Source organism: Hippichthys cyanospilos, chromosome 7 (genome assembly GCF_059441005.1).
Source record: "Hippichthys cyanospilos isolate Australia breed blue-spotted pipefish chromosome 7, RoL_Hcya_1.0, whole genome shotgun sequence".
In the NCBI taxonomy this organism is placed as follows: domain Eukaryota; kingdom Metazoa; phylum Chordata; class Actinopteri; order Syngnathiformes; family Syngnathidae; genus Hippichthys; species Hippichthys cyanospilos.
In genome coordinates, this window is record NC_142375.1 from 20,748,936 (window position 1) to 20,893,114 (window position 144,179).

General features: G+C 40.3%; 7 protein-coding genes across 12 annotated transcripts; 2 read left to right on the forward strand and 5 right to left on the reverse strand.

Annotated features, from left to right (window-relative positions):
• Positions 1-3,817: 3,817 nt before the first annotated feature.
• Positions 3,818-15,720, forward strand: LOC148421561 (calcium uniporter regulatory subunit MCUb, mitochondrial-like). Its single transcript, XM_088419147.1, has 8 exons — positions 3,818-4,149; positions 12,102-12,159; positions 13,012-13,179; positions 13,796-13,903; positions 14,361-14,521; positions 14,876-15,079; positions 15,152-15,268; positions 15,477-15,720. The coding sequence occupies exons 1-8, from the start codon at positions 4,048-4,050 to the stop codon at positions 15,552-15,554; spliced, it is 996 nt and encodes a 331-aa protein (XP_088275273.1). The 5' UTR covers positions 3,818-4,047; the 3' UTR covers positions 15,555-15,720.
• On the reverse strand, positions 15,598-21,209 carry LOC148421562 (caspase-6-like). Of its 2 annotated transcripts, none has more exons than XM_088419149.1 (8): positions 21,051-21,209; positions 20,214-20,258; positions 18,905-18,947; positions 18,681-18,830; positions 18,543-18,619; positions 17,782-17,957; positions 17,559-17,709; positions 15,598-17,202 (listed from the first exon to the last, which is right to left on the reverse strand). In XM_088419149.1, the coding sequence occupies exons 1-8, from the start codon at positions 21,067-21,069 to the stop codon at positions 16,967-16,969; spliced, it is 897 nt and encodes a 298-aa protein (XP_088275275.1). In that variant the 5' UTR covers positions 21,070-21,209; the 3' UTR covers positions 15,598-16,966. The 2 variants fall into 2 exon arrangements, with proteins under 2 accessions (XP_088275275.1, XP_088275274.1); XM_088419148.1 differs by lacking the exon at positions 21,051-21,209 and adding an exon at positions 20,511-20,960.
• Positions 21,210-21,467: 258 nt separating this feature from the next.
• Positions 21,468-23,987, reverse strand: pla2g12a (phospholipase A2, group XIIA). The gene is made up of 4 exons (XM_088419150.1): positions 23,665-23,987; positions 23,390-23,466; positions 22,679-22,844; positions 21,468-21,846 (listed from the first exon to the last, which is right to left on the reverse strand). Exons 1-4 carry the CDS (start codon positions 23,867-23,869, stop codon positions 21,728-21,730), a joined length of 567 nt encoding a protein of 188 aa, XP_088275276.1. The 5' UTR covers positions 23,870-23,987; the 3' UTR covers positions 21,468-21,727.
• A 784-nt stretch (positions 23,988-24,771) lies between these two features.
• dnajb14 (DnaJ heat shock protein family (Hsp40) member B14) lies at positions 24,772-29,901 on the reverse strand. The gene is made up of 8 exons (XM_088419146.1): positions 29,734-29,901; positions 28,656-28,827; positions 27,447-27,592; positions 27,180-27,374; positions 26,918-27,003; positions 26,724-26,833; positions 26,458-26,633; positions 24,772-25,387 (listed from the first exon to the last, which is right to left on the reverse strand). Exons 1-8 carry the CDS (start codon positions 29,864-29,866, stop codon positions 25,263-25,265), a joined length of 1,143 nt encoding a protein of 380 aa, XP_088275272.1. The 5' UTR covers positions 29,867-29,901; the 3' UTR covers positions 24,772-25,262.
• A 349-nt stretch (positions 29,902-30,250) lies between these two features.
• Positions 30,251-41,717, reverse strand: LOC148421565 (tetratricopeptide repeat protein 39B-like). Its single transcript, XM_088419305.1, has 18 exons — positions 39,935-41,717; positions 39,755-39,783; positions 38,133-38,237; positions 37,928-38,059; positions 37,127-37,203; positions 36,827-36,956; positions 36,650-36,752; positions 36,516-36,581; positions 35,292-35,400; positions 35,145-35,212; positions 34,501-34,560; positions 34,267-34,428; positions 33,354-33,445; positions 32,773-32,893; positions 32,589-32,700; positions 32,395-32,512; positions 31,362-31,478; positions 30,251-31,289 (listed from the first exon to the last, which is right to left on the reverse strand). Exons 1-18 carry the CDS (start codon positions 39,962-39,964, stop codon positions 31,193-31,195), a joined length of 1,728 nt encoding a protein of 575 aa, XP_088275431.1. The 5' UTR covers positions 39,965-41,717; the 3' UTR covers positions 30,251-31,192.
• Positions 41,006-47,970, forward strand: snapc3 (small nuclear RNA activating complex, polypeptide 3). The gene is made up of 9 exons (XM_088419313.1): positions 41,006-41,270; positions 41,395-41,478; positions 41,556-41,634; positions 41,725-41,829; positions 42,430-42,579; positions 42,660-42,742; positions 44,483-44,641; positions 46,771-46,878; positions 47,707-47,970. The coding sequence occupies exons 1-9, from the start codon at positions 41,038-41,040 to the stop codon at positions 47,852-47,854; spliced, it is 1,149 nt and encodes a 382-aa protein (XP_088275439.1). The 5' UTR covers positions 41,006-41,037; the 3' UTR covers positions 47,855-47,970.
• A 153-nt stretch (positions 47,971-48,123) lies between these two features.
• On the reverse strand, positions 48,124-58,249 carry psip1a (PC4 and SFRS1 interacting protein 1a). 5 transcript variants are annotated; one of them, XM_088419309.1, is made up of 17 exons: positions 58,197-58,249; positions 56,781-56,854; positions 56,430-56,506; positions 56,073-56,211; positions 55,894-55,986; positions 54,971-55,060; positions 53,621-53,671; positions 53,462-53,525; positions 53,289-53,379; positions 53,036-53,219; positions 52,517-52,584; positions 52,214-52,269; positions 51,516-51,586; positions 51,153-51,254; positions 50,878-51,085; positions 49,201-49,282; positions 48,124-48,482 (listed from the first exon to the last, which is right to left on the reverse strand). In XM_088419309.1, exons 2-17 carry the CDS (start codon positions 56,850-56,852, stop codon positions 48,452-48,454), a joined length of 1,479 nt encoding a protein of 492 aa, XP_088275435.1. In that variant the 5' UTR covers positions 56,853-56,854; positions 58,197-58,249; the 3' UTR covers positions 48,124-48,451. The 5 variants fall into 5 exon arrangements, with proteins under 5 accessions (XP_088275435.1, XP_088275434.1, XP_088275437.1 ...); XM_088419308.1 differs by lacking the exon at positions 58,197-58,249 and adding an exon at positions 57,225-57,334; XM_088419311.1 differs by lacking the exons at positions 54,971-55,060; positions 58,197-58,249 and adding an exon at positions 57,225-57,334.
• Between the last annotated feature and the right edge of the window lie 85,930 nt (positions 58,250-144,179).

Consider the following 144,179-nt stretch of genomic DNA (forward strand, 5'->3'; position numbering starts at 1 on the left):
ATACCTTCGCCAACGGATGACACAATCCTGGGAGTGTGATAACTAAGTGGTCGTGACATTTTGAACTTTGACATGTTGTCACCAATGGGTGAAATTTCAGCCCCCTGGTGCCTTCTTTCAATGCTTTCTCTCTTATGCGAAAAGTCCTTGATGGTTTTAAAATACCGCACAAGGTTAAATAAAACCAAAAATGTTGTTTTTTTCATTTTGGAAAACAATCATTCAACTTTTGTTTATGATTCCAGAAGTTAAGAACAGAATCAGTGCATTTTCCGCAATATCAATTTAAAAACGTCTAGTTTTTGAATAAAGGGATCGAAATGATTATTGATTAATTGGCAAACTAATCAACAGATTAACCGATCATTTAAAAAAAAAAACGTTTGTTCGCCAACACAAAGGAACGCATGACATATATTACTTTTAAATCCATGGATCTACAAATAAAGGCCCATCTCCAACATTGTGCTTTTCCAGGAACCACAATTCAAACAGAGGCTCAATTAACACCGCCTAAGGGTGTGAATTATATATGGATGAATTATTAATAAATAATAACAAAGAAGCTCATGGGAGACGCGGCCCGGTCAATTAGGGGAGAAATGAAGGCGAGCGGCTCAGCGGCTGATCACATACGCGCCTCATCATTATCAGCGTCCTGTCAGGCACCATTAGCTCAACTCCGCCCCCATCAGCCACTTCAAACAGAAGATGGTCGCTCCCGCATACTTGCACACTTTTTATTACCTCTGCTCCATTAACGCGCACAAACACGTCCTCAACTACAGCATACAATGCCATTAGACACATGGCGTTTTTACTTTGATAGTAAAGTTTGATCTTTACATCAAAGGCATTTGGCAACAAAGGGAAAGCATTGAAAGAAGACATTAGGGAGCTGAAATTTTACCCAGATGGTAGGTCTGCACAATGAATCGAAATTTAATGGCGATATTGGCTGCCACGGTTAAGCCGATACTTGGCGATATTCACGTTTAAAAAGACGGCTAGAGTATGTCAAATCAAGCACTTTGTCATCCAACCACTAGGCGGCATTGTTTCCCACATGTTTGCATGACAAAAGCCTATGCTTTTCTCACCCTGATATATTTTTACCAGTGTGAAATGGTATTCAATATATATATATATATATATATATATATATATATATATATATATATATATATATATATATATATATATATATATATATATATAGCGCAAACTGTCAATTGAGACACATTTTGAAAAATTCATTTGGAAAAAAATTGGAATAAATTCGGTGTAAAATGACTGAAAATGACATTTTGACTGGTAATTGATTAAAATTTGCTTAAAAGTAAATAATGTGCTTGGTTCTAGGTAGACTTATTTTTTTCATTGGTTAGCGCTCAGCAAGTTAGCTGTGCCACGTTTTTGACATGTCTTGGGGGTGAATTTGTTTTAATTATTTACTTGATTTATTTTAGTTCATTATTATCATTTGTAAGTATTACGACTTGAAGCCTTGTTCATGTACGGTTGTTAAAAGGTCAAAAAAAAAAAGACATATTTGACCAAACAAGATGAATAATTCTGATTAAAATTCCTGATTTCAATTTTGACAAAAATAATTGCGATTTTTATTTTGGCCATAATCGTGCAGCCCTAACAAATGGTGACGTTAACGTTTGAAATGGCACCACCACTTTTTTATATTTACAATCATTGAGAGGCACCGCTTTAATACTGGTTCGTGGGCACAAGGTGGCAGCATAAGCACAGATTTCTTTTGACGAGGCTGTACTGTTAAAATGTACGTTCTTTCAAGATGCCAAGGCCAAATAAACGGCAATAACCTAGCAGCATAAAAGAACAATGCTACTGCATCAATCTCTTGCTGTAATGAACTGATCTGCAAGCAACGCTTGCCGTAAATAAGCGCACTGAGCGATATTAGCGCCATGAGTGGCGGCAGCCTTCTCTAAACAGCTCCTGGCTAAAGTGGGGAATAAATCTGACATCCTCCCTGAAATTCAATAAAGAGTCAACCTCTGTGACGCTCGTGCAGTTTTAGCTGACTTTGGTTATGCAATAGTTTGTCTGTGAATGAAGGAATGGATAAATGATGTGAGCGCCCCAAAAAATGAGGGAAAAGGTAACTTGCTTGCATATCGATCGCATCCAGTCTTTCCCAGACTTCTCTGTGGGAGTATTGATGACTCGGCAGTCTGGCTGGCTGCACTTCTTCACTCTGTATGGGAACAGGCATATGCAGTGAGACAAGTGTTCACAGTCCATCAGAGCCAAACAGTGATGCAAATGCAGATAGATTAGTTTAGTGTGACAGTTTTTTTTCCCCCTCTATTTGTTGGAATTGCTGATGGCGGCGTCTGCTAGCTGGTGACAGGGCACTCTGGGGCGTGTGACATTAGTAAATTACTGGGCCTCCGCCAACTGCACGGCGAAAGGTTATTGATTAAAGTAGAGGCGAAAAAGTCTTGGAAGGTTTGTGAGGGCAGGGTAAGAAAGAAAGAAAAAAAAAACTGGTCATCAATCCGCCTGATTAAAAGTAATGACGCAGAGGCTAGTGCACTTCTTTGCACCCTCGTTAATCTACACTGAGTGGCCAAAAAAAACATGGAAACGAAATTCGAAATGTTACATAAAACTCTTATGAGGCGGGAATTCTTGTGTCGCTGCATAATCGTGTGGCAGTTAAGTCACGCAGTTGTTTGAAAATAGTTTTGGATCTTCACCCGGCCTAGATGTTCACTAAAAATTAGTGCGACGTTACAAAACAGCTTGTGCAGGAATTGGCAGATAACAAAACACTTACTCGGTTGCTTAATTTCACATGAGATTTTAAGTGCAGGCTAGCCAGAAAAGCATCGATTTGCATACGAGCAAATAAAATGTAAAAGTCTGTAGCAAAGGGAGGTGGGAAGGAGGGAAGACAGAATACAATTTGTTGTGAGGATGGAAGGAACAAACGAACGAAAGGAGGGAATAAAATAAGGAAAGATTAAACGTCTGTAGCAAATGAAGGAAGGAAGGAAGGCTGAAATAAAACTAGATAAAAAACTGTAGCGAGGAAGGAAGAAAGGAAGGAAAGCTGAAAAAAACAAGATAACTAATGAAGAAGGAAAAAAAGGTAGGAAGGAGGGCTGAATAAAAAACAGGTAAAAATGAAAGTGAGGAAGGAAGGAAGGAAGGAAGGAAGGAAGGAAGGAAGGAAGGAAGGAAGGAAGGAAGGAAGGAAGGAAGGAAGGAAGGAAGGAAGGAAGGAAAGAAGGAAGGAAGGAAGGAAGGAAGGTTAAATGTTTTTGGTAAAGGAAGGAAGGAAAAAAAATCGATAAAAATTGTAGTGAGGAAGGAAGGAAAAGGAGAGATGAAATGAAGGCCAGTAAAGTAATATTAAAGTGAGGATGGAAATTCAGCTCTGTCAAAAGAAAGGAGAAAAGAAGACAGAAAAGCAAGTTCACGCGAGGGAAGGTTAGATTTAAGTGTGCATGAATAAAAATAGTGAGGAAGGAACGAAGGACGGTGTGCTTTTATGCGTAGGAACGATTTAATGATGCACGAATAAACACTGAAGGGAATCAAAACCAATCAGGAAAAAGAAAGGAAGACAGAAAATGAGAAATGTTTTGAGTCAAAATGTCCTCTTGTTTTATTTTACAATGTAATCTTTATTCGTATTAATCATCATTTCCAATTTAATCTCGATGTTTAAACATCATTTTTTTACGTGGAGCCTAAAAGTGAAGCTTCGTGGCTCATTTCTTCCCCCTGCCGGTCGTTCTGCGCAATAACACGCAGCCAAAGGGGAGCCAAAAGAGGGAGGGGGATCTCGCCAAAGAGGAAATGCGGTTCAACTGGGCTGTGCCTTCTTCAAACTATCCCGGCTGCTGCTAACACGCCATACCTCGATTTGGGGAAACGACAAAAATCTTTTGTTTTTTCGTGCGTGAGTAAGTCTACTCACTTTTGTTGGCTGTGGACGAGGTGCTGCGGTTTCCAAGCGGAATGCCCCGGCGAGGTTGCTGATCACTAAGACGCCCGATCATGGCTTCGATAGTGTGCAAAGTTGCTGGGAGACTTTTGGGAAGTGCTGGTGTTTGTCGCCCCGCTTTTCGAGCGCCTCGCCCGGTGTCTTTTCGTCACAAGGTAAAAATGTCCATCGCTTGGCATTGATTGTCACGCCGCTCGAATGAAACAAAGATGCGTTTCTTCTTCTTTTTTTTGCTGCTTAAAAATCATACTTATAAAACAAACAAACAAACAAACAAACAAACAATCGAATGTGTCGAAAGTGCGAGTTGGTCAAAACAGATGTTAACGAGTTGAAGCTGGGTGGTACTTTTTTTTTTTTAACTCTTCCTTTTACTGATAGGGCGAAATAACTTCAGTTTGACATGTGGGAGGGACCGTCTAGAAAGTCCAGCACAGAATTAAAAAAAAAAAAAAAAATCCTTATACTGTTTCGTAATTTACACTGGGAGTCCAAATGCATATTTTCGTAATTATTACTTTCTTGTAGAGTAATAGTAAAAAATTGTAGTAAAAAATACACATATGTGTCTGTTGTATTTTATATTTCGTGTACAAGATTAAGTAATTGATTTAGTGTCTGTATTCATGCTTTACTGTAGCTTTTATAATTGCCTATTTTTTTTAATTATGTAAAAAAAAAAAGAAAAAAGCAAAAGTCTTCCTCCAGTTTCAAAACCTTATTTTTTACACATGAGATTATTTGTAATCTATTTTTGTGTGACTTCCCCCCGTTGCACTTTGTTGACAGTCCCAGCATCTTCTCGCACCTTTTTAAGTTGCTTCTTACAAATTCACCTAGTTGCATTTGTTCCTTGTGGAGCAAATTCTCAGCTATTTGCTGGCATTTTTTTTTTTAGTCGATATATGTTAGCAAAGTATCATGAAATGTCATGTACTGTAATTAAATCATTAACTGCTAGCCCAGTAAAAATGCAACATTGACGTCTATAGCCGTCAATGGCAGCGAGTGAGTTAAATAATCCGAGGTGATTATTTTAAGAGTGTAGTTGTTGATAATGAATATAGGCAACATTTGGGGTACAGTCCCTCAATGTGGGGGTGAACTCTCATCATATTTGTCATTTTCTTATAATTTACTTAAGCACAATATTACAAAGTGCATCCACATTTCTGCCTTGCCCCTGAAGCATTATTATATTAGCAGTTTTTTTTCTTCTTCTCTTCACGGGTAGCAAACAGAACCCAATGAATTATTCAGGTCCATTACTCCAATCTGCAGCGGTTTACGCGGTGTACACACGTCCAGCTGACTGATCATCGCGACGTACGCCAGCTCAGCACGGCGGCGGTCATTCAATTACTTTTCAGTTCGTGCCCTGGTCTCGGAAGACAAACCGCAATTAGTGTGCTTTTAGACCGTAATGAACGCTCCGCCCCAGCCGATATTTCCTTGGACGACACTGCATTGCTACAGAAGCGGCGTACACCTCCAAGTGAAGGTGAAAAAGGGGGCGGGGCTAACTGTACACACGAAGTGAGTCGGACATTCTGTCGGTTTCTGATTTATCGATCGGCGGTTAAAGTGCCATCTTTTTACTATCGGTTTGATCATCCGTGACCATCAGCGCCGAGAAGGACGGATGCATAATAGCTATGGTCGGTAATGGAGTGCGTATTCTCTCAAGGTCCACTCTCGCCTTTCAGATTGATGAAAGTGAGCCGGCGTGTTCGTTCCGGGAGAGTGCCAGCGACCTCTGGTTCACTCATAAATGAGGGCGATTTTTTTTTCACGTGGAAATAATGGAAAATCTACCTTGGTGGGTCACACTTAGATCATTGTAAAATCTTTACAAACCGTGCAGGCGGTTTGTTGTAATGCCAAATTATGGCCCCGGGGGCCATTTGCGGCCGCCGTCGATTTTTCAGTGGCCACAACGTGCAAAAATGAAATAATATTTGATACAGCCAGCAAAGCTACTTAAATGTGTGTATGGCTGGACTTTACTGATTTTTTTAAGAGTTGCTTAACTACATTAACTTATAAAAAGTCCACACACCCCTGTTTAAATGTCAGATTTTTTTTTTACCTAGTTTAGTATTGTTAATCAATAAACATTATTCAACAATATAATCGTTAAGTGGGGAAAAATCGTTTTCTAATACACTTTAATGATTTTTTAAAAATCAGATTACCGTATTTTCCGCACTGTAAGGCGCACCGGATTATAAGGCGCACCCTCAATTAATGACATATTTAAAAACTTTTTCCATATATATATATATAAGATGCATCGGATTATAAGGCGCACCCTCAATTTATGACATATTTCAAAACTTGTTCAATCACAATACAGTAATACTCAAAGTGATAACAATAACTGAAATAATAACTCTAAACTCTCAATAGCACTCAATGTCAATATGAGCAAACTTGTTCAACTGTAAACACAAAAAAAAACAGGTAAATCCTACTTTATCAGGTCATTCCCCATCTACAGATCCCATCTCAATATTGATCCATATATAAGGCGCACCTGATTATAAGGCGCACCATTAGCTTTTGAAAAAAATTAAGGCTTTTAGGTGCGCCTTATAGTGCGGAAAATACGGTATTTGATTAACTCTTTCAGTGCCAAGTGTTATTGGAAAAGGAAACCTCGAGCGGGCCAGTATATTTAGCATTTTCACTCACCTTTCAAGGCCAACAAAATATTGTGTGCTATGTCTACATAAATATAAATATATAAGATTGATTTACATTATTCAGAATATATATATATATATATATATATATATATATATATATATATATATATATATATATATAATTTTTTTTATTTTTTTTTTGCTTTGCTAGGTGGCATTCTTGGTAAAAAGTCAATTTAATTTAATAAGTTTCCCTTGCGTTTTATATTTAAACCATCACAAGTGCTTCATGAAGCTTCATTTTGCCATCCCCGCAAATAACTCACCGTGTCTTTCGTTCCCACGACGACTAGGCTTTGTGGCGTTTAAAAAAATGAGCTAAAATGTATTTTGATAGAGCTGTTAATCTACCGTGTGCTGCATCATACAGTTTCCGCATGGCATTTCGGCTCATTGAACGTTAGCGTCACAACCTCGGTTTATTTGCCTTTATGTAGCTTCAAGACCCGTTTCTCGTTTATTGGCCAAATGGTGATAAATTCCGCAAGCGGGAGCAACTTGTGGAAGGAGCTCCACGCTCCATTAAGAGGCTACAGCAGGAGTCATCTTTTGCCATAAAACAACACAATGCGCTTATGATAATAAAATTGTTACTGTTATCGTTATTGGGAATAAACGTGATGTGGATGGAATACTTTGAAAATCATGTCAAAATTTAGAGGAAAGATTGTGATTGTATTTTTTTTTTTATACTGATTTGTTTTGGGTTTTTATTTTTACTTTCTGCTCCCTGATGGACAATTGTTTTTCTCAATTTGAAGATGAGTGAAAATTAAAAGTCTGTAATTCCACATGTAAAGCTTTTCATTTTTATATTTGTAGTTGCTGCTTTATGTGCCTTAACCCAGGAACAAAGCTTTATTTATTTATTGAAAATACGGTACTGCTCTTTGTACTTTTACTCATTCAATGCCAGGGACGTAGTTTTACGTTTCCTAAAAGTCCAGACATTCAATCTCAGATACTTAAGTATCATATTAATATATAAGTATCTGGAAATTAATGTCCTTAATGACCTTAAGCATCTATTTAATACTTAAATATCCGGGATTGAATGTCTTGACTCTTACAAAAACGTGAAAATACGTCCCGGGCATTGAATGGGTTAAAAAAATTGTTTTGATTGCCTTTAATTGCCCCCAGGGACAAATACATGCTTTTTTTTTTAATTGAATGTGAAGCTAAGGGGTCAAAAGTATGTAGTTTTGCAGGTAAACATTTATTTTATATATTTTTTGCCTTCTGCTCTGCGTGGACATTTTTTTTTGTCTTTAATTGTCCTTCAGGGATGAATAGTTTTTAGATAAAATGTCAGCTCCTTGTTGTGTTATTTCTTTTTTCTTACATTTCCTGCAATTTCCCAAAGTGCACATGCTGTTCCATGCTAGTGGTCTTAAAAAACGTTGTTCTTTTGGGGGCATGAAATTGTGACACGTCGGTCTTTTGAGAAGATGCTGGATATTGAAGCAGCATCAGCGTTTGGCTTGAGGTTTGCTTCCTGTTGATAATTTAAGAGACATGGGCGGATGTTAGTCTCACATTGGTTGTGGTGCGTTTTCCGTTTTCAAAGCGTGTTTCTCCTCCGACGCTTCGCTGCCTGCACTTCATCACAATGACAGCGACGAATAATTGAATTTTCTGCCATAGTGGCCGTCTTTTGTTTTTTGTTTTTTTTTCCTGCCTTCCAGCTAGGTACACCAGCCGTTTTAATGAATGGTCACCAACTGTATCCATAGACCGAGTAGCGTAGCTTAACACTTTTAATACGTTGGCACAACCGTGACAGCATTTATCAAGAGGAGAAACGCTACACTTGCTGATCTCTCGGGCAGCAAGCGGACTATTCGTTTCTTTTGCGAAGCAGAAGGCATTTTCTCACTTTTGGGCCTTGACTACATCCCGTAAATAGAAAAACGCATTGCTGTTGAGTCCCGAGGGATGCCAGCTGAAGGTTTAATGTGATCATGCGGAGCAGGAGTGCAGTTTTAAAGGGGAAATTAAAAAAAGTCGTTCGTATCTTTAATCTCGGCCAGTGGTGTCCAAACTGTGAGTCATTTACAGCCTGCTATCCAGATTTTTGCTGCCCACGGCGTATATCACAACATTTTCTAATAAGTACCTTACTAAAAAGTGCATGTGACTATAAGGCGCAATTTCAATGAATGGCCTAACTTAAAATGGTTTCCACATATAGGGCACACTGCATTATAAGGCACCAAGAATAGAAGCTACAATAGTGGCTGAGATTGCGTTATGTATCCACAAGATGGACCTGCGCTAAAGGGAAAGCCAACAAAACAATTAGATCATTTCTGATTGAAGACTAAATGAACTCTTTCAGTGCCAAGCGTTCTCAGAAAAGGAAACCTCTAGAACGCTAGTATATTTAGCATTTTCACTTATCTTTCAAGGCCTGTAAAAATGAGTGGTCTCATATGAAAGAATGACTTCCATTCCTTACTTTGAATTGCATGGAGGTAATAGCTATGTCGTATGTTTGGAAAAATAACTATTCAACGGTCACAGTTATCAATTCAGTGCTCAATTGGCTTATATTAGGTAAGCATTAGTCAGGGGTGTCAGCTACCCTCCATCTAAAAAACGTCTTTAACGAGAATTTTATGAAATAATAGAATTGATTAAACTCAGCAAACAAGTGTATGTTACATTTCCTTCAATATTTTTGCAAATGGTTGGTTAAAGGAGGGTATAAAAATGACTTACTAAATTAAGTACTAAAGTACGTAATTGCTTTAGGTAATTAGGTTAAGTAATTGATGGCTTTAGTTAATTGAGTATTCAGGTAGTCTAGTGGATAAGTTCAAAGTATCAATTGAGTAATAAAGTAAACCATTACTTTCAGTAATTATGTACCAAAGTAATCATTACTTTAGATACTAAAGTACTAAGGTAATTGATAAGTATTTTAGTACTTAACAAGTAATCTACAACTTGCGATTCTAAGGTAATCGATTGGGTATTTAAGCACCATAGTAATTGACTTTTAGGTACTTAACACCGTTATTTAATGTAATTAAGTACTGTAACCAATGAATCAATTACTGTAACTACTGAATTAATTACTTTAGTACTTGTGGTACCTAAGTAATCAATGATTTTAGGTTTCTTACTTACGGGCATAATTCATTTCATACGATACACAAGTTCCACACGTTAAGTTTTGTCATGATTTGACATTTTTCTCCAGACTCGGTAAATAATGAAAAATGACATAGCATTTTTTTTGTTGTTTTTAACTGTTCAGGCATTAACAATTTCAGTGTAAATTTAACTGAAGGAATGACTAAGTTAAAATACTAGAATATTTATAACTGTAAGAAGTCCTTTTTCTGAGCCCGCAGCAAGCCGCAAAAGAAAAATCCATCATTCCTCACACTAAGTCAATACGTACTGAGCCATTGCTGCCCCTGAATAATAAAGTCGCTATTACACATAATTAAAATTCAGGCAGAGTAATATTTTATTTTTTGTTCATCTCAACAACGTCAGTATGCTCTCTGGCAGTTTTTTCACCGTTGGCTGTCTATGCCCCAACCTTTTAATTCGATATTGATCGAACAGAATACTTGCTGGAGGACAAATGGCAACGGGAAAACGAAGAGGCTTGGGGGTACTGTCACGTCCCCGAGACGTCACTCAAACGGAAAGGTGTATTCAATCGGGACTCCAAGATTAATGAGAAAGTCCTTGATTTAAAAAAAAAAATAGCTTGAGGGTCGAAAGTGAAATAACACATGGCCGCAGTAAACAAGAAAGGTGCATTCAGCTTTGGATGTGTTTCTTGTGATTGTTTACCTTTTTTTTTTTTACCGCATTTACAAACCCTGAGAGGTAATCGAAACACTTAAAAAAAAAAAAACAATATTTGCTTACTCTATCTGCCAAATAGCGTCTTATTGTGAAGTAAATTGATATGCCAAATTTGCACTAATAAGTCAAAGCAAGAAAACGAAATAGTTTATCTTAAGGCACAGGTGTCAAACTCAAGGCCCGGGGGCCGGATCCGGCCCGCCACATCAATTTATGTGGCCCGCGAGATCCTGATCAAACCAAGTTTCTGGTTAAAATACTAAATTTGCAAGTTGTCCTCAACATTTAAAAATTTGGAGGTAAAAATAACAAGCACTTTGTGTTCCCAATATCTCTTTTGAACAGTTTTTACCGGGCTCTTATTTCAAAACTAGTTAGAAGTATGACAAACACACCTAAAATTGATTTGATTTCACAATCATACCGGCCCTCTGACAAAAAATATAACTACAATGCGGCCCCCGATAAATATGAGTTAGACACCCCTGTCTTAAGGCAAGGGGGTCAAACTGATTTTTATCGTGGACCACATTGTACTTAAGGTGTCTATTAGAGGGCCGGAATAAATCTAAAAATAGTCTAAAAAAGCTTCAATTTCAACCTACCCCTTTAATTTCTCTAAAATTCCTGAAAATTTAGGACTTAAAAATAGAAAAACATGTGTCTAATAAACGCCGTATTTGCTGGTTTACATCTTTACCTAGTTTTGAAAACAAAGGCCAATAAAAACTTTTCAAAAGATAGATTGGGAACAGAAAATGGTTATTTTTGAAGACAATCTGCAAGTTTAGCTAGAAACTTGAAATCAAATCAGCATTTGGCGGGCCACATAAAATGTTGTGGCGATCCGGTTCTGGCCCCCGGGCCTTGAGTTTGACACCGTGTCTTAAGGCAACACTGCATTTGGATATTTCTTTCACATAAACAGATCCTTCACCACAAGGACAGTCATAAATCAAAAAAGCCAAGAAATGGCGTGCCAATAATGACCAGAAAAATAGCTTACAATATTTTACTCCACTCATAAAAACAACCTGACAGCAAAATCTTTTCAAGCGAAGGAACTGGAGCCAGCAGTTGCCAATTAAGCCATCTAACTTCCTCAAGACTGTGCATATGATAATGTTTTTCTTGGCGATATGATTATTCCTACTTCTACCTGAATTATTACAGTAATCTGGTTAAAATGCAGCCTAGGTCCAAATGGCTGGCCGCACGCACTGAATCTTAACTACGGCTCTGCTGACTGCCGAAAGAACGAGCCGTTCCCTCGCGGATGTGCGAATGCGCCGTTTATTGCGATACAAATATTAGGAAATGTGAGGCGAAATCATGAGTTGGCAAAAAGTTCCACTTTGGATCAGCACAACCTGCACTCAAGGCAGGTGAGATTCTCTTCATTAAGCAGGGGGATGAAATGCAGTGTGTACATTTTTTTTATGAAGTGGAAAGAAAAAAAATGTCTGTGTCATCATTTCTTTCGGGTTTTGTTTGTAGTTGGATCACTGCCAGTTTAAAAATTTTACAAGAGAGTTTTTGGTCATTATAGATTATCTTGTCGTTTCCAGGTGCCTTTGCTTGGTGCTTGTCAGACTGTGTTCTGCAGTACACGCCCGCCCCCTACAGGTAATTTTGGTTACTACATGCCCAGCCACTAATACGTACTACTCATGATTATGATGCAAGAATAATGGTAATATTAATAATAAACTAGATATTATATATAATAATAATAAACTTGTTATTATTTAAGAGTTCCACAAGTTGTAGATTAATATCTAAGTCATCAAAAATACTATGTAGTAAGCAATAATGGAATTGTTTCGTAAGCAGAAAAAAAAAAAACACATTTTAGAAATTATAGATATTTTTAAAAGTATGCCGCTTTTGCAAACAGCGTTTGCACATTTTTCAAGTTTGTCTTGTGCAAGATGACACAAATTGGGAATTTTTTTGTGCAAAATAACCTGGAAAGTTGGGTCATCTTTTTTTTTTTTTTAAACTGCAATAGTTTACTAGGTTATCTGTATAGCTCTCAAAAATCATTTCTTAAAAAGTAACCATAATATGGGTAAAAAAATGAAATTAAAAAAAAATGAACCAACCCAACTCAATTTGACCCAACTTTTTGAATTGTTTCCTAAAAATCGACCCACATATTGAGTAGGTCCTTCTATGACTCGAAATTGGGTTAGTTAGCTGTGGTTAAAAACCTACATCTCAATTTGGGTTAAAAGTAACTCAATTATGGGTCAAAAAAATAAATAAACGGAGGACTGACCCAATATTTGGGTCGATTTCCATGAAGCAACCAAAAGAGTTGGGTCAAATTGAGATTATATATATATATATATATATATATATATATATATGAAATAATCTTTGACATACAGCCGGCCTCTCTGTTTGCTTTGATAATCAACTGTGTCACCAGAGCACAAATGTTTGCCCAGACTGCGCCTCTTTTTCCTTTGGCAGAAGTGTCGCTCAAGTACAAACATGGCCGCCTGGCTCTGGAGGTGCCGCTGACGTGCAGGAGCGAGACCTGCCTGTTCTTTCTGCAGCCCATGCTAATGACGGTGGGCAACCTGATCGGCGAGCTGCAAAGGGAAGACCCCGGCGCCACCGCCACGGTGCTCTCCAAAGGTAGCGACTCCAACCCGAGCCCCGCCCCTCGAGAGATGCCGATTGGCGGCATGTCGTCAGACGAGTTCTGCGGAAGTGTGCCGGGGAACGTGGGAGGCGTACGGCCTCCAAAGCCAAGCCGCAAACAGTTCCCGCATGCATTTTTGATCATGCTTTATTTAAGCTGACTTTTTCTCGCTAGCCAATCGCAGGGCACATGTAGACAAAGAAACGATTTTTTTAAATCTGAGGAACGTAGCGTACGGGTGGGCAAAATTTGTGATTATGAAACAAACAGTTGGGACAAGTCATATTGTTGTTAAACTGTGTATATTATAATTGAATTCCACAATGCGTATATTGTACCAATATAATGGATTTTTGAACGAAACTATAACATTTCCCAAATAGAATGCTTTTGCAATTGGAATGCTATACAGGGATGTTGCCGTAGCAACCGCTCTGCTAAGGAATGAAACTCGCATCACCAGAAGATAATAAACACATTTAACAAGCCAGTAGCACAGAAATTGTATTATCAAGCCTTAAAAATGTATTTCCCAGTGGGGATTTTTTTTCTTGCCTAGCATTTTTATTGCGTTTTAAAGGCTAATTGTGATTTTGTTTTTACGGGCAGATGGTGAACGTGTGGCCTACAACACGCTGATAGAAGCCCTGCTGATAGACAAGCACTTCAAGCTGGTCATCAACAACACCGTCTACAATGTCCACGCGCCCGAGAAAGGTAACAAATCTCCATTTTTGATTTCTTTGGTTGGTCACATGATACACCTTTAGTTGTAACAGGCATTAACACGTCGAACAATTTCTTCCGTGACTAAACGTTTACTTGAATTCACGTCGCTCGAGATTCCTATTTGACGGTCGGCGACAAGTCTGAGCATGTTTAAGAATGCAGCAGTCACAGAAGTGTAAAACCTGTTATATACTACTGAACGCAACTGCATGTACTATAATTGGACATAAAAAGTAGCCGATGATTGGTTAATTAGGAAAAAATGACATTAACGACTTCTTTTGAAAAAAGAAGTCTCGACATGATCTCTTTTCACTTGTGAAGACCTTTGAGACTTCTGTGATTCCAGGCTATACAAATAATATACAATAATATATTTACAATAATAAAATTTGATCAATTGACACCAAAAATGAAAATGATTCTTATCTGCTGTTATTGTCAGTTTGCAAGTCCAGCGAGCACGCCCTCCAATTGGACGACATGAAGCACGTAGTGCACCTGTTGCACACGGCACTTCATCTGCCCGAACACCAACTGATTCAAGAGCGCCACCTACTGGAAAGATTGGACAGCCTCAAACAGGAATTGTCCCCACTTGAAAAGGTGCGGCCAAAACGTAACAAAAAGTGAAGCAGCATGTGGCTCTCATCCATTGGATGTTTCACTAAATAGGAAGTCATTTGTGTCCACTGTAGTGGACATTTGTTTTTGATCTGTATCTTTTGACTCATGCTAGCAATTCTGCTAGCATAGTAGAGTAGCGGGCATCCTGGTCTTACCAATGACGTCTCATGTGTTTGGATGGGATGCAATTCACTTTGCTGTCCAACTGAGACAAAATGGACACAACAGTGGACACAAATTAATAGATACAACAACTGTTGATGACGCTGTTTACTTTGTGATATCCAGGTTGTCCTAATGACCGTAAACATTTTTTTTTTCCTACGTGGCCAGATGAAAGCGCAACTGTCTCAAACGGCCGAGTTCCAAACGTCCAGGGCAGTTTGGACGGGTTTGGCACTTTTGTCCGTGCAGGGCGGCGCCCTGGCCTGGCTCACATGGTGGGTGTACTCGTGGGACGTGATGGAGCCCGTCACCTACTTTGTCACCTATGCCACCAGCATGGGGGCCTTCGCCTACTACGTCCTCACAAAGGAGGCAAGCAAGCCAAATTCTTCCTTAATTGTTTCATCCATTTTCCTTCATGTCCGTTATCGTTTCTTTTTCCAGGATTATGTCTATCCAGAGGCTAAAGACAGACAGTTTCTGCATTACTTCTACAAGGGTGCTAGTAAGAAGAAGTTCAATGTGGAAAAGTACAACGAACTCAAGGATGAGTTGGCTCAGGTGTGTCGCCGTTGCTAAGAGGCGCAGACGCCGTGCTATGTTTTGCATGCTAAATGCTAACATATTCTTAAAAGCCATATTTTTAAAAGCCATATTCTGAAAAAAAAAATACAAATACAAATACAAATATATATATATATATATATATATATATATATATATATATATATATATATATATATATATATATAAAACATTGTTGTTCCAGGTGGAGGATGACCTGAAACGCCTGCGCAATCCAACACAGCTTCAACTCCCCATCGAACAGATCCAACCCAAGCCATGATGTCACACAGCAGGAAAAAAAACAAAACAAAAACAAAACACGGTTTATTTTCGTAATGCTGCATTTTTAATCGGAAATATTGATGACGGTTGCATTTCGAAAGGGGAGGAGTGGGGACGGAACAAAAACAAAAACTGGAAAATTGAAATAAAAGTCATTTGCTGAATCGTCTGTTTGTCACAGAAAACTGCACTAAGATGAGTAAGACGGGATCGGAATTTGCAAGTTCTGTTTCTCTGAGTCATACAGTACAAAATGTGACTTTACAAAAGTAGCAAAAGGTTGTTTTTTCTTTTTATAAAATTCACACACACACCCATACTCCCTGAGGTACAGTCATCACTCCCCCACGTTTGCATACAAGTTCCACTGACTACTTGAAAGACGAATATAAACATGTAAAGATTTGAATTCCCTTTTTTGACAGCTTATTGAAGAAAAGTCACTTAAAAGTTAACCTGCAGTTTTGTCAAACTTCGCTCATAAAATGTAAAATAACCTAACAAGATCAGGAGTGTCCAAACTTTTTTTTCCCACACATTGACCTAATGATGGAAAAATAAACTTGATATTTTTTACTCCTCTAGATGGCGCCCTTTATTTATAGATAAATCTAATGTGGTGGCAGTGAATTGAATTTCCACTTCGTTTTTAAACAGAAGGCGCCAACTAGAGGATCAGAAAGGTATAAAATGCAGTTCATGTGGCTTCATTTTCCCATCACTACTTATAGCTGTCTAGCATCAAACCTTTATTATCATTATTTTTTATTTATATAGTATTGCAAGCCATGTCAAAATGTGTTTTTTATGACGTGCGCCTGCCGCAAAAAATGTGGATTGCGGGTTGCATATGGCCCCCGGGCCTTATGTTGGACACCCCTGCTTTAGATTTAAAAAAAAAAAAAAAACAAAGAAAAGAAATCAGTGTGTAGTTCAAGGTTCTTCTTTCAATTAGGATCTTAAATCTAATGTACTATGCTATTAAAAAAAAAGGTCTAAATTTGTTTGCATGTGTACAGAAGATGGTACCTTTTCTGGTTTGTATCAACTTGGTTTGGTAGTACATTTTTGTACATAAACTGTTAATTATCCGTATCGATTACCAGGAGCAGTGAATCGGAACAGAAAACCTATTTTGATGTAAAAAGCACCCATCCCAAGTGACAAAAACCTGGGAAGGGATCCATGTAGTGTATGGAGAAGCCCTAAACTGGATCCCCCTCAAAGCTCAAAAAGACTCAATACCGTCTGAGCAATAAGCAAAATTTCTGGCAAATTTGTTGCTTTGCTGTTGTATTTACAGCTATGGAATGAAAACCAGAATGTAAAAATTAAATTGATAAGGAATGTCAGCAAAAAATTGGAATCCTTCATGTTTTTTTTTTTTTTATGCTCACATGAAGTGAACGTTTACTTTTTGGGACGAAAGTAGAGCTTCTTGGTGAGCATAGAGGCAAAGCACGGCACCTGCTTTTTGCCGATGGAGTCCCTGTCCTTGCTGGCCAAAACGCTTCTCGCCGCCACCGTGCGGTTGACCAGCGTCAGCAGTTCGGTGAATTCCAGAGTTTCGCCGTACTTCCTGAGCAGCTCGCACAGGTCCTGGATGTACCAGGAACCGTTCACGGTGTCCCGGTGCGAGTAATAACCTTGGGAGCGGAACGGCGTGGATATTATAACGCTGTACAAAGACTTATTAAAACATAACGCTTTTGGATGTGGACTGGCTATTTTAGCTTTTTGGAAGGATGGACTTCTTGGTATCTTCTGTCCTTCAACAAAAACTTCTCACTTCAGGGGCTATCATCCTCAAAGGTTGCATTTGAGGAAACTTTTGAAGACAGATAACACTCGCCATTAAATTCCATTCTTTGCTTTGTTTTCTTTTTTATGTGTGCTCTACACTACAACTATTCTTTCCCCATCCCGTCATAAAAACATCATCGAAAGCTGCATTAAAGTGACCAATAGCTGCAGCATATACTCTAAACAACGATGCGCTCACCTTCCGCTACCGAGTAGCACATGATGAAATCGGCTCCGGCCGGGAGAGTGTGAACAGCGCTGGCGTCGACGACCACCTTGCTGGTCTTTATCTCGCTGTCCACAGCATCACAGGGCACCACGGGATCATCGTGTTTGTCCCCGCGACACGCCTGGCGAAGAGCAAACATTTTAATTTTCATCCATCCGAGGGACGCCGCGCCCATGACCGGTCGAGTGCGTACCTGCCACACAAAGATCTTGGGCTTCCCGACCAGGCTTTGGCACTTGTCTCCTTTGAAGAGCGCCGTAATGTCCTGGATGCTGATCTTGCCGTCGTACGTGTACACGTGCTCGTCCTCGCCATGGCTCAGGAAAATGAGCAGGAAGCAATCGGCGTCCGAGTGGTTATCCTCGGCGGCTGGTCGGAGAGCGGGTGTTTAGTTGAGCGTCACAAAACAAACAGCTGAGCATTGACTGCTGATAAGGAGTTGCACGTGCAATTTTGTCACCGGCCGTCCTGTGTGGAGTTTGCATGTTATCCCTGTGCCTGCACGGGCGTTCTTCGGGTACGCCCGTTTCCTCCCACATTCCCCAAAACATGCATGGTAGATATCTTGGACATTCCAAATTGCCCATAGGTGTGTTTGTGACTAAATAGTCGTTTGTCTGTGTGTGCACTTAACTAAAGTAATCAATTATTTGACCACTTAATTACCTAAAGTAATTGAGTGCTTGAGTACTCATTTATTACCAGCCATTTTTAGAGCCTCCTTTAGCCAAACATTTGAACTAAAGTGAAATACATGGATTTACTCGAAATTGAATGTCTGGTTTCTTTAAAAAACTAAAATATGTCTTTGAGATTGAGTAAATTGTTTATGAAATATTGTATATTCGGTGCATCATTTTTTCGATGTTACACATATATTGTAATGTAACTGTTCTAAATAGCAGATAAATAACTAGCTGAGATTTAGAAAGAAACTTAGTTGCAGGCAATCACCTTTATGGATTATCTCCAGGACTTCCTCGTTTTTGTAACTGTCGTAAACTTTGACGTCAAAGTTGAGCGCCTTTAGTCTGAAATAAACAAAAAAGGCATTACAAAAAAACATTTGTCGGAAATGGAGATTTACTCCACCTGAGCTCCAGGTTGTAGCTGTCAGTATTGGTGCCGTGTCGGTCGTTCATGCCAAGGCGCCAGAAGAAGCGCTCCTGGTTAAAAATGAGCGCCTGGCCTCGTCTTTTGTAGTCCATTTTGTACTCCTCGTCAGGGTCCAAAAGATTTTCGCTGTGTGATCGTGGAATACTGAATATTAAAGGCGGGAACCACCGGGATATTTGCTTGGGAATGTACGTGCGTACCTTCTGAAAGCATCCGTCTCCGTTAGGTTCTGGGTGCGCGGAGCTGAAATGACACATGATGAAAAAAAACATCTGCATTAAGGCTTTATTTGACTTGGAATTAAACAACTGCAGAAGTGAGTTTTTCTTTGTTAGCATCAACTACAGGTGCATCGGCGCGGCTAGCACGGGGGTCAATCTGCCATTGTTGGGCCAGCTTAGAGCGTTAGCGGACTTTCAATAGCACGCTGACAGATGGAGAAAGACGACACCCCAGTTTGGTTATTCTGTGAGTACTTTTTCAATTAAAACAAAAACATGGAAGTTCGGATTTTGTTTGTTTTTGGAGCATCATTTTGAAAAAGTCAGGGCAATTTTGTTCTTTGATTCATGAAAAAAAATGTTTTAAATGATGATGATGATGTTCTTGTTGATAAAAACATGCACTTGCTTCATTGAAATTTACAAATTCAAGAATCAAATCTTTTGTTGTGGATGCTTACAAAAATGAATGCTGTTTTTTTTTTTTATTTCAAGTGAAATGTCTTCAATAAAAGCATATAGGTTCCTCAAAATGTAATACTACTTGGCTATTAACCGCCAACTGCTGTCCAAACAATTAATTCTAATTATAATATCAGTTTTAAGACTATTATTTGGGTACAGGCCAATATGAGGAGATTACTTGGTTAAAAAAAAAAATTACAGGGGAGCAAGAAAAGTCTGCAAACCCAGCAGCGATGTTGAAAACTGTGACCCGCCGTGATTCATTTTTCACGCCAATTTAACTGAAAGGTAATGTTTTGAAGAGCGAAACGCAGAATAAAACGGAATATCTGCTGCAAAAGTGCGTTTTATATTGTTTTTCTCTAAATGGGGGTTCCCGTGGTATGAAGTTCAAAAATTTGTAGGAAAGAAGACAAGATTTGAACCTTGTGTTTGCAGCACATTGCTTCTCTTTGTACAAAATAAAAAAGTGACCTGTATGCTATGATGAAATGCCATGCATGGATATCTCTACAATTTAGCTGACAAAAGACTGAATTTTAGCTTCCTTTACCTAACTACTTCTATCGTGGCTTATAACAACATTTTATTAGTGTCCATTGATTAATAACATTAGACAATAAGGTGAAAAGGCGAATAAGGAAAAAAAAAAAACGTAACCGCACCTAGGCTATAAACAGTCATAGGGCTCTTTGGATTAATAATTAACCCTTACGTTAGTTTCATTTTCAAACATTTCCCATTGCAGTATTTTTTCCACTTTACCAAATAATACTTTGTGACTTTTTTTCTCCCCTAAATAACAGTTTTGAAAATGACTTACACGTGCTGTCTGTGACGGTCGTGTTGGCCATGGCACCACTCGCTCCTTGAGGAAAGAGAAGTGAAGAGATTAAAAAAAATAAACATTTAATTACACAAAGACGACTGAGTCCTCGTTACACTTAAACAGGAAAATGGCGTGACAGCTACCACCGAATTGAATGGCAACTATCGCGAAGGTAACCGGAGACAACAATTAAAACTTTTACTATGTAACATTCTCGTCCTTTCCCCTTCACGTATATTACTATAATTTGATATTTAATTTATGTAAATAAGCTCGTAAATGTTGTTTTACCTGTATGGCGTTGTTCTCCGATGCGGGACATGTTTTCCTGCTCTACTCCACTTTTCGCCCTGACAACTCAGGAGCTCCTCGTAGATACTTAAATTTTCACCGCCCCCTCTACGCTTATTGGTCAAGAGATGGGAGGCGATTGGCCGACGTGAACTGCCAATCAAATAAGGCACTTCCGTATTTCGCCCTAATTCAAAATTCCAATCTGGAAACTGAATGTAGTTAACTCATGGAATTGTATTGCTCTAATTTATTTATTCCTTCTCAGCTATTTCTTTTCTTGTGTCATCTATAAAAGTGTCTCATTTGTTAAAATGTATTCCCTTATCCATATTGTCCTGTTTTTTTATTTTTCGTTTCTGTCCATGCCCCGCCCTTTTCCAGGGGCGTGCATAGGAGGGGCTGCGGTATCCAACGGACCCCCCCCCCCCCCATCCTAAGTGAAATTGAAAGCAAAGTCAATGATATCAAAATGTTCCCATAGATCCTGTAAAGCGGAAAGCACATATCACGACCCTTGAACTTTCTTCTACTACTTACTGCGTTTCCTTCTTTGCATCTTGGCTTGTCTCTTTGGCGTCCTTCCTCTGTGTCTTTAGCTCTGGAGTCCGCTCTCATGAATTCCTTCGTGTTTTTTTTTTGTTTGTTTTTTTTTTGCGTAACACATTTACCGTGTGTCCTTGAATGGGAAGGTGTTGAAATTGTAACTCCTTGCCTATCTTGTTTGACAGGTTCTGCCGCCGATGCCTGTAGGGCTTGGAAAACCATAAAGCACCTGATCATAATTTAATTGTTTTCATAACTGTAGCCACACTGTGTGTAATCATTGACTATAGAGTGTAGCGTGTGCAACATTTCACTTTCTCCTGGCGAAGGAAAAGAAACACTCAATCTCTAAACAAAACAAAAACATGCCAAAAAAAACAAACAAATAAAAGACACTCAACGCGGAGATAATTAATAATAAATTATTTTCATTTTAATTTAGGCACCCCACTTTTCCCCTCAAACCCACCAGTGAACCAATCCATCGAAAAACATACACAAAAACCATAAATAATTGAAAGCATTTCAAATTATTTACAGGGTATCAGTCATAAGTGAGTACTTATCGAGTCCGACGTCTGAAAAGCAGCGGCAGCTCATTCCCTGAGAAAAGATCTAGTTTGTGGAGCGTCACTTGTCATCAAATCAAAAGTCCATTTGGAAACTTTTGGTCAGAGCTCCTTTTTCACCTCGTACTGACAAATGCACGAGTCTCGCTGGCTGTCCAAGTACGGCTTGCATCCCAAGTGCATCACGGCGTCAAACAGCAACTTCACTGCAGACTCGCATGCTGACCAAAATTAAAAACAAAAACACACACACGTGGAGTAATTGAGTGTACAGAAATGCATAAAATAAGTACAATTCAACACCCAGACTAATGTTTTTGGGTCAGTATTGTATTTTACTGCACAAAAAAGTCATTAAACAGCACAGTCAAGTTAAAAAAAAAGAAGAAAAAGCACAATGGCACCCTCTGCTGGACATTTTAGCGAACACAAAAAGTCTAAATCTCAATCACAATATTCGTCAGAGTAATAAATGACGAATTAATATCGTCACAGAAATGGTTATGAAAAACAAACTCCTAATAGTAGTCAGCTGCTATTTTTTATATTATTAAAAATAATAATAAAATGGTCAAATTGTCAATAAAAACGAATTGAAGAAAACGTGCCTTAATTTTAATGATGTCAACTCCAAATGTTTCTATAGAATAATTCTTCGTTGCAGCATCACAAGTCTAAACAGTCTAATCTGATTATCGTCATGTTTGTGAAATATGAAATACGCGCCAGAATCCACGAGCACAGCCATTTTGCCACTTGTCAACTGAAAATGACATCAAAGTTGCTGAAGGCTCGGGTAATGACCAATCATGGCTCAGCTTGCTCACATCACAAAACCAAACTCACAAAACAGATGAGTTGTGATTGGTCAGCAACCCTCCAAAATGTCCACCTCCTGATATGGGTAAAAGCAGTTGGGTTTTGGTGCTATTTCTCCTTGTGAGAAAAACACTAGTTGTCTTCCTTCCTGTTTGTTATCATCTAAGTTGTTATGACATTATGGAATGTGCAAAAATACCATTTAAAATTATTTTTATCTATTTTTCCACTTACCTTGAACACTATGGGCCAATCCCAGGGTCCGTTGCACGTTCCTGCAGATGGTCTCTAGACAGTCCTGGAACTGCTCGTCGCAGTCGTGCTTTTCACGGCCGCACGTGTCGTAGCAGCGGTCGTGCTGGTTGCAGCATTTGGTCATGGATGGAATGCCAACGTCAAACTGGGAACAGGAGATATTTTCAAACTGCAGGCATTTCATCAGGCCACGCGGCAATAATAATAAAACCACAAATAAAACCAGATCTTTTTTCACCTATTTGCAATCAGCTGAAAATGATGTGATTGCAGACGATACTAGTTATCAGTTGCTACCTTGAAGCAGTTTTACAAACACAAACTGGAGCAGGGGTTTTCAATCCTAATCCTCAAAAGATGCTGTCCTTGATGTTTTATCTGTCTCACTGCTGTAAAACTCCTGACTCAAATGATCAGGACGGATGTTATCCATCTTCTCCAGACGTTTCTGATTGTTGTTTGGTCAATTCACTCAGATGAGAGTCAGCAGTGAGACATATAAAACATCCCGGCCACATATCCCCAAGGACTGGGATAATAGACACCTAAACAAGACTTTACAAATGAGAAAACTAAAAAACAGACAATTATCATTAGGTTTTATATAGATTTTATAGTGATTTATGTGTGTGGGGGTATATCGGTATACCGGTACACGGAATAAGTATCGGGTGCTTTTAGATGCCTTACCTGAAATCCAAAGAGCGGTGTCCCACATCCGTTGGGCGGCGGCGGTTTGTATCCAGGACGAGGCATCGGCTTGTAACCTGAGAGGGAGCAAAGGTGAACCGGCTACTCCGTTATCTACATGAGTCTCTCTTGAGTAAAACACGTCGACATTGTGGCTGTCCAATAAAGAAACAGGGCACGGAGATAACAAACAGTTGGTTGGCAAGAAATGGAATGCGGCCAATCCAACTACAGTAATGCAATGCCAAACGTACGAAAAGTGAAAATTCGATTACCGTCGCTACACTTGTAACGACACAAGCCGTCGTCGCCGCCGAACAAATCCAGAGCGGCATTGAGATACGTGTCGATCTTGTGGATGCCATTGCGGATCGTTTTCAGAGTCAGTCGCCAGTCGGGGGTCTCCGCGTTCTGTCCACAGCAAGATACGAACGCAACGCATACGAGCAGGACGAAATGAACATGGCGTAACGTTAGCATGGCCTGCTGGATTAAAAAAAAAAGATGCGATTGGGGATAGAGGGTTTAACACAACATGCGTCGTCTTGACGGCATTTTCAACTGTGTTTTCATCCACTTTCAGAGGCGTTCATTTCCGGGTGTGAGACAGTCACGTGATGCGTGTTGCATTCAATTACATTTAGATTCTTACAAATCGATAATTTTGAATGTGTTCACTCGTGTCATTGTTGTTGTTGTTGTTGTTGTTGTTTACTTTATTTTACCAAGAATATAAGAGAACATTGTTGGAATTATGACGAATCTTAAGCAACCTTCTGGTGCATTTTCTCGGTAAACTTTTGGAAATTTGAATTTCAGAGTGGCTTTGATAGCACCCGTCAGACTAAGCCAATCAGCATGTGCGGAAGCTATTACGTTTACTTTTATGACGCAATTTAGCGTGGCGCCATGGAGTGCAGCGTTTCCCAAGACATATTTTTACATGAGAACTTGAAGCACAACAATGAAACCAAACGCAAAAAAAATAATGCTGTACTTAGCAAACAAATTATTAATAACAATAAAACGAACAGTATCGTAAATGAATGTCAATCTAGTGAAATAATGCTACAAAGGTCAAAGTTTTCACCATTTGAATTGAAGGTGTGCACGAATGGCTTAAATTGTTTTGAATAAAATACTTTTTATACATTTATTCGTGCATATTCTTGCTTTCAGTAAAAAGTAATTTGCGTTGTCTTCTGGCCACTGGAGGGCAGTAATAAAATTGAAGCGCCTTTCCCGAAAGTTTCATCTAAATATCTGAACTTGTTAATGTACCAATGCTTTTGATGTAAATCCGTGTTAGAAAGCAAACTGAGATTGCCCAAATATGGCCATCAAAAATACAGTCCAAACAGAATGACCAGTTAAAAAAAAAAAACAGTTATTAATATTACTTTATTTTATTGACAAGCGAGCATGGAAGAAAATCACTTTCTTCTATATGACTTAAATAACTGCATAAAGGTCCATCATTCTCCAAAATGAACATCTTGACTCGTATGAATCCGTATCCCAAAGCGACTTTCGTTTTCGTCCTTCGGGCGGTGCCATTTCCTTCCTTTTCCCACACGGATACTGGTTTCATGCTGGAAGCTGCTTGGTGGCGTGAGCAACAAAGAAGTGGATGTGCGCACTACTTGTTTTTTTTTTTGAACCGCTCTTGATCCAAACAGCAGAAGAACGCTTCTCCGGAATGTCGAAAGTTTGTTGAGGATGGAACAGTAAGGTGAACATGAAGTACTAGTCTCTCCTGTGGAGATTTTTTTTTTTGTGTCGCTCCTAGTGTAAATAATCCTCTTGAAAAAAACAAAACAAAACTGAGCACACCTATTTGCATCAATATAACATCTAACAGTGTCTAAGCAAGTCATCCCCCTCGGAAGAGGTTATTTAGTCTGTCCAATTCTTTGCAGTTTTCCATGGTCATAAGCTCCGCCTTCTGGCGCATGCGTGTGTCCCGGTACACCTTGGCGGCGTACAGCAGGTCTGTTTCTGGCACGGGAAAAGAGATTATTAGTGTTTATAACTGAATTCAGTGTATTTGATTTCATTTAGTTATGTTATAGTTACGAGATGCTAATTTATTGACGTTTTATATTCAAGTTTTCTTTTCAACAATGTTATATGTGGCGCCGCTTGTATGATGATGTTTGTGGGGTATGAAATAAGCGGCAAAATCCACCACTTTTGATCCATTTCCTGCATTTTGTTTTCTTTTAGCAATTGGCAGAGAAATCGTTTGGGAAAAAAACAAAACAAAACAAAAACTATGGTCTTAAGGGGTGAGGTCATTTCATTGATTAAATGACAGTTTTTTTCTAAATGGAATTTATATTTTAGCACATTTTAATGTATTTGTGGAGTGGAATTTGAATTTAAACAATAGGAGGGTACTTATTGAATAAAATTTAATACAATGTTTATTTATATTTTAATTTTTCAGTAATGTCTCATTCTCTGTTGAATTATATATATATTTTTTATTATATATTTCAGCTCACTTTGTTGATTGGTATTTTTGATTAATTTATTTCCTAGAGTTTGACTTCAAGTTACTCTATTTGATTTAATTTTATTCTATTATAAGCATTACTATTAAATTTTTCAAAAAATTATTTAAAGACATCTTTTTTTCAGTTACAATTGTACTGAGTATTTGTATTTGACTAAATGCTATCGCATCTATTGGCAGTGACTGAGTCAATTATTCTACCCGTCACTGTAAATGGCTGGCTTACACCCAAAAATAATAATACATGAATTGCAGTAATTTGCTATTTTATGGGAAACACATTTAGCTCATTCACTGCCATTGACGGCTATAGACGTCAAATATTCAGTTTTATCGAGCTGGCGGTAACTGAGTCAATTTTTCTACCTGTCACTGTAAATCGCTGGCATATATCCCAAAATAAAAATGCAATACTTGCAGTAATCTGCTACTTTGCGGAAAAACATTGAACTCATTCACTGCCATTGATGGATAAATTGACATTTTTTGGGGGCTGGCAAAAAATGAGTTAAGAACACTATGTCAAGGTGTGAAATGTTAATTATCTTACTAGTCTGTCTCTCCTTCCAACAGTTATTTCTAACATTGGCCACATAGTCTTCTTCCACATTTTTCTCGATCTGCTGCAGCGCCGACGCCGATTTATACTCCGACTTGAAGTCTCTGGTCACGTAGTAATCCACGCGCAGGTTTTCCGTCTGCCGCTTCACCATGTGACCCGTGGACCTGGAGAGAATCCGTCGTTACTTTCGCACATCCCCGCGAGAAAAACGGCCTTTAATGTGCTTTATACACCAGTAGGGATGTGGCGCTTACGGTCGAGAGTAGAGGCTGTAAGGAGGCGGAGAAACCATCACCTGGCTCAGTATTGACACCAAGATCAGGACCACGATGGGCATCAGCTGAATAAACATGGAGAAGCCACCCTGCAGAGAGAAACGTGGCTTCAACTATGCGCACAAGGATGACGCAGCAACAGGAATGCGGCGTCACAACTCGGCATCGCCTACGTCTCCTCTTTCGTCCGTCCTTTCTTGCCGGTAATCGGCGTGATGGCTGTAGCTCGTCCGGCCGTTGTTGAACGACTGAGTGCTTGCTGAAAGATGGAGAAAAACAAAAATTGCTCACACTCAAAACTATTCACGATTGCGGGGAAGAAAAAAAAAAGCTTGAAATGAAAAGACGTTTAGGAGCACAAGTCACGGATTAGTCAACAAAACATCAGACGTTGAATATCAAATTGCTAGTTAGAGCCCGAATTGCGTCACTCACATGAGGGGAATCCTCCTCCGAAGAACATGTTGAAGAGATCTTCAGGCGTGATGTCCGCCTCGAAGCCTCTGTGGAAGTCGAAGCCGTTTCCGTCGCCGTGTCCGTGACCCGCTCCGCTCGTCTCTTCGCTTCCCGTGAGGTCATACTGCCGCCGTTTGGACGGATTGCTCAGCACGGCGTACGCATTGCCGATCTCTGACGGGGGGGTAGGGAGCTCCTATTAGTTCTCCAGATTATTTGGACACAACGCGACTGAAGGGGACATACTTTTAAAGGCGTCCGTCGCTCCGGGAGCGTGGTTCTTGTCCGGATGGAACTTGAGGGCCAGTTTCCTGTACGCCTTCTTCAGCTCATCTTCGCTGGCTTCTTTGGTGATGCCGAGCACTTCGTAGTAGTCTTTACAGCGTTTTATTCTGACAGGGAAAAATACAAGGCCAAGTGTTAAAAGATAAGATCGTAGGGCTGAACAAATCAAATTCAACGCGGTGTGATAGACTACAGTTTCGCAAACGCTGGAATTAGAAATTAGAAATGAAAAATACAACAACAAAAAAAGTTCATTTCAGTCACTTGAAAAGCTCAATTTTAGAAAAATTAACAAGCCCAGCGTTTCCTCTAGGATTTTATTTTTCAGCAGTGGGAGCAGTAGTTTCAGTAAACATGACATTCTTGATTGGGGGGGGGGGGGGGGGGGGTCATATTGCGCAAGCAAGTTTTATGTAGTTAATTTAAAACAAAAAAAGATTAGAAAAAGAAAAAACAGGGCTCTTTACTAACTTTGGAGCAAAACTCCCACACGGGATTTGGTCACACGCGTACTCGAGGAGGTGAAATATGACCATATTTACTGATAATTTACATACCATAATTTTATATGACGTAAAAATTGACAATAATGGGAGCACACTGAAAGATATATGTACAAACTCATTGAATCGCATTAAATCTCGGATGACTGATTGAAATAAAACAAACCTGCATACCATGGCTCTAAATATTATTGTTCGGTATTTTAAATCCATTTAAAGGGGATGATTTAAAAGCGCTCTAGTTTTTTGATTCATTGACATATCAATCACTACATCGGAAAACGGAAACCTAGGTAAGAAGAGGTTTATGTTCTACCATATGCTATTCCATTATTCAAGATAAAAGACGGTGAGAATGAAAAGGAAGATTCAGCGAGATGCCGCACGGCCAGGGATGAAAAATGCCTTCTGGTAATTGTGTAAAATTACGACATACGTTGCTTCCCTTGGTTCTACCTGGCTGAAAATAATAAACGTCGCTTTTCCCTCGTGGCGCCAGCACCAAGCTCAGGTGGTTACCAAGCAACAGAGAGGACAATTCTTCAGACAAACAGGTCAAATGGAAGGTCATACAGTGAGGACAAGGACAAACCTCCATCCTTCTTGAGACCGATTCAAGGTGAAAATTAACAAGTGGCGCTGTCACACTTTAATCCAGCACTCTCACCTTTGAACGCCTTGCACCTGCTCTTGCGTGAACACCTTGGAGGATTCGGCTCCCGTGGACTCGGCGCGATCCCCCGCCGCCTGAGCGCTACCGCCTTCCGCATTGGCTGGCCGCCTCCGATGCGCGCCGTTAGCTGCAGAACTCCCATTCCTGGTTAATGCTTCTAACAAGGCTGAGATTTAAAAATACATACAAAAATAAAGACAATGTCAATATGATGTATACCTTTGGTGACATTTTTGTTTGGCGGTTAAAATGGGTGACTTATAAAGGTCGGCATTTTGCATGTTCATTTTCTTTTGTTTTTGGTGTCTTTTATTTCATTCTAATTACCATTTACAGTATGTTTCATGTTATGTTGAGCGGGGGAAAAAACGGGTTTTTAATAGATCGATGGTAACGAAACTGAGACAAATTCTGAAACGCCACATTCACTGGAACTTGATCAGCTGCATGTAGTCACAGAAGACAATATCAAAAGTATGATTTATAACGTGCCAATTAACAACAAAAGTAGCCTCAGAGCATTTAAAATTAGGTGTCTTTTTTCAATTATTTACTTTAAGTTAATACAATTATTTTTTCTTGTAATATGACATTCACAAATAAGAGCTTATACTTTATAGTCCACCATGCTGACGCCTTATGATGACGTCACGCCGGTGACTAGTGACGCTTCGTAGGACTTCAAATTAGCAAAAATGGTGCGCACGCTCACAACCACGTCAAATTATCACAATTTGGATTTAACCGTGATGTAAAATGTGAAAATAAACACGATAGTTGTTAGCGACGCTTTATTTGGCAAACGACACGAAGAGCTCCTAAAGAGCTTAGCTTAGTTCCGAGCGTACGGACTCACACAATATATGCATTCGCTTCTTAATGACATTATTTGAAAATCCAAAGAGTGACTTTAAAACGATGTGTTACTGTCAGAAAATATATGTTACGAATAAAATAATCATATAAATGTGTTTATACAGTCAGTCCATCTGTTTGTCGCTCCGGCCGGGCTGGATTGGAGTCCCCGGTGGACCTCCACAACCTATCGGCGAGCCAAAAACAACGCTTTTACCTTTGGCTCGCCCTGACGGGTAGAGCCTCTCTGCTTTGTGGAGAAACTTGAGCGCCTTCTCCTTATCCCCGACCTCGATTGCTTTCGACGCGATGTTGATACATTTCTCAGCCTCGTCTCGGTTTCCTTCCATCTTCTTTCCTCCGCCTCCTCCCTCCTCCTTTTCCTGGTCGGGTGACGTGATACACCATGTGACACCACTCTTTCGAGTGATACGTTTGTGAGCAACGTTTTTTTTTTCTTCTCAAAACTGTAAATTAATTACCTCAGATGAATAAATAAATAAATTTAGTTCATTCGCGGTGCCAAGTGAACTGGGAGAAAATTGAGATGACTCGATTATCTTGTGAATGATTATTTTGTATAATCTATCTAATTATTAGTATGTACAATCTATCCATACGTCGTTTAGTAACAAACAGAATAGTTTAAACATAACACAAAAATATTTTAGAAGCCTAACCTGACAAAAAACGAATTTAAAAACACGCACATAATCACAATTAATTTACTTTGCCCACGTTTATTCAGCATGTCTGATACATTCATACTCAAGAAAAAATAAACAGCTATTTACAAACACATCACTTCCACAAGGATTTAAATATGAGTGACTCCGAGTGATTTTCCTTAAATAGTGGCCCTAATTTTTTGATAGACACCTTTCCCCAAATAGATGCCTCAATTTTCCAATCAGGAAAATAAAAAGAATGATTGATGAGCGAATGATTAAAAATAACACACCCCTCCCCCACCATCACACAAAGTATAAATAGTACAGTAGTTACCTGCTGAGCAAAAGCTTGTTTTTAACCAAAACAGCAGCACCAACTGAAGAATGTAAACAGCATCTCCTAGCTCACGTACCAACCACATAGATTAAGAAAATTAAACGTTGTTTCCTCAAATAGTGCTACCAAATCTCCAAAGAGGCTTCTACTTGGAAAAAAAATGCCTTAACACCAAATAAAGGCCTCAGAGATGTTTTAGATTTCCCCTACATCGATTTAAGTTAACTAATGTACAGCTGTTTTCTTCTCACAAGGGACGCAGGCTTGATGGTGCCTATCCCAGCTGAGTTGGGGCCAAATGACCAAAATAGATGCTGCGCCTTTCTCATCAGAGGAGAAAACATGTGGAAAATCTAATTTTACAGTTGACATTGTAATTGAACGACTGAGCTTGTTTTGAAATAGGATGCGAACTAAAACAGCAGCACCTAAGATGAAAGTAAATACTCAATGAGGAAATGCAGCATTTCAACACAATTCATGACCGCGAAAGATAAAAAGGAGAGAAAAAAAATACATATATGATGCTCTATGTTGATGTATGCTTACATAAATATAAGAAGCCATAGTTTGGCGAATTTACAGTACAAAGCTGCATAATAAGATGTCCCGGAGCGCTAGCTGGAACCATGAAGAAGTCCGAAGAAGTGCCGGTGTCATGGAAGCGTTCACGCCGGCGTACGCGAAGAGGCGCCCATGCTGTTGAGCACAGCGTGTATACGGAAGTGAAGGCGCGACTCCATGCTGTAGTCTTTGTAGTCCATCCTGTAAATGGCAAGAACCCGTTGGCTTGGGGGAAAAATAAAAGGCGACCTTGCATCTTTCGCAGACACTTACTTGGCGCTTTCGATCACTAAAATGGCCTTTTCGAAATCACCCCTCTGCTTGTGCAGCAGGCCCATCTCGTACATGGTGAAAGGCACCAGGTAGTTGTTGTGCTTCAGGTCACTTTCACTGCGAAAAAAAAAAAGAAATTCAACACTGAAAAGAGTACTACATGTATGGGCCTAGATGGGCATTTTTTTTCTTTTTTTTTTAAACAGAGAATATTAATCTAAGAACACAAACAATCTATAGTGGCTCGGTTATAAGTATTCAAATTTTAACCGTTAGGGTGTAGTCGAGCATGAAATGTGCCCTGTCTGCTCATTGAAAAGAAAATAGAGAAGAAAAACAGGAAGTTGTTGACCTCAATGTAGCAGGCAGCAGCAATCTCATATACTCATGGAATATTGTTGAAGCATCGTCCATAAGTGACTTAGAAAACTATTAAATGTATCATGCACGATTCAAATATGTATGTGTGAACTAAATTGTGTTTCGTGTTTGTTGACCTTAAATGGTAATCACTAGCGTGCTAATGATAATTGCAATTGTTTACCATCAGCATTTGAAAAGGTTGTTGGCGTCACAAATGTATGCGTATCGACGCTAATAAATTGCCCCTTAACCTTCAGGGATTATTTTTTAAAAATCTAATCAAGATTAAGCTTAGTAGATCACAAAATAAATGAATAAATTAAAAAAGAAATCGGCGGGGGCAGTCACTCAAATATTAAACGGAATAATTGATAGGGTTAATGAGTTAAAAGGATTTGATAATTCAGGCCTATTTACCCCTTGTGACGTATTTTGTTCAATCTTCTGATCTTTACATCAAAACCAATCAAACATTGAAATAAGACACCAGGGAGCTGAAATTTCACCCAGATGGTGACAACATGGCACGACCACTTAGTTATAGCACTACTAGGAGCATGCCATTCTTTGACCTGAATACTGCGAGAACGATGTCGAAGAAAATGACCCGAAAATGGTCAAAATACTGCAGAAGCGTTAAGTATGTTGGTGAACTGAATGTGAATCTCACCTGGATAAGACGCGGTTGAAACAAACCTCCGCCTGCTCTAGCTGCCCCAAATGTCTCAGGCACAAGCCCTTGAGCAGCTGAACCACACACTGGTCATCCAGGTGATAATCTGACGGATCTGTAGCATCATGAAACAAAAGTGTTACGGCGGAGGAAAGGCGCTCTTCGTTCTCTTCTGCTGACTTTCTCCTTACTTGAATTATACTTGAGCTCCTCCTCTGCTTCCTCCAACGTAGCCAGGATGTTTTCCGTCAAGTCGGCTCTCTTGCCGACAATGGTGAAGCCGTTCCACACGTACATCATTTCCTGCGGGTTGTCAAACGGATGACATTTGTTGAAGGATTATCTGGTTGGTGAAAATCAAGGAAATGTCCTCACCAGAGCCGGGACGACCAGTTTGACGGGCTTGGAGGAGCTGTAGCGTTGAGCCTTCTTGGCCGCGAATTTCTCAGTGGGGATGGACTTTCCGGCCATCCTCAACCTCAGGCCGTCCACCTGCCTGAAAAGCACACCAGCATCATTCATTATAATCACGGTAGCGCATTTTCCGCTCTATAAGGCGCACCGGATTATAAGGCGCACCCTCAACTAATGACACATTTCAAAACTGTTTCCATATATAAGGCGCACCGGATTATAAGGCGCACCCTCAATTAATGACATATTTTAAAACTTTTTCAATCAAAGTAATAATCAAAGTAATAACAATAACTCTAATAACGAAATGTCAATATGAGCAACCTTGTTCAACTGTAAACACACAAAACAAACAGGTAAAGCTTACTTTATTCCCCATCTACGAATCCCAATCTCAATATTGATCCATATATAAGGCGCGCCTGATTATAAGGCGCACCATCAGCTTTTTGAAAAAATTAAGGCTTTTAGGTGAGCCTAATAGTGCGGAAAATACAGTACATCATTCCGTTACCCCTTCTTCTTCTTTTTTTTTTTCAAACCTGAATAAGTCCACCACATTTTCGCCCAGTTTCTTGACTTCCTCTTCCGGGAGCATGCTCAGTATGGACGCCTTCTGGAACACGTAGATGGCCTACAAGCAAGATGTGATTTAATCAAAAACAAAATAAGTAACAGGCTTCAGCAACCCCATTCATCTACATTTACGTTCATTTACGTCAAATCATTTTAAATGAACCTAGTATGTACATTTTTTGTAAATATCAAAGACAATTCAGTGCGTAATTACCATATTAATTATTTGTTACTTTGAATTTGTTCAATTTTTAACAAGGCAAACATTTTTAAAATATCAAAACAAATTCAATCTTCAAAAAACACATATTCAAAACAAAGATGGCACCGTAGTTTCTTGAAGATTAACGGAAAAGTCAACCCAAAAAATATTTGTTTGAATAAAGTGTTATAAGCGGTCTTACTAGTCTAAACACTGCATCTTGATTATTTATTAGTTATTATTATTGATTATTTTTGTTAGTGAAATAATAAATTAAGCCGCAAAATACATGTCTTTGTCAATCTCAGGCGGAAATTTTGCCACTTGCAGGCGCTTGAAAATGACATCACAGTTCTGAGCCCTGAACAACTGTGATGGCATTTTTTAACATGACGTACATGTTTTTGAAACAATCAGCGTCATAAGCAAACCTAATTTAGCATTTTAATGAATATCAACGACTCTACAGTTGACTTTGAACTATATAACTGTATACATCATCCTTTGACGCCTTCTTGCTTCCAGCATAGTGCATTAACAGCAAGATACCACAAGATGGCACCAAAGCAAACATTTTATTGGTTATTCTAAGCAACAAAAGCAGAAAAAAATATAAACAAGTGAATCTACAATTCACAATACCGTTGAGGGAATAAAACTATTTTTTCACTCTTCACCTGTGACCATTTGCTCTCCTTGCACAGCAAATCGGCATAATGGTACGCTTCCCGCCAATTTTGTTCAAAGGAATAAGCCCACATGAGCTCCCAGTAGCACAAGTGGTGAATCTGGCGCCACTCCTGCTGAGCGGCAATGCACGCGTGGAACTTTTCCTGAGCCTAGGAAGAGAAACGCATTTATCAGCAAACAAGCGGAAACAGAAAGAAGCGAATTTCGTAAGAAATCCTCACAAATGTGATGTTTCCTTTGAGCAAGGCAATTCTTGCAACGTAGAAAAGCATGAGGGCTCCCTGGGAATAAATACATAAATGTGTTAAAAAAAAAGACTTTTTGTTGTTAAAAAAAAATCAAAGGAAATTAGAATCTTCAAAAAATCTAATTCGTCTGTTTTTTAGGAATATGTGAGTCTTGCATCTATTCGCATTTTTTTTGAAAGCGGAAAATGTTAAAAAAAAAAATCTAATTTTTAAAGAATGCTCCTATCATTAGCATTTTTTTTGAATGGGGAAAATGTAAAAAAAAAATTATCTTAAACTAAAAAAAACGAATTAAAAAAAAATGTCGTTATCAGAGACCCTAATGTACATGTACACGTCAAAAACCAATGCGTCTTTAATGCAATTTCCAAATCTCAAAAATACAGTTTGAGCTTTAGAGTGATTTGAATGAAAACAAGCAAGCTAGCATGTTTTCATTCAAATTAAGGTAATTCAAATATTTTTACAATCATCAAAGCATGATAAATTAGACTTGAGTTGATCGAGCAGTCAATTGGGTAAACATTTGGCACTAGAAGAAGTTTCTACAAATTTGTCATTTTTGAGACATGTGTGTTATGAGGTTATAAAACAGATTACACTGTATTTACACTTACATTTGGGAACCTTTTAGCATAAGGCTCCAGCAGAGCCTCTGCCTCACTTAAGTCCACGTCACCGGAACCTTAAGAAAAAAGAGACAATCCTCAAAACAAAAATAATATTGCACTGGAATTCAACGTTAAATAAGATGTGCTCTTTACCGAGAATGACTGAGATGTAAAGGTGAAACATGAGCAGAGTCAAGGTGCTGAGAATCGATCGCAGACTGTCGCTGGAGGCGCCTGCTCGCAACTCAGACAAACCTAATTCCTTTAAGACAAGAGAATGCAAACAATACAGCTAGCTAGCTAGCTAGCTAGCTAGATAGATAGATAGATAGATAGATAGATAGATAGATAGATAGATAGATAGATAGATAGATAGATAGATAGATAGATAGATAATGTATTTTCTGCACTATATGGCGCACCTTATAGTTAGCTCGCTAGCTCGCTAGCTCGCTAGATAGATAGATAGATAGATAGATAGATAGATAGATAGATAGATAGATAGATAGATGGATAGATAGATAGATAGATAGATAGATAGATAGATAGATAGATAGATAGATAGATAGATAGATAGATAGATAGATAGATAGATAGATAGATAGATAGATAGGTAGATAATGTATTTTCTGCACTATATGGCGCACCTTAAAGTTTTCGGTACACCTTATACAGCGTATAAATCTCAAGTTTTCATGTTTGGGGAACGAAAAAAATAGAATAATTTAAGTACCATGTAAATGATTTGAGATGTGCCCCTGTATTTCAGTGAGGAATGTATTTTGTACAATACATTTTTTTATAGCACATTGTTTGAAATTTTGGTATGCTACGTATGCTCCAATTTTGAAGCAATTTATTGAGGGACAAGGCGCAAAAAACTCAAGTTTTCGTAAAAGCAGCGCCATTTTATTAAATTAATCCAAAAACTGTTTTTAAACCAACAAAACACCATATTTGAAGGTTTTTAGTTGCGATTAAAAAAGTTTTAAGTTTAATATTTAATTGAATCATAATCATATTCTTTTAAACCGTTGGTTCATCTCTAACAGTTTTTTAATGTAATCAAGAGGTATTTTTTCCCATTCTTCAGATAGTACTTTCCACAACTCATTTTCATTCCTAATTTCTGATTGTCTTAATCCTAATGTCTTTGACTGATTTATTTGAATGTTTTGTTGACATTCCCTTAAACGGAGCTCCATCTAGTGGACGGAGCCACTACTGTAGCTTTTATTCTGTGTGCCTTATAATGCTGTGTGCCTTATTTATGAAAACATTTTAAAATAGGCCATTCATTGAAGGTGCACTTAATCCGGCGCGCCTTTACAGTGCGAAAAATACGGTAGATAGATAGATGAGGTTGAGTGGATCTACCCTGTCCCCTGAGAAACCCAAGAACTCCATCAGTTTGAGGATTCGAGCTGGTAGTAAAGATAGCATCTGAAAAAGGAAAACAACTCGTTTTAGGTTTTATTTGGTTAGCTTTTTTTTTTTTTGATTTACTGTACCAGATTAAAAGATCCAATGCCCATGCTGACGCCGCCCTTAAAGTGAATATATGTGCTCTTCTTCTCCATTTCTATATTGGCATGTGCCATGGCCTGACATTCCCTGCACAAAGGATGACAACATACTTTGTTTTTAACGTATCCATCCAAAAGTGCCGACATCGGCGACTCACTGACTTGAAAATCTGATAGCTGTTTCGGATCCTCATGCCTCCCTTGATGAAACCGATGATGCTCTCGTCGAGGAACGTGAGCGCCGCCTTCTGCAGCAGCACTTCGGCGTAGCAGAGCTCTGCGTGCAGCTCCTCTGTGTTAAACATGAACGCACGCTTATTTTCCATTAATAATTTGCATTTCTTTCAATGAAAAATGAAATTTAGTCTTTAATGAATCTAATATTTGTATTTTTAAAAGAACATCCATGTACAATTGTTTCTCTGTTGAACAAATTAACTTTTGCAGGGTGTAATGTCTCACCTTCTGTCAGGGTTTCAGGTGACTGTCGGTACCAGAGATTGCTGAGTGTCACCATGATTCCAGTTTTCTTTCTGAACCTAATGTGGATGAAGACAAAAACATTTCTCAATCTGTTTATTTTAAGCAGCCACGAGTAGCCGCAACTCGAATTTGTCCAGTAAAGACTCCAAAACTTGACTCTTTCAGGACTCATGAACGTTAAGACTCTATACGGTGTGCAACTTTTTACTGAAATAAATGTAATATTTTACTATCTGACTTAATTTGACAAAAAAGTATAATCCAAGTATTAATAAATAATAGTAATAAGTCATGAAAAAAAACACTGGGACAAGTATTTATCTACTTGAGTTGCAGTCTGATTTATATTTCAGTTGTGACATGGGAAACCAAACAATAAAATACTGTAAAAATCAGTTCCGTAAATTCCATAAAATGTGAAAAAATAACTCATTCTAGGTATTTTTAGTGGACTCGTGATCAGGGACTTCAGAATTGACTTTAGATATTTATATCCATCTCTGATATCCTTCTGTGACCCAGCATACTCATTTGTGTCCAAAATCGTGTCCACTGTTGTGTCCATTTTGTATTAGCAAGACAGAAAGGTCAACTGCACCCCATCCACACATGAGACATCATTGGAAAAGCATGGATGTCCTCTACTGAGCACACTAGGACTTAGTAGCGTAGCTCAAAAAGGTCGGAAGATTTTGACTAAAAAAAATGTCCACCGCTGTATAGTGGACGCAAATAAATAGCGTGGGTCTGTGACGGTTCCCACATATCGTCGGGTCGTACCTCTGGCATGTCAGCAGGGCGTCGCTCAGTGACTCCATAGCAGCATTCATGTCCTTCGGGTCAAAGGTCATGCCCGCCTGCATCACGAGCATGCTGCTGTAGCCCATGGCGTGATACATGCTCTGGCTCTTCCTGTTGTCAACACAAATAAGATCTTGTCATATCTTGTGATACGTGTCTTTTAAAAGTATGAAGCGGGACTTACCAGGGTTCTAAATGAGCCAAGGCATCTGCAAACCTGTTGTTCAGAAAGAGGTGGAGGGCGTCGGAGCATTCTTTTAATGCAGCCTCTAAATCGATCGGTGGTTCCCTGGAGGGAGCAAAATAAACTTAGAAAAAGTACAGAAGATATTTATAAAGTTTTCACCCATTTGCCAAAAGTACAGAGAGCAGCCAGTCAATTCTGGATCAATGACACCAAACCGTTGCAGAAGAAATTTTGAAAGCTTGGAGAGAAGAAAAAAAAATCTGCTCGTGATCTCAAACACACAAGCCGGTCATGGCTCGGATTGGTACGGATTCTTCTTAGTGCTCTGGGCTACGTCGTCATCATTGACAATGTTGTCAATGGCAAATGAGAGGGGGAAAAAAAGGGTGAAATTAAAAGATTGATGTGACCAATCAGATCTGGAGATTCTTCACTAAAGTAAAACCAAAACAAAAAAGATTTTAAAATAGCCATCACCAGACATAAACCCTATGGAGTATGCATTTTTATTTGATATAGTTAACAAGAAGAATGTATCACATCCATCCTTCATCCATTCATTATCCGTAGCCCCTTATCCAATGTTGGGTTGCTGGCATGCTGGTGCCTATCCCATTCAAACGCCCAATCACATCTAAGGACAGTTCAAAGTGTCCAATACACCTGCCATGCTGGTTTTTGGAGTATGGGAGGAAGCCGGAGAGCTCAGGGAGAACTCTGAACCAGAGATACCACGTCAACCGCAGAAAAATAAAACTAAAGCTAAAGAGTGGAAAGAAGGGAGGAATGCACCCCCCCATAAAAAAAATAATCCATATCCAAACTTAAACCCTATAAATGCATTTATAGTGATATCAGTGTATGGCAGTGTGATATCCTATATAACGATACCATACTCCCCATGAGTATAAATTTAAGAAAAAATATTCAAAGTTGGTCACATTTTTAGTATTTGAATTAGAGATGTCAGTCAATTAAAAAAAAATCCATGATAAATCGCAATTAATCACGTATCCCAACAACTATTTTCTATGAAAATTGTAATATATTCACTGGAGTAAAATCTTGAAATTAACGAACGTAAAAATATTTCATTTTGACTTGTTTTAATAGCGTTCGCTAATCTTGAATAACATTCTTGTCCTGTCAAACCCAATTGTTGAACAGTACGACCAAATATGACTCAATGGAACTTTTTTTTTTCTTTTTTTTTTATGTGAAACATTTTTGCGCACTACACTCCAGCAGCGTTCTGGGATGGTAGCCAAAGATGTACGACTAAATGGTGTTTGAACTTGGATTTGTAATGTGCTTATTTTTTTTTTATTTTTTCACACTGAAGAGACTTAAATGAGTTAAAAATATTTTTAACGCTTCATACAATTCTGGAGGCGCCAGAAGTAATTCCAAAATTAACGCGTTAACTTTAAAAATCCCTTATTTTTATAACGCACATTAAGGACTTGATTCATAATGCACTTAGCGCCCTCTAGCGTGTGACTAGCATATTGCAAATGGAAGCGACACATTCCGTCTTGAACATGTTACGTCACTGTCTATAGAGCGGTGATCAATGTGGAAGCGAAAACAATGACATTAGAATAATTAAAATAACTTACAGTAAATTTCCAGAGCAGGTTTTATCGACCTAGAAACAAACAAAATGGAAAAGTTTAACTTTTTGACACAATATTACACCATAATATTCATTTTTATGTCCATTTCGAAATGAGCTATTTTTTCGATGAAAATGCAAATATAAAATCTTTATTAAAAGGGAATTAGTAGCAAACACTAACCTGCTGCTGCGAGTAGCCTTCGATCTCCATTTGCAAGAATAAAACCGTTTGTTCCCCTCCTCTCGAGATGAATTGAATGAAGCTTCACCTTCACTTCAAAAACAAATGTTAATCAATGGGACCTTCCTTGATATTTATACTTTACTAAGGTTACTAGGACCAGCCCACTCTTGTATCGCCTGATATTACACATACACATAGCATCACTGTGAGTAAAGGAGGCACACAATCCGCTGCTTGTTTCACCATCTAAAACGCAACCTATCCACACAGGGCTGCGGTGTGAAATTGCAATTACCATTTGGCATTGTGCTCTCGGGATATTTAAAAGGGCAACCAAATCGCGTAAAAAGGAAACTTATGTTTCTGGAACATATTTGTTCTACACAAAAACTCCACACTGTGTGACATTACAATGCTTTGAAGCTTATCTCCAAACAGTAAATTTAGGGCCGTTTTAAAAGTACAGTAAAACCGACAAAACAGAAATAGATTTTGTGCCTTTGACTTGCAAGACGCATTTTAGAAATTAACACTCCTATCGTATACGAGCAGAGTTTATTCCATTTTTACGATATTAGAAATTGTGCGAAAATACACCTCGTTTTGTAATGTATGGAAGCATGCTTTATTGTATTTCATTTCCCTAACATAAAAGCAGATGTCGTTTTGCACAAAATGAACACAAAACTGCACGAAATTCATTAATTAAAAGAAAAGATTAGAAGGAAATCGAAAAGGTAACTTGACCTTCCTCTGATATGACTAAAAATCTACGCCATCGCGTATTAACAGCCAGGCTAAGCGATGTGCCTACATGGCGGCCATGTTGGTGGGGGCAACGTTGGCCTGTGTATACAAGTACCATTAAATTATATAACTTACTCATTCACAAACTATTTGCACGAGGTTGAATTCATTTTAAGCACACTATATCGACTTTAAAACGTGTTCACGGAATGGTAACGTTATTAAATAACTACCGAAAATCATCTGGTAACGTCATTAAATAACTACCAAAAATCATGTTGCCTTTGCAGTACATGTACTACATTACCCACAACCCCAAGCGAGCGGCACTCTCTTCCTCCTTTCCAGTAAACATGGCGGCTTCAGCACCAACGTTGGATCCTGATCCAAACATCCCAGAATACGAATATCACAAAGCGAATACCAAAAAGTTTCACATAGACTCGTTCAGAAAAAAATGGCTGAGTAGTCTGAATCCATCCGACTACTCCTACTGGGTCGAAGACGAAGACACATTTGACGCCAATTTTGCTCAGGAGATGGGAGTCAGCGTGGACATGATGCGTGAGCTCAAAGAAGTCTGCAGGTACCTCTTATCAGAGCATCCTATGCATCAAGAATTGCAACATTAGAACTGTCTCGCCAGATTATGATATGGTATTAAATAAATCCAGGAATTATACATTTATCTCGGTTGTTTTCCCCCATAGCCCTGCATCACTCCGTTGCCATCCAGAGGACGAGGAGCCTGACCCAAAAGTGGTACCAGAAGACTCCACATTAAAAACTCTTGTGTACGAATATTATTCACCTTGAAATCATGAATTCAATCAAAAGTACATTGATGACCTCTTGATTTTGATCTTGACAGCGAAAGGAAGAAGAAGCAAGATTACAAATCCTCACTAAAAATCAGCAAGAACAGACACGACCTCTACGCAGATGAGCAGGTGAGCTGACAATGAGGGCAATCCACATGAGCATGGTTCAGCTTTTGTGGGGACGCAACCTTTACAGAATTCAGTTTCTGCGTCCCTCAGGACAGACAGATCATCATGATGAAACCAGAGACTGTGGAAAATATGGTCACTGAAGGAGAAGTCATTCTAACCATCAATGTCTACTTCCCCGCCACTTTCGAAAAGGTGAGCCGTGACCTTGTTGTGAAACTTTCTAAGATCACTGGACTCAATATCTTAATATGTCATTTACAATGTTTAAAATGATTATATATACTGCATACCTCTAATTTGACTTTGTTGTGAACCTTTCTAAGCTCCCTGGACTCAATATCTTAATATGCCATTTACAAGGCTTAAAATGATTATATATTGCATACCTCTAATTTGATAAAGTATGTATCCGTTTTAGCGTATTTGCACTTACAAATGCACTTTAGTCAAGCTCCGCCTTATTGCCTCTTTGTTGTGAACAATGAGGCTGCCTGGATAATTTGAATGACGGACTTTGACCCATTATGAAAAGGAAAAGACAGCTTGACTTCGTCCGTTCGGCACCAAACTGTGTTATACGCACGTTTTTGTAAAACTCACCAAAGTTGAAAAAAAAAGGGGTCGACGTATGCACAAATTTGACCTGTACACGGAGAAATATGGTACATATTATATAACCAGTAACCCACAAAAGCCAAGAAAATTCCCAGTTCTCATCAGACCCAATGCACTTTCAGCATTTGTTTGCCAAAGGTTTTTACCTGATCCCCACCCGTCTTCTTCCCCTGGCAGTTTTGTTACGTCCGACCCCACATGACACTGCTGCTGCTGGGCTCCCAAAAACTGACGGAGCTGCGGGATGCCATTTGCTGCGCCAGCGACCTACAGATGTGCGGCGAGTTCAGCAACGCGCCGGACACGGCGCCGGACTACATCAGCAAAGTGAGCAGAATTCATCCTTGCTCTCCCCGGCCCCCCGCACCGTCACACGTTTCTAACCTGGACGTTTTGTTGTGTTCCAGGACCACTACAAGTCTGGGTTTTTTTTCTTTGAAGGGGTCTTCTATAATGACATGCGCTACCCGGAATGCCGCGATATCAGCCAGTGAGTTTGAATACGTGTCTTTGTCGTGCGCGATCATCCCTATTCTTACTTGGGGGGCCCCCTGAAACAAACGCAGCTTCTCATGAGTTAAAAGCCCTTGAATAATTATTCGGGCAGGTTTCTAAGTTATCGAAATACTCTAAACGGAAGTGGAATTGAGTTGCGGGAGGAATTCTCGGTGAAAGGCTCGTTTGTGGTCAAATCAGCCCATTACATAAAGCCGATGTGAGGGCGCGCCAGCTGGAGTCGCGCAAAACCCTAAATCAAGGTTTAGCTTGTCTTTTATTAACGTTGAGGAAACCTTTACTGAAATAATTACCAGTAAGTAGAGCAGGCCCATAGGGCTGGACGTTATACTTTTATGGCTACACTATAAATATGCCTACTCCTATGATGGAAGTTATGCAAGACTATACAGTGGATGGAATAATTACAGTTTTTTCCGCACTATAAGGCACACCTAAAAGCTTTAATATTTTTAAAAAGATGATGGTGCGCCTTATAATCAGGTGCGCCTTATATATGGATCAATATTGAGATTGGGATTGGTAGATGGGGAACAAAGTGATAAAGGAAGTTTTACCTGTTTCTTTTGTGTGTTTACAGTTGAACAAGGTTGTCATATTGACATTAGGTTATTATGCTATTGACAGTTTATTATTTGAGTTATTATTATTAGTTTGAGTATTACTATATTGTGATTGAAAAAGTTTTCAAATACGTCATTAACTGAGGGTGTGCCTTATAATCCGGTGCGCCTTATATATGGAAAAAGTTTTAAAATATGTCATTAATTGAGGGTGCGCCTTATAATCCGGTGCGCCTTATAGTGCGGAAAATACGGTAGTCTGTATACTGCTGAATTTGCTTGCTCATTTACAAAGGACACTGTCAAGGAAGCGACAACAACATCAACGGCTTGCCGCATAAGCCAACTTTAAAATAAACATTTTATTGCCATAATGTCACGGTATCAACCAACGTCAACACACCGCCATTAAAACCATAATCAATCGCTGATTAAGGAAGCTAAGAAATCACTTTTTTCGTCGTAATTGTACAGTATGGTACAAGTCTCCAGCGTTAGCTCTAGCCTTGTTTAGGTGGTGCATTCAAATGTAGTCGGACATTACAAACTCAGACAGAAAAATGGCAATTTTTATTACCATCTTGGTTGCCACCAACATCAACAAACCACCATTAAAAAATGTTGTCAATCGCTAATTAATGACGCTAAGAAATCGCGAGTCAATTGTGGTATGTTAATTAATCAAAATTAAGAAAGAGTAGCAGCTGTTATCCATATGTTGTTTTCGTGTAAAAAGACCCTTCCCTTACAATTCAAAACATCGCCATTAAAATCATATTCAATCGCTGATTAAGGAAGCTAAGAAACCGCTGGTTAATTTGTCATTCAGTACAAGACTCCAAGCGTAGGCGGTGCATTCAAATGTAGTCAAATATTACAAACTCAGACGGAAGTTTAATGCCATCGCATCGGCAAAGCCATTCAGAAATCCTATTCAGTCGCTGATTAAGAACTGGGAGAGAATAAATCAGAATTAAGAAGAGAGCAGTAGTTGTTTTTGTGGACACTTCCCTTACAAGTCAAAATTTTAAATTATAAAATTGTCAATCAAATCATTTTGAATCAAAAATCCATCTAATTGTCGACTTAAAAATTTGAATGAAATCAAATGGTGAGCGAATGATGTTAATGTATTGTAATCGTCTTTGCAGGACCACGATCGCATGGGCCAAGGCAAACAACTTTCCCGAGTATACTCAAGCCAAGATGGAGGACACCAAGCTGGTGGATCTTGAGGTGAAAGTGGGCTTCCCGTATCTCTACTGTCACCAGGGCGACTGCGAGCATCTGGTCATCATTACGGACGTCAGGTAAAACAAAAGCGAGCCCAGAGGACATCTTACAGATCTTTTCGTCCTTTCCTAGTCACAATATTGCAACGAGGAAGTCAATCGACAGACTTTTTCTTTTTCCGCCCGAGGGTGACTGACATTGATTGACATATTTGCCTATTTGGCATTTTTAAACCTTGCGTACACACTTTGCAAACTATACACGTTGCATTTTTGGGGGGGGGTCATATAATCATCGTTCTTGTATGGTTATAAAATCCAAAAAGTTGACATTTTATGATAGGTCCCTGTAAAGCTTTCATATCAAGATACCCAAGTTCAAACGTAACATCAGTGCATTCCTGAGATGCCATTTGCGGTTTCCTGACTCCCGCCGCATCGCTCCCGGTTAGGAACACATTCAAGAGATCTTCAGTTGGATGAAGCCTATAGATTAGGAAGGCTTCCTAACATAAGGATGGCTGTTCAATGAGGTACTTTAGGTTTGAGGGGTTCACATTTCTGACCCTACTTTCAAAAATTATTCATGTATTCTGTGATAATCACCTCCATGTTATAATTATTTGCAAAAGTTCATTAAATTGGCCTGAGGCGTTCAAAATCCACATTCATTCCCAATTTCAATTTCAAAATATGTTCCTATCGGAAATTTTAAATCATCATTGCCACAATTTCTACATAGCAAAAATTCCAGTTTACGACAACTGTTTGTCACCCGAAAAGCAAAATTTAAAATGTATTTTTTTATATATTTTTTTTTACATTTCAAGTTTTCCCCTAACTTTGACATAATTTTCAACCCATTACAACTTTAAACTGTTCCTCTAAACTACCGTATTTTCCGCACTATAAGGCGCACCAGATTATAAGGCGTACCCTCAATTCATGACATATCTTACTTTTTCCATATATAAGGCGCACCAGATTATAAGGCGCACCCTCAATTAATGACATATTTTTCAACTTTTTCTATATATAAGGCGCACCCGATTATAAGGCACACTCTCCATTCATGACATATTTGAAAACTTTTTCAATTATTATAGTAATAATCAAAGTAATAACAATAACTAATAACAAAATGTCAATATGAGCAACCTTGTTCAACTGTAAACACACAAAACAAACAGGTAAAGCTTACTTTATTCCCCATCTATGAATCTCAGGCTCAATATTGATCCATATATAAGGCGCACCTGATTATAAGGCGCACCATCAGCTTTTTAAAAAAATTCAGGCTTTTAGGTGCGCTTTATAGTGCGGAAAATACGGTAGTTATTTTTTCAAGATTTCTAAATGAACCCAAAAGGATTTTTTTTCTCTCCCAAGTCCTAGTTTTAAACAATTCCCCCCATTTCAGATTTCAAATTTGATCTGTTCAGCTCACCCCTACCAAACATTCTAACATGAAATTGTGACTACTGTAAAACTCTCACGAAATTACCAAATGACACAACAAATCACAATTCATCATGAATCTCAATTGTTCGATATCTTTGCCCAAGATTCCGCATTGTTCAATATCGCTCAATAAGCCATATTCCATATACTTCCATAATTTTTCATTCATATATCTTTCTTCACAATTTCTACGTAAATCGCTTAATCAAGAAATCACCTCCCAATTAACTTAATTTCACAAAAATCTCTCATCCCAGTACCACAAATCTTGAATGATCTTACCAAGAGACGAAAATAGATATATAAAAGTAACCCCCCCCGATGGAAGTAATAAAAATAAGATGTATGGTCCTTAAATTATTCAAGAGCAAGCTTTCAGTATTCAGCAGCCCGCCGACCGTGACCGAGTGGAAAGCTTGCGCTCAGAGGCGGAAATAAACGGAGTCACACACCCTCGGATGAATGAACCCCGGCGTTGTGCCTCGGCGAAGCAAATCATCCTGCGGCCGCCACGCCGCCGAGGATGTGACGCGCTCGGGAACCTCTGTAGTACGGGCCCATCTGAATAGCGGTTTCTTTGTTCGTCAGTTACCAAACGCCTCAAATGAACGGATCTTTGATGCGTAAGCAGGGGGGGGGGGGGGGGGTCAACCACATGTGAAGGAAGCACCTCCAAGAGACAAATCTGCTGACGCTTGCAAGCCAATGCTTTTATTTATTTTATTTATTTATTTGTCTGGTTGTAGGCTGATGCACAAGGACGACTGTCTGGACCGGAAGTACTACCCTTTGCTAACTCACAAACATCGATTTAGCACGCAGAAGTGCGCCGTTTGCCACACTTTCATCGCCAGGTACGGTGTTAAAAAATATTTACGCCAATGGTGGGGAAAAGTATGGCATCAAGAAGCCTTCTTTGTTCTTTTTGCAGGCCCACAGAATTTAATAAGAGGCTTTCATTTTCTTTGCGATAATTTAGTGATTTTTTTTCCCCCCAAAGACTGGGTAAAAAAAATCAAATTCACTGGATTAATTCGTGTTTAAAAATCGACAAGCTGAATTATGAAGCCGAGGTTTTGTCTAATATTTGACAATAATTATTAACTATTTAATTGTGGCATTGAATCAAGTCGTGCACAAATTAAGGATAAGTTTGTTAAATCTGATTTTAAATCAGAATATATTGAATGTTTTGCACATGATTTAGAAACTTTTTTTTCAAATAAACTTTCCTGAGATAAACGCTTGTTGGGTTTACTACTCGGATTAAAATCAAAATCATCCTGACTGACTGAAAAAATTTGAAATATGCTTTTCGGACTGTGTTGTTATGTGTTTTGACAAAACCGGGCTTATGGCACGGTGATTAGCTTTGGTTAACTGACAAAAACACAACATTTCATTCTGAGATTTCGACAAAAACCCTTTTAGGTCTTGACTTTAATTCCCTGGCTGCCAAAAGGTTAAAATTTTAATCCAAGTGTGTAAAAATAATTATAGTTCATGATACGCAACAGTGAAAAATGAATGTGCAAAAACGGGGCTATATATACACACACACACACATATATATATATATATATATATATATATATATATATATATATATATATATATATTACATAAATGAACTAATAATACAAAATTCAGTTTTGCCATCCCACCTGCTGTTTTTCCCTCAGGTGGTGCACCACTAGCGACCAGTTTGCCCCGAGTCACCCGTGTCTATTTTGCGACAAGTGCTTCCGCATGCTGCACTACGACGCAGATGGCAACAAATTGGGAGAGTTCCTGGCCTACCCCTACATGGACCGAGGCGCTTTCATTTGATGCCGCTTTTCTTCAATTGTCTTGTTTATATGTTTATAGTTGTTGCTTCAGGTTGACTTCTTGTTTTGTACAGTTTGTTTATATTTCCAGGTGATGCGGAATAAAGTTAAGACGATAAAATATTCTTGTTTTGGGTTTTTTTCTGACAAAGGTTCTCTATGGTGTTGCAAACCTAGCATAGCGCAGTTCTTTCTTCTTTTTTGTCTATATATAAATGTAAGAGACATTGACCTTATTTTTATACAGTAAAAGAAATTTGGTGAGATCAATCACAGCTCACTGGATAATACAGTGCACTACTTTATTATTTGACGCTGAAACGTATCAAACCAAAAGGCACAAAAATAACTCTTATTTACACACCTTTAAAAGGAAGAAACACCTTTAAAAAAGACACTTGAACAATGTTTGGAATGAAGCATTTTCTCCTCAACTACGGTAAAAGCTGACAACCGACGTTGTCTTCTACTACTACGTCAACCGAGGGAACTTGAAGCAGCGATTTTGACTATAACGCTCGTCAAACGTGGAAACTGGTTAAGAATATCAGCCACGAGCAACTGGACGAAGCATCCCAGTGTGAAGACTTTCAGGTAGTCAGGCGGATGCCTCCGGAACAACAGGAGCGCTGCGGAAGAACCAATCAGCCGAGTTAGACCAGTTGCCGAACATTACGTAGTGAGAAATATCTGCTGAGTATGTAAATTTTAATAAAAAAAAAAAAAAATTCGGGAATGCAGGATTACAGATAGATACCAGTAACAATAGAAAGCGCCAATACTAAGACATGGATACCACCAAGCTTTACTTTTGTATCCAAATACCGTACTTCTCTATATCATCCCTATTTGAGACTGGGGCACCACGTAAACATAAATAAATAATGCTGTTACAACAGACAAAGAATGTGTGACAAATGCAAGAAATTTGCGAATGTCAGTGTCAGAGGCGGCCATTTTGCTATTTGCTGGCGACTGAAAATGTCATAGGTGCTCAGGTAATGACCAATCAAAAATCACATGCCCAATCTCCGAAAAGAAGTGAGCCGTGATTGGTCGTTACCTGCGCAACTGATATCATAGACCGTTGACAGCTAATCCAAAATGGCCGCCACCTTATACGGATTCTAAAAAGGAGCATTCTGCTGTTTGATTCATATTCCAGGAATGAAATCAGAATGCTTTGTTTAACTAGTCTCACATATTTTGTAACTATTTCCCTCTCTAATGGCTTCTCAATTCATTCTTTTTATTACGTAATTAAAACCAGCATTTATTTCCTTTTGCGTGGGCTCAAATCACTCTTTACCTCATTGTACAAGATGTACCGAAAAAAAAAAAGGCTACCTGAGGTTCTCCCCCGTCGAGGCATCCTCACGAGGCTCCTGCTTGTTCTCCTCAGTGCTCTGATCTCCTTCGCCCGCATTATCTACACGGTCGAAGCACAGACAAGCTCAGACGTCCAAAAACCGCAGGAAAAACGAGCACACGGGAGCATGTGATGACACATGTCTTAGCCCCAGTACTTGAGGAGATCATTCCAATTTTCCGGCCATTGGCCGCGCCCTCGCCTGAGAAAGGAATCTTTTCACGGCGGAAAAGGATAAATCCGATGGTACGAGGCGCTCAAGCTCAGGATGTGGTGTGTCCTCCCACCCCGCCACTACCCTCTTCTCAGGAAATCCTGTGACCTAATGAAAGGGGGATGTAGGATGCAGATCTAAAACGCGGTTCTCAGGATGCTTTGACTCGTCGGGTCTGAATGACTACCGATGTTACGCACGACCTCGATTAACTCGGCCTGGATCTTTTTGACGTGATGCCGTTCTGTGTATTCACATTAAGTACCGGGGGGGGGGGGGGGGGGGGTGCTCACTCACACGCAATCATAAAATTACGCAAAAGGTGAACATTAAGACCCTTGTATGGATTCTTTCCGATTTTGTCACATTCATAGCTAAGCATATGAATCAATTCTAACGTTAAGTCTTGTGTTTTATTTCAAGACGGATGTATGATGGTGCCATTATTTTTAACGAGCAGGCTGGAGGCTGAGTGAACGCAACCCTTTGACGTACATAAAATGTGTGTGGTACAGTGGAAACCGCCACACTTCACAAGTGCTTCTTCTTTGGCTTTCTTACATTACTGACTTTCTTTTGTGACGCTAACAGGAAGGTACCAGTGAGGATGAAAAGCAAGCGATCCATGGACGAGAATTCTCGTCTTTTAGAATAGTAATAAGGGTAATATATTTCTCATCAAACACCTTTTTTTATGAAGAGTGGCTGACACCCTTGACTAATGTTTTCCTAATATAAGCCAATTGAGTACTGTAGTGCTAACTGTTACCATTTGATGGCAGTGTTTCCACATTTACAACACAGCTACTGCATTACCTACCGCAATTCTAACTGAAGAATGGAAGTCAATCTTTCATATAGCAGCACACTTATTTACATATAAATAACACACAATTCTTTTGGCCTTGAAAGTTGAGTGAAAATGCGAAATTTACCGGCCCTCTAGAGTTCTCTTTTTCCAATATCGCTTGGCACTGAAAGAGTTAGAGAGGTCCCATTTGTGTCAGTCATTTGGAATTGGGTCAGGTTGCAATGCTAGGACAATAGAACAAAAAAAAAACGGTGCAAACACGTTTAATTGAAAGGCTGCTGAGACGAGGCGAAAATTGCTTCTTTAGTGTTTGAAAGCGTGAAAACAGAAAATAGTTTTCGATCAATCACTTTTTTGTCCAAGTAATTAGAAGTAGTTTATTGATTCTTTCAATGTGAAATAGTGTATTTGGATTTCACTTTGTGTGGGGGTGGTCTGGAATGTAACAGGTTTAATTGACTTATGGCCTATTCATTTGTGTCCACTGTTGTGCCTATTTTGTTTCAGCAAGACAGCAAAATGAATGGCATGCTACCAAAACACGAGACCTCACCAAAACGACCAGGATATACTCTACTGAGCACAAGTCAAAAGAAATGGAAGACCAATGTCTAAAATAGTGCCACCTACCCGCGCCCGTGTTGTTTTCTTGCACTTGCTCGGCTTTCCTCAGCGTGCCTTTCTTGGCTTCTTCGTGCTGCCGCTGCTCGGCTAAGGACCTGTTGAGCACCTTGCTGAGCATGCACTCGCCCTCGCCCACCAGGAACATGCTCTTGAACTTGTTGTACAACATGGTGGCTTTGTCCATCACGTCCTGGCTGGCTTTGAACCTGCGGATCTGGAATACGGCAAACGTGACGCGGGAAGTTGGGAAACTTGGGATTTTTGAGGGGAAGGCGACTTGCCTTCTTCAGTGTGGCGATGAGCTCGCTTTGCTTCTGCAGGTGCTGAGTTGTCACCTGAAGGGTGCTGATCTCATCCAGAGCGTCCAGGCACTTTTTCACATCCTACGCAAATACGCACAGTTACCATTCATCAAAGCCAATATGAGGGGAGAATCTCCGGTACGTTCAGGTGTCATCTTCTCACGAAGTTTTGTCTCTGTTTTTGTTTCTGTCTATTCATCCAGCACATTGTGAAACATTAACACAAACAGTGGTTCTGTTTATGGAACGATGAAAAATGAAGACCTCAAAATAATATCAAAAACTGGCCCGTGTGACACCTCTTGATTGAAATACTTGGAAAAATAGGCAAGAAGAACTCACGGGGTTGTCTATCTTCAATGATATCTTGATTTCACTGTGCAGACGGTGGAGCTTCACATCTGTGGAGATTTCTGCGAAGGAAGATGAACCCGCTTCAATGGTGGCGTTCATGGATTTCCAAAAAGAACAAAAATGCGTTTCATGGAAAAGGATGTTTAGGGGTTCCATCACTATTGTCTCATTGTGCCACTTGGTCATGTTTGAAGTTTTGCGGGATTAGCGTGGTCTATTATTCCATCTCCTGATTTTGCTGATTAAGGAAACATCTAATCATTCATCCATTTTCTGTAGCTGCTTATCCTCATTAGGGTCACAGACCTGCTGGTGCCAATCCCAGCTGTTTGCAGGTAATAAGTAGGGGACGCCCTGAACTGGTTGCCAGCCAATGGCAGGGCACACCAAGACGAACAACCATTAACGCATCCAATCACAACTAAGGACAATTTTGAGTGTCCAATACACCTGCCATGCCTGTTTTTGTAATGCTGGAGAACGCCAGAGCCCGGAGAGAACCCACAGAGGCTCGGGGAGAACATGCAAACACCACGCAGGAAGGCTGGAGTGGGAAGGATTTGGACTCGGGTCTCCTGACTGTGTGACGGACATTCTAACCACTCTTTCACCGAGCCACCCCGATTAAGTAAACACTTCGAAGGAAAAACACGGTCGTGAGAAGTTCGCTCTGTTGATGACCTCACCCTTTTTCTTCGGCCCGGAGCGTTCTTCAGTTTTCTTCGGGTCATCTTTGCTTGATCTGTTTGGAGGTTGGAACGAGAACGACAAAAATTAAAAATCATGCCTTAACCCTAGGAAGGAGCCAAATACACTAAAATGTCACAGCAACTAAAAATGTGATGGAAATATTCATGTTAAATATCGATTGCTCAAAGGGTTATCACACTTCACGTTGATGCTAACTTTGGACAGGAAAGCCATGAGACTTATGTGATGTTCATGTGCACAAATGCATGCATGGTCTCTACTTTTGTGTAAGCACTTACTCATCTTTACGCCGGCGTCCATCCTTGTCCATATCTGCATTTTGATGTTTTTTCTTGCCTTTGTTTTTCTGAGTTAAAAAAACCAAAACAAAACTCTTGTTAGCATGTCTCCGGAAACATTTCACACTCTCATTTGTTCACAGAATTGAGTGTGAGGGTAAATGGTTGTTTATCTATAGCGGATATAAAAGGTCTACACACCCTCCAAAATTGACATGACCTGTAAATTCTACGATGCATTTGAGGCTTTCATTGAATCCTTTCAAGAGGGGCGATAAGTGTTACTCAAATGTGGTTGCACAAGTGTGTGTCCTTTTTTGTATCTGGAAATTTGGCTATGTTCAGAACCTAAAGAAAGTTCATGTTGTTGGAGGCTTTTTCTGATATCCTTTGTGCTCTGTCAAGGCTATTATCGTTCATTTTAATTCTGGAAAAATATTTATCTCATTTGTTTGAGGTACAAAAACGTAGCACATACTTCAAGATCATCTGTACAAGTTGGTTGGTGACCACACTCACCTCATCGTCATCCGAGGCACCTGAGGAGTTGCCGTCTTTGGACTGCTTTTTCTTCTTGGCCTCTTTCTCTTTCCCTTCGCCATCCTTGTCCTTGATGTCCTCCTTTCTTCGTTTGTCCTCCTCGTTGCTCTTGGACTTGTCTTCTGCTGCCCTCTTCCTCTTTTTATCAGACTCAGCGGTGTCTCTGAGGGGCAAGGAAGCTTATTTTTTTCTATTTTTTGGGACATGTCTACGTATATTTGTGTGGCTTTACATTTCACATCCTGAACCTGACCGGTCCTGATGCTGCAACAAAAAGGTTTCATTTTTGGGCTTCCTGCCTCGTCGTTTGATGCCCTCCCCGCCTGAAAAAAAAACCAGACGTGAATAGTTACTGTTACATCATATGGAAAATTATGGGATGGGCATGGACAATTCCAAGCTTACCTGCAGGAATACCTGGACTGTTGGAACGAGCTTCCGTTGACTCAGCCTCCTGATCATCCTCATTCTGAGTCAAAACCACAATATTACATTTCAGTCTCTTTCAAATATGATATCATGTGTTCCTGAAACTCCTAGAGAGCTCATTAAATCAAAATCGACCTTTCGTTTTCGCCCTCTTTTAGGTTTAGGTGCTTCTGCCCGGACTGGGTCCTGTGAAGTGACAGTTGTAGTCAGTCCTTAAGTTGAATTCAAATTTGAAATGCATTTAAGCTGTAGTGAATTTTAGCAAAACACATTGCAGTATGAAATCTTGAAACCAACTTGCCTCATTTCTTTTGCTCTTGCACTACAGCAACATCTTGTGGTAAAATTAGGACCTGCATGCTTTTCAAGCTTGACCTGGCAGATCGGATTGCGTGTGTTTGTGTGTGTTCCTGTACCGTTGTACTCGTCAGAACCGGTTAGAGATTTCAGCCGAAATATTGAGGACATTTTAGAGACGTGAGGACATTTGGCCCGGTCCTCGCTTGTTCAGACCTCTTTTTGAAGGTCAAGACTTGCTTTTAGAATAGCGGTTTGAATTGGGTTAGGGTAAGGTTTAGGCAATCATTTCTGATGGTTAAGGTTAGGGGCTAGGAGATGCATTACTCTACGTCAATTTATTAGTATAGCCGTACAAACATGTGTTGTGTGTGTAATTTTTTTTGGACGAGTCGGTTTTCCTCTGAGGGTACAATTTTGTTATTAAAAAAAAAGGTATATCGAACTGTTCAATGCGCTGAAGAATTCTAAACAGTAACACAGAATTAAGATTCAAGTATAACTGTATATCTAAAAACTATATAATTTCAATGGGTTCAAGGTTTATAAGGAACAAGACAAATTCAATTCCTATCCAACATAATTATTCCAAAAACTATTATTACTGTAGAGTATTCCCATTTTTGAGTGTTTATGACTGTTACTGAAGGTAAAATAAATATCAAAGATATCTTAAATATAAGAAAAATTAAAGTCTGGACATACCTTTAAACTCAAAAGCATGAAAAGTGTAATCATACTTTTTACTGGAGTTGTGTAATATAATTCAGAACATGTCAGTGGGCAAAAATTCATGAAATACATTTGAAGAAAGCCCATTTAAAATGCTCAGATGCAAATGAAAAAAGCAAAGTAACGGTGGAAATGAAACATGCGGTGCGGGACATGTCAAAAAAGTTTTAAACATGATGCAAATCAGAAAGCAGCGACTGAAGCCCGCATAAGAAGCCATGCAGGAGATGAAATTAACAACCACAATGACAACAAAAAGCACAGACGCCGTCCAGATTTTTATCTTCATTTTCAAACAACAAGGTGACCTCTGTCTGGGACGCTTGAAATATCAGTGGCATTCATAATTTAAAAATGCTGATTAGTGAAAGAAAATGCTGAAGCCTGACCACCATATAAAACCAACCATGCGCCCCCCCACCCCAATCTACACCTCCCAGCATGCAAAGTACGTACATCCTGTTTCTGAGGACCCTGCTCAGTGATCATAGGCCCTTCTTCCTCCTCCTCCTCCACCTCCACCTGCTCTGCCTCACTTCCTGGAACCTGAAAGGTTAGAGTTGGGGTGTTCCATTTTGTGGAACCTCAAAATTAGAGAGTGCGGGTTGCCTTTTGTGAAACCTCATAATTAGCGGACCTGTAATTCGATATATGTAAACAGTAAGTGGAAAGGTGACAGTGGTGTTTAAAAATATATATATATATTTTTACTTTTAAGATTTGGGTAAAAGCTTCAGGATACAGCACCAGCATTCAAGAAACTTATAACAATAACCCCGGGGATGGAACTTCTTGTAAGGCAAATGAACTGGTGCATACAACTAAAATATTGTATTGTAAAAATGTTGATTCTGTGACCGCAACAATGTTAAGAAAATCCTAATTTAAGCCACATAGGGGGAAAGTCAACTTCATTTTTTTTTAATGCTAATCACATGCATGGCAGGTGTATTGGTCACTATAAATAAACTATAAATTGGTCACTTAAATTACGGAAGTTAATGAAATTAAGCAAGGTGCTATTGTGCCTTTTACATTGCGTCAATTCATTTATACACTTGCGATATGCCAAGATTATTTAAGGGCAGTAGTGTTTTACTGTTTTCATACTTTGCCAAACTCATTCTTTAAAAATAAAACCCTAACTCACATTACCATTGGAGTGTTTTTTATGTTTTCGATGGATATGATTTGACCCAGGGAAAATCTAATTCCAATGGGACCAAACTACTTTGAAATCAGAACATATCGGATTTCAACCAATCAAAAAAGGCAGCAAAAACAGACAAGAAGCTGTGATGAAGCACTAGCTGTGTCGGTGACATCGAGCGGATGACTTGAGAAGTAGGTTTGGTTAAAGAAAAAAAAAAAACCCTTACTTTTGATGACGGCGTTTCCTTATCATTTGACTCATCCTCACCCTCTTGACCAGCATCTGAGTCTTTCTCGGACAAAGATTCCGGACAAACCGGCTAAATAAAGGCAAGACGATAACATGAGATGTACAGGAAAGTATCTTTTTTTGTTAAAGTTTAGCATAGCATTGCAGAATGCAAACCTTGGGTGCCGTCAGCTCCACTTTGGGGTTGTTCTCAATTTCCCATAATCCTTCGTTGAAGCCCTTCCTCTTGTTGGGTTTGGCATATTTTTCCTTGTTGGGTTGGTATGGAAAGATGTCTTTGGGGCCAAGAAAGGCACTGTTGGGACAATTGTGCAAATTGAGTGATCGGCCCAGTTTTGAAAATGTCTTCCCATTCTTAAGTAACGGTGGGACTAATTTACATAAACAACACAGAGAATTTGTACACTACCAGCCACGATTGGCAATGATCCAGAATTAACAATTTTAAGTGCCAAAATTTGATGTATGAAGAGCGCCATCACAAAGTGAAAATCCTTTGTTGTCATCACTCACGTTTCGTGGGTACCGAAGAAGAAAATGGGTAACTTGATGTTGGATGGCTTCACAGCGCCGTCGGGGACTTCATCTATCTGTCAGGGGGGATGAAATCGATTAAGGGAATTGATTGTAATTTTTAGGAACATTTGAGAATTTCATAGTGACGTACAATTTCACTTCTGTATGATCAAAGCTAAGTGAGCTTTAATTGCCGTAGTTGAGTGCACATTCGCTTCATTTATAAAATATTTCTATGTAAGCTTTCTAAGTGTTAGCAGGGCGCGTGTTGATGAGATAATATGCAAAACCAACGTCCCATCCCGTAAAGTATTCTCTGCACTGCAGTTGTGTCAGTTATATACTTACTCTTGCAGGCCAGTGGGGATATCCCTTCATTTTGGCGAAAATCAGATCGCCAGGTTTCCAATCTCCGGCCATATCTGTTGAAAACAAAATAAGAGAAAGAAACGTCAAGCTTCCAGCCACTCAAATATTAATACTGACAACACATGATCATGTGTGGGTGCCCCTCCCCCTGACCACCATCTCCTTTCCCCCATTCATTCCCACACGTTTAGCGTTCAAAGTACAATAATAATTATAATACAAACGAGAGCAAGAAGTCATGTGACTAAAATATTAAGTTTGCCATCACGTGCGCGGTAGCACCGAACGTCAACAAACGTGCTAGCAGCTAGCTAACAGGAGCTTGTTCGTTATGAATGCTGTAGCCGCAACAGAAATATCGTGTGTCGACCGACTGAGTCGCGTGGGCAATATTATGGCAGTATTTATAAGATGGTTGTTTACTTGACAGTCGCTGTGGCGTATCGTTTTCCTCTCAAAAAAAATAAAATTAAGAAAATGCTCCTTTTCCGCACACAATCCGAACCACGTTTGCCCCTCCCGCGCCCGACGTCATCCGGCAGTACCACTACGACGTACAATACAAGGGGGATGCAATTTTCAAAAAATACTTCGCTGAGATTAACACTTCTTGCTCTGAACCATTTTGATCCAATTTCATATTTTATAATGATAAAAATGATAATATTTGTAATTATTTCACATGGATGGTTTATTTTCATACGTGTAAATATCAATGACAAAAAATGGACTCCCCGTTCCAAACAGATAAGAGTGGTTATGATGGCTATCGTTGCCTAGAAACTTGTATAAGCCATGCTATGATGTCATTAACAGGAATGTCATATAACGTCCACAGCCATAAATTAACCACCCGAGAATGCCTTGCTTTGCTTGAGGACATGATGAGTACACTTACACGCCATATTGGACCGGGACTCATCGACTGTATTTTAAATGCATATTGCATTTATATTCAAAGTGATTTAGTGACCTCAAGTGGTAAAATGAGGAACTCCACACGTAACATAAAATTATCTATCTACATAAATTATCTATCTACATAAATTATCTATCTACATAAATTATCTATCTACATAAATTATCTATCTATCTATCTATCTATCTATCTATCTATCTATCTGATTTTCGCTAAATTAAATCCATGTTAATAGATTGCATTCTTAAACTTAACTCCAACTGTCCAGTGAAATCGTGCCGCTGATTTATTTACAATGGATTATTAAAAGAATTCGGTTGCATAAATCCCCACTGAAGGCCAAACACATAATTTCTAATTTAAAAAAAATCCAGTATTACGACTTTTAATATAACTGACATTCTATATTTGGCAAGCTGCAAAAATTCAGTCTATTTATCAAGAAATCTTGCCATGGTGTTAATGAACATACTGACCTGTCTTGTGACTACTTTATCATTCTCCAATGGCTTCTCCCTAACACGTCCGAAGACTTGCCAGCAGTAAAATGGGGAAAGATGCCAATCCATGTGTATGACACACACACAAACACACACGTTAAACACACGCCGGCTCAAGGACGCCATCGCTCATTCAAGTCCATGAAAGGTGCCCTTCAACACAGGAGTGCTTCTCTGGTCCAGAATCAATGATTTTAGAAAGTTATGGATTTTTTTTTAGTCTCAATATTTAGGTCGACAACTTTAAACACATTTTTTTTAACAGACCCTCATAAAAATGTAACCAAATCTATGTTATGCACAGGAGTTATGTGAGCAGAGTATAGTGAATTCTAAATATGGACCAAAAAAATATGAAGTTAAATGTGCTATCCAGTGTTAGAATTCATGTTTTTTTTGGTTTGCTTTTCCCCACCCGGATATTTTGAGACTATAATAAATTCTATAGAGTGAAACGTGCTCTCCAGTGTCATAAAGTTTGGTCTCGGTTCATCACATCACATCACAGGATTAAAAGGAGTAAACAGGAGTAAAAAATAGACATCTATATTTTTTTTTTCACAACAGACACCGAGACTAATTATTAGTAGTGAATTAGTCCGATAATAATCGATGTAACATTTTTTTTAGGTAATTTTTAGACAACATTCATCTTCTATGTAAAATTCTAAAAAGCAGGAACTCCCATTAGAATATTTTAAAAAGTGAAATAAGAACAGGTAAATAACCTTTTCCCCATAGCTATCAACACGATTAACATACTGGAAATAAAATTGCACCCTATGAGAGAGCTCTTTATTCTATTTATTGTTTATATTTTTTTTTTGGTATGCACTAATCGGAGCAATTTTTTTGTATCCAAATGATACAATAATGATAAAGGTATTCTATTCTATTCTATTCTATTCTATTCTATTCTATTCTATTCTATTCTATTGGGTCCTGCAGTAAATTAAGTTATCCAAAATTTCCTAATAACACAAAATGTTAAAATTTCATTTACCTTTGTTTTATTTTCAAAAACAGAAAGTGCAGTGTACCCAGGATCAGCACAATCGCCTATAGAGTTACCGGAAATTTTAAATAAATTGTTCTGTTTTTCAAACAGATTTTTCAAAAGGGCCAATGCGATATTTGTCAAAATGCCAAATATCATTCCAGTAAACAAAGACTATCAAATCACAATTCAAATCAGAGACTTGCATTAGAAAGCGTATTTGGAGCGACCCTTGTTTTAAAAAAAAATGTTCCTGCTATTGAAATCACAGGAGGTGTTCTGACAGCTTTTGACGTCTCTTCATCAAATGAATGCTCTCTTCGGCATGATGGCCAGAGGGCAGCGGCCAAACCTGGAGAAGGGGAAAAAGTATCTTCCCAGCGTGAGAGCGAGGTCGCGGCAAAGAAGCTTTAACAAATGAAGGCCTTTTGTGAGACTCTCGGGAGACAGAGTGGGCCGGGATGTTGTGCCAACGCCTCGTCTGTCGGGGTGAAGGATACGCGCTCAGTCATACGCGTCGTACACACTGTCATCCCCTTGTCTGAGCAGGACCCCCGCCAAGCTGGCTGGGCTCCAACACGGAAGGTCTCTCACCCGGCAGGCTGGGCAAGGGGGGGGGGGGGCGCCTCGGTATTATTCTTGGACCTACCGGACCCCCGTCCCGGCCTCCGCGTCTCCCTTAACCCCCTCTCCGGGAATGAAGACAAGCGTCCTTCAAGTATCACCGGCATCCTTCATTGTCTTTAACCAAGGCGCGGTATGTATGGAGGCCTAATTGCTGGCGTACATCACAAGAGGCTACAGGTGCAGAGGAAAGCGTCCAGCACCATCTGCAGAGCGTTATTCTTATCATGTGACAAATGTACATACTCAAATATGCTTCCGAAGCTCGATCTTTGGTAAAAGAGCACAATAACCCCTAAAACAAAATCATGGCCGAAGAACCAAGGTTGAGTCGGAGCCCGGAGTCGTTCCCTATTTCCGTTTTTGGATTTTTTTCTTCCACATTCTGTTGTTTTGGTGTTTTAGACAAGGGAAGGCACAGTCCTAGTTGGGTGATAACCAAGTGTTCATGCGATGTAAAACTTTGATACATCGTCACCATCTGGGTGAAATTTCAGCTCCCTAGTGGCTTCTTTCACTTTGATGTGAAATGCCTTGTGACAAAATAGCGCTCAAGAGTTAACCATGAGTTCTCAATTCTTTTTGAATGAGTTCCTGACACACACCAAAATAATAGTTAATGGCCGACGGTGAACTCTATCTAAACGATGTTATCCAAATACCGCATCAAACTTTGGAAAGCTTTTTTTTTTAATTGAAACAATTTACTTTGACATCCTAAACTTCTTGACATACATTCGCCACTGGCAGAACTCTGGGAGTTTTTTTTATCTGCTTTTGGTTATAAATCCATCCATCTCGTGTCTGTCGTACGAGCTAGCTTGCGTGAAGCTAACGTAAAAAAAAAAGTTCTTCTGCGGTCCAGTGTCCAAATTGGTGGAATACTGGTTAAAGAACATACCCAAGACTAAAATTTCTGAGACTGAACGGTAAAATTTGCTAAAATTACCGTGCTAATCTTGAGATTTTATTGTTTCCTGCTCAGACTCAAGACACCCAATGCTTGGTGGGGGTCACTTTGCGTTTCTCTTGATGTTTCGGTCTTGGTTGGTATAGTCTTGTCTGCAACAAACCAGTCATTGCCGGGTCATAGTCACAATCAAGTCATAGAAGCTGCAGTGTGTGAGATTTTCCGAAGGAGGCGTCCAAGAGCTTCTGACGGGATGGGAGGAGGCGAGAGGAAGAGGGATGGGCAGCCAAAAGGAAAGACAGGAGCCAGTCAGGCCCTCGGACAGCAGGTGAGTGCACGAATGCAACGGGATGACAGATGCTTCTGTCAGAGTTCCGACCGTCGCCGCTTTGTGGGATCTGCGCAGATGCCCAGAGAAACCCCCCTCCCCTTCCGAGCACCACCTTCCTCCCCGGCCTTCCGTTCCTGTCAACGGGCCACGAAGAGGAGCTAACAAGACAGGAGCGCTCCCTCTCAGCGGTCAAGTGACCGTGTTGGCACTCCGGTGATGGAGAGGGCCCCGAGTCCGGACCCGAGGCTTTGAGGGGTTATAAATGCGGGGGTCATCACGCGAGGACAGCGGAAGGGCTCTCGCTCGACGGGGCCGCGGCGGCCAGCTGAGGCGCGGGGGTCCGCGGCAGTCGCACCCGTGAGGAAAGCAGATGTTTTTGCTCGGGGGCGAGCCAAGTTTGCCAAGCAACCTTCAGCTGCTTGGAGGTCAGCTGTTTAATAAGGGGCGGGTACCGGGCGCGGGACATTTCAGAGGCAAACGCTTCAACTTTGATACGACAACGTATTAATTACCGCGCTGGCGCATAGGGGCAGAGGGTTGTAGTGGAACATACCACCCCACTGCCCCGTAGCTTCCATCAGGCTGACGTAAGCCAAGGATTGTTGGCAGAAGTGCCATTGTCCTAGCACTGACCCTCAACCTGATCTTTGTCCTGCAATACAACTGCTACCTTTTGAGTCCAACAAGGTTCTTCTGTTTCGGATTCTCCAACCTTTATGTCAAAAACCGCGATGTCAAAAATAACCCAAAGTAGTTGAGATTGCTGAGCAAAGGAAAACCCATAAGGGAAGGAGCTGTCGCTGGGTTAATTGTACCGAGAGCTTGGAGTTGGAAGATCGATGGGATGAAGAGGTAAAAAAACAAAGCTGGCCAAGTCCGGAGCAAGCGCTTCCGCATTTTTGTCGTGTGCTTTATGACGCGATGCTTTGAAAAAACCATGGACGGAGCACTGACGTCCATTGATTGAGGGTAGTACAAGTTCAGTCCCTGTTTTCTTACGAGGCTTCACACCGCAAAGCACTCGCCAAAAATGCAGACGCTCGCCAGAGGAGGGTGTTTGTCAACGACGTCGCACTTGGCTGATAAATACTTATAAGTTAAAGAAACCAAGAAATGAGCTACCAGGTCGTGCTTAAAAATAATATACCTGTAAATTTTATTTGACATAACATTTTAAGTGGAAGAAACTTTTCCCTGTCAACGGTTACCACTGCAGGTGCACGCTTAGCTTGGCCTTTATTCAAAATGTCCTTCCTGATTATTATTTGTGAAGCAAAGCTTTTTGAATTTAGTATTTAACTCCTGGTGGCTCAGTGGCTGACTGGTTAACACATCCGTCCCACATATCAAAAGTCATGAGTTAAAATCCACTCTCTGGCTTTCCTGTGTGGTATTTGCATGTCCCCGTGCCTGCTGTTATGTCAGGTATCCTTTCACATAATAAAAAGTTCATGTTTTTCAAATGTAGGCGTAAAATGGTCCGTAGATGTGAGTGGAGGTTTGTCCATTTTATGTGATTGGGAGGTGACCAGTTCGGGGTGACGCTCGCCTCTCTAAGTTACGTAACGGTGGCTGCCAATAGAGAGGCTCAAAATCCACTTCCCCAAGTTCAATCAACCAATCAGCGTTCTCCAGCACAACACGAGTGTTCCACTTTGGGAAACGAGGATCCAGAAGTGTCAAGTACACAAATTCGTAGGGTAAACTCAACAAGTTTTTAACTTCTAGGGAACAGTTTAGAGAACAATCCATTTCGGTTACCAGTGCCCAAAGTAAGGTCCATCAAAGTAGGCTTTGATAGGTTTTGGGGTAGAACATCCACATCAAACACCTTGAGGATTAAATAGAGCTAAAAGAAGCCAGCAGTCATTTTTTACTAGGCCTCACATCCCAATACTTCCATTTCCCAAACATTTTAGGCACTTGATAATAAAGTTCATCAGTTTTCCGATAGACTCATAATCATAATTTGTCTGATATTGTTGAAAAACAATCAGGCCGTCTCCAAAGGACACGATGTGAATCGGCGAGAGAGCACGAAATCGCACCATTAGTTTCATCATGGCGCCACTGCGATTGCAAAAAAAAAAAAAAAAAAGTGATCCCAGGACTTTATCACTTCCCAGCTCGATGAGTTAAGAAGGAAGTTTCACCCCCTCTCAACCTCAGCATCGATTTCCGAGAGAGTGGGAGATCTGGGGATTACGTCGATGAAGACCCGGCTTACTGGGCCTTTTTTTGTATTTGGCAAAAAGATGGGGGAGACAAAATCTAGGGCTTACGGCCATGGCACCCAAACGGGGGAACTTGAAAGCGGCGGCGGGATGGGAAGCTGGGAGAGAAGGTGTCTCATTTAGGAGTGGTAAAGTTGGACGAAAGGGGGGCACAGGGAAATTCTTTAAGTAAACCGCAGAGGCCCCAACAATCGTCAGGAATTGAGACGTTTTTAAACCTTTAACGGGGGACTGTGATCAAAGCCGCCGCCGATCCTCGCTGAAAGCGGAACCGGAGGGAGCGGGGGAGGGATTGCGGGGAGGGATCACGGCAGGTTGAAAACGTAAAATCAGCACATTAGCTTTTAGAAGGGGCGTCGGAAAACAGGATGATCGGAGGGGATCGCGGGACCCGTGGGGAGCCCGGCAAGGATCAGCCGTGTTTTTGAGCTGAGCGTGGAGAATCGGGCCACTGTTGTGGAGAGAGCATCCCCAATCAACTGTGTGGTGAATGCACCTGGGGCCTGTGAGGCGCAATTCCCAGAAAAAAACGCGCACATTAATGTGAATTTTTCCTCACCCCGGTCGGTATATTTTAATTTCAACATGTGTTGAAAATCAAATCAAAATGACTAACACAGGTAAAGCAGAGAAACAGCGAGAATTTAGACCTTTTTTGAAATTGAGAGCTACTTTGGTTCTGAGCAATACGAATGGCCACCAGTTTACACCAATCATGTTAATGATTTCCCACAATAATGAACTCATTCATTCCCAAAGATGCATTTTGATGTTTTAAGAGGTCAAACATTTAATCCCATTGACTTACTACTTTTTAATATTTTCTTGATTTTTTTGTTTTTTTGTTTTAATAAAGAAGGGTCTAAAATGGCATTGAATGACTTATCGTACAGTTGCAGTAATAATATACATCAACTGTAATATGTAATGAAAATGTAATATGTGTATAATTGTTTGGAAAAATCCTCAAAAATCACCATGTGCTATCACTTGCAATCTATTTGTCTCTTTGCAGGAAAGGCATCACATCTGTGACCCCCTATTGAGCCCTAATATATATATATATATATATATATATATATATATATATATATATATATATATATATATATATATATATATATATATATGTGTGTTCTTATTTAAATTTCGATGAATATATCAAAATCATTGATATTTTTGATCTCAGCCATATGAAATTGAATCAAAGCATAATGGTGCTGAAACAAATCGCTCCACTTTAAAATGAAGCATCCTTCAACGGGCCGTTTTGTTCATACTGAATTGTATTTCGCTGCACATCCCGACAAACGATGAGCACATAATTGTCAATGAATCCGTTTTTTGGAATATCAGAAGAAGGCGGAGTCCCTGTAAACAACATGCAAACTCCAAAAATGACAACCGCTGCTCGCTTTCTGAACCCTTTTTCAGAAATAGTTCACAAAATATCAGTTTTACATAATCAGCAGCCTTCCTACCTGTAGGAGGTGCTATGCAGCAAAAAAGGAAAAAACTTAACTAACTTTCCCTTCTGAGGTGACTGATCCCATCTTTCATTTATTCAGTTCATATTCTTCACCTTCTTCAGCTTGTCTCTGTACGCCACATTCTGTGATCTCACGCCTCGCAGGTACAGGTATGGACCTCACGTCTCTCCTTCCCTTTTTAAATCCACCTCAAACGGAGCGCAAATTAGTCGGCTTCTTTGGCTCCAGCCCCTATCCACCTCCTCCCCTCCCGCTGCTGCACGCTCTCCCAGTCGCGGGTCTCATTCCGAGTCATCCCTTTAGCCTTGGGTTAGCAAGGGGAGGGGGGGGGGGCTTGCTTGCTTGCACTGAATTATAAATCAAAGCGCTTCTACGTGAAACTCTCTAATTGCGCTGCTTTCTTTCCTTAGAGTGTCACTTTAGTCTGGCGGTATAAGGTGCGGGGATGCTTCAGAGCGACCATTTTCCCTGTCATTACCTTACATTGATGTTAAAGCCCCCTATTTTCGGCTCTGTCCTTCATGCGTGTGGCCCGGTGGTGGGAGGTCAGGCTCAGCAAGGACTTTTCTTCTGCCCTCAATGCATTCAGAGGCGCTGTTCATTTTACAGATGAGGATTACGGTTAGTGAAGAAGAAAAAAAGACATTCTAATTCACGGCGAGTCTTAAAAGTCTCACATTTGAAGTCAGAATTCTGACTTAAGTCTCTGAATTGTCGCTTTAAAGGGAGAATCTGTAAGATTTAAAGCGTTTTTCATTACGGACTGCAGGGAGTGCTGCATTTACCATTTTCCGTAGATCAGGGTTAAAGTCAGAATTCTAATAATAGTCAGAATTCTCACTTTAAAGTGAAATTTTAGATTTTTTTTTTCTCTTTTTCACTTTAAAGTGAATAATTCACGGTGAGTCTTAAAAGTCTCACTCACATTTGAAGTCAGAATTCTGATTTAAGTCTCTGAATTGTCACTTTAAAGGGACAATCTGTAAGATTTAAAGCGTTTTTCATTACGGACTGCAGGGGGTGCTGCATTTACCATTTTCCGTAGCTTAGTCAGAATTCTAAAACTAGGCAGAATTCTCACTTTAAAGTGAAATTTCAGATTTTTTTTTCTCTTATTCACTTTAAAGTGAAAGTTCTGACTTGAATCAGAATTCTGACCTTAACGAAGCAATCCGAGAAGAAATTAAAATTTGGGACTTTACATTGAGGATCATGAAAATGAAACCAGACTTCTAACTTTAAAAGTGAAGCAGCTAAAATTGAGAATTCTGAGATAAACACTGCCAAACATCCTAAGAATATAGTCACTTTAAAGTCAGAATTCTAACTATTCTTAGCTTTCACAAGGGTTTCAAATTATAGGCCGAATTTTGAGGTAAGAATTCTGTTTCAAAGTTAAGATTAAAGATAAAGATGAAGATGAAGAATTGAATGATTAATTCGATATTAAATCCCCACTGGAAGTTGAGGTACCAAACGGATGACCCGCTGCTGCGGCCTCACGTCCGAGAAAGTGGAGCACTATCCCGAAGATATTTTTATCTCCAATCGCTGTATTTGTGACTTCCTCATCCCCTTTGTGTCCTCTGAGTGTCATTCCCCGCCCTCACTTCCAAAGTCTGCGAGGCGAACCAATTTATCACTAGACATCACTTGTGGTCTGTTTTCCGGGGGCGCTCCTAATGAAAGTGGGTACCGAGTCCTGACCGGTCCACGGAGACTTGAGGGGGCCAAGAAGTCCAGTTCCAGAGTCGGACTCGGGAAAGTAATTAGCCCTTGGATGGACTGCTCACACAAAAGCGCCGACCCTCGTTGTTAGCGAGGTGCTCCCGAGCCGGATGTCATCTGACCTGGATGCGGAGGGGTTGGGGTGGTCTTCTCCGCGGGCCTTGGCTCGGGTAGCTCGCATTGGCGAGCGCACGCGAGGATCGGTGCCAACCGCAGCGGAGACCCACGCGGGGATGGGGGGGAGGGAAAGGTTTTGACAGGAAGAGGGATGAAGCATACCAGGGAGATAAATAACAAAGGTGGGGAGCGGGCACTGGGTGACCCCCGGCGGGGCGGCCTCGTTGGGACAGCGACCGGCTGACCTACGGGCTGCCTCTGGTGGGGCTCGGCCGCGGACAAACTAGCCATTAACAAAGTCATTTCTTCCTCAAAGTTTTATCCATGCCTCATTTTTCAATTTTATACATTTTACAATTTAATGTGTTGCCAAATTTCCAGGGGGCCAAAGTCAGAATTTTGTACTGGGGTGTCCAGGGTGACACGACGACTCACTAAAGAGTGAAAACAAGACATCACTGCAAACTGTCTGCCTCGGGCACGCGGTGGACATGGCCAGAATGTCATTGACCATCATAACGGTTTTCAAATGGGGGTACAAATGTCTCAGGGATTATAAGGATCCTCAAAGGGTTTTTGAAGGTATCAGCAAAGCTAATTGAATGCCTAATGTCATGACAGGAACAGCATGCAGGTTTTTTTTCGAATTAAGAGCAAATTAATTGGAACATGTTAGAAGATATTGTCTGATCGTGTTGTAGTAATTTCTTTGAAAAACATTACGTCTAAGTTATTTCTGTTATGTAAATTTTCTGAACGAAACAGAAACAAAGTGCTTTGTGCTTGTTGGGCAGTGCTTAGCTTTAAAAAAATCAATGAAAAAAGGTTGACAACAATCATTGTTTCATAAAACCTTGCCTAAAAAAAAAAACTAAATTTGAGCAGACATAAAAATCAAAGGGTCAAAGTTAATGTTTTTCTTTTATTTTAGAGGTGTACCAAAAAATTACCCAAAAAAAAAAAAAAACTATGTTTTTAAATAATGGATTCATCGTTTTGGGCCTGGCTTAATTTAAAATTGTCCAAATCATCTGCACAGTCAAGGCAGGCTTGTTATTTGTGTCTTGAATCAAAGTAAAAAAAAAAGTGTAAACATTTGCCATTACTTCATAAGTTAAAAAACAATAAATCACAATTTTTGCCTTTTTTCCTGCTCTTACAGACCAAACAAATAACTCAGTCATACTTTGCTTCTGTTCTATCAATTGTGTGGAAATTCAATCTTGCTTCTTTTGTCCAATTCATTTGTAAATTATCAAAATAATAATCCTATCAATCGATTATTAAAATTGTCATTAGTTGCAGCCCTTAACCGTACTCAATGCCTATTTCTTTGCCATTTCTTTGTTTTTGCACAGCTTCACAGTCTCCTTCTGTATCTCATGCCCCCATTTGCTAATAAACAGCCAATCACTGATCACTTCCCACTGACGCAATCCAAATCATACCCCGCCACACATATTCATACTTTCCATACTGCTCAATAAAACTAGGGAACCGCTGTGTTAATTCATCTCATCTAAAACAATGAGCCTTGAGAAGACACGGACCGATTAATTAAAACCGCTGTGACGAGTCGCAGTCTTTAAGACGTGCGAGAGGATCCCGGAGACCACGTTGGCTCACTTCCACTATCTTGATTGCGGTTGGGTTCGTGTGAACGGGGCTTCTGGGAGATAGTTACGAGTCTCTAGCAGACGCGTAGCTAAAATGGTCACCAGGTGACAGGTGGTTGCTCTGTGACGCGATGGCCGCTACAGAGAGTCGATGCTCTGTAGTTGGGGGGGTTACAGCTGGGGAAGTGTGTGTGTGTGTGTGTGTGAAGGGGGGGGCAAGGGTTGAAGGAAGAGGAGATCAATTTTGCTGTTTGATCTCACACAGGCTCTGAATAAATGTATATTTTATTCCCTCTCTCTGGGCGTAAACATTGACATTCTCGGTGTTGATTCTTGACTTTTGTGGCGAGAGCCGTGATCCTAGCCAACACCACCGACTTGTTATTCTTCAAGCGCTGATTTTCATTGCATCTCTGCAGCACACCTGGCCGCCAAATACCGTAAGCACTTATATGCAGGAAAAATCTTGGGATATACATATCGCTCAGTGACATCATTCAATCAGTAAATTTGTGAACAGGGCCCAAATGAGATGGAATTTTTTGAGATTAGTGCATATTTGTGATGCCGAATTAAAGCTGATTATTTCAGAAATTATAATGAATAAAATAACAGTTCTTACCCCCCAGTGCATTTCAACGGGCATCAATTATATGTGGATTTTTATTATTTTTGGACTGGCATCTATTTCTGCTAAATGCAGGGGTCAACTGCACATATATTATTAAATAAAGACTGCATTGTTCCCAGAATGCATTGCATGGTGCAATACAGTACATTTAGTTTATGATGTTGTAAAGATAATCCTTCCTATTGAACTAGTTTATGTTGCTCTATATTTGTATTTATTTAAGCAACTTGTGAGTCCCCCAGCATCAGAAAACAAAACTTTGTGTTCCCCTTTGAAGAAAGGCCTCATTCGTGTCCAAATTGGAATTCAGACTCCACCAATGACCCTGCTTTGCATCCAGACCCGAGTAGGGACGAGTAGTACTGCTCGCATCTCGCTCCTTGCAGGACAGAAGACACTCTTCTATTCAGCCCTGACTGATGCAAGCGTGATGCAAAATGCCCCAACACTTGGACAAATAAGCCATCCACAAATGGTAAACAGTGTTGCATTGGGTTGCATTTGGCTCCGGCAGCTCTATCACATGCGTGGTAAACAACAAGGCTTGTCGGTACGGAGGTTGGGATCAAGCCATTGCTGTGTTCGTTTTAAGTCACAAAACAGGATTTTTACGGTTAGTTGAGGGTGTAACCAAGTGCAAATACTTTGTTGGAGGTTTTTCAGGTATCAGAAAAAAAAAAACAAAGACAGCAGCGACATGGAGCAGCAGGTACATCCGTGGCTATGTGAGATTTTCACATGGTTTTTGTCAGGATACTCAAATCTAATTCAAAGTGTTTTATTGCTGTAACAAGAACGGTTCTTTTTTATCTTCAAATTAAGAGAAAAATACCTGGCATATAAAGCAACCCATTGCTAAATTGTGTTATATTGACTTCTTAAGAAAAGTCGACCAAGTCGGCTCAGTGGACTTTAAAAACAGGCCGACTAAACTTATTCTCTTCGAAGCGCCGCCAAAACCATGTTTGCGCCATTGTTTTCTATGCGGAACTTTCTTGCACATGTACCCCATGTTGCAATTACGGCAAGGGAGGAAGACTACCTCAGAAAAAAGGGGGTATCACAAGTGTGGGATCATTTAAAAATAATGTTCAATATCGCAAAGTGGAAAATGAATCCCACAGCGAGACATTGTGAAATAATAAACGCATATGAAAAGACCATCTTGACATATGGCTCCATTGCTTGTCCTTGTGCACCGCCTAGTGACCGATGCTATTTGTGTGCTTTAAAACATTTACTGATTTAGCAGTTAGCGAGCATTCATTAAATATTACACAATATTAGCTCTTTAAAATTCACAATACAGAGGAAAATACTTCCAACCTGTCACTACAAACAATCTATAGTGGCTTGGTTTGAGGTGTTCAAACTTTAACCAATAGGGGGCAGTCAAGCATGAAACATGCCCAGTGCACTTGTCAAGAAGAAGAAGAGTAAGAAGAGGAAATTTTTGACCTTGTGGGACTTAACAGACTGCTCCATTCTCAAGTTTACCCATGAAATATTGTCCAAGCATCATCTGTAAGTGACTTTAAAGATACTATTACATGTGTGTGATGTACATATAATATTATGCATTTGTGAACTAAATGACAGTGTTTGTTGATGCTAATTGTGGTTTCCAACCAGTTAGAAAAAGCAAATTCTGTTGGTTCTTATGTTCAGAAAATAATCAATAATCAGTGGTTACAGCTACTCACATCATGTTTGATTTTAGTGGATTATAAAAAAAAAAATCAACTCAAGTTCAAGCCTCAACTCACTTCTGAACACTACCTTGATACGCGGATGCCACCAGACGGTGACAAAGCACCATTTTTAGTGCCTTACTTTAGCACAAATGAAAAATAGGCGATAAAATCCACAAAGATGCAAACGGATCAATGGACAACTGTGGGTTCATGGTACTTTTTTCCTCAAAAGAGCGTCCTTGAGCAGGTTTAAAAGTGTTCCCCCTTCTGCATTTCGTCATAATGATTTGATCTCATTTAGCAGGCCGGATTAAAGTGTTCAAGGCCTCACGAATTGGAAATAAAGAGGGATTTGGCCCAGAGTTAATGAATTACGCCGAATGGACATTGGCGTGAATTATTTATTGTCTGTATGATATTAAAAGCTACGTGGTGATTAGCAATTTAAATGTCTTGAGGGGTGAGTTTTATTACATTCTATATATGTAAAGAGAAAAATAAAATAATTTTCTGAAAAAGCAGCTTGTCAAGCCATGCCTCTGTAATGTGTGTTCAAAAGGCATATTTATTCCTTGGCTGTTGGGCTTTGCATGAATTATGCATACCGGCAGTGTGTGAAGTTGTTTTATTTTATGAAATGCAGCCTAACTGCAACAACACTCAAATAAAGTGACATCAGTGAAAGGTGCAGCTAGGCTTGTGTAAAGAGTTCATCATGAACTACTGTCTGTATACGCATGCGCTGTATATGATAAATAAAATTATTGTGCGATTTTCTGGTAAGAACCTCCATAACTTTCAGCGATCAGTTCATGAGTGAGCGACACAAGGTACAAATGTGCCGTGACTACTGTATATTATCTTAATTCAGTTAATTTTAAATGTTTTTACATGTGTTTATTTTTTGTAATTCATTGAGATCAATTACTTTCCCGGTACTGTATTTAACATAGCTATTATTAACTATATACTAACTAGTTGGTTAGTATATGAATTTGACAAAATAAGTTACTGAATCAGTTAGGGGATTAGTTCAGTAGATTTTTAAATCTTTATTTATTTAGCTAGTTATCTTGGAAATGAATTCAAAGCAACACTAAGGAACTTTTCAACCCTCATTACATATTTTCATGATTAATGAAACAAGAACTTACAAAAAGTTGAAAGGTACTTTTGTCAGGGTGTCAAGGGGTGCGTAAAGCATTTACTGACACTAAACAACTTCGAGGAGGGCGGTAAGAAGCATGCCACACGAAAACAAACTACAAATGTACGGATAGCATCGTCAGTTTGTCCTTTACCCATTCGTTACAAGACAGCAGTCGATTTAACGTCTATATGCAATTAATACTCTCATGGCAGAACCTGCAAAAACAGCAATAAACAATATGTTTTATTTGAGGAGAAGAAAAAGAGAAAACGGTAGACTCAAAGATCAACATTGGCCCAACTTTCACTCACTGGCGTGGGCTCAAATAGTACAGGGAGGGATTTCTAATATGCTAAAATGCTAAAGCTCATGTTACCTTTCAAAATTTTCCTTGGTAGCAAAATCAAAAGTATGGTACTGATTAGATACAATTAGATTCACTACCTCATTGCTCTTCTTCTTTCACAAAGCCACTGGAAACAGAAATTTCTTCAGTGTTGCTTTAACCTGGGTGTCATTGGTCAAACTTTGCCATCAATAAATTCAATTTGCAAGCATTTAGGAATGAACACATGGGGTTGTTTTGGACTTCTACCTGTTTTAAAAAGCTATCGTAATTTTTAGCTTCTTAGTGTGTTTTTTTTAATGCTTTTTGCCAGATGGCCCAAATGGGGTCGAAATTGACACCAAAGTATCAATTAAAACTAGTAAGATAGTTACTGTAGCTAGTCTTGGTTAACCTGCCAGTCAGTGACTTTGTTAGTACTGGTAAACGAGTGGAGTAACTTAGTCAATTGCCGACTCTAGCTAGCTAGCTATTTAATGGATTGGTTACTTGGTTAGCTAGTTAGTGAGCTAGTTTCTTTGGTATTTCGCTAGTGAAGTACTGTAGTTATTTATAAAGACAAATATTTATTTCTGAGAGTATCTTTTCCATTTTTGTTTGGTGTGGGTCGAGATCAATGGCCCAAATTGGGTCGAAATTGATACCAAAGTGTTAAATAAAACTAGCTAACTAGTTAGCTAGTCTTGGTTAAACTGCCAGTCAATGATTTTCTTAGTACTGGTAAATGAGTGGAGTGACTTAGTTAGTCAGTACTCTTAGCTAGCTAGCTATTTAATGGATTGGTTGCTTGGTCAGCGAGTTAGTGTGCGTTGGTATTTCAATGGTGAAGTCCTGCAGTTATCTATATAGACAATCATTTATTTCTTAGAGTATCGGAAATAATTCTTTTAAAAATAATACTTTATTGGATGTCTCTCTGTCAATATGAAATCCTAGCACCCCAATCTACAGACAGCAAACATATGCACAAATGATCCGCTACGTGACAGCATCTATTTTGTATTCCGCTGTTTACACAACGTGTGTGTACTAACAGGCGCTTGCTTTGGACCGTGGTGTGCGACCTGGATTGCTAATAACGCAGCGGTCGGGCCCGCGGGGCTGCGTGACCCTGCGACCTAGGCCGAGGCTAATGAGCAGGTAACACGGTTGCACCGGGGCCGCGCAGCTGCCGAGCCTTCCTCCGTGGCTCCGTGACATCTGTCCATGAAGGCGGCGCGGATGTTTTATTCGGGGAGGTAAACCGGGACAGGGGCGTTAATTATTCACCAACAGTAATTATGACATGCCCGCGTCTCAGTTTGGCGGGGACCACCCCTCGTCCTCCTTAGCTCGTCTTCGTGCGACCAGCCATCGCTATCGGCCAGCCAAAGTCCGAGTGAGACGGCCACCGGGGACCTAATTAGCGCAACATAAATTATGGGATGCTGATAAAGCAGTCGCCGGTGCCATCGGAGGGCGGGCGCGCCGCTGAGCCTGTTTTCGCTGTCCGCGCAGCGCAACCGACATGGCCGACTGTGCTCGCTCAACAGACTGAATTTTTTTTGTGTGTGTATGAGTGTGTAACGCCAATCTCTCATGAATGTGAATTAGATATTTTGTAAAGACTATTTTATAAGCACACCCTCTGAGAGAAGCTTATTGAGCGATTATGTCTAGTTTGGATCGGAACATCCCTAATGATTAGGGTTGTCCCAATCCGATATTGATATCAGATATTGATATAAATAAAACTATATGCCGGTACATAAATAAAATATACATTTCCTCCTGAGTCCCAGCCTATTGATTTGTGTCCAGACTATTTTGCCTCAGCGAGACAGCAAAATTAATTCCATCAGCCAAACACAAGACATGATTGCATCTAAAGCTGTCGATTATCAAATTAATTCACAGCTATTTTAATCATCGAGTAGTTGTTTAGAGCTTTGAGTTGAAATGATCGAAATCCTTGAACTTCTGATCGTCAACGATATTTTTTTCTGATTTTTATATAGTCTTTCATAGAAGTTTTTTTTAATCTTTTGTGTTTAATTGAAATAAGACATTTAATTTTACTTTGGGAAAACGAAATAACTGACTCAGTTTCAAAAACATCGGTGAGTACATCAATCCCTCTTGTGTAATAATGCTTAATTGCTATTTTCTAAAAATCATATACAATACAAAACGAAGAAGAATAATTGGTAAAAAAAAATTCTAAATGAGAAAAACATTGTTTTTATAAGACGCTTAATGCAATACAATTTTATTCGATTAATCATTGGAAAAACCAATGGAAAAATTGGTTCTTAAAATATTCAATAGTGACAGCCCTAGTAGGGTCGTGAGTCAAAACCTATTGACCAAAAACAAATGTCAAATACAATGGGCAATGCTTGAATAGACTGGATCTCAGGAGGATATATAGTACCAGTCAAAAGTTTGAAAACACCAACAAATGTAGGCATTCAGACCTCAATAAAGTCACGCTATTAACCTTTGGAAATGTGCAGTTTTAAGCTGTAAGGTTTGCTAACAAATTAGTTCACTGTGCCAACTGTTAAATATCACTTCTTGCAAATACGCACTTGCGCTCACACTCTGTATCCAGACGCTCAATGTTCGATATTTTTCCCAAAATCAGTAAGCGAAGGCACATCGATTTATCTCCCGAAAAAACCTATGAAAGAAAATGGCGCGGTTGTCGAATTCTGGAAGTCCAGAGGCAGCCAGCTAATCGAGACGTGTCGGGGACCGGCAGAGGCGGCGGACAGTCGGCTTAAAAACACTGCGGGCATGATGGCTAGTTGAGAAGAATAAAGTGAAGCAAACTGCGGGCTGATGAGCCATGAAAAGATGAAACCCACCTGGCCCGACATCCCCGCCAAGACACAAACAAATAAAAGGCGTCGGAGGCGGCCGCCTTGTCTGTTGATCCGGGAAGGAGCGAGGGGGCGCCTTCCTCCTCCAGGTGCATTGTGGGCATCGCCCATGTGCCCTCTCGGACGCGCTGCTTGATTCGCGCTCGGCCTCGCCGTTGCGCATGTCGGTGAGCTCTTGACATGTGCACCACCGCATGAATAATTGAGGCCTCGCACGCAGTCAGGCACCAGCAAGCACTGCTTTGCTCCGGAGCGTTCGCGTTCCCCCGGACTTCATACTCCCACAGTCCAAATGCCTCACTAACTTCTCCTTTCTAACGGACTCCAGGAGTCTTCGTGAGGAAGTCGAGGCACGCCAAAGGTTTCTCCGGGACATTAGTACCCATGCTAAACATGCGCTAAAAGGAATTTTATTATCGCTTTGTGTGTTCGTGATACCTTTTTAAGCAGTTATTTTAATATTCAATGAATCCGTTGATTATTTTGTCGAATAATCAATGAAAGACGTTTTCATTTCCATCCGTTTATGCAAAAAGAGGATATTATTTCATATTCACCGCTCAATAACCTTAAGATTCACTTAGTGGTTTGGTCTGTAATGTCAAGAAAAAAAAGGGCAAAAATGTTGATAAATTCTGTTTCAAAGTAAAAGGAAATGTTTGCAAAAGATTGTTCTGATGCCGTGGAGGACTTCAACAACTGGATAATGTTTACTGGTGAAAGACAAAAACGCAATTTTAAATTCAAAACGATGAATTGATGATCAAAAATCGATTAGATGTTCAATCATCTTTGGAGTTCTCGTCTAAAAAATTGTGCTTTCTTAATGACGGAGATAGATTTGTTTTAGGAACAGCTTGATTTGGATTTTTGGCATTTCCTATAACTGTTTAATTGGACGATTTATTAAAAAAATGGTTTCTGTGGCAGCTGAATTTGAATAACTTTGAAAACAATCTTTTATGAATCATCTTCTCAAAGATAAACAAAGATGCATGTTTATGTAATTTTACTTTCAAAAATTGAGCTGTCGAGCGCATTGCGAAATTAAAATACCAAATTGATTGTAATTAATTCACCAAAGTGAAATACCAGCACAGTTTACATGTCACAAATTCTAAGAGAATTCTATATGAAAAAAAATATTGTTGCATATTTTATTAGTCTTCACTTAACAGTAACAACCCAAATGACCAACAGAGGGAGACAGAACGGGAAGCCTGACGAGATGCCCGAGGGTACCCCAATCTAACGTCACATGGAAAAGGAAAACCTAGGAAAGAGGAAAAAAAGACAATTCCCAAACTAGGAAAATGGATTATAGCACCACCACTTTTTTTTCGAGCACCTATAGCCACATGTTAGTCTGTTTTCCTCCAACAATATTGAATGAAGATTTCCAAACCACATCCTTCCACAGCCAGTGTTCAGCATCTACAAATAAACATTCCTCAGCCTTGTTTAGCCCCTTTTTTGACTGACACAAGCTGGGAGGAGGCTGCTGTCAAGCCCGCAGCAGCGCTCTCAGCTGGCGCGCCAGATAAAGAGCCACGCGTTAGCCGGGGTCAGACGTGATGAAGACGTGCTAAATCATTGAGGAAAGACCAGAGGAGATGGAGAATATACGAGCGTGCTGGGCGTCTCTCTATCTATTTTTTTTTTTTACCTTTCACTCTTCCTCAAGTCTTTAGGCTTCACGCAGGCTAGCGCAGTTATCAACCCCAACAGATAAACCCGCTCAACTGCCAGATATAACTCCAATATGTGGGACTCAATCATAACTCCGCAACAAGCGCTGGGAATATATGACGGGAGGGGGGGAAATGAAGACTGCCGTGCCCACAGGGCAAAAAAATCCTAGGTCCCTTTGGCAAAGCAATATAACTTATTCATCTCAAAAAAAAGGGGGGGGAACACACCCATCCTTTAATGTATTTGTGAGCAATGTCTTTTTTTTTTGTATTTACTGGAAGACAGGCTCATCCTAGAGATTGTGATTTACGCTCTTTGTTCTTCCACGTTTTTGGTCAGCAGGAGTTATGTGGTTTCCACCTGTCCACATGGCTCAGCAATTACAAAATGAAATAATACAATATAATATAATACAGGACAGTAATCCCTTGTTTTTCACAGTTAATGGGGACTGGAACACTCCCTCCATAAGTCAAAAATCGTGAAGTAGCCTTACTTTTGTATGTATGCGGGTACCTGAATTTGACAGCCGTGGTTGTGTTAGCGGTCCCCACAAAGTTGTAATCTACTCCTGCCCTCACTGGTCAATGGTCGCGTCAGGAGCCTATCACGTGTCTTGAAGGAGTGCCTGTACCCCTCAGGGACTCACACACGCAGGTTAGGTTGACACAAAGGAAGAGAAGGAGAAAGCAGCGCTGCAAAGGAGCATCGTAAATCTCTTACCTAGATTTCTTTTGTAATTATTTAGAATGTCAAGTGTAAACTCTGATTGTTATCATGTTTGGTCAGCTACAGGCTTCACTTTAATTAGACTTAAGGGCGCCGCTAATATAACCGCGACTCTCCATGAAACTACAGCCAACGGGATAGGAAGGGATAACAGTACAGTTACTGCATAAGGTTGGATTATTTAAAATTTAAGTAAATATGTGCCAATGGCAAGTGCATTTATCGTTAACTTGTGTGTCTAGCTTGCAGGAAACCTTCACAGTGCGTCTCTCTGCAATGTAGCTTTTTTTTTTTTTAATAAAAAAAAAAATCCACAATACACTAAAGGTATAAAGTAGTGAGTGATCACCGTATTCTGTTGTCAAGTAGACAAAAAAACTGTGAACTTTTCTTTAAAGGAGCAGTCAAGCCACAATCTTTCTTTACAATGACCCCACCAGTCCTAAAGGAATATTGCATTTTTGTGCCAATTTTCAGCTGTAAAAATGTAATATTGCCAGCAATTTTTTAGCAATTTCACCTTATCAAATGGTGCCGATCTCATACCTAAAATGCAAAATCGATGCCACCTACTGGTGATGATGCATTAGTAACGTTTCCAAAATTGAAATTTACATTGTAGTAGCAAAAATACAACTGATGAGTATACAGTACTCATAAATGGCAGTAAAAGGGGAAAAAGTATGTGTCCAAGAGCTTTGACTGGACGCCTTTTGACATTGAAGGCTTTGGGAAGGAGAGGTGGACCAAGAAGCCCACAAAAAAAGCTTAAAATGGGAAGAAGACCAAGTGGTAAGGTGTGTGTGTGTGTGTGTGTGGGGGGTGGGGGGTGGGGGGGGGGTGTTGCACCGCCAGGGGCTGCTCTCAGCTTTGAAGCAGCGACTATAAAGGGGCCGTGGCCACTCTTAGCACCCTTGATGTGGTTTCATCATGTGTCACTCGTCCGGGCATCGCCTGGAGCTGCGGACGCTTGGCCTCTTTCAGGACGACGGATGCTCACCTTGATGTGGTGACGCCGATCAATAGTCGGACCGCTGCCGTATTATGTAGCACGGCCATCTTGCGGCGCTCGGAAAAGCTAGCCGGGGTTTTTCGACAATACAGCCGCAATAGATTATATCATCATTTAAAGGCTACCGTGAACATTATTTTTCACCACTTCACTGCAATGGACTGTGTGATTTCACAAATTGAAAAAGAACTTTTATTATGTATAATTTTTTTATTGTACTATTTATTTTTATTTAATTTATTTAAGAAAATGAATGTAAGTAATAACATTTAGGAGTAATCACCATTTTTATATACTTAAGAATTTATAAGTATTTCCTACTCTTTATGTATTAAAATTTATGTAATGCATTTTCACATCATCAGGCTTATCTCTCTGAAAATGAATCGACATTCTAATTTTACACTTAATTCTTCACAGCAATTACGATTAAACTTACAGCAATTGGAATGCTGCCAAGTTATAATGCCTATTTTTGACAAAAACATTTTTAAAGTTTTGTCACATTCATTTTTCAGTGGTGCCGCGTCGTCTATTATTTCCTTATTTTTCATACACTTTTATTCCAATTTGAAACTCTGTGCTGCTGGGAAATTAAGAAAATAAAATGCAACCTTAAAGAGGTTATTTCTGTCGCAAACCCAAAATGGACATCTCTTAAAATAATGACTAATTGATAATAATCAGAAAAGGAAAAAAAGTACTTTGAATGACAAGGTTATTTTAATAAATATTACAGTAAAAATGTTGGTAGCATAGTGTACCACAATAATTACCGGACTGGATTTATGATTTAATAAAAATATTGAAATATAGTTTAATCGTATGTATGCAAAATTCAGGGTTTAATTGCAATTAGTAACAAACTAGTAAATGATAATAATCCTGCACAGAATTTCTAGTTATTTCCCTGAGTAAATTTCTATTTATGTCCTAGAATAGGCATTTTTGAGTGCCATTCCCAGCCTTTGCTTGAATGAATAATTGTTAATGTGTATATGCAAAATACAATAGTACTTTAAACACTAAAATAAATAGGGCACTACATTATCAGACAAAACATTTGATAATGTGTTCTGCACTAAAGCACGAAACAATATCGAAGATAACATTAAATTTAATTGTGTTTATGCTGTAAACTTGAACTCAGAAAGCTGTTTGTAATTTTAGATGGCACAATGAATTATTCCTAATGTTTATTTGAGAAACCAATTTTCCCCATTTTGATAGTCCTCGTCGACATACAGACGTTTGCTATAAAATTAACATAGTCTGCTTGTGCTGCCCGGCTCAATAAAGCCCCCCCAAAGCTTCCGCTAAGTACTATTAGTATTTACTGCCTGTGTTCTGGCCTCGCGCCTCCCCGAAGATAGATTATATCCAAGGCAGCCTATGACCGACGGAAAGGGGGCCACAACGCCGCAGCCTTTGGAGAAATATGCGCTTATGAAATCATAAATATTATCTCAAAGACTAATTAGCATTAAGAGCACCGGTGATTGTATTTATCGACTTTAGCCACAATTAATAACCGCAGCCTTGAGAAGAGCAGCGGGCAGATAGGCAGGACAGGTTTAGGCGCGTCAAGGCCGTAAACCCATTACACCAGCGCGCTGATTGAGACGGCGCCCCGCCAGGGGGGAATAAGTAATTGTGCCGGAGAATTTTTAATTGCTCTGAAATGCGTTCTAGATTACACCACCTTGTTTTTAAGATGGGTGGAACATGGCTAAAGGGCTGGGATAATAGTGTCATGTCGCGGCTTCGCTAATGGCCTGCCAGACTCTGCGTGATTATACAGACAGAGCCCTGTTAGCTTAGAATGCTAATGGCCAAGGTTAGGATATGTTATGGTAAGTATAACTGTAGAGTTTACAATTCTATACGTTAGCTTCTTAGAATGCTCATAGAAAATATTTGAAGTACATTTGGTTCAATGTGTCGGATGAGGTTAGCTTTGAGCTACATAAAAAACATCCAGTTAGCATCATTTTGATCTTTGAGTTAACTGAAATTCCTAACATAAATTGATTGTAGAGTTCTAAAGGTTGAGGCAAACGAATTTTGACCGCGGGCTTATTATTTACGGGAGGTGAATTTAGTTGTACAAACAGATGATGATTAGCTCCGAATGTTAAGTGCAAACAAAATTTGTCGAGATTGCTGTTTCCAGAGATGTAGCATATTTTTAGATAAGTATGGTTTGTCTACAGACAGATAAATGTTAGCATAAAATGCTAAGGGCTACATCTTGAGGTAAATATTCTACAAGAAGGGCCCAATTAGTGTTCAATGCTTAAAAGAGACATCCTTAAACCCCTTCGCGGTATTTTTCCAATCCTTTGATAATTCCATCAAAGGCATTTCACATCAAAGGGAAAGCATTGAAAGAAGACACTGGGGAGCTGAAATTTCACCCAGATGGTGACAACATGTCAAAGTTCAAAATGGCACGACCACTCAGTTATCACTCTACCAGGAGTGTGCCATCCCTTGGCTAAAATACTATGAAAAGGATGTGGAAGAAAATAACCCCAAAATGATCAAAATACCACACAAGAGTTAAAGGTAAATCAGCTCAGGCCAGTTCTGCAAAACCTTTAGAGTGCTTTATCTTTTTGTATGTATACATTTCTTAGATGAAGCCTAGTCAGCTGGGAATACAGGTTGAGTTAATTTAATACTTCAGTTGGAGGCACTGTATGTTAGCCGAGAACGCTAACAGCGGACTGGGACAAACATAAAAATGTGCTCCTAGCTTGTTGTTGGTTTCTTTCCACTGCACAGTTAATGAAATGATCATCTTTGTAATGGCGAAATAGTTCTTAAAGCACAAATGGGGAAAGATAACCAGGGAGGGATACCAAGCTATGGGGCGGCCAGCGGTCTCATTGCTAATTATCTTTAATGTGCTTCTCTTGCAGTTTTTCTATGCGGGGCTTGTCGTTGGGTCTTGTGTGGGATGCTCTCCAGAGCCCCCTCGCATCCCCGTTCCCCACCCTCCCCTTTCTCAGTGGCCTCTGGCTAATAACTACTCGAGGAACCGTTGAAGGATCGCAAGTACCGATTCAGTCGCTTTTCATCCCTTTTGGTTTCGTTGCACTTTTAGGATTTCTGTGAGGATGGGACAGATAAACGTTAGTTCTCCAGAATATTACAAGATACATCATGGAAGGGCAGAACTTAAAAGAACGTTTTGCAAGGGAGTCTCTATAACGTAATTTAACAATAAGTTGCTTTATGTTCCAGTTAATTTGCTCTTGGTTCCAAAAGGAAAATGTACTGTGTCTGTTGTGGCATTACATCTTTTTATGCTAATTATATCCCTTTTATATCAGGCTTTTTGTGCATAGAGGGTCAAAAAGGTCAATCACACTATGAAGTGGACAGTGATTGGCTGTCAATTTGTTTAGCATAACCTGATAGGCTCTTGTTATGGGTGAGAGGGGAGAAGGAAGATGGAAAAGCATTAAAAAAAAAAACAACAACTTAAAAATACACCCTGATGGCACTAATGATAAAGGTAGAGTAATATGCATTCTGTGTGAGAAGCAGCTTAATTTTAGCCTACCACTTCAATGCAAAGCACCCAGTTGTGATTCCAGCCACAGGTAATGATAGCAACAAAGATGCTAATGTAGAGAGCCATATATGCTAAACTAAACTGTAGAACACCCTACGTTTGAGCAAGTTTGCGACGGACAGGATGAAAAGTGTTTTATTTTAGAGTAAAGTTATAATTATTTGGCGATTGACAATAGAAAATGGCCCCATTCCTCCTGATTTATTTATTTATTTTTTGATCTGATCACAATGCATCTAAATTCCTTTTTTTTTAAATATCGGTAATGGGTCTTATTACATGGCAGCTGCACTCGTGATGGCAGCTGATACTAGTATCAGTCACTTTCTTGGTGAAGTTTTATGATCACAAATTAGAAATGAACATTTGCTAATCATTGAATTTCATTTAAAATTATTTGTCATCAGTCTGAAGAAAAGTTATGTAGAACATCCCTAGGTAAATTCCAAAGAGTGAACAGGAATTCAGATACAATCCCAGTAAAGGTACTTGATGTGCATGCGCATAATGATATCGCCAACTACAGGCCCGGAATTGAAACTGCGGCATTTTTCTTCTTTCTGACAAAGCTGCCATTTGAATGCGAAACTTTTCCGAGACGCTTTTTACTTGGTCGCTCTCATGTAAACGTACCCCCTGGCCCACAGTGTCACGCATGCGAGAAGACCCGTGGGTGAGCGACTACTTTGTGGACGCCCCCGCACTTGCCCGCGTGGCGGGGCATCCACAGGCCCTGAAGGGTCAAGTAAGTATCACGCTGAAATTTGACAGCTGCAGGAGACAAGGGCCCGTCTCCTTTCTCCATCCATGACACGCATTGTGTTGAATTACCTTTCATTCAAATGCTTACACTCACGCTCGTCTGGCACTCACCTCGGAGTGCTTGCCGATTTTTGATGATTTATGCTCCTCGGAGCTCTCCCGGCCCCGTTTGGCGCCGCCAGTTGTTGCTCGGGTTTGCATCACCTCCAAATATATATTTTTGGGGAGGGGTGAGGGGGACCTATCAGATGGATGAAGATTGAACTGATGTGTTTGCAGAAAAATGAGTAAACAACATTAATTTCATATGAAAAAGAAAGCGGCCAGTGAGTAATTCTCAAGCTGATAAACTTTTGAGGTAGAAGTCCAAGTTTTCAAGTGCGCCCTCAAAGTCGTTTGACAGCAAGCGCGCTGATTTTACCCTACAACGCGCATTCCCGGAGAGAAGACGTAGCGAGTGATTCATCAGTCCGAGGCCGTATCGAGGCCGCGGAGGCGGCGAGATGCTGATTGGGGTGCGAGCCTGCCAATTGTAGCGAAGACCTCTCTGTACAGTACACTTCTGCAGAATTAGCAAAAGAGCCAGTTGATCTTTGTCGCTTGGGGGAGAAAACCGGCACCCCAAGTAAAGCCCGATCTAGTTTGAAAGCACCCCGAGATCATACACTGTCTTTAACATCAAAAAAGGTGTCCGCACGGATATTCTTAATGGGTTTAACGCGGATGAATTATTCAAATCTTTCCCGAGTGCCTCTCCGGCGAGCAAATCAACTCGCTAACGGTGGCGGCTAAATGTTATTTTTCTCGCGGAGGGGTGATATTAAATGTGAACGACGTGAAAAATGTGTGCGTGACAGTGGGAATCGCTCAAAGTCTGCACGAAAGCGTCAAAACGTCAAGACAATATCGCGAAACATTCTAGCCGTGCAGCCCCGAACCCCAAAATGCCGTTTTTATCGGAGTGTAAGCGTTTAGGGGCATAATGAATTCCCTTTGCCACACACATCACACTAGCAATGTAAGCTGGAATTATTACATCATTAATATTTTTTGCAGGGTAGTGTGCAAATTCAATTCGAAGCTAAGAGGTTTGGCACAGTGACTATGTTTGTAATAAAGCTGGGAAGAAAAAGTTGACCAAGGCAGGTAAATTGACTTCACCCCTGAGTGTCAACGGTCATACGGTCAAACATTGCTATCAAATAAATTACATTTGCAAGCTTTTAGGAGTGAAAACATTGTGCTTTTTTAACCTCTGTATTTGACAATCCATTGTATTTTTTAGCCTCCTGTTTTTTTTAAATGTTTTTTGTTCGATCAACTCGATGCAAAGTGTCAGACGTGCCCCCCGCAAAAAAATAAAATAATGTCCACAAAAAATATTAAACATAAAATGTCCTGTTTTGGGGTTACTTCACAAAACAAATCATTAGCTTTATTATTAATAAATATTTGTCCACAAAAAATAATCAACATGAACTGTCAGGCCTCAAAAAGAAATAATTATGAATAAATATTTGTCCACAGAAAAATATTCAACTTTTGAGATCATATTAGAGATGTGTTTGCAAAATTAAATCTTTAACTTGACAGGTAACGAGAGGTGGCACCTGAAGAGTCAGGTTCAACCATTCTAATATTGGGGAGAATCTGGCTTTTTACAGAATTGAAATTGAATAACCTACTGGACATAAAATGTGTTTTTATCAACTTATATTTTCCAGAAACAATTCATTAGTTCAATAATTAATTGTAACGGATTTTTGAATGTTTGTTTGTTTTATTTAAAATCTCGAGTACTACTTCAAGTACATCCAGGGATACAATAACCCCCATTTGAAAACCACTGAACTAGATCAATGGCCCAAATTTTGTCGAAATTGACACAGAGAAGTTAAAATTATATCAGATGATGTTTAGGAACATGTTTGTGCCACCGTGTTCTACACAAACCTTTCTTGCAGAGTTATGCGCTGTTTCAATGGCAACAAGCGAAAAACCAAGCATTGATTTCTACGTGTAGTAAACAAAACCCTCAGACACTACAAAAAGCTTCACTTAGGGAGCTAGGAGGAAACCAATTACTTTGTTACTGTGGTGAGTGTTGTGAATATAATGTTTCATATACAGTAGAAGCATACAGTAGATTATACAGTAGAAAGCGAAAATTAAATCAGGGGGTAACACATTTAATATAAACAGCAGTCATTGATGAGGTGGAAAAACAGCCCTCCTGCTATTTCTTGATTTTTTTTTTTTTAATGCTACCGCATGTGGTCTTTATGGAGAGCCCAGGAAAAGATGTGGCTGTGAAAAGCTCAACGGGAGGAACCCGCTTTGATACCCGACCCAGCTCGGCTTACTGTGACAACGTGTCACAGGGGTGCCTCTGCGAAACTAATCTCTAATAAGGGATGAAACGCTTCTTGCGATTGAACAGCCCCGCTGATCTTTAAAGAAGTGCTTCAGGGTTGACTGCTAATGACGACTTCTTCAGGTGGTCGCGATAAGTGACGTTTCTTTCGGATCTGCGGCTGTTTAATGGATTTATACATGACTTGCAGGAATCGGCGCTATTAGCTGGGTTTTGCCGACTTCTCAAACTGGGTGGAATGAAAACGACTTGCGCCTTTGTGGAATGAGTCAATTCCTCCACTCCAAAGGCACACTTGGACCAGGTGTTAATGTTCTGTTTGATAAGATACGATTTCAAAGGGTAAACACAAACCTTTACACTGAATCAGCCGCGTTGCTTGGCAGTTGATCGTTCAGGATCGTACTGGATCATATTGAAACCCATTTTAGGTATTGTACGGATTTGTATTTTTATGTATAGTTACTTTTTCTGTTTAGGAATTTTCCCTAAATTATACTAACCCCTTAAAGCATAGGTGTGGAACTCCAGTCCTCGAGGGCCGGCATCCTGCATGTTTTCCGGTTTTCTTTCCCCAACACACCTGATTCAAATGATTAGCTCATTAGCAAGCTCTGCGGGAGCTTCGAAATGATCCCAATCATTTGAATCAGGTGTTTTTGAGGGAAAAGGTTTGAAAACATGTAGGATACCGGCCCTCGAGGACTGGAGTTCCACACCTATGCCTTAAAGAATCAAGCACGTAAACATTGTTTAGTAACTGAAATGCTTTTGTTATGTACATTCTGCATTTTTCCCATGATGCCATAGTGTATGGGCATGATCAAACCATTAATTACCTTGTGGCATTATTGGAAAAATGAAACGTTTTAACATTGCCTTTGAAGGACTATACAGTACATTTAAAACCCTTGTGCTCTGATCATTTACATCAAAGGGAAAAAGCATTGAAAATTGACACGAGGGAGCTGATATTTCACCCAGATTGGGACAGTACGTCAAAGTTCAAAATGGCATGACCACTTAGTTATCGCACGACCAGGAGTGTGCCATCCATTGGCGAAAATACCGTGAGAATGGTGAAGAAAAAAATGACCCAAAAATGATCAAAATACTGCACAAGGATTAAGAAAGTCAAATACATACAAATACATTCAAAAATATAGGCAAATACATAAGGAAGTGCTTGCGAATATGATTTAATGTTTTACAAGTACCATATTTTCCGCACTATAAGGCGCACCGGATTATAAGGCGCACCCTCAATTAATGACATATTTTAAAACTTTTTCCATATATAAGGTGCATCGGATTATAAGGCGCACCCTCAATTAATCACATATTTTAAAACGTTTTCAATCACAGTATAGTAATACTCAAAGTAATAACAATAAAACTTCAATAATTACTCTCAATAGCATCATAAGTCAATGTCAATATGAGCAACCTTGTTCAACTGTAAACACACAAAAGAAACAGGTAACGCTTACTTTATCACGTCATTCCCCATTTACCAATCCCAATATCGATCCATATATAAGGCGCATCTGATTATAAGGCGCACCATCAGCTTTTTAAACAAATTGAGGCTTTTAGGTGCGCCTTATAATGTGGAAAATACGGTACTTTTAAATTCATCTCTGTGCACACGCATTTACAAGAATGATTGAACATACATTTGAACTTGCTTGAATATGTTCGAACATATTTGCGAATATTTAAAATACGTTCGCCCATTTACAAATTTGCCAGTCGAAAGCGTTCGCTCCCCGACGGCAGCTCCGCCCTCCAATCCTCCTTGTTCTTTCGGCATAAACGACAACAGAACAAAGACGTTGCTTCATTTTGCGCGTTTCCCAGCAAATAAGCAATAAATGCCGCCGATGATCTTGCTGTCAGAGCTTACCGTCGGCTACGTAACGGATCAAATTATGAGAGACCTTGCAGCGCGGCGGTGGGCTCAGCGTGGGATTAGGGGGCAACTATCTCAAGGCTGTGCTTCTCAGATAACTGCACCTAGAGCAACCTTTCCTCAAACACACAATTACCCACTCCCTCCCCTGATCCCCTTTCCGACCGCCTCCCCTTTGAATTTCATCAGGGGCTTAATTAGTATACAAATAAAACTTCCCTTATCTCCCGCTCGCCCTAATTGGCCTGTCTTTACTTATGCCTGGCGAGCGTGTGAGAGAGTCGGGGCCCCTGTAATTAGAGTGACCGTGTTCACCTTTCCACTCAAGACGCACGGGTGCTCGGGCGGCCCGCTGGGAAACGGCTGCCAGCGGTGCTGCTGGGTTTCTTTCTCCTCACATGAAAGTATGTGAGCGTTTCCGATCCAGAAGGTGGGGGAGTACGCACGTGTGCTCGGGATTATTACCCCGCAATCATCCTCGGACCGTCCCAAAAGTCTTCTCATGAGCCAGGAGGGCTTTGGGTGCCGGCGGTTCCCACTGAACAGACGAAGCGTCCTTTCTTTCATTCTCCGCACTCTCGCCGCAACTTAAAGTGTTTATCGATTATCCCGACAACTTAATATCGGGTGACAGTGTGCCGCGTTCTCACCGTAATTAGAGTTCGGAGCTGAGGCTGGGGGGGGAGGGGAGGCGGCGAGGAGGTTGCGGGGGGCAATTAGAACCCTTTGTTATTAAACTTGATTCCTCTCCTCCAGCGCGCCTCTGGCCTGCTCCGCTCGCCGATGTTTACCAAGGGTATCGGGCTATCCACTGAAATTGGCTAACCTGCAAATTATCGCGTCTGCTGCCAGACGTCCCCCCGCTGTCTCCCCATCCTTACTACCACTCTCCAACACCCCCGCCCTTCCAAATGCCAATAACACATAATAATAACTGTAAAGGTTCCCCAGTTCATACACACGAATCCACAAGCCCAACAAACGCAACGAAGGTCCGAAAAAGCCGCTGACATCAATCAAAATGGCGGCGGGTTTCAAATGGGTACATGAAGGCAGATGTTAGAAAATCTAATTTGGTATTTTTTTTGAGGCCGGGACTGGAGCAGTATGGTTTCTTTTCAAAATGAGAGCAAATCAATTGGAACATGAAACAACTTAAGGCTACATTGTTTTATAGTGAATCATTTGATTGGCAAGGAACAACAATAATGACCTGGGGCGTATTCAGCCAACCAAATGCGTCAGAAATGCATTTAATCCAAATCCAATATTTTATTTTCACCAGTGATTTGTGTTCATTTTTCGAGAACAGCAATAATCTGTCTATGGATTTGTGTATTTATCCAGATGTGTCAGAAACAGTTTTTTTGATTGTAAACCCACTCACAAAAAACAAAGGAAATGCTTAATGTGTGTTACTTGTGTTTCTCTGGAATATTAATTACATCCTGTGTCAATTTGACACAGGCTCACATAAATTTTAAAAACGTTTTTGGGGTGAAATCCTGCTAACTAACCATTCTTGTGATATTAATGAGTAATTATTTCAAATAGTAACAAAGACTGTTTTTGTAGACTTCAGTTAAAAGGTTGCAATGCTTATTTGGTCATTTTCAGCAGTAAAAAGTTTATTTTTTTGTCTTAATTATTTTGATAATCAAATTATTTTTCATGTATAATCTTTTCCTTTAGGAACTCATTTTCTTCTTGCTCTTGATTGAAGATGATGTCACAGGTTCAAAGCTCAACCAATCATGGTTCGTGTGTTTTCTGAGTTTGGTCATGTGATGCTCTCAAGCTGAGCTATGATTGGTCATAACGCGAATCCTGAGCACATACAATGTCATCCCCAGTCGACAGCAAGTAAAACGTGTGTTTTTGAAGGTATTGATTGTACATATTTAATTATTTTGTTTTTGAGTTCATTAAAAATATTTTTTTTACTTTAGGAAATGACTAAATAGGTTGTTTGTCCATTTTATATAACCTCTGTTGACAGCACAAAACATGCAATAAACCTTCATTTAATTTTACTTCATTCTATCTTGAACTCGTGTTGCTTTTGCAAGATGTAATGTTGCACCACCTACTTTTTTCTATTCCTTCTCATCACGAAACATCGTTAGCTTGATAACCCAACAGATGTTGACAATATCCTTCACCCCCCTCCCCCACCCCACCTTTTCTTCCCGATCTTTGTCTACAAGTAGTCTCCTGGAGTTTGATACCGAGCTCAAAAAGGAGAGAAAAGATCAATCCCGGTGTCAGTAACTCAGCGTACGCCTCTCGCAGCAGTGGCAGGACAAGTGTCAGCTGGAGGAGAGGCAGCCATCGTGCGGAGCCAGGGCAGAGAGGAGGGATGGGAGCCCAGCTCGGGGGGTGGGGGGGGGCGGGTTGCAAGCGCACCTCTGCCAGACAAGAGATCAATTCCCTCCACTTCACTCTCAGCTCCTGATAACAAGCAAAAGTTCAGCAAGCCCAGAAGCTGTCTTGCCTTTGAAATGTGCATTCTGCTGTGCTGCGTGCATACTGCGTGCACACAGTGACAACCACGGGCATTATATTCAAAATTGAAACTTAAGTAGGAATCCAAGAGGGTATAACGCCGCATCCTCATCCTCCGGTTGTACATGACAGTGGACCCTGAAATTTGTACACTTTGGAAAGTGGTATCTTAAAGGAAATCTACATTCAAATATGTATTGCAAAACCAGGCTTTACAGCGGTGTTCAAATGGTGTACGAGTACCCCTAGGGTTTGTTAAAACACTTCAGGGCATATGTAAGATTTTAACAGAGTTTCTGAAGGTATCAGGTAGTCTAATTTAATCCTTGAGTGGTATTACTGTTTTATTGCTCAGGCAATGTTCATAGTTCTGCTAGACCTGGTAGTTTTTGATCTTCAGAACAACAAAATGGTATAATTTTCTGTTCAAATGCTTATTTCATTCCAATAACCGTTTATTTGCACTGCAAACCTGGCTTTTGAATAAAACAGAAGATAAAATGATACATAAAAAGGAACATAAAAGGATCAATGCCGTGACAGGCACATAACAGTTTTCTTTTCATATCAAGAGCAAATTGACTGGAACATGAAGCATCCTATTGTCAAATTGTGCTCTGGTGGCTCTTTTGCAAAACATTTGTTATATTTCGTGGGAATGCACATCATCATTATTCATGCTTTTTTCCTAGCTAATGAGCCAGAAATAAAACACCTTATGTTACAAAGTTACAAATTTAAATGGCAATCATGTGACCCTCAGAGGAAAAAATATGGTAGTCTGTGAAAATGTCTAGTTTAAATCTTGGAAGCATAACATGTCAACTTCAATGCCAATTCTTTGTCTATGTCATTTAATGTGTACATAATAGCTTCTGTAGCATAAAAAGAAGCTAGCTTAGAAGACCTTCTCATACTAGGATCGGACTCTTGAAAATGTCCACGTTGATGCAAAACCAGACACAACTAATTTCTCGTACACCTGCTTGATCTTTTTTTTTTTTTTGGTCGCGACTGCTGGAACAACACTCCCGGTTTCCAAAAAGGCTGATTTTTCGTGACAGTTCCTGAGCTGGTTCTGTTTAGAGAAGACCGCAAAGTCCATTCAGCGGAATGGAGTTTGGAACGGCGCCGCTTCTCATCAAACTTGAAACCCGAGACCAGGATCGCCCCCGTGAAGATCTCCGGCAGGCTCGCGATGCCCTGACATCAATCACATGTTGATAAGCTCGGAATCTGTGTTATTCCATTCCTTCTTCTTGCATTCCTTTGTTTTTTGTTTTTTGGACTCCATATGTCACAACAGCCTGCATAATGTACTCCATGATGAGATTCCCCTCAGCAGATGGCCCTCACATCTTCCTATCAGCGCACCTAAACGAGCAAACCGCCATCCCTTGTTTTTGTCACGTTCTTCTCGGAAAGACAATATCACACAATTGACCTTTTACATGATTTTCAATTACGGAAGAGAGATGAGAGGGGTCCCCGCGGCGCAGCTGTCTCCGCCGTGTCCCGAGCATCTGCCCATCCAACGTGGCGGCATCTCACCCCCGCGCCCCCCTCACAAGGTTGCCAGCCCTGCCCAGGGTGGGCAGGTGCGAGCCGGGCCCCTTCTGTCATTAGGCGGCCCAGCTGCGCTGTCACGTCTGGCGGCGAGGCGCCGGGCGTCATCCGTGACCCCCGTCACGGCTCCCTCGGAGGGCGGCGGGGAGACCTTGACGGGGCGGCCCGGGGTGAGGCCCGCACGCCGAATGTCTATGAAGGACAACCGGGCCCCCTTTTTGTGCCACCTTGGCATGTTTGCCCGGACAAAGGCCTGATGAGTCCTCAATAGATGACATTTAACTGCGTAAAGCTTTTTGTGAGCACTTTGGACGTATTTTTGTCCTGTAACAGTCCACATGCATGTGGAAGAGGTTGAATTATTGTTATTTTTTAATTATTTGGGGGGGGGGGGGACTTAAAAGCAGGAAAAATTGCAAGGAATAAAGCACTGATTGCAATAATAAAATACCTGGTCATTAATACAATAATTGTTAGATTTATGTTTGGTAAATTGATCTTCATTTGTATTTATATTGCTGGAACTATTTGCAAATGAAATGATATAACAGAAAAAGAAACAATGATGGCGTTATAAGGAAGTTTGTGAATTGGATATTTTATTAATATATTGCGTCAATCTTTGGGATCATTGTAAATATTTTTTTCTTAAAAAAACTGAAACTTTACCTTGATTTAAAATCTAAACAAATGCGAATTCTTTAATAAAAATAATTTAAAAAAGACTGAATACCGTATGTTGCGTTTGTGGAAGTTGGGAATTCGGACTTGTGAGTGCACTGGAACGTCCCTAAACTGCGAAGTCCGAGTTGAGAAGTAAAATAGACAAACAAGCACTGTGACGTCACCAAACAATGGCGACGCCCGTGGAGACACATTTATTTAATTATCCTAAATACATTCACGTAATACAACGCGATTTTCAATGAATGCGTGAAGGGAAAAAAAGCCATTTTCTCCTTTCGCAAATAAGGTAAGATGTTTTTTTGATTGTATACAGAACGGACATTATGTAAGAGGTTTCTGTAAGTCTAAATGTGAACAACAAACATTTTGGTCAACCAGCCCATCTCTGATGATTACATATCGCCTGGAATGCGATTGTGATAAATCCGACTTCTCATTTTCCTTGAATGCAGCACATGCCCCAACTAACTAACCAAACGAGGGACACCTGCACGACAGGTGACTGAGAAAGTTGATTGGAGACACTTGTGGAAACAAACGATCTATCGGGGCATGCATACTAAGGAAATATAGATCAAATTCAAATAAAAAATCTTAAATTAAAAAAAAAAAAGGCAGGTACTCATTTTAGCCATTGAGATGGAAGAGAAAAAAGTGAGCTACATGACTCGGCAGAAATGTCATCATCAAGCTAACATCGCTGACCATGTAAGTCCTCTCTTATGTTCTTCGTATTTTGTCAATATTTTCATTCAAAATAAATATATATAATATATTTCAAGCTAAACAAACCCCGTTACTCAAATTAGTGCAGTCCTTTCCAATGATTTTTTTGCAAAGTCCCCCCCACAAGGAAAGAGAAAACATCTAGAGTCCACTCGCTGCCGTGACTATATAAGATTATTGTAATTTAAAATGGTATAAGTATGCCTAAAATTGTATCCTTTTTAAACATTGACATAAAAAAACAATTTAAATCAATTTTCACCAAGTGTTAACTTTTCACAGGTTTTCACAGCTTCACATTTTATACAGGTTACATCTTATTCTGAATCTGAAAAAAAATATTAAAATGTGTCAAGTTTCCTGAAGTAAAAACTATGTCAATCCTTATTCAAACTAGAAGCTTTTTGACCAACTGTGAACCATTTGATGCTGAAAAAAACGGACTAAATAATAAAACTATAGATGTCCATCAATTCTGCCTGCTTTGCAAGCCAGCAAAACAAAACAATGTGTTTTATTTTTCCGTTTTTTTTTTTAATAATACGTTCTGAAGTATAAAATCGTGGATTACAACTGCCACACTGAAATTTACGATACATTTCATAGCTCTGATAGTTTAAAATAAGAATTTTTTTTTAACATCATCAATTTTGGGACATATTTAATCAATTCTGCATTGTGGTAAATGTGAATCACGTTTCTTATGTGAATCTTTTTTTTTTTTTGCACACCCCTAGAAACTACTCTAATATCAACTCTTATTAATGAGCTCTAGCTTTTTTATTCTAGCTATCATGAACATGCTTGATTTTGCTGCTTACTTTACCTAATTTCTACTCAACATCTTAGTCTTTTTCTTTGAATGCAAAAAAAATCACAAAAATCTGAAGAAAAGGAGTGAAGGCGGAGTTAAACAATTTGCGCTAGCTGGACAAAGGTCTCGTGAGGTGTCGGAGACCCAAAAGGTTATCAATTTTCCTTTGAAGCATTAGAAATCAACACATTTTTTCATTTCTTTTTCCGCATGTCCCAGCCTCACCTTGCATATGCGCGCAAACGCTGGCGTTATTGGCGTCGTGCCTTTATCTGCCGACACCTCCCGGCGTCCCTGGTGACCTTTGTCACAGAAGAAAGAGAATGATCAATATCCCAGTTAAACTTCACGTTCAAAGCCAATGGCGGCATCTCCTCCGTTCATTCGTGAGGGCTCCTGCTTTTAATGAAGGCTCTATCATTCCCTGCAAATTTTTTTCCTGAAACATCAAACAATAAATGGGCCGCAGCGGCGCCGTAAAATATTTCGATCTATTGACCGTTTGAAAAATGCAGAGGGCAAAAAAACCCAAAAAGTCTCCCGTAGTTTTATGCTGATATGTTGTGATCGCTTCAATCCATCTGATTGTTTGCGTTTTATCTGGACAGGTTTTCGCTCAAAAAATGTTCTCAAAGATCCTTAAAGTCTTTGCGATAAAATCGGTATATGCTGATGAATGCCAAAAATTACACACTGAGAAGCCTCTTTCACACGGAGACACTGCAAAATCTGAAGAATACACTTTTTGTGATTCTTTGCAGAGTAGTTCACTGATCTTGATTATCAAGATTATTTTTACTATACATTATTTCCTCATATAATAATACAAAGTAATAATAATAATAATAATGGTAATAATAATAATGATAATAATAATAGATGCACAAACCTGGTGAATCATCTGGGTTGGTTTTTCAACCATTTTTTCAATGAGTTACCCAAAATTAAATATTCTTGCAGCCCCTCGTAAAGACTTGAATCATAAAGAGTGTTATCATAATAATAACGTGTATATAAATATACATGTTTGTTTTTTACTTCCCCTCTGAAAATATTTCATCTGTAAGTAGGACTGTCACTGTCATATATTTGATCTATTGCATTGATTAATCGGATAAAATTTGGTTTTACATTATTTTTATTTTGCAGAACATTGCCCCAGCCTCAAAAATAAGTTTATTGATCAATGACTATTTATTTAGTTTTGTTTAATGGAAATAAAATGACAGTCGGATTTTTATGCACTTACCAAATTTTTTGCTGGTTTTATCCTCATTTTCCAAAGCAAATTTTCCAAAGCACCCCCTTTTATTTAACAAATATCTTTTGAAAAACAACAGAAATCAGACAATAAATACTGCTGAGAGGCTAAACTCAGAAAACGTGGACTACGTTAGCTTTAATCCATAACTCGATGATTAAAATAGTTGTTGATTTACTGTAATTTCACCACAGATTTCTAATTAACTCACAATAATGTGGGCAAAGTTTCGAAATGACTTATCTTGGTCTCATCAGAAAAAAATGGCATTTCAACAGGGGTGTGTACACTTTTTATACGAGTTGAAATACTTTTGTTGAATACGTCCCTCGGAGGACTTTTAAAAGTTCCCGTGAGGTCATTGCATCTCTCTGCAATGATAGTTGCTTGACCGATGGCCGCATTTGCCGAGCTTTTTACCGCCTCGAATGTGGTAACAAAATGAACCGCGCGCGCGCACTTGCCCATTGCGTGCGTGAGTGTGTGTGTGCGCGCGCTTGCGACAGCCCGGCCTTGACGTTAAACATCTGCGGGGGCATTGGCTTTGGCCGTGAACACGCAGCGACACGGCGGCCCATCTGCCGACCGGCAGACGCGGCCATCCCCGCAACCTTAGCGATTGCGTCATCTCGCCGTCTTCCGGCGCGGCTGCTTCACCAAAGTGACAGCCGCCTCCTCTACTCCAGTTGTGGACGCGGCAGGGCGGCAGATGCCCAGCCTCAAGGAGCTTCTTGGACATGGCAAACATAAGGAAGCTCGACTGCATTGTGTGTTTTGTAGCGTTGGATAATCTCACCAAAAAAAAAAAAAAAAAAAAAGGCTGCATGGTGGGTTAGCGGTTAGCGCATCTGCCTCGTAGTTCTGAGATTTTGGGTTCAAATCTAAAGTTTGCATGTTCCTCCTGTGTTTTTCTCTAAAGGGGGAACCCAGATCAAGAATTTTCTTTACAAAATATATATATATATATATATATATATATATATATATATATTACAGCCCAAACGTATAATGGAATATGAATTAAGCACCAAAATCCACCCCTTGTATCTACCTCGGGGTACGGCGGCCATTTTGCCTTTATTGTTGACTGAAAATGTCGTCACAGTTGCTCAGGTCTCAAGAAATGACCAATCGTGGCTCGGTTTGCCTAAGTCACATGACCAAACTCAGAAAACAAGTAAGGCATTAAATGCTGGACAAATACGGACGTACCCCTAAAAAAAGGTCGTTCCCATATATATATATATATATATATATATATATATATATATATATATATATATATATACATACATATATATACTCAAGTGTGTAAAAATACTCGCAAAACATTACAAATGGAGTTTGGAAATTCTTAAATGGTTTAAAATTGACAAATACTGTTTATTAATTCAAACAAAATTATGAATACGTCCACAATTTTTAACTTTGACACCAAATGAACCTAGTCGTTTACGTTTTAGACAAACAAGTTAAGCATTTCAGACACGAACTGAAGCACTTACATTTCAAATATCCAGAAAAAGATGAACTTGCCTCACAAGTTATAATAATATAATTTAGGAGGGGAAATCAAATGCTTTTGCTTTTTATTTGGAGCTTGTTATATCCATTTTATGTTGTTACCAAGTAAGCTTCCCGGAAAGCAGCATTTTCCTCATTTTCTCCTTATACTCTTGAATAGTTCATTTTATTCCGTTTAGCCTTAAAACCATTTATTTTTTCCCCCCAATTCTCCGCCATTTAGTTGGAGAGACATTTAATTCTCAAGAATTCCAAGGCCTTGGAAAAATAATGGAATATCTCTTTACAGGGAACCTCATTACAAGAGAGCTTATTAAATGCTTTCCCACAAGTTATGCATTTTTATTTTGAATAATGAATAAACAGAAGAGAGCTCCTGCATATACGAGCACACGTTTAGATCTACTGCTTAGTGTTCCACAAAACGGCTGTAGCTGAAGATGTCATGGCTCCTTCCGCTTTCCAAATAATGAAAATTTATGTAAATCTACACTTTAACTACTTCGAAACACTTTCCAACGTATTTAGAATTATTTTTCTAATGGTATCCTTATTATTTTGATGGTCTGGCAGTGTAACCAAAAAGAAAAAAAAAAACGAAGTGCGCTTGATGTCGCCTCCTGCGCATTCCAGATGTTCCACTTGATTTTTTTTTTTGGACCAGCAGCGTCCAATTATGAAATCTAACTCCATACAAATAAATGCTTATGCTTTAATTTTTCACTGCTTGAGCAATAGTAATCTCGAGCATCATAAAGACGCCTCCTGGTTATCATCCATCGTTTCACGCTGAAATAAACGTGCGACTCCCAAGCATGTCGCTTCCGTCAGATGTCAGAAAATTAATACTCGCCCGTAATCATAATCATAAGGCGCTCAACGAGGGAACGTTTTTGTTTGGCGGGGAGTGACCAGTAGGTGGCAGTATTAGACTTGAATTTGCGTCACAGCATCTGATTTTGCTTGGTGGCAACACATATAAATTGTCTTTATATTACTAGCGTTGATGGCAATCCTATTTTTTTTGTTTTGTTTTGGGCTGAATTTATTTTTCCATCTGAATTATTATAATCGTCTTTATTTTTTATACCAATTTCAAGATCATAAAAATAGGATATCCATTTTGTAGAAGTTTTCACCTCCCTGAATGATGCCAGGTTAACAAACACAGCTGTATAAATTGTTAAAGCGAACGTTAACATATGGAGGTAAACGTTTTAGTTCACGTTTATTTCCTGTAGACGTTCTTGAAAGTAGGACACTTAAAGGGCGGAAATAGTAATTGATCTCAAGCTTTTTTTGTGCTTTGTCTGTAGTCTTCTGAATTAAAACTGTTCACGCGCCTTTTCCACTCTGCAAATTTTATTTATTTATTTTTATCCGCACCGTTTTTTTTTCTGTTTGTTCTTGCAATGTCGACGATATCGCTCTTCTAACTGGCAGAGAGTGCACGATTATTTTCTTCAGTACAGCCTCAACAAAAGCAATTAAAAGGTGGTCCAGTCTGATCGTATTGCTTCAGTCTGCTCATAACGACTTAAAAAAAAAATCCCCCAAAATTAACATCTCTGGGAGGAGGCACCCACTGTGAAATTCCCCAAATAATTAGCAACTGTTAATTAAGGCCCAAAACATTTAACCCATACATTGCACAGTATCTTATTATACACATGTAGCATAATGTTTTTAAATGTATTTATTTTTTGGGAAAAAGGTTCCCCACTTCAGCATATTTTCCAACTGCTTAAATGAAAAAAAAAAACGGTTGTGCTCACTGTCTCGTTTCTGAATTAGAAATGTATTTCTAAGGAGAAGAAGGAAGAGCGAAGGAGGCAAAAAAAAAAAAAAATCAATTAGTGCTAAATTTATTCATGGATTTCTTGCGATCAATGCGTCCGCTGTGAGGGGCTCGCTGGGACCCGGTTCATCCCAGTTAATGTGTTTGAAGGGGGAATTACCATTGATGTTGTTTTCTCTTCCTTGCAGGTCAAAGGGGAGCAAAGGAGCTGTCACCGCGGCCGATGGAGGAACTGCCTTCCGCTCTGGTCCTTTACCCACAAGGCACCTGGGCGGGGAGGATGCGCTTGGCGTGACGTAAATGCAATAAGGTCAGTTGGCTTCGTGTGTCTGAGTGGAGGTAATCGGGAATCCAATTGCGGTAGCTACAAACAGTGAAATTTGAAATGGAAAGACAAATTTCTGCAAGATATTTTTTCAATCGTTGGTTAAATCGGCCACTGTGATTTGATTTCATGATCTGTTAACAAAATCCATCTCTGGCCTCATCTGACCTGCCTGAGGTGGAACAACCAATCAGAGACAGAGGGCGGGACTCACGAGGTGTCAATCATTTGTTGCTCTTACATGCTCAGTACACCCTTGCAGTCTCGCAATAAATAAAAGGTAAAAGTTGCATGGCGGGGATGTTTAAGCCATTAAAATGAGCAATAACTACAATAACAATGTTAACACATCTCATTTTTAACTCTACTGATATAATGTAGGCCATATACTCAAAAATAGCTTTTTTGCCTGTGGCCTTATGAAAAGTATATTTTCCACACTATAAGGCGTACCTAAAAGCCTTTTTAAAAAAAAATAAATAAACTGATGGTGTGCTTCATCAGGTGCGCCTTATATATGGATCAAGATTGGAATTTGTAGATGGGGAATGAAGTGATAAAGTTATCTTTCTTTTGTGTGTTTACAGTTGCTCATATTGACTGACTTATTATGCTATTGAGAGTTTAGAGTTATTATTTGAGTTATTATTGTTACTTTGAGTATTACTAAATTGTGATTGGAAAAAGTTGTAAAATATGTCATTAAATTGAGGGTGCGCCTTATGATCCGGTGCGCCTTATATATGGAAAAAGTTTTCAAATATGTCATTAATTGAGGGTGCGCCTTATAATCCGGTGCGCCTTATAGTGCGGAAAATACGGTAATACTTTGGCAAACGTTTTGTTTGAGGAATTTACAAAAATATGATGCTCATAATTGAGAATGAAATTCTAAACAATCGAATCAGGACAACATATTTCAAAGTGGCATAATGGCGCTCAGCTAGTCTGAGAGGTGAAACATTTTTTTTTCCTCTCTTCTTCTTTTTTTAATTGGCTACAACCCATGCAGTTTTAATTGACCTTTCGTGACCGCCTCCTCCCTTCTTCTCCATTCTCGCACGCCGCTTGACGCCGCCTCGAAAATAAAAAAAAAAAAATCGTCCACCTCTGAAATCACTCGTCAAGGCCATCCTTCTCGCTCTCCGTATTGATTTCAAACAATTTTCGCACACCGAGCGATATTCCAGGTCAATTAGGCGTATTTGCGCATTCACAAATCTTTTTATTTTTTCTTAAATTATCCCACCCCTCACTCAACCGCTGCATCCGGAGGCTGTGAAACTGCACTTTTGGCCTTACAGCGTTGCACACGTTCTCGGCGGAGCTTGACATGTTGATCCGCAACAGAGACTAAATGATAACGGTTTCCTTGTAAATACGTTTGCCTGCGGGGGGGACGGTTTAAATAGACCAAGGAGGACTTTTTCCTCTGACTTGTTTATATATTCGTAGCTCATCTGAATGTGAAAACCTCAAGCGTGGAATATTCTCTGCATTGCATCGGGGTGTCGCGGTGTGAGAGAGCCCTGCGAGGGGAGCCCCGATAATTACCGCAAATGAACGTTGGTAATTGACTGAAATCGCCAGCCTATTTAAAAAAAAAAAAAAAATTACATAATTGAGTTTTAATCCTGGCCTTCCGTGCGCGATTAAATCTTTCTCTTTTGTCACCCCTTGCGCTTCAGAGGGAATAATATTACGGTTATTTTCTGTTTCTGGTCTTCGTTTGAAGTGTTTGGCGGGCGTGTGATCGCGCTCATTAAGGCTCTCGCCGCGTTCACTCTAGTCATTTATTTGGATTCTAAACATGAGACTGTATCCACATCTGAGAACCACAACAGAAATTCTTCATTTCAAGCTGAGCTGACGGTTCTTCTCAAACAGAAATGGCTATGAAATACATTTTTACAGCTTTTTGGGGTTTCTACAATTGGAACAGGGGTGTACAGGGAATGGGACTTTTTTACAATTAGGACTTCTCAGAATTGTCGCTATATTCGAGTTCTCAGAAGTCCCAGTGGAGTCAGAATTCTGTCTTGTCAGGATTCACACTTCAAAGTGAGAATTCAGATTTTAAAGTGACAATAATAACCAGAGATAAAAGTGAGAAATACCTTTTTTTTTTTTTTTTTCCCCTGTTCTTAAGGCAGCCTTATTCCTCTTTGGTACACATTCCCACCAATGGACCCCCCCCAACGCCTAGAACCTTCAATGTTCTACTGTACAAAATTTCTTCAACACAGTTCGACCCTCGTGCGTAGTTGTGACAACCCCGCGGCGAGCGCATGACGACTTCCTCCTCATACCTACAGGAAAAGTCTGACGATCCTTTCTCTTTTGGAACTGAGCCGCAGTGTGATGTTGATGTCATTTTATTATCCCCAGTGGGTGCGCGGGTAAGAGATCTCAAAATGTATAATTCATACGCTTGCGGATGGGATAATGTTACACTTTTCATCGAGCGTTCCCACATCGCTGATAGTGTTTAGCGCGCTGCGATGTCTGGCTCCGGGGGAAACATTGCTTCGTGTCACATCCTTATCAAAAGACTGTTTTGTTCCCTCGTATTTCGCGTTCGAGGCCTGTGAACCGTCACATGCGCGCGCCCCCCCGCCGCATTCCGCTCCGCGCGAGATCAATTGTGATTGTTCTATGCGAATGTGTATCAAAGAGTCCCCGTAGTCAATGCCTCCACTTATAAGGTAATTTACTGACACAGGAGAGACCGTAGGGAACGAGCGGAGGCTGCTTGCAACCGGGATAGGCCAAAGGAATTGGGGAGGGGGTTGCGTGGGAGGAGGCCAAGGGGGGTGCGTGTTGATAAATCACCCTACTTACACAATCCTACGTTCAAGCGGAGAGCAAATATATGCACGTGGAACGTCGTAAGAGGGTGCTTTAAATATAACCAGACCTGTGGCGTGCGTGCCCCTTGTTGATTCAAGTGTGTTTTTACAGTGCCTACGCAGAAAAGAAAAAAAATCGAGACACTTTCCTTATGAAACATGTTCAGTATTGTAGTCCTCATAACAGCATCAGAAAAGAGTCTTGTCAATGGAGAACTGGTGAAAAACTCGTATTTCTGACGAATGACAGGAACGCTTAAAAAAAAGACAAACTACGCACTGATTAAAAAGTCAGATTTTGTCCATCATTGTATTTGATGTGGACAGTCCGTCGGGGACTTATGGACGGTTTATGGGTCATTTTGTCAATGAGCTTTCAGTTTTGTATTTGTCACTCATCAGCAGATGTAGAAAGTCTGTTGGACTGGTGGATGGTTCACTGACGGACACTTGTTTTGCTGACGAATGACAAAAACGCTTAAAAAAAAGGCAAATTAAATATTGACAGTGGTTTTGTCTATCATTGTATCCGTCATTCATCAGCAAATGTGGACAGCCCGTCTAGGACTGATGGTTCAAGTGTCTTCCACTGACGGACGCTAGTTTTGGTGACAAATGACAAGAAAAAAAAAAGGCAATGACAGAAGATGATCTTCCATTCATCTGCGCGTAATCATGTCGACGCGGAAGCGGCCGGGCACTGTGAAGTCTGACGGAGTGGTTTTGTTGTTTTTTTCTTTTACCTCCGTAGCCATACCGCAGCTTTGCGAAAAAAGCTCAGTGACAGGTTCTCAAAAATCACCCGATCCATGAATATGCAAGATAAACACAGCCAACGAGCCGCAAAAAGGAAAGGATAAAAAAAAAAGAAAGAAAAGCTACTTGATGTGGCTGAAAGTGAAAATAAGCGATTTTTGCCCATCCTCGGGCAGCAGAGTTGACGCTTTGAGCTTCCAGGTGTTCTCCTGAAAATCTCTGAAAATACGTCGGACGTACGAAATCATATTTCAGTTACTTGTCGCGACACAGTAAAAACAAGAGCCGAGTGCGAAGCAAAAAGTAGACATGGCAATATTTTTGACAACTTGCACATTTCTGTCTAATTATACGAGTTTTGCACGGATAATGCGTCTTGACTGATCGGGACGGGAACCTCCTCTCAAGCTCCAAACTTGCTTCAGCCTCGCCGGTTTGATGGAAATTAAGCAAACATTCGCCTTTGATATTGAAATCATCCCACCGCATTCTGACAAACACTTTTAGCTGGCCTGGTGGAAATGAATTACCCCTCTGAACAGCTCTTTCAGCCCCGACAGAAGTATGATTTTTTTTTTTTTAACTCATGGTCAACCAATAAACAATATTTCACTAAATATTACACTTAGAAAAAACTTTCTCCACATATTGGCCATCTTGATGAATTTGACTAAAATCAGGAATCAAACCAGTTATGTTTGCTAATGCTGTAAGCTTACACAAATTTTTGCCAACATTGCAGCTCTGCTTAGCTCTAGCTTTGATAGGATGGAGCCTTAAAATCAAAAACTTTGGTCTTAAGTCTGAATATGTGTTCAGAAATTGAAATTTCTCAAATGGCTGGCTTACGGACATGTTTTCAAAAAGATTTATTTTGTTGTCGTTTTACCCTTGCTGGCTGCACACCAGAGAAACACCTTAAGAAGTCATTTTTACACCGTAAAACCAAACAGTATAAAGTTTTTAATCTCCCACAAGTGGTAAAATGTCTTTTCCTCCTCCCTGTGATGTTGTGGGTCAAAATGACCGATTTGAAAGCAAATGTTATTTTTCAGAGACATTATTTCTTTTCCTGGTTCAAAGTGACCACATAAATACATTCATACCATATTTTCCGCACTATAAGGCGCACCGGATTACAAGGCGCACCCTCAATTAATGACATTTCAAAACTTTTCCATGTATATAAGGCGCACCGGATTTTAAAGCACACCCTCAATTAATGACATTTTTAAAAACTTTTTCAATCACAATTATAGTAATCCTCAAAGTAGTAACAATAATAACTCAATAACTCTAAACCCTCAATGGCATAATGTCAATATGAGCAACCTTGTTCAACTGTAAACACACAAAAGAAACAGGTAAAGCTTACGTTATCACTTCATTCCTCACCTGCCAATCCCAATCTCAATATTGATCCATATATAAGGCGCACCTGATTATAAGGCGCACCATCAGCTTTTAAAAAAAATAAGGCTTTTAGGTGCGCCTTATAGTGCGGAAAATACGGTACGTATACGTATTTTATACAGTACATATGATATCCGGCAATCGGCTGGCAACCAGTTCAGGGTGTCCCCTGCCCCCTACCCAAAGGCAGCTGGGATAGCCAGCAGCAAGCCTGCCACCCTAGTGAGGATAAGCAGTTGTAGAAAATGTGTGGATGGATGGATTTTATACGTATCTTTCTCATAACGCCTTGTTACTTGCTGCAAACGACCGAATGGGCAATCATCGCAGTCGGATGCAGGAACTCCTCAGGTCCTACAGTGAGCATAACGTCTCCTTTCATTTGCTTGTACTGTAATCCTATTCGGGAATGCTCTACCTGGAACTTCAGCGCATGAACCTCGGGTGGGACATTAGCGCGTCCGGGGCCAGACATCATCAAAGCTCTTCAGGTCGGTCGACGGTCCTGCATGAAGGGAAAGGTGTGGCAATGCCATTAACCGGACTGCTTTCCTGTTTAGAAATCATTCCAGCACAAACACTCTCACTGACGGGCACTTATGAAAACCTTCTGGAACGCGAGCGCAAGTACTTTTTATGTGCTAAACAAACTTTACACTTAGTATACGTTTTTACGACACGCACACCACTCGCGTGGCTAAATGCATGCGCACGACTCGCCCGTCTTCCTGCTACTTTGTCTCTCTCGCACTCCCTTTACTGGAAGGCCACTCTGATGGGCCCCGTCCAAAGGAGACCACCATCCCAGCTGATTCCAGGGGGAGTCCTTCAGAGGCAGCACTTCCAGTGGCCTCAGTGCATTAAGGCTTTTACCTTTTGCTCCTAAAGGCATCGGGACAAAAACAGGCCCGGCTCTTTCTCTCCGCCGGGGAGCCGGAGAATGCATTGTCTTAGGCGAGGACACTGATCACTTAGAAAATGGCTCATTAATTATTCAAAAAATGGCATATGCTATTGCCTGCACCTTTAGTGACAGGAGGATGGGAAGTGCAGAGACACGCCCTGCCCGGTCCGCAGGAATCAATACTAGGCCCCGGCTGCTTTTTCCTCCGCCGCGCCGTCCCGCGCCTGCCGGGATTTTTTAGGGCATTTTTTCTCAAAAACCTTGAAGTGCCAGCTGCAGGCGGAGGCCGCAAGGCTTGAGGCGGGCCACCATGAAGGCCTGAAGGCTTTGGAAAAACGCCCTTGGCATGTCGCTCACCGCCGCGTTGTCAAATTCGGTCCCGATGGCGTTTGGGTGTCCGCGCCGCCGCAGCTGATTAGCTACAAGTCAGCCTGCTGAATTTCCAGCGTTCATTCTCCGCACCTGGAGGCTGACGCTCGCCTCAAGGATGGACACTTGAGAGAGAGAGAAAAAAAGAGGAAAAACGGGGGACCGGTTTGGAGACGGGACCACCCAGGATTTTGAATACTTGAGGTTTTTGACTTTGCTTTTCTTCCTTTCCCTCCACTCCATGTTGTTACCGAGTTTTCCCTGGACCGGACTCCTGGAACACTTTGTACTCCTCAGTCACTGTCACCGGGGCAATAGTAGCCCTATGTCCTGTCCCAGACTGCCAGAATCTCCCCCCCAAACCCCGTCTGTCTCGGAAGGCCTCTCTAACACATTTTTCTTCTTGCTCGGCCTTAGAGCCTGAGCGTTTATTTTGTACAACCGCAGTCCACTAAAAAAGGTCCAGCACCCCGCACTAGTGACTCCATCAAACAAATGAAGTGTGATTCCCACTTAATCGGCTACAGGGAAGTCTTTTTGTCCTCATGCAGCAGAACCTTCACGGTCGAAACACGGACGTATGTAATTAACTGGACTGCCGGTTGGCTATCACGGCCACCTTATTATTATTAGATTATGATTATTGTTAGTATTATTATTATATATCTTACTATATTTTTATGTGTTTAAAATACTTTTGTCTCTGTAAAGTCATTTATCGTTGCTTTTTTTTTTTTTTTAAACGGAGAAATCTTTGTACGGAGAACTTCACCGTGCAAATTTTACCCGCTGCATCGTCTGTTTAAAACAGGGCTGCCCAAACTTCTTTTGCCCTTAGATCTACTTTTCCTGCAGCCAACCTTCCATGTTATCACACGACCAGGAGTCTGCCATCCCTTAGCTAAAATACAGCAAGCATGATGTGGAAGAAAATGACCAAAAAATGGTTGAAATACCCTACAAGGGCGCATTATATTTCCCAAGACAAATAATTTTGTTATGATATTAACTTTTTAGGGGCAGCTTGGTGGCACAGTGAATAGCATGTCCGCCTCACAGTCAGAGATCCAGAGTTCAAACACACCTGGCTCCGGCCTTCCTGTGTGGAGTTTGCACATTCTCCCCATGCCCGTGTGGGTTCACTCCGGGCTCCTTCCCACACCCCAAAAACATGCATGGCAGGTGAATTGGACATACTGAATTGTCCTTAGGTGTGACTGGGTGCGTGACCGGTTGTTGGTCTCGGTGTGCCCTGCAATTGGATTTGCTGGTACCAGCAAGCCTGCGATCTTTGTGAGGATAAGGATGGATGGATGAACTTTTTACCATTGGACATAGCTAAATGAGTTGTCTCTTCCTTTTAAAAATGAGTTGATGTTGTTGCCTAAATCATGTTCCACTAGTGCTATATTAATGGCCTATTTAGAATACAGTATTGGAGGTCCATAGAACATTTTATTGTACGGAAAAAAACAGCCTTGACTTTCCATTGAAGGTGTCAAGCCCTAGAAAAACTATTCATTCTTTCACTGCTTACTGAGTTGGTCACGTTTTTGGTGACTTTACAGCCGTATTTTTTTTGCCCTGAATTGGTCTCTTCGGGGACATTTTTTGGGGTTACGCTGCATTCCTCATTGCTTTCCAGCACTTCACCTTGTCGGCTTTGGGTCAAACAGTATGCTGGTGCTGTTTATTTGCGGTCGACTTGGCCGCTTGGAGCCCGTCTGTACCGTAGCTCGTGTCACGAAAGAGTGGAATAAAACATACAGAGGGAAAAAAAAAAATCATAAGGGTGAGGAAAAGTATGGGAGGACAAGGAGGGGGGGGGGGGGGGGGGGGGGGAGCACTGGCGGGAGCCCAAGGCTGGCTAATAGTATCTGACACAGTGCAATTTTGAGGCTTATATCAACATTGTTTTTACAGCTGTAATTAAGCCACCTAATCAGAAGCACATTGGTCGGGACAGTCTGGGGCCGTGAGGGGGCAGACGCACACACACACACGAGTGTGTTCAGCCCTGCGGCAAAGCAGCAGCAGCGGTGGCGAGGTGGAGGCCAGCCAAGGCAGCTGTGGGTGGGAGATCATCCTGAGTGTGACACACACTCGCATTTCACGTCACTCAGCCCGGGCCACGCTGAATGCAAATGTAGCATCATGTGTGTTTGGCATTACATTCACTTGCGTCTGTGCCATAAATCATCCCTGTGTGTGTGTGTGTCACGGTCGTCTCGTGGCGTGCATATCTGTGTTTATCAAATCTCGCTGGCATATGCGGAGGAGTGCGATTTCCATGTGTTCGGCGCGCACATGTGCATGCGTGCGGTCACCTCGGCACCGCAGAGGTTCACCCCACCCCTGTCAGGGCTCGCTGCCGAGTCACCCGAGTCTCAAATGGCAACCGAATACACATACACACACATGGGCTCGGCGGGGGCCAAAGTCAACAGATGAGCTGGTCTGAACTGGCTCGTTGTGTGTTCTGATTGTAAATTGTGCTGGTGATGATTAGAGAACTCCAGCACAGGATGTCGACTCTTAAAACTGTCCAGAGAAAATAATTTTCTACCATGTTCAGGAAAGCTTTTTTTTTTCGTTTTAACCCCCCCCCCCATCCGTCTTTAATTTAAACATCATGGGGGGATGTGGATAAAGTCGGTGTGTAAATTGGTTTAAAGCCTCCAGAGTAGAAAAAAAAAAGAAGCCAGACAACTCAGGCGGTTTTAGAGTTTCATCTTGCAAAGTGCAAACACTACAATGGGGCCAAAAAAATTACCACTACCATAAAGGGCTGACCAATCCTCGAGTAATTTGACTACCTCGGTTCAAAAAAATGTTCAAGGCATTTTTTTTTAACTGCCCAGGATAGCTGCTTATTAGTGTGGAAGCCGGTCGCAGCAACATTTGTTTATGCTCTGCACGACGGTGAAACAGGCCGGAAAAATGTTGAAAAGGCATTCTTCAAAATAAACCTTATTTTACCAAATATTATATGGACGCAAATGCCTTGCAATGCTTTTATTTTGAAGGTGTCCCCGGCAATGTGTAGTGGCGTAACAGCTGCTATCCATCCATTTTCTATAGCCGCTTATCCCCACAGGGGTCGCAGGCTTGCTGGCGCCTATCTCAGCTGGCTTCGAGCAGTAGGCGGGGGACACCCTGAACTGGTTGCCAGCCAATCGCAGGGCACACAGAGACGAACGACCAATCACGCGCCCAGCCACACCTAAGGACAATTTAGTATGTCCAATTCACCTGCCGTGCATGTTTTTGGGGAGTGGGAGGAAGCCGAAGTGCCCGGAAAGAACCCACACAGGCTCGGGGAGAACATGCAAACTCCACACAGACCGGAGCCAGGTGGATTTGAACCGGGACCTTTGAACTGTGAGGCGGACGTGCTCTTCGCTGCGCCACGTTTAAATTTTATTTACAAATTGTATTGGAAAAGTCAGGATGTCCTCAACTGAGCACACTAGGACACTAATAGCGCTGCGTGACTGTGTCAAAGGACACAGACCAAAAACAAACGTCCTCTCCGGTGGACACAAACAGCCTCTGTCACGGCATTCTTGTATTGTTAATTTTTCCGTCTTTTCTTTCTCTCTGGCCCTTAAGTGCCCTTCCATCGCACACACTTGTGCATACACCCACAAGTCTCCCCAAAATGTCCCATTTGTGTGCACATCTGCAATCGCTTTGCCTTATTTGTGTATCTTTGAGCGGAGGAAAGTCTCGCACCCGCTCCTCGCCGTGTTAATGTGTGCATAATCAGCGTTATCTCTCCTTTTGTCATTATTATTCCAGTGTAGCTGTCAGAAGTGAGAAAGATCAATGAGCCGGCGTGTGCGGCATAGGCAGAAGTTGATGGGATGATTTATTCTTGTTCTGCCGTTACCTCCCACTCGCCGTGTCATGATGTCATCACCCCGAGACGCACGACTCTGACTCATCGCTCGCTGACCACTTCCACCGTTACTTTGTCCAGAGAAACAAACTAACAAAGACGGATGACTGTTGATGCACTTTTTTGTATGTGAGGCACATTTTTCGGTGCGGGAAAAAAAATGTTACTTTTGGCGTGGAAGAGGCGGCACCCGTAATCTAAACTGGACACTTGAGTTGTTGAGCCTTGCGCAGCCAGCTGGCACTTTGGAGTCTCGCATTCTTGCTCTCCTGCTGCGTCCCCCGACTTTGGTGGCCGGGAATGTACGTGTTAGCGACTACCAAAACCTCTCACCACATCCGACTACCTCATTTTAGATTTATTCCCTTTTTTTATTTGGATAAATGTTAATGAAGGGGAGGGGGAATTGAGGTTTGTGTCGCTAACAAAAACGGTTCGAAATTTGTCAACACAGACCAATATGGATTATATATTTTTTACGGCTGATTCCAATGCAAAACTTTGGCAGAAAAAGTACATATTTGTCCGTCGATTAATTTACAAAATGAACATGAATAAAAATGCAGTTTTACGCGGCTTGGTGGTTCAGTGGTTAGCACGTCCTGTCTCACTGTCCAGGGACCAGAGTTCGAATCCACCAGGAGTTTGCATGTTCTCCCCAACCCCGCGTCAGTTTCCTCCGGACACTCGGTTTCTTCTCACACTCCAAAAAACATGTATGGCAGGTGTATTGGACATACTAAATTGTCCTTGGGTATGTTTGGGTGTGCAAATATTTTTTTTTGTCTCTGTGTGCCCTGTAATTATATCCCCTTGTGAGGATACACGACTCATTTCAATAGATTTCCATTATTGGCAGATTTTTGATGTTCATGGGCTGGCCTGTTACCTGTTCTCTGCAAACAGCAGGGGTCTATTATAAATCTGTCCCTCCATTTTCTCTACCGGCTTATCTTCATTATTGTTTTTTTAAAAAAAACAAAACAATTCAAATTCCTCACAGTTGAAAAATAGTACTGTAGTTTCTAGACTTATTTTGCTGTTATTCAGAGCATTCATAACTCTGGGGAAAAATAAAAGCTGTCTGAGTCTGTTTGTCCGACTTTTTTGAGCCCTATAGTGGCGACCAGGGGAAACCTTTTGGCTGTTGGGCAGTCTGTGACTGTTATGGTCTCTCTCAATCAGTCCTTCTTAAATAGTGGGGCCAGCCCCCAAGGCAATGCCAGGGAATATACTTTGTTGTTGCCTTGTGAAGTGTTTTTTTTTTTTTTTTTTTTTCCAGTTTTAGACTAACCTGCAACTTGCATAAATGCTGTAAAAGAGTAAACGATTATTAAAGTTGAATTCTATTGCTTTTTTTGTTGTTAATCTTTAAAAGATTACAGTTTTAAATGAACAGTAGTTATGCAATTTTTATGGAGAAATCTTATTGTCGCCGCGGTGAGAGGAGGGGATGGGTCTCGAAAGAGTTTCTCTTCCCTACAGGGCGCTTTGCAAAATATAATTGACAAGCTCGGCTTTAAATGAACCCAAAAAAATTGATTCTGAATTGATCCAAAATGGAGCATGAACACTGTCCAAATATCGAGTTCAGCATTCCAAGTCTGGTCAAGTCACGCGGTACGTTTTGTACCGTAGAAAAGCAGACGTGACTCCGAACAGCAATTTAACAGTTAGAGAAAACCTGAACTATGCTATTACAATGTCAACACGGGCCGTCCAATGCCGTGGGTGAAGTATGTATTCCGACTGCGGTCCCGTGTCCGCGGGGACCGGCGTCTAGCGTTGTTGAATATGCCTGAGGGGGACTTGGAAAGAGGGGGGAAAAAAAACGCCAGATTTATACCTTCTACGCCTGGAATATCCTGGAGATATATTAGGCGCGACCAGGGGGATTTTATGAAAGTCCGCTCAGGTTTCTCTGGTTCAGCATTTTGTCACCGTGAGGACATTAAGTGGCGACAACGGCGGCCATTAAAATATTACCTCTCCCCGTCCCATTTACACACCCATATATCTCGCTGTCTTACTCATGCGCTTGGCTAATTGTTTTCCGCGTCTGGCTAAAACGCAATCGATTTGTATTTCACTGAGAAATAATAAGGTTCAGGCAGCATTCAGGAAATCATTTTGCTGTGGTGTTGCAGCCGGATTCACTGTGCAATGAGTCGGTCTCTTAGCTACGTCGCTCCTCGCGCTAATAAAGTGAAGGGCTCATTTCAAAGGCTTTTTCCTTGAAGCTAAATACTTCTCTCATTCTAATGGCACTCTTGAGGACGGATGGATCACTTTCCCTGATATGAATGTCAAATGCGCAACGTAATACAAAACTGGATGCAATAACGCAGACGGCCGAGGAAGAAATGGCCAAGAAATTCTTTCGTTCGCATTTTAATGTAATCGAATCGTGACGGCCAAAGCATCGTTTGTCAAACTCTCTCGATGGTAACTTTTTTGAATGCAGAATTTTCCAGCTCGGAAAACTGCAACTTTATACGTTCTTTTTCTTTTTTTTGATGTGTGAAATCGCAAGTTGTCATCGCAATTCAATTCACGATTCTGTATAAATGACACCACACCTCACACACGTTATATTTACATATTTACTAATTCTAAGACTCCCCTTGTACAGTATTTTGACTTTTTCAATGTCACAGTGTTTCATCCAAAAGATGGTACAGTCCTGGTAGTGTGATAACTAAGTGGTCGTGCCATGTTGAAGTTTAACATGTGGTCAACATCTGGGTGAAATTTCAGCTCCCTAGTCTCTCATTTGCCTTTCCTAAGAAATGTCTTTGATGTAAAAAAACAAAAAAAACAAAAAGGGCTGGACAAATTACTGCAATATTTTTGTTTTTGTAATGTAATTTTAGTCTTACGCTGATTTATTTATTTTTTTTAAAGTACGTCGCCAGTTTTCATGGTTGACTTTATCTTGGAAATTTAAATTCTCAACAAAGCTAAACAACTTTTTCCATAATTGTGCCCATTGGAATGTCACAACACTATCTGTGAGATTTTTTTTTTTCCCCCCACCAAATTAAAAGTTCATTACGGTATTCAGGTTATACGGTGATTTATACAGCGTTGTTGTGAGCAATTACCCATTCATCCACTTTGGAAACAGTTTGGTCCGTGGAGCCGATCCCACCCGACTTTGGGCAAATGGCAGACTGCATCCTGGCCTGGTTGTTATTGGAATCACTGGAGAACGTCTAATTTTTAGCGGGAGGCAGCGATACGGTGCCAGCATAGCGTGCAATAACAGTGCAAATTGTATCCAGCGAATGGTCAATATCCTCAATCGATGCTCTTCAGATTTGGACCTCGCAGCCATGAGTTGTGTTATTTCAGGCGGCGTCAAGAAGAAGGGACGGTTTGGGATTGCTGAGCGCTGGGAATTTGGAAACGGATGTTTATTTTCATTGCGTTTGCGATGTGGAGTTTGGGATGGATGCGAAGCAACTCTTTTGGGTCAAAACACTTGCAGGCAAACAAAACAGCGAGAACGTGTATACTGTAGTATTGTCTGTAATTTGGAAACGGACACAAGGGCAGTCGGGTGCTTCGTTTGTTAACGGCCAGGTTTCTGTCAAACTTTTGGTCGGTTTTGGCTGTGACTTTTCAACTTTGGTAATACGTAGGTCTAATAAGTAAAATGAAAACATCAGGTTAGTATAAATCACTGAACACTCATGAAAAACAAAAACATTTTCAGATTTTTTTTCTAAACGCTGAATTAACAAACCGCGTTTACTTTGTTTGAATGTTTTTTCCCAAATATTCTTTGTGTCTATTTGACCTGCAACGACTCTTAAAATTGGTTTTAATTTGAATGTTAAATTAACAAATTAAACTTTTCCTACTCCATATTTTCAATGTCACAGTCAACGCAGAAAATGGCTTATCAAATACATTTAAAATAGTATATCCTCAGTCTTGTGTGACTCTATATACTGTGTGTGTGTGTGTGTGTGTGTATATATATAATATATAATATATTTCCCTGTTTTTGTGTTTACAGTTGAACAAGGTTGCTCATATTGACATTGAATTATTATGCTATTAAGAGTTGAGAATTATTATTTGAGTTATTGTTATTAATTTGGGTATTACTATATTGTGATTGAAAAAGTTTTAAAGTATGTCATTGAGGGTGCGCCTTATAATCCGGTGCGCCTTATATATGGAAAAAGGTTTTAAAATACGTCATTAATTGAGGGTGCACCTTATAATTCAGTGCGCCTTATAGTGCAGAAAATACGGTTTGTGTGTGTGTGTATATATATATATATATATATATATATATATATACATATATATATATATATATATATATTGTGTGTGTGTGTGTGTGTGTGTGCATGCATACAGTAGTTTTACAACCCTATAACCGTCAACATACCAGAAGAGTTAAGTTAGGAAAACAGCAATTAGGCCGCCCGGCGACAGTCCGTCAGCCCAATTGAAGAAGGTGCCTCCCAAAGTGAAATCAAGCATCAGAGCAAAGGGAAAGGAGCTGAAGTGCGATGGAGATGCCAAGCAGCCAGAGGACTACACGGCGAGGAACTGAGTGCCGGGCAGGGAAAACACCGGCGCGCTGTTCGTTTGGAGACATTCTGTCAAAGTCGAGCCGGGGCCTGACACCGCGGATCACAGTTTGACGGACGTTAAGAGTAGCTCTCGCTGACTGGGTCCTATTAAGGTGGATGTTTTCAAAGTTTCGGGCCGGCACTGGGGAAAAAATAGGAAGGACACAGAGGGGAAGTGGAGCCTGAGTGGAGCTGACATGCTTCAAGACCCTCTTCCCCAAACGCACTGTCGGGGGTCAAATCGTTTTCTTTCCTTTAAGTCCTTGGCCTAACGCGCTGCATGTCTGACGGAGAGCAGGGAATAGCCGCACTTCTTAGTCACAAACCGGTGGCAAATATCAGAGGTGCTATGAAGTTGGGGTGTCCTCATCCGATATCAAGCATTGGTCCGATATGGCTTTTGGAGATTGGCCCAAGTTGCTTTCAATGTTCCAGTTTATTTGCTCTTAATTGAAAAAGAAAAATACCGCGTGTGTAAAAGTGTTCCTGTCATAGCATTGAAAAGCATTTAGTTTGCTGCTACCCGTAGGAACCCTGTTAAAGTTTCATGTTACCCCTGTGGGTACTCCTAACTCCTATTTGAAAACCACTGCGTTGTTCTATCTGAACCTAAAGCAATTTGGGATGAAACATTTTAATAAAAATTGAGCACTATCCCCATCCATCCATTTTCTATAGCCATTTATCTCCACTAGGGTCACTGGGTTGCTAGTGCCTATCCCAGCTGACTTGGGGCAGTAGGTGGCGGACACGCTAAGCTGGTTGCCAGCCAATGAGAGGCGAACAAGCATTCGTGCACCAAATCACACCTAAGGGCAATTTAGAGAGGTTTTTTTTTTTTTTTTTTTGGAGTTTGATAAAAGTGCATGCGTAGGGACTCTAGTAGGTCAGCTGCGTTCACCCCCACAACTGCGCAAACATAAAAAAGTGATAGCCTTGCACTGAGGATAAAAATAGTTGACAAAGTTAAGTTGCAGTTATACTTAAGATTTTCTTACGTGCAGTATTTTGATAATTTTTAAGGCGTTTTTTTTCTATATCATTCTCGCAGTATTTTAGCCGAGGGGTGGTACACTCCTGGTAGTGTGATAACCAAGTGGTCGTACCATTTTGAATGTTGACCTGTCACCATCTGGGTGAAATTTCAGCTCCCTACTGCCTTCTTTCAATGCTTCCCTTTTATTGTTAAGTAAAAGGATTGGGCGACATACTACACACGCGTTAAGCAAGTTCTAAAATTAGAAATGTAGGTCTCAAGTCATGTCATGCGACCCGAGTCCGTGTCGCTCCACAAACGTGCAATTGGGCGCGTGTCGTTTCGCCGCTTGAAAACCAGCGTGCGCGATTGGCGGGGACGCCGGGCGAAACCTCTCCCGGATCGATGCGCCCCTGCTGTCACAGTCCTGTGAACAGACAGAATCAACCAAGAGAGGCCCGCCAGAACCGCGGAGGCACAAAAGCGTTGAGCGCCGGCGGAGGCGCGAGGGAGGAGGGGGGGCGTGGGATGCTACGCTCGGCTGTGTATGCGGCGGGTCGTCAAGCCGGAGGGCCGAAAAAAAGCAGACACGCCGCACCTTGACCACCTATTATGAAGCTCTTTGCGGCGATGTCAAGTGAAAGCAAGTTAATTGGGTGAAGCTGTAGAGCATGCCAGGGCGCCGCTGCAAGCCTCTCGACCGCTTGACAGTTGAGTGTCAGCGGGACCCAGTCAAGTGTGGCTGAGAGACAGAGCCCTGTCACCGGGCCTAAAGCGGCGCCGCTGGGGCCGTTTAAGCGGGAAGACGCAACCCCCCCACCCCCCCCTTCACACACTTCCCACATGCGCATGACACACACCCAATTATACTCACTCATGCCCTCTATGGTGCACGCCCACTCACTGTCCCAAATGATTATTTGGAGGCGTAAAAACAAAAATTTATTCCGTCGCTTATTTTCGGTCACTGTCTCGTCATTTGACCAGCAGTGAGCGCGGTGGACTAGTGGTGAGTGCGACTGAGGATCTGGATTTGAATCTCGGCTTGTTATTGAAATGCGCGTGGTCGGAAAGGTAATTGGATATTCAATTAGTGGTGTCCAAACTATGGCCCGGGGAAATTTTATGCTCTATTTATTAGCAGTCTGATGTCATTAGGAAAATACATAAAAATTAAGTTCAATAAATGTTGAGTATGGGCAAATTTATTAACAAAACATAGTGAGCTAAAATCAAAATTGAGAGTGTATGATTTAAATAAATACTACTGCTATAGAAACTGCAAATTTATGGCAATGTGATAAAAAATATTTATAAAAATTTAAAAAGCAACTGAAATACAGTCTAGATTTACACATGATCATATTGTGCATGATCGTGATTAGCTCATTTGATTGGTTCCACAAATTATAAGTTGTATGAATATTTTGATATTTGAACATTACATACATTTTATCGAGTTTTTGGAATTGTAGCATTAATTCCTTGTTTAATATTTACTTGGCGCTTACAGTATAGTAAATACAGTAAGTTGTTTTATACCTTATTTAAATGTTTTCTCGAGGTGTTTTTTTTACATGTGGGTGTCTGGTTTGGGCGTGGCAAATATTGTTAAACCAATAATAATCTGTGAACAGTGCACCTGTTTATAAACAATAAATAAACATTTTATTTCAATGCACATACTGGCCCATCATGCGATCGGTTATTGTTTATTTTAAAACTGGAAAATCAGTGATCGTGATCAGCAGGAAAAATACTGACTGTAAAGTCTAACAATAACTTGTTACATTAATGAAGATAAATAAAATTATAATCGTGTGGAAAATGCTCTTTGTTTTAGTCAGTATTATAATCTCACATGAACTTTTAGTTTTAAATTTGAGAAAGGCTGAATATTTATTTGAATATGGTATTTTACACAACTAATACAACTAAAGCAAATTAAACACTAAAATGTTTTGGATAAATTAAAAAAAATGCTCTAAAAGCTCATTAAAACACACTAACATTAACGAAACAAGACAAAAAATAATATATATTTTTTTTAACTATGATCTACATTTTTTTCCTTTATTCATTTATTCACGATGACCGATCGTATTTCCAATCAGAATGCATTTCTATATTAAAACTTTCATTTCTCTCTAGAATTTCTGATGCATTCTTTTAAAGATTGCAAGTAAATTGTCAACACTGTCAACACAAATTATCAACACTGTTCTCTGTAAATGAGAAAATTCATGAATAATGGTAACTGCATTTGAATTTATTCAAATATTTTAAGTGAAATACATTCTATTAGTCCATAAACCATTGCAGAAACCAGTGATTTTTTTTTTCTCTTTTTTGTGTTACAAACCTTAATGCATTTAATTCAATCTGTCGCAATTTGCCTTTAATTACGTGGGCCGAGATGGAAAATGCCCGCGCCTTTCTGCGCGGTTGCGACAGATGATTCCACACAATTAGCCTAATCGGAGACTGTGGCCGGACAAAGTCCCTCTAACAACCTTGTCAAATGCTTTGTGCCCTTCAGAATAGAGTCTGTGTTCTGGCCCATCAGTTTCATAAGGCCTACATTATGGATGGTTGAGGCACCCGTGGCAGGGGGAAATCCGCAACCTTCCTCGCCGCAAATATTATAGCGCTGCCGGCGTGCGAGGTGCCCCAAAGCCCGCCCTCTCATCTATCATTCAATCCGCTTTAATTAGGCTGTTTTTGTCATATGGAGAGAAGGGGCGCTAAGTAGCACTTGTGGGGGGGAGCCAATGATACAAAAGAGATGGTCTCATTTCCATCTGACAGCGTGACGGAGATTGAACGTGAGCTGTAGGAAGATAAATGGACTCTCGGCAAAACCCTCCCCGACATCGTCAACAACGCGGCGCTCCCCGGGGAGCCGCTTAGCGCGGAATATTTGGGGGGCCTCTTTCATTAAGTTCTGCTTAGGTCGGTCAATGACGTGTCAGGTGCCGAGCTCAAAGCCGTTCCGTTTGCCCCCAACTGTTGGATGAAGGAGTAGAATCTGGGCACTCGTCAAATACGATGGTTAGGAAAACAACCCAGCGTTTTTGGTGTGCGGCCACACCACCGGGAGTGCCCAAGAGCCAAAAAAATGCAATAATAAAGCCTTTAAACTTGATATATTCTGAATGCGACGGTAGTATCATTAGTATATCCAGGGTTCCCGCAACATGGGCCAAAAATTCAGGACCCAAGTCGGTTTTACTTCGCTAAATGCCAAATTTATTATCCTCGTCGTTCCCTTTTTACCTGAAGACTTCTCACCTAAAACCTGAGCCTCATCTCACCGCAATCGGATACAGCTTGAAAATCAAATTCCTCTAATATTTCTCCTATTGTCAGAACGGTAGCGATGACTGTTAAGCGCTTGATGGCTCATGAAATGACGCTAACAGCTCGCTAAACTGCTTAAAGGACCATTACGTCTTCTCGCTTCCTCCGGCGTAATAGGTTCAATGTACTGTCAGGCAGTCAAGTTAAATGGCAGTAAGCATTAGGACTTCAACAATATCGCACCGTGTCGTTTTTAAATAGCCGTTTCCGACTGCGATTGGTAATTATTGCTCAGTCTGTACGACGATGGGTTTGCGAGGCAATTCTGATGACCGAAAAAAAAAAAAAAATATATATATATATAATCAGTTTTGCCTAAGAATGTCTAAAAATGTCTCATACTAAATGAATTACTTACTAAAGTAATTGAGGTCAGTAGAGACTAAAGGAATCCATTTTTGTAGTACATTTGTACTGTAATGAAGTACTTTCGGTGACAAATTAATTGAGTACTTGAGTACATGAGGACTTCAATTGCTAGGGTAATTGATTACCTTTCTATAATTAAGTACTTAAGTAGCCCAATAGTTTAGGTATTAAAGTAATACATTATTTTTGGTAATTAAAAGACAAAGTAATCAATTACTTTTGGTCATGAAGGAACAGATTACATAATCAATGTCTTTGGGTTGTTCAGGAAAAAAGGAATTGCTGCCTTTAGGTCGTTAGGTGAGGAAGTAATTGATTACTATCGGTAATTAGGTACTAAAGTAAATAATTTAAGTAATTAACTATTAAAAATTACTTTGGAGCTTAATAACCTAGTCTAAGTAATCAATTACTTAAAAACGTTAGTAACTAAAGTATTTTAGTACTCGATTATAGCAATTGTTAACATTAGTTCGTAATTACCTAATTGAGCACATACTTGTCTAATCACTTTTTTACCTCTTTACCTTGAATAAATGTTTACTTGAGTACTTCTTTACTTAAAGTACTGATATATTTTTGGGGGGGGTGCTAAAGTCATTTAGTAGCGGCCAATTTTTTTATCCTCCTTTAGTAAAACTATAGGGAAAAAAGGGGATATACTGTTTAAATATATATAATATGATATACATACAGTAATATATGAATATAATAATATGATAAAATGTTGGACACCCAATAATATTTTTAAAAATACATTTGAGTCCTCCGGTATGCCCTTACTTATTTTACACCATACAGTGTATTAAAAAGGCAAGTTTGTGGGATCCCATTTTTTTTTTCCAAGTTCCCTAACAAAGGGCAACAAAAAGGAGGGAAATCAATAAGCCATTTTAGTCTCTATCTATCAAGGCGGATTCCTCCTTGTCTGTTTTAAAGCGGGGGGACGTGGCACTTTAATAGGATAGCGCAGGGCGGTTTGAAATGTATGCCAATGATTCCTGTCATTTCATGGCAGCCCGGCCATGGTTCACTGAGCACCCACTTCCTCCCTGTCAGCTCGACTGGAGACAAGCATTTAGTTGCAAACTTTGAGCAGGTTGCACAAACCAGATATGATGTGACTGCTACTTCCAATCCCCATCCTTCCTTCCTTCCTTCGTGCTGCCATGCCACCGCCGAAGGGAGAGCCTTCTTCCCAACATTTCCATGAACGTAATGATGAATAACCAAAACAGGAACCCCAAAGGTTAAGGTCCATCCAACGTGCGACCGCGCATAAAAATATTCTGCAGAAAAATAACCACTTCTTAGTGTCGTATTGCGTCATGGAAATCAAAATCTGAGACTCATATATCATACCCGGGCCCTTTTTTGTCTTGTCATTCAAGTTTACGAATGATTATTTTCAAAGGAATGCAAATTTTTTGATAAAAAAATCATTCAAGGGCAGCCACATTTTGTTTGCACATCCCATCTAGACTCGTTTTACGCCGAGCATTTGAGCGATCCCTGTTTCCGGAACAGTCAGTTTAGTCAGTACCCAGTTAGCCCCCGCTCGGCCCCGATGACAGTCTGTGCGCGTCGAGGCCACGGGCCCTGCATTTTCTGCCTTGTAGCACACCAAAGTAAAATCGCTTGTCAGGCCGAGGTGTCTGCGAGCTGACAAGATGCCCCAGTGACATTTCAGCTCGAAAGAGCAAGTGTCTTGCAACCGAGTGGTCAAATATCAGAGAATAGGTCAAGCAGGGCGGAGCGGAGTGCTATGCGGAAGGCCGGTCTCTCCGCCGAACGCCCCCTTGACTTTGACAAGTGGGACTGCTCGGGGGGTCAGCGGGGGCGGTTTCGCGACGGTACAAAGTGATGTTCTGTTGGGCATGGTCAGACACTGTGCACCTTATTGGCTTCAAAAAGGAAAAGACATTGACATTGATTAATCTTCTGAAGCTCCCTCCTGCATGGGGAGAGTGCTGGTTGGCCTGGGGGGGGGGCGCCCCATCAGATGGGCCACTCCAGTGGTTTGTACGGAGCATGGCCCCCTGAAATGTACTCTGGCATTCATTAGAATATCTTTGACACCTATCACGGGGGAGTCAGCCAGGCTCCAGGGCCAGAGTCTCGTCTCTTGTGATTGCTGTCACCTCTGAAGTCTTTTTAGACTTTTGCTCCTCACTAAAAGATGACACTTGTAGTAACAGGTACTGTCAACTCATGTTCGTGGCGGTGAGACGTTTGAAAATGTATGAGCAAGGGGGACCTGATAAAACTGTTAAACAGTTGAGCATCCCGCGTCTCCTGTGTGACCTCGTTACGTTTGTGTTGTTCGCCAGAGGCTGAAAGGCGCATCGGGAACTGCGACTTTTCTTTTCCACGAGTAAATACCAAGCCCGCCTCCGTTGCGGCAGTTGCGTACCAAGTGGCCCCGCAGTAAGTGAAATCTGTGAAATAGAAATACTGTTTTTAAAGTTGAAATTTGGGAAAACCAAGACACCCTTAAGTGGAAATTTATGTCGTTATGTATGACATAACCTGATCGACTCCTTTTGTGGGCGGGACGCCAAGTTCAGGAGGACGTAAAAATAGACGATTCGATGAGAGTTGTCAGTCCGATGAATGATCAATTTAACTTCTAATAGTAACCCGGGTGATCTACAGTTTTCGTAAGGAGTTTGGTTACCACAGTAGCAACTAGCAAAGCACACAGCCTCGACTGCAGCCACAGCTAACAATAGCAACAAAGATGCTCATGTAACCCTGGGTGATTATGGATTCTTCGTAAGAAACCTCCTTACCACAGTAACGACTCAATTTAGCCTACCACATAAATGCTAAGCACCCAGGCTCGACTGACGTGTTGTTGTCTTTGGCGATAAATCGAGTAGTGATGAAGTAAATCTCTATGATTGGTACACCAAACGTTGCGAGAATTTGCCAAATGTCCACTTTGGTCGGAGTTTTAGAGACTTTCGATTTTGATTGGGGGAGGAGCCTGGGCACGTTTAGAGGATAGGGCAAACCACAGACATTTATTGCTTGTTTGCAGGAACCCCAAAAAGTGATTATTTAAATTAATTACAGATTTAAATGAATCCTTTATTTTTTTTAACACAAGAAACCAAAGATTTTCCTAATATAGTGGGGTTTTACACTGCACAAAGACACTTTTGAACATGTATTTCAACTGACCTTGGAAAGAGCGCCCCATCGCCCTTTAACAAGAAGCCATCTTTTCAGGCGATCCTTTCTTGAATCACTTTGCAAAGACGGCAAAATGAAAGCAGCCCATTTATTAAGCGCCGACTTTTTCCGTGTCTTACTGTCATTTTTCCGTTTTTACTGCATTTTAATGCCAACGGAACGAGAGAGAGAAAAGGAGTGCGAGAGAGAGAGAGAGAGAGAGAGAGAGCGCCCGTGTCAAAGTCCTGACAGCCATCACGGCATTACAGCAGCGCTGACATAAATATTTAACACTGAGGGGCAACCTACAGCATGTCATGTCACGGCCGTGATTAGGGTGAACGGTGACCCCCTCTCATATAACACGGGTTCTTGTTGGAGAACGGCGGGCAGATGGTCGGGGCGGAAATAGAGGCGGGGGCTCGTGTCAGCGCTTCATAGGCTCCTATCAGAGAAAGGACAACGCTCCCTTTAACCCTCATTTCCATAAAGCCATTCCTTTGGAACAATGTTCCCCCGGCCGCTCGCTCTGCTCCCTACCTGCATATTCTTCGCGTCCACATGGAGCGGAACTGTTACCGAGCCCGCCGCCTCCAAATCCTACATGGCCGGGGCCCGTCCGACGCATGTTTGTGCCTTTTGCCCCGCCCTCCCGACCCCCTTAACACCCGATAGCAACAGGGGAGAGCCGTTAATCGTCGGGCCAACATCATTTGTTTGTTTATCATCGATTGGCTCAAAGATGTTTTTCCAATGTTGTGTCATTGTTTGCGCGCCGTCAAGGGTGAGCCCCCTGTGTATAATTCCGGCCCTAATTGGAAAGAAATCCATACCTGCAGGATCCGCGCACCTTGGAATAATTACAAGGCATCGAGGGCTAATCGATGGGCTCGGCTTCGCCGTCAAAATGTGTCCAAATAACTGGTATGCAGCAATAACATTATTTATTAATAAAGAAACTAAATGCGACATTGGGCACATCAAGAGGGACATGTGAGATGGTATAGTATAAAAATTCAATAAATGAAAGACTTGTTTTATGATTAAAAGTAATGTTAGTCTTTTATGATAAATACAGATTTTGTTCTTGTACTTTTTTGGACAGAATATCTGAAGTTGTTGTTTTAAAGTTATAGTCATGCCATGATTTTATTAGTCCGGCCCACTTGGGTATAGATTTTCCTCAATGCAGCCCCCAAGCTAAAACGATTTTGATCTATTAGAACCCAGATAACTTTGTTGAACATCTTCAAAAATCATATATTCTTTCAGCAATAGATTTCATGTAGTTGTTGTCAACAACTCTTTGTTTTAAAATATTAACAAAAAAAGACACAGTGAGCTCAAGCGGTCGTTAGCATAGCTCAAAAACTTAAATGCAATCAAGTAAGACGTTTCCTATAATTTTCTATTGTAAATTCATCAATCTATCCATTTTCTACCGATCGTGGGGGCAGCGGTTTTAGCAGGGAAGCCCAGATTTTCCCCTCCTCAACACTATGGCCAGCCCCAAGCATTAACAGGCCACTTGAGAGACACAGTCTCTCCAGCGTGTCCTGGGTCGTCCCCGGGGCCTCCTTTGAGGGCCACATTCCCAAAACGCATCCCCGGGGAGCGGTCGAGTAGGCGTCCTAACCAGAAGCCTAAGCCACCTCAACAGGCTCCTCTTAACTCTCAAGTAAAATCAATCCCTCCAAAAATGTCATAACAGAAATTTCACTTACTAGCAAATTCCAGACTACAAAATGCTCCTGATTATTGCCAGTATTGAAACCCACTTCTTTATACATGTAAATCAGTCAAATTCCAACCTTGCTTGTTTTGCTCGGTGACCATTCTTTGGCTCCTCTTCCGTCTTCCGAAACGACGGAACCGTCGACGACAACCTCCGAACCAAATATTTTCTTCTAACATCTAACACGTGGGTCCTTATCTTCCACTTCCTGTGAAAGGGACTTTAACTGCTTCTCCACTCACTGATTGGCCTTCCGGTAGATGTCACATTACACCGGCGCTGCGGTCGTAGCCGGTCTCCATCTCGGCAATTCTGTGTTAAGTCACACGCATCATTTTGCGGCCTCCCTTAAGTGCATCTGAGTTTGTTAAGTGCCCCAAGCCATAGCATCGAGCTACGGTGTTAATCCAATTCGGTTTAACGTGCCACATGCTCAGAGAGAGTTTGGGACACACCTGGGGGTAAAAAAAGGAGCGAGCAACCCTCCCTAGGTGGAGGCAGGAAAATAAGAGGCGATGAGGATGGCCTGAGTGCTGCTACCTGTCCCTGTGGTCATTTACGGACACGCGCTACAGAGAGACCAAAATCTCGTTAAATTTTAATGCGAAGCCTTTTTAGGCCAACGCTATTGTCTTTCCCATCAAAGACTCCGGGATCCTCGTATCTCTCCGGTGGACGGTGACAATAGCGGCCCCCCGACCCACTGTCCGGCCCACCTCTTTAGCAGGCGGACGGAAGTGGGATGTTATTATTATTTCATGCCTCAGAAGAGTTGGCCGCTCACTTTAGGGCCCGGCCGCGGCCGTCGGAGCCCCGTGCTCGGGGAGCGCTCTGAGTGCACACGCTATTGTTCACTTGCCATTTTCTTACATGCCCCCCGAGCGGAAAGAGACGCATTCGTTCGGTCTCGTTTCGCTTGGTGAGACAAGAAAAGCATTTAGTGCTTCGGCACAGGTCAAAGGTGGCGGGCGGAGTAATGGGCAAGCAAACGGTAAAGTCCTATTCGCAAGGTCTGCCCCCACCCACACGCTAGAAACAAGACAAAGCCAATTTACTTGTCAGAATTGCTAGGAGTAAAATAGAACGCAAGTAGAACATGTATTTATTAGTTCTGCAGTCAGGAAATTCTGCCGCAAACAATTGGATTCTAACTTAGAATATAAAAACAGAATATAGAATATAAAACATTTTAAAAAGGTCTGTGTAAATTTTCTGATATATTATATATATATATATATATATATATATATATATATATATATTTACATTTACGTTTACATTTATGTAAACAAAGGTTTATTTTTTTTCTCGATTGACGTTCTTTTTTTTCTTTGAGATCAAAACAAACATGGGGGGCAAAGTTGTCAAAAACATTCCGAAGTCATCAGGTTTTGTTGAATAAAGAGTAGATGGACTATGATTAATAATTTGATGTCAACGCATGTTGATTTGAAAGTATACGTCCCCTTCAAATGATGCGCCAGGGACGCAGGCAAACTAGCGCTATTTTTATATATATATATATATATATATATATATATATATATATATATATATATATATATATACACACATACTGTATGTATGTATATATATACACACATATACATGTATGTATATGTATGTATATATATATATATATATATATATATATATGTATATGTATATGTATACAGTATGTGTGTATATATATGTATATGTATATATGTGTGTATATGTATATATGTATATGTATATATGTATATATGTGTGTGTGTGTGTGTGTAAATGTTAAAATTGATTTTTAAATTACACATGAAAGCCTTTCCATCAATTGAAATGACGACGGTCCCGTGTTGGTACACAACAAATATGTTTTCCGAATGTGCACATGTCTATGATGGCTTGATATAGTGCTTTTGACACTAGTGTAGCTACAGTGCATCACTTTTACGATGATGATCAAATTGGATTTTTTTATTTGTTGGACTGACGTTTCATTTTTCAAAAGTATTCTGATTTGAATGGATTCGGGATTTGGTGGGTAAATGGTAAGCAAACAGCAATGTCTGATTTGGCGTTCAAGTTAAGGTGTCATTATTGCCTTAGGAACAAAACAACATACAGTTAAGTGTGGACTCTCACATCCTTACTGAAGTTTTTTTTTTTCCGTCAAAAACAAATTCAAAGTTCACACATGCTCCGGTTTCAGTCAATATTCATTAAAACACCAGCGTGGTTGTCTGAATGTTTCACGGTTAATATACGAGGACACTATCTGTCCTCGGGTCCTACTAAGTCTCCGGGCTTTCTTCGAGCTGCATAAAACATTAATGATGTTTGCATCTGACTACCTGCAAGCTGGTGGAAGGCATCAGGCTCATTATAACGCCACACTCCAAAATGAATTCCTGGAATATGTGTCCATGTAATGAGAGTAAATGGATTTTGCAATCAGGAAATTACTTTTTTTTTTCTTCTGGTCTTTTTTTCGTACTTTGTCTTCCTCGTTTCTGTTTTTACTACCGCGTTCAACATCTTTGTTTACTTTATCTTTTTCATTTTACTTTTTCATAATTTGTCTTTTTCCTCCTTTACTTTGTTTTCCTTCCTTTATGTCTTCCACATACTTTACATCATTTTTTTTAGGTTTTCTTCCCTTACTTTTTGGTTCGATCTTGTTAATTTTTGCTTTACATCTTCTTCGTGTACTTTACTTCTTTTTCCTTTTATGTTTTGATCCCGTTTTCATCTTCATTTACTTATGCTTTTAAATTTTTACTTTGTGCCTTTACATCTTTCTCTTTTACTCTGCTTCTCATTTTTTTTCTTATTTCTACTCCATTTCTTTTCTTCTTGTTCTACTTTTTCTTATTCTGCTTTTACTTTTACTATGTTCAATTTTTTCACTCCTTCTTTCTTGTTCTACTGTTTTTCTTTCTTTTTCTTGTTCATATTCATCTCATACTTCTTGTCCTACTTTTTGTTCGACTTTTTGTCCTAATTTTTTCTACTTTTCATTTTTCTTACTCTTCATCTTGTTCTTTAGCTTCTTCTTCTTGTACTACTGCTACTTCTGCTTCAATGTTGACTTCTTTTTCTTCGCCTACTACTGTCCCTTTTTCTTTTTCTTCATCTTGTTCCTGTACGACTACTTCTAAATCTACTTTAACTTGTACTTTTTCTTCTACTTGTACTTTTTTCTTTTCCCACTATCTTGTTCTTCTTAGTCTTGTTTTTCCTGTTCTTTTTCTCTTTCTCCTACTTATTCTTGTACTACCACTTTTAAATCTACTTCTACTTGTTATTCTTTTTTCTACTTGCACTCCTTTTTTCTACTTTTCATTCTACTTATTATATCCATCTTCTTTTTCTTCTTATTGTGTTTCTTCTTGTCTTTCTCATCCGTCCTTCTTTTTGTCATTTTCTTTCTTCATCTCCTAATACCTTAGTACTTCTGAGTGTACCCAAAAGTAGACTGGAGTTTAGTCCAGCAAGTGACGGCAATTCTAGCCTGAACTCTGAATTCAGCCTTTTTTTGTATACTGTAATAACCCCTTAAAAAGCACCGAGGAAAAATCTCGCGCGGGTGCGAACGAGCGATTAAATATTGAAGCCCTCGAAACAGCGCACGCGACGGAACCTTTCGAAATCAACGTTGAAACGGCAATTTATTTATGCATTCCTCGGTTACAACCTTTCAGCGGCCATTTAAGCGGCGTAGCGGAGACATCTATGACTGTAATTAATGAAGGAAAATAGAGTGGCTATGACCTTTGGAGCCAGTTGATTGACACAGATAGACACTTACAATCTCCTAACCTTCACAAATGTCAAGAGAAACCTAAATTCTGACACCTGTCCTCCCCTCCCTGCCCGTACTTTGAGTCTCCTTATGTTTACTATCACCTTATTGATTTGTTTGCCAGGAGTCTGTGGAGCTCCATTAAATATTCACAGCTTGTTTTTCCCCTTTCGCCATCACTTTATTCTAAAATGCAATTTGTCTCCGTGGCTCCTCTTTATAAGCCGAGTTCAGCTTACAAGTTGTAGATACATGAAGGAAAATCCTTTCCGCCATTAATTTTTAAATCTCTATTTCTTTGGATCTCTAAATCCCCTTATCTCCTTTGGCAGTTAGCTTATTTTGTCGGGGAGCCGGGCTTCAAATAATAGCCGGCAAAAAGGAGCCCCCCGTTCACTTACGCGCCCGATAACTATCACCGTCTGGACGTGGTTCGTAGGAGGGACCATCCCGTCCAGCCTCGTAATTGATTCGGGGCCTCACGCTAGGATTTTCTTTGCGCAAATATCAAAGTCAACTTTCTTCGCGCTCTCGTAAAGCCACTCAAAGTTTCCCGGTATTGATTTGGTGGCTAAACTTTTCTCCCCGTTTGTTGTCTTTGGACGAAACATTAAGAACTGTGGCACATTAAAGCACTTTTGGGGTGTTTTCTTTTTTTAGGGGGGCGGGTTCCCCCCCGCCCCCCCCCCCCCTCCCCTCAGCCTTAATTCCGACGTTCCCAGTAGAGCGAGCACTGACGTCTTTGCTACCGTCAGAGTGATTAGGTGTGGCTGCGGAGGGCAGCATCCAACCCCTCGTCTTCGCCGTCGGCTAATTTCGTTTGACGAGCTGAGAGGATGCGTTTGGGTTGCGTTTGAGCGTTTTAACGCCGGAAAGCTTCAAAGAGTCGCGTCTCCTCTTCACCTATTGTGAATGACAGGCAACACATCCTGGGAGAGAGAGCGAGTGAACTATCTTTACTGTATCGATGCTAGCGATAGGAGCATTGATGGAACGATAAGCTCGCGAGCGTCAATGGCGTTTCAACTACAGACCAAAATAGTATCTTGACAAGAACAGGTAAAAAAAAAAATCACAGGGACGCAAGACATAACATGAAACAATCCTGCAGGTGACTAGCATTGAAAGTTTAGGATGCTCGATGACCCCCTCTCCCAGTGACCCCCCTTCTGCAGACCTGAGCTGTTCTGTTCTATTATTGCTTTTCAGTTGCAACTTTATGACATTTTTATTGCGATTATAATCTTTTAATGCCTAAAATATATTTTTCCAGATGTTTTTTTGAGTTTGTAAAAGATGTCAGTTTTACCTTCTTCGGCATTATGCCGGTGTGTTATGTGAAATTTACAATCGCCACCTCTACGCCAGCGCCGCCCTCCCCAGCAAGGAAATGAGAGCTCCAGGTGAAGACTGTTAATATATTAATATAATCCTCCTGTTTGGTGTCTCCGCACCCCGCAAGATGGGCAGTAATCAGTTCGTTCCCGTCGACTGACTTCCTGCGAGAAAGAGGCAGCGCTAATCAGAAGTGGCGTCGCTCTCGTAAGAGGAGGGGAAGGCGGGGGGGCCGGGAGTTGTGCCTGAGATGACACCTCACAGATTTATTACCTCCATCCCGAGTTGGAAGAATCTTTCAAAAAGAAGGCAAAATAAATAAAGATTACTCCGGGGTTAACCAAACATGGCATGTGCGGGGCGAGGAAATTTAAATTTACAGACTCCTTGCCAATGCTACTTGTTTTACTTTTACTTGTAACTTTTTTCCTCATTTTTTTTACTGTTTGAATAAACATTGTTCCATTTAAAAAAGTTTTTTTTGGTCAAACTTTAGAAAGATAATGCCAAATATAATATATATATCACACACAATTATTCTGAATATTTCATTGTTGTGCATATTGTGAAAACACAAAGTCCATGTCAGGCCGTGCCCTAGTAAGTTTCCCCATTGAGCCTCCCATTAATGCTTTGACCTTTCCATGTAACTAAAGTGGCCTTTTCACCCACGGACGTTCACCTTTGACCTCCACCTCTTGGTACAGGTTATGAATTGCATATTGATTATGTCTTAAAGACGGTAACATATCGATAGTATGGAGGCGTGTGCCTGATCGGTTGTCATGGTTAGTCATTGGAACTTCCTGCCTTCCTTATTATACTGATTGTCACGGTTAAAAAAAAAAAAAAAAAAAAAAATATATATATATATATATATATAAATATATATATATATATATATATATATATATATATAATATATATATATATATATATATATATATATATATATATTAACAGTATCATTCTATTTCGTCATCTTTGACACTATTTGTTTATCAAAAAGTTTTTCTTGTTCTTGTACAACAACAATTACCCATCTACTATTTTGGTACTGATTAGGTTTTTTATTCCTTCAATTCTTCACATTTTTTTGCTGTATTTCTGCATTCTCTGGTAATTCATTCCTCCTTATTATCGGTGATTAAAGCAACAAAACCTTAGAATTTTTGGGTTGTGCTATGTGAGTTACTCCATTGTTAACATACTGTATGTTGTGTGATTTTGGTCTCGTGTTGCAGTCGTTGGTGACGTTTAAATAGCTGTTGTCTGTCAAAGGACTAAGACACAGTATTCTATTGTTATTAAGAAATGATCTTTTTCCAAAAGTTACAAGCACAATCTTTTACATTTTGATTTCTTACAAAGTCTCAGGATGTAAAAGATTGTTTTTCTTTCAAAATTCTGACTTCCTCCTATAATCTAATTTTATTCTATTTCCTGTTATTACACTTTTATATTTTGGGACAGAAAGAAGCCCAAAAAAAATTGCATTTTCAACTTCACTTTGTGCTCAGCCTGTGGTCACATGTGCAAGTGTGCGCACACACAAACGCACGACTGCTCAAAAACACACACAATTGTAGGACGGGGTGATAAAGGTCAGTGCGATGAGTTCAGGAATGACAGGAAACAATGAACCTTCCCAGGTCCAGTAAATTAACCCGTGTCACAGGCCGCTCATTCCCACTGATCAATACTGAACACTTTGCTTTCAGAAAATGAGGGTCATCCTCCGCGGGCTGCCCACTTCCCCCGGGACGGACAAGATCGCTGATAAAACAATCACCATAAAGAGGTTCCAGACTCGCAGCTAAAAAAGGTGGATGAGTAGAGGATTCGGATTGGGGGGGGGTGTACTTGGCGTGCTGAGGCTTCCTTGTGTCAGCGCGCTCCTCGCTAAGAGCAGCTTGCCAGGGCTCTGACAGCGGCGCGGTCGATAAAGTGGATTTGAGATATAAATGTTTCCCAGAGTCCTCTCCATCACGTGGAGACACCTGCAGGGCGGTGACATAGCGTCTCTGTCACCGCCGGGGCAGCTTGTTCGGGTCCCGTCGTGCTAAGGCCTCACATACCATCCGGGTTAAATTAGACCACTTTTGACATTTGACTGTATTAAAGAGACCCTGAATGTCATTTTTTTTTTCCACTCTTAAATTTGAGGTCAGGTGGCCACCTGCGGACATGCTAACCGCTGCACGCAATGAAGCTAAACAAGTCAAAAGTATCCTAATACTGGCCAATTCGTAAATGTAACCACCTTAACCCCTGGAGGAAAATTTGATCCAACTAGGGCTTTTTGAGGTTTTCGATGCGTGATATCAAAGGAAAAACATTCAAAAAACACATTGCATAGATTGTCAAAACATTATGACTTTCAATACGCCACCCTGCCATCCCTTCTAAATGCTTGGAGATGGGAGGTCAAGAGGTACGCCCTATAGGTGTCTAATTTAGCCCATGTCGGGCTCGTTTACTGCCATTTAAATTGGAAATATTGTCAATTTTAAACATTGAAAACACGGTTTTATCATGAGTTTCCCACAATTTTTCCAAGGCAACTCACCAACGGAACGCAATAGAAATTTGTGTTGATGCCCCAAAACCACCGGGTGGCGCTGGTGGCCAACTTATGACATTTGCGAGCCTTTCAATTACGTCGATGATTGGCTTAGCCTATACTCCCATAATGCAAATGTCTTAGTCATAAAACTCTAATTATGACATAATAAATCTTCCTATTTCACATTCAAAAATATATAAATTATACAGCGTAGTTACTTTTGCTATTATTGCATTTTTACAATTTTGATACATTAAGCGGGCTTATTTTACATATGTATGGAAAGGGCTGATGGCACTGAGCATATTGAGGGGTTGAAAGTAAATAAATACTTATTTGACGATGTTATGACCCTTTCAAAGTCAGCCCAAGTCGGGTGGTGATAAAAGCCAGGCTGGTGAAAAATCCCCTGACACCCAGGGGTTAAGCTACGGAAAGGTTTTCAGTTTTCATTCAAAATAGCATACATTAATCTCCCGGATACCTAATTACATTCTGGCCAGTGGCAGAACCCGGGTTGTTTGTTCATTTTTAGTCCACTTTTGAATTCATCCGCGTTCGTCACGTCACGTTAGCTAGTGCTACGCTGCACTGCCTAGATAGCCTTCATTGACTTGAGTGGCGTTTATACTCACTCCACTCCTCCACTCCTATGCCTTCTGACTAACCTCGGTTTGCAGTCTTTACCAGAGCATCTTAACAGCTCAGAGAAAGGGATCTGGAAGCTGGTCAAGGCTGCTCCACTGACCTGGAGAAAGTGCTTGGAGCAGCAGATGCAGCGGGGACGGAGTGTAGCCCCTCCTTCCCCCATTAGGAGTCGTTCCCTCTACTGGTGACAAAGTGGCTGGAAGTCTTCATTTTCTGCTGATCCAGTGTGAGCCGGAGGCAGGGAGGGAGCCGCCGTCATCAGTTACAGGGGCCGCCCTGGCCTAATTGCCGACGACTGTCGATGCATGCATTCGGTCCTTTCTCGGGCCTACATTATTTATTGGCGGGAAAATATATTATCGATTTGAGATGGCACGGCGAGATATGAGTGAAGTTGCTGAACAGCTGACGTGACACTCTGTAACTTTGATGCAAGTGTCATTGTTGTAGGGTAAAACAATATGATGTGGAATGGCTGTCAAGATGTGAGCGGCGCTCAAAGTGTTGCGAAATCACGTTGTAGCTTAAAAGTACTGCTTTTACCGAGGCTAGTTGTCAGTCACTCAGGGCCTCAACCTTCTTTCCCTGTCAAAGTTGTACTTTAGCACTTCCTGCTTTCTTTTTGACCCTCCTCGTGGCTATTTGTTGTTATACTGCAGCGGTAGTATGCACTGACTATAAATAAGATTATTATTGATGATAATTGTTTAAGTATACCTACACATGTATCCTTTTTAACATTAACAACAAAAAACGCAATATAAATCAACTTTAAACAACTTAATTATTTTTATCGTGTTTATACAGGTTACAGCTTAGTCTAAAACGGAAAAAAAGAAGCAAGTGCACCAAAGTGCCTGAAACTAAAAGGAAATGATGAAAATTATTACTTTACTGCAATTACATTCGACATGACAAAAACAAAGCCTTTTTCCTGGGATCATCCACGCTCCCCCCGGCATCACCTCGCGCCCCCCACTATTTGACAAGCACTAGGTTAAAGGGATACTTACTTAGCAATTTTCAGCAGTAAAACATGCTTATTATGGATTGGATGAGATCTTGTCAGATTAAAACACCAGAAAATGTCTCGTTTACGCAGCGTGAATGGTGAAAACTGGCATCGGAAAAAAGCGAGTAAGAAAATGCCCGCCGCCAAAGCTAACGCTAGCTGTATTCATTTTCCCTGAGCGTTTTGAGTCAAAGTACTTATTTAATTTTCAAAATTGAACGGGGATTTTATTGTCGTCCCAATTTCACGGCATGCATATTAATCCCATGCCCTTTTTTTGTTTGAAGGTGATGGCGCTCATTCGATTCATGTGCAGTTTTTTGCATGCTGGCGCTCAATCTTGCCATCTAAAGCCTTTCGCACAAGTCACATCATAGAAGCGTTCCCTTCATCACTTTCCAGTGCCGTTACCTCATTGCTAATAAAGCGGTACACGTATGAGCACATTAGCTTTCGGGGCAACACAGAGTTCGCCGCAGGAGTCCCGCAAACATTACTCCAACGGGGCCCTGCGTGGCGGGGATCACTCCAAGTCGGTAATGAGACGCATACATCGTCGGTGCGACGCGTAATCCGCCTCTAATGTTTTTCGACGTTTTCACAAGGCTGACAAGTCGCGTAAAATCAAAGGGGGGAACCTCTACTCTAAACTTGTACACCGACTGTAATAGTCGGAAGACAAACGGCGTTGTCGCCCGGCCAAACTACCACTTTCTTTTGTTAATGTTTTACAATAGTCCTCCAATAAAACAAAGCTGGCTTTCACAGGCCAGCGGGGAGGCCGGGCCTTCGTAAATCCCGCTCTCCCTCCCTCGCCGTCTTCCTATAAAGACCTTGTGCCTAGCATACCTGCGATGTTTGATTCGGTGTAATTGAAACAAGGCGAGAGCCGGGTCCTTGCCAGCATATGGCCGCGCCATGTAAGGTAATGTTTGCTCTGCAAAAAGCGCCTAATGAATCCAAGTCTTTGGCGCTGGCACGGCGACCGAAAAGCGCCTCGGGATGCTGTCCCCTTTTTCCTCTCCGCGCAGCTGTGAAAAGTTTAAAGCTCCTGACCCCATAACATGAAACGGGGAGGGCAAACGCGGCTACAATTAAAAAGCCGGGGTGAATATATTACATTGGCATCCCGGGGTCATTATCCACTTTATTGCCATTTGTACAGTGTTTTTATGTGTAGAGGATCGGCTTATAATTGCAGTGTTTGCTTGTTTTTGTCAGTGTTTCGAAATTCGAAATGTTTCAAAGCTTGTATACCTGCAGTGACCTCGGGAAGTTCCCTAAAAAGTGATTATCAGATCAGTGACTGCGCGCATGGTAGGACGGGGCAATACATTGAATTAACTTGAGAAATTTGGCATTTTTAAAATTTGCCTAATTGTGAAATGGAGGTTTTGCACAAGTGGAAGCATACAGGAGGCGTGGTTTGTAATATGCACTCTTGAAATAGTCCATGTAGAAATTACTCATATTACGGGCCAGAAAAAAGCACTGGCCCAATATTTAAGGACCGTATTTTTTGGACTATAAGCTGCAACTTTTTTCTCATCATTTGAGCCCTGTGACTTATGGTCCACTGCGGCTTATGTGCAATCCAGGAGGCAGTCCACCATTACAATTGTGTGTATCTATCTGTCATTTTGCGGAACAACTATGAAATAAAGCTGAAAACATCTGAATCAATGGCTGGATTCATATACTTTTAAAAATGTAATATTAAAAAGATGAAAATGACACATACGCATATGCAGAATATCTGCATTTTCTCAAGTTGTTGGCTTGGAGGTGGATACGATTTTTACCAAATTGTCACAAGACTGGGGCTGAAAAATAGATTGGATAATGGTGAGTGCGTTGACATTTTTAGAACTGTTGAACTGTAAGCCAAGATTTAGCATTATTTAAACAACATCACCAGAAATTGATCCGTGATGAAATTTGTGATAAATTGTTCTTGGTGAGAAGTCACTGCATATTTGATTTGGTCATCCTGTCGAACTGCTTCTTGAGTAGAGGCGTCAATATTAAGGCTTCTAATTTTTCTTTTACATCTACACGAGTCCTATAAAAACCAATATTGCTACATCTTCGAGTTGCCGGTACCACTGAGATGACGCAATCCCACCACAGCATAAAAAAAATGCTAGTTTATGTCTACGCTAGCAGCAATCCATCGACCCTCGTGCGCGAGGAGATCTTAATCTACTAACCGGACCAGAAAGCACCCTAACTGGCCTAATCCGCCGGCTCTCTGGGGCTCTCACAGGTACTGATGGACTGATTGGTGGAGATGGATGCTATCTGGTGTTGTGCGCTGCTCCGCCGGGCATTTAAACAGCATTACCGCCGGCGACTAGGCAGAGGAGCCGGGCGGGAGGCCGTTAGAAAGTATGAATGATGGTCTCCTGACGAATGGCTACGCGAGGTGACAAATGCGCCTTTTATGGCGCCGTACGGTTGTTTGTGTCAGCGCGGATGACGGATGTAGCTACTCTTGTTTGCGTGTGGCCGGCTTGATGCATGGCTGCACGCTCGGGATTCCGCGCGCGTAATGCGATACCGTTGGAGCGGCTTTCTTTGCGTTTTATAATGAGGTCGTTTTTCGTGATTGTGAAAAAAAGATTGGATGAGTACAGATGGCGCAATAAACCTTTGCCGTATTTCTGCCAATCTCTTGATCTTTACGTCAAAGGCATTTTACATCAATGGAAAGCATTGTATGAAGACATTGGGAGCTGAAATTTCACCCACAACGTGTCAGATTTCAACATCGTACGACCACTTGGTTATTACTTTACCAGGTGTGCCATTCCTTGGCTCTAATATTGTGAGAATGACGTGGAAGAAAATGGGTTGGATAAAAATCCTATTTTTTTTCCCCCCCGGGGCAATAAAAATGAAGCAATTAGTTTGAGAATGAATCCCATTTCCGAAGATTTCCACTTTTGTGCATTCTGTGAATGTGAGTCTTCTCATCCTCTTCGAACCAAAATGCAAACCAAACTTGAAACGTTTTCTATTGCTTAAAATTTTAATTAAAAACACATTTTCTCAAAATCTAAGTCAGTGATTATCTCAACAACTAGACTAGAACTTGTACCAAATCTGACAGCTAACATAACATTTTCTGTTTCATTTTTAAAATTAAAATCACTTACTTGACAGCACTAATATATATATTTCATATATATATATGAAATATATATATATATATATATATATGAAATATATATATATATATGAAATATATATATATATATATGAAATATATATATATATGAAATATAGATATATTTATATATGAAATAAAACGTTTTTTATAAATTTGTGAAGGGTTACTGACAGTGAGGGGATTCTCACTGAGGTTAATTTCGAAGCAATTGCTCAAGATCTGCGTGGTTAATGTTCAATTACAAAATAAAGTAGCTGGCATTTATTTAAAAAATACCATTTTGTGTTAAGTGCTCCAAACCAACAGATACACTTCTTTTGTTTTGGTGCAACCGCTTCTATTTTCTTGACCCGATTGAAAGTCAATGTAGATTAGCTTGCTAATATGTTTATGTGCGACTGGAATTGATGTTTACTTTTAAACCTGTCAATGCAGGTTAGTTTTGAAAGCGTGGTTAATATGCCACCCTAGACCTTATTAATGCCCAGTTTTGACAAAAATCGTAACTTTTCTTTTTGTAGTTGTGATAGATGTTATATATTTTTATGAATTGCATGTTTTTTGTGATAGTTTGAAATTTATTGCCATTTATTAGTTACAACTAGAAAAAAGTCTTGGGATAACTTAAATTTTGTACTGCACCATTCTAATTTTACATGTACTTATACAGTACGTATACAGATATACATACATAGTCCTTTTAGTATTTTTTATTTATTTTTTATCACACGTTCAATATGTCTTTATTTTTTTAATTGAAATAAATTTCTACATAGAATAGATTGCTTTTATGGTCAATAATCAGCTGGTATTCATGTAATTGGAAGCACTGCTATGATTGGTGCATGTAAATCTAATATGATCAATAAACAGAACAAATAATCCAGAATAAAAAAAAAAAAAATCATGGTTTCACAAAGTGAAGTAGTTATTTTCAGTGTGTTTTTGTTTTGTTATTCAGTTATTAGTAAAAAAAAGATCTTAACTTTTTAGAACGATAAATTGACTTACAGTGGGGAAAACTTTTAATATTTTTATAAATAATTTCTATAGTGACAATTTTTTTCTTTAATAGTGTTTTTTAAGTTTGTTTTTTTCCATTGTAGCTTTTTTTTTGTTAATAACAAAACTAGAAAACAATACCTTGCATATGTTGCATTTAAAAAAAAAAAACTTTGAATTTGGTGTTGTATTTTTTTTTTTTATTGTATTTATTGTTTTTGCTTGTTTAGTGAGAAAAAAAAACCATCCACAAATCCAACATTTTAATTTCCCGTACTGTTCATTGGAATTCACAGGGACATTTTTCCAGCCGTTGAAAGAACAAAATGGCTGCCAAAAATGAAGTTCTTTTTCTGCCTATACTCATTTCAAACCTTACCGAACTTATCAGCAGTGAAAGAAAAACGCAACGCAGTAACATTTTTACAACGTGTAAAAGCTTTGAGGGGAGCCTTTAACTTTAATGATCCGTGAAAAATAAAGTTTGGGACTGACTTTTTTTTTTTTTTCTCTCTGACGTCAATCACCTCATAAAACGTCGAAATAAACGGCCCACCGTATTCTCAAATACATTTGAACAAAGGCTCACTTCCTGTTTGCAAACAGGGCAGCGTTTTCATTGTCATTAATATGAGAGCTGCTTTTTTTTTTGTAACTGCAAGTGTGGCCGACTTTAAAAAAATATGCACAAGAGAACAAAAGGGGAGGGGGGAGGCGGGTGCGTTTGGTCCATATAATGAGATCGGTGGTTGCGGTCCATTTTTTTTTTTCGTCCACCTAATCACACGCTCGCATAGATTGGTTGAAAGCTCATCTTCCCGTTTGAAGAGCCTCCTCCTTTTCCTCATGTGATCTGATTAGTGTTTTTTTACATGGGACGCCAGCCAATTACAGCGGCTTGACCACAATGTTCCAGTCGTTTGATTGGGACGGAGATTCACTGAGCTGGAATGGTAATTTAGGGCGGTTAAAGACAGGGCCCCCCCGGACACGTGGCTCCCATAATGCACCGAGGCGGAGGAACAAAGGTGGCCCAATTAGTGCCCGGCCGAGAGCGTCTCGCCTCGGATTGCTGCCGTTGTCGCGCATTAGAGCAACAGTAGGGAACCGTGTTCCTATCAGGGCTATTTCACTTTTTATAAGTCCACTGAGGACCGTATATATGGAAAAATTATGTGGCCATAGAACCAATGAGAACTTGCCCGTTTTGTTTTTTTTAACCCTTATGCAGGATTTTGACCAGTTTTGGTCATTTTGTCCCACATTACTCTCACAGTGGATGGCACACTCCTGCTAGTGTGTTAACCATGTTGAACTTTGACCTGTTTTCACCATCCGGGTGAAATTTCAGCTCCCTAGTATGTAAAGATCAAAGGATTAGACGAAATTGAGCACAAAGTTTTTGCCTGTTGGCTTTTTTTGTGCAAAGCAAAACATGTATTACTTGGGTGCCATTTTTTGTTTTCATCCTTTTCGCACTCCCTTGTAAAATTTTTCACCAAGTGGTCCCCTCCTATTCTCTCGTACCCATTATAGGAGATATCGTGAATGTACTTCTCAGTAATTTTTCAGCCTTAAAAAGCACTTAACCTCGTGTGCACAAACAAACAATGATTTAATGAATGAAGGGAGAATAATTATGTAAGCAATAATGACCAAAAAAATCCCTGAAAATTTGCAGACATAATGGAAATAAGTAGCGTGAAATAAGCGTATTCAAAATAAAATTAAAAATAAATACTTTGAACGTTTTACGAACGGCAACTCAACAAAAAACGGTGACAAAAGAACTCCTATTCAAAGGATTTAAATTAGGACGAAAAAGAAAGTATCTGCTTCAGTACAGTGATGTGATATTAGAAAAAGTAATTCCAGGTCATAAAGTATCATCAACGTCACAATGCTGAACGAGAAAATGCTCAAACAAGATGGGCAGCTACTTTTGAAAACTCTTCATGATAAACTTTGTTTTGATTAACATTTTTTTTCCAAATAATTCCATCAACATTTATTCATAAAATCAATGACTTACAGTAAGTTCAAATCTCCGATTCGTATTTTTTTATCATGAAAAAGCAAACAAACACAAACCTTCGACTTGTGGTATCCTCAGTAAGTCCTCGCAAGTTGAATACCCTAAAAAAACTGTTTGAGCTTTGGTGGGTGCTGCTGGTTGGGTTAGCATCATGGTATAAATGTGATCACTAGTTAACATAAAGAAAAACACTTCAAAATTTCCCATATATATATATATATATATATATATATATATATATATATATATATATATATATATGAGGGGTGTATATATATAAGGGGTCATAAGAGGTGTATATATATATATATATATATATATATATATATATATATATATGAGGGGTGTATATATAAGGGGTCATAAGAGGTGTGTATATATATATATATATATATATATATATATATATATATATATATATATATATGAGGGGTGTATATATAAGGGGTCATAAGAGGTGTATGTATATATATGTATATATGTATATATATATATGAGGGGTGTATATATATATATATATATATATATATATATGAGGGGTGTATATACAAGGGGTCATAAGAGGTGTGTATATATATATATATATATGAGGGGTGTATATATAAGGGGTCATAAGAGGTGTATGTATATATATATATATATATATATATATATATATATATATATATATATATATATATATATATATATATATATATATATATGAGGGGTGTATATACAAGGGGTCATAAGAGGTGTGTATATATATATATATATATATATATATATATATATGAGGGGTGTATATATAAGGGGTCATAAGAGGTGTATGTATATATATATATATATATATATATATATATATATATATATATATATATATAGCGCAAATGTGAAATGACAGGCACTGTGGACTATAGACAGTCAGATTGTGGCTCCAGAAGAGGGTGCCACAGATCACGGAGCAAAAAACATGCCGCCTTTCTCTTGCCTGCTTTTCTATCAACCGCGATACACACACACACACACATTTTGTAGTAGCCGCCTTTCCTTGCGAGTTCATAAGTGCCATTTCCTAATCCAGTACAGTGTAGCGTGTTAATTATCATCCAGAGCAAAGTGAAAGAGGGAGCAGGAAGCCACAAATGGAAGCGCCACAATACCTGGAAAATCGGGGCTCCAAATTATTTTGTCAGTACAGGAGAGCAATTATGCTTTTATCCCAGCATCTCTCCCCCGGCGTTGCCTCTTTGTCCTCTCTCACTCTCGGTTCATGTGTGTGTGCGCGCGCGTGTGTGCGCGTGCTCCCACTGGACCCAGGTGAGGAGTTATTTCTGCATCTGGCTTGAGGTTCCGCCGAGCTTTTACATAATCAAATCAATATTGCTATGATTCAGCCGCTGGCAACTGGTGCCTCGTTCTATGAGATAAAAAACAAAAAAACAGTGAGAAGAAATCAAATCTAAATGTTAGTTAAAAATCTCTGAGCTAGTGTTTCGCTTGTTTTCCTTCTATTAGCTGTCCACCTTTGTTGTGTTGCTGAAACGAAAAAAAAAAAGTATTTTTTTTAAGTGCTGAGGCGTGGCGGCGCGTCACGTCCAATCCATCGCCTTGAGTTGACTGACAGCAGTGGAATTGTGGGTAAAAGCAAATGTGACTGCCAGATGTTGAGATGGGTGTGAAAAGGCATCCGCCGAAGCAAAAGCTTGAAGAATGGCGGTTGAGGTGTGGCCGCTTTGTAGCCAATCATGCGTTTTGACTCTTTTGTTTATATGATGACAGCGTTTTCAAACAGCTCTCAAATGGACTTTTTTTTTTTAAAGGTCTGTTTATTTACATCGTATTGTGCACTACATAACACTTTGCACTATCTTGCTCATTTGTATCATCTCATCGCTATCTATATTTATTCTTGAGAACGGGTCTAACACTTTGTTTATTTTTTGGTGGAGACAAATATTTATTCATAATTAAATTAATGATTTATTTTTGTGACAAGAGCTCTCACTTTATGTCCTGTTAATATTTTTATTTTTATTTATTTATTTATTTTTAATCTATTTTTATTTATTTTTATTTATTTTTATTTTTATTTATTTTTATTTATTTTTATTTTTATTTATATTCATTTTTATTTTTATTTATTTTTATTTATTTTATTTTTTTGAGGACAGGTCTGTCACTTCATATTGATTTTTTTTTTTTTTTAAATAGTCATTAATGGTTATTTCTTTTTGATAACAGATTTCTTTTATGATCCATAAGAGGACACTTTAGGTTGATTATTTTTTTGTGGACCGATACAAATCAAGTTAGAAAGGGTCTGAAGTTTAATAAATCAGAAATGAATGGCATGTTTTTTTTAATTACTTATTTGTTTATTTATTATAAACCCCAAATTGCTTTGCACTGGTTGAGGGGGACATTTCATAAGGGGTACATCACTGACAAAAGGTTAAGAACCACTGCCCTTATTTACTTATTTGGAGTGTTTCATGACGGCATATGTATGTACAGTATTAATGTAAGTGCAATATGATGCCTTGGTGATGAAGTGCTGCTTCCACCAAAGAAAATACAACCTCCAAGTGAGCAATTTTCACAAATTATAATAGGAACGGTGCTTTTATTGTCGCAATGGGCTCTCTTAGCACCGCCCCTTAGGCTCCGCCCACGGCGGTCTATGAGAACAAGATTTGAGGAATATAAATACAGAGACTAATATAAATTTTTAATCACATCTCTGCTGCGCGGATATCAATCCATCCTCTTTGTCCCTTTGATCGGCATCCCTACCTTCTCTCTGGGAGAAATTTGAGAAGATTGGTGACAGTGTGGTCAGGAGATGGAGCAGAGGGGGAGGTGACAGGAGAAGCGGTGCGTATGCGGGTGTGTGTTGGGTATATAGCACATATCACATCACATTGATTTGGTCCATTTTGTGGACTGAACATGAACCCAATAATCAGATCTTGCTTAAGCACGCGCTTCCTCAGTAATTGACTCTCGCGTATTGATTAAGATGTTGATGTGTCCCAGTCCCGCTCCCTGTGCTAATGCAACCGAGAATGAGCGCCCCCCCCCCCCCCCCCCCCCCACCCCACCCAACTCAGCCCCACCCACCAATCCACACTCTCTCCCCGACACTCCACGCACACATCGTCGCAGAGAAGCCGGAACAAGGCTGTCATTGGCCTCCGACTAATAGATAAAGCTGTCATGCCGACGCTGCGGCGTCTCACAGGACCTGTGGACCAAATTAGCCAGTCAATAATTTATGTAGAATGAGTAAAGATACCGCAACATGAAAGTGAACAGCACTCAAATGATGGTAGAAACAACATGGGAAACACTTGCGAATTGGTAGCGTTAGAAAGGTCACTTTCTATACGAATGGACGTCATAGTCATGTACACGATCAAATTTGAGATCGAAAGTCATGAAAAAAAATGGCAAGCATACATGTCAGTTTACAACTGTTAAAAAAGTTCATTCACTGCCTTTGACGAATATAAACGTTAAAGATCCTTTTTTACAGTGTTGGCAGTAAATCAGTTAATTTCAATACAGATTTTCGGTTAAAATAAGCTTACAATTACTACACACATACTTAATATGCTTTTGTAGGCCACATTATATGATGTGTTGGGTCAAATTTGGCCCCTCGAGTCATGAGTTTGAAATTTTTTTAAGTTTGCATTAAATACAAAGTGCGTGTTTTGCAATTTCAAACAAAAAAAACAGCAAATTTTCAAAAAGTTTGGCATTTACAAGAAGCCTAAATTTGATTATAACAAAAATGAAGCAAATCTTTATCACTTGAACTTTTCACATGTTGCGAAATGCATTTCTTAACGCGAGGAACAGACGGGGCAAAATTAGAAACGCTTTATACTAAAAAAAAAAGGCAAAACCTAACCAGAACTCCGGAAAATCGACTTGGAAACTAAACCTGAAAAGAAACTTGAGTCAGTCCCAAGCACTAAACTCTAAAACTAGGATGAGACGTTTACTCTGACACCGTGCCACTGAAAACATAACGCTCAAAAACTGTCAGACATCAACTGTATGACAAGAAATAAAAACATACATTTGACAATACCGAATTAGCAGGTTTTAATTTGTCAATATTAGCACATGGAGCATCTCAAAGTAAGGGAAAGAACTTCCCAAAAAGAAATAGGGCTTTTTATCCAGGAATATAACCTGACACTACAAACGATCTATTTTGGCTTGCTCTGAAGCGTTCATATTTTAACCAGTAGGGGGCTTTCAAGCACAGAACATTACCAGTTTCCTCATCAAGAAGAAAAACAGGAAGTTATGAACATCAAAGTAGCTGTTGGTCAGCTCCACTCTCAAGTTTACTTGGTGAAATATCATCTATGTCTCAAAGGACATTATTACATGTGTGATGTACATCGCTAATGCGTGAATTAAATGGTTATTTTTTATTGACACTACATGGTAACTGTTAACGTGATAATCTAATCACGATTTCTATTCGTTTTTCATTGGAAATGTGTTTTTGCTGTTTAAAAGCTCATCCAGTCCAACCCACGTTCAACCTTAGTGGACTCTAAAACCATATCGAAGGATGAGATACGGTATTTTCCGCACCATACGGTTCACTAGTCAGTTTCGATTATGGGCTTTATTTTCGTACGTAATCCATCGTTTATCGCTCCTAGCGTACATATGGTACGTAATACGTAATGTTCTCCAGTTGGTTTTAGGGTAGGTATGGTACGTAATATGTAATGTTCTCTGTTTTGTTTTTCTACCAGGGTAGGTATGGTACGTAGTATGTAATGTTCTCCGATTGGTTTTAGGGTAGGTATGGTACGTAATACGTAATGTTCTCCGATTGGTTTTAGGGTAGGCATGGTACGTAATACGTAATGTTCTCCGATTGGTTTTAGGGTAGGTATGGTACGTAATACGTAATGTTCTCCGATTGGTTTTAGGGTAGGTATGGCACATAATACGTAATGTTCTCCGATTTGGTTTTTTTTCTACCAAGGTAGGTATGGTACGAAATATGTAATGTTCTCCGATTGGTTTTAGGGTAGGCATGATACGTAATACGTAATGTTCTCCGATCGGTTTTAGGGTAGGTATGGTACATAATACGTAATGCTCTCCGATTGGTTTTAGCGTACGTATGTACGTACGCTGGCAGGGGGATGGATTATCAGTATACGTGTCTCTGGCTTTATTCTTTGCCGAAGACACTTTCTATTTCCACCCGTCCTCCAATCCTGACAAGCACCACAATGACACAAGTTTGCACGTAGCACATTTTCTGGCAGGCTCAACGCGTTGTTGGTCCGCATCACCTTTGGAGGGCCGCACGCACGCATACTCCGGCTTTTTCCGAGCGCCGCTCGCCCGACTTAACTCCGGGGTTACGTCGGAGAAGCGTACGCGCTCTCTCGTTTGAGATTAACCCTTCGCTCCCGGGGACCGCCGGTCCCTTGACAAGGAAGCCCGTTGCCAAGGATCCGCTCAAAGAAACTTGTTGTGCGTCTCCGCCGGCGCGCTCTTCTCCGAGTGCGCCCGTGGCCTTCGGGCCTCTGCCGTCCCGACGGGAGGTCCGCCTGTAGCGGCGTGAACCGTCTGCCGCCCCCCCCGCCCCCTTCCCGCCGTACCCTCGCGCGTCTCTACGGAGCGGACCCTCACCGACGCGGCCTCTCCCGGGCCTGCGATCGGCCCGCGCCGGCGTGGCCCGGGGCCGCGTAGCCGTGTGATAATCTCCGCCTTTCGCGTAGCGCGCAACCCCGCGCGAATTCATCCTGTGACCACCTGGCACTCGCTGCTAGGAATCCGAGCGCCGTTTTCGCTTGGCTGTGAGGGACTGTTTTCTAAAAGACCCCGACACCCCCCACCCCCCACTCCTGCCTCCTCGGTTCTCCTCCTCCGGCGGAATGTTTTAACCTCTCGAAAAGACCCCGCCGTATCCGCCGTTCTGGTGGCAGGAGTGGGCTTCTTCTTCACCTCGCCGGGACCTGTGTGGGAAAAGA

Coding starts and splice junctions, on each gene's coding strand:
- psip1a (XM_088419309.1), bottom strand. CDS start 56,852: ATGGCCGGAGATTGGAAACCTGGCGATCTGATTTTCGCCAAAATGAAG. Junction 56,212..56,429: donor TTCTTCGGTACCCACGAAAC/GTGAGTGATGAC, acceptor TTGTCCCAACAG/TGCCTTTCTTGGCCCCAAAG. Junction 51,086..51,152: donor TCATCGCCACACTGAAGAAG/GCAAGTCGCCTT, acceptor GCCGTATTCCAG/ATCCGCAGGTTCAAAGCCAG.
- LOC148421562 (XM_088419148.1), bottom strand. CDS start 20,541: ATGTCCCGCATCGGAGAACAACGCCATACAG. Junction 17,710..17,781: donor CCAAGATCTTTGTGTGGCAG/GTACGCACTCGA, acceptor GCTCTTCGCCAG/GCGTGTCGCGGGGACAAACA. Junction 17,203..17,558: donor GTGCTACTCGGTAGCGGAAG/GTGAGCGCATCG, acceptor TCCGCTCCCAAG/GTTATTACTCGCACCGGGAC.
- LOC148421565 (XM_088419305.1), bottom strand. CDS start 39,964: ATGGAGATCGAAGGCTACTCGCAGCAGCAG. Junction 36,582..36,649: donor GCATTGGATCTTTTAATCTG/GTACAGTAAATC, acceptor TTCCTTTTTCAG/ATGCTATCTTTACTACCAGC. Junction 35,213..35,291: donor TTACATCTCAGTCATTCTCG/GTAAAGAGCACA, acceptor TTTTTTCTTAAG/GTTCCGGTGACGTGGACTTA.
- dnajb14 (XM_088419146.1), bottom strand. CDS start 29,866: ATGGAAGGAAACCGAGACGAGGCTGAGAAATGTATCAACATCGCGTCG. Junction 28,828..29,733: donor CCCGTCAGGGCGAGCCAAAG/GTAAAAGCGTTG, acceptor TTTAAATCTCAG/CCTTGTTAGAAGCATTAACC. Junction 25,388..26,457: donor TTGGAAGGAGAGACAGACTA/GTAAGATAATTA, acceptor TTCCCGTGCCAG/AAACAGACCTGCTGTACGCC.
- pla2g12a (XM_088419150.1), bottom strand. CDS start 23,869: ATGCTAACGTTACGCCATGTTCATTTCGTCCTGCTCGTATGCGTTGCG. Junction 23,467..23,664: donor TCGTTACAAGTGTAGCGACG/GTAATCGAATTT, acceptor GCTCCCTCTCAG/GTTACAAGCCGATGCCTCGT. Junction 22,845..23,389: donor CACCGCTCTTTGGATTTCAG/GTAAGGCATCTA, acceptor TCCTGTTCCCAG/TTTGACGTTGGCATTCCATC.
- snapc3 (XM_088419313.1), top strand. CDS start 41,038: ATGGCGGCTTCAGCACCAACGTTGGATCCTGATCCAAACATCCCAGAA. Junction 42,743..44,482: donor GAATGCCGCGATATCAGCCA/GTGAGTTTGAAT, acceptor TCGTCTTTGCAG/GACCACGATCGCATGGGCCA. Junction 46,879..47,706: donor TGCCACACTTTCATCGCCAG/GTACGGTGTTAA, acceptor TTTTTCCCTCAG/GTGGTGCACCACTAGCGACC.
- LOC148421561 (XM_088419147.1), top strand. CDS start 4,048: ATGGCTTCGATAGTGTGCAAAGTTGCTGGGAGACTTTTGGGAAGTGCT. Junction 14,522..14,875: donor AATTGTCCCCACTTGAAAAG/GTGCGGCCAAAA, acceptor CTACGTGGCCAG/ATGAAAGCGCAACTGTCTCA. Junction 15,080..15,151: donor ACTACGTCCTCACAAAGGAG/GCAAGCAAGCCA, acceptor TTCTTTTTCCAG/GATTATGTCTATCCAGAGGC.